Source organism: Hyperoodon ampullatus (assembly GCF_949752795.1).
Source record: "Hyperoodon ampullatus genome assembly, chromosome: 2".
NCBI lineage: Eukaryota > Metazoa > Chordata > Mammalia > Artiodactyla > Ziphiidae > Hyperoodon > Hyperoodon ampullatus.
The window spans coordinates 19,330,937-19,474,377 of record NC_136915.1 but is presented as its reverse complement, the minus strand read 5'-3'; the positions used below and the strand labels follow the sequence as shown (position 1 = coordinate 19,474,377).

Genomic DNA, 143,441 nt, shown 5'->3' with positions numbered 1-143,441 from the left:
AACCCTCCTGGGCTCTTAAAATATGTTTGCTCTCTCAAACTCTCTCCCTCTGCACACTTCTCTAACAATTGCTTAGACTCCTTTTATTTATGGAAGGGCACATTTTTAGGCAGAGCAAGGCAGGCAACAGGATCTAGCAAGAGTTTTATTTTCACTGAGTTTCTTTTTACAATTAACTTCTTTTTATGTTGAGTAATACTGATTTTTTTCATTTGGACATCAAATTTCCTTTTAAAATAAATTTATTTAAGTTAAAAATAAAGAGTGAGGGCTTCCCTGGTGGCTCAGTGGTTGAGAGTCCGCCTGCCGATGCAGGGGACACGGGTTCGTGCCCCGGTCTGGGAAGATCCCACATGCCATGGAGTGGCTGGGCCCCTGAGCCATGGCTGCTGAGCCTGCGCGTCCGTAGCCTGTGCTCCGCAACGGGAGAGGCCACAACAGTGAGACGCCCGCGTACCACAAAAAAAAAATTAAATAAATAAATAAATAAAGAGTGAGTCTCTTTACATAAAAATTAAGTGGATACTCCGTAGTGAAAATTATGAAGGTGGTTCAAGAATGACAGAAGTGTGGGAAACACGAAGATAAGATCCGAAACCCTTAGGAGAACATATTAGCTTGAACCATATGAAACTGATGATATCCGACTATTTTTGTTTTGACCTACAAAAGTGACAATTTCATACGGTTCAACCTACAAAGTCCTAAGTTTTCTAGCCCTTGCCTATGTTCCAACACAACCAACTGCTTGCCGCTGTCCTGCACACACCACATTATTTCTCTACTCTGTATCTTTGCCCAAGCCAGTCCTTCCACCTGGATACCCACACATTCTTAGGACTCAGGTGTCCCCACCTTCAGGAACCTTCCCTGTCACCTGTCCCCAGATGCAAGTGAGGTGCTCCCCCTCAGTGCTTCCCTAATGCAGTTAGCATGTCTGTCTGCATGTTTGGGTCTCCCCACCTAGACTATGCACTCCTTTAGGGCAAAGACTCTTTTTAAAATGAATCTCCGTAGCCTCTGCCTGGCACACAGTAGCCCCTCAATTAATCTGTAGCTAATCAAGTGAGTGAGTAAATGGAGATCTATAAAGAAGGGAGGACTCAATCTGCCTAGAGGGCCAAAGGAAGCTTCAGAGAGGAATCATTTGACCTGGATCTTGAAGGCTGAGAAGGAAGGAATTTGCCAGGTGAAAAGTGAGTGGAAGGACACTCCAGGGGAGGCAACAAAAGGGACTGGAGGTCTGAGAGAGTCTGCAGCGCTGGAGGAAATGGAAGTATGGCTTGAGTGGAGGGTAAAGGAAGGGGAGATGAGGAAAAAGGCAATGCTTACGGTGTACCCCCCACCCAGTCTTGGTCAAGATACCCCAAACCAATAAATACATCCACAAATAATTCCAGTGGGTGTTGACTGAAGGGGTGTGAGGCTGGCGTATTTTTCTACCCTGAAAACAAAAAGCTGGTAATCTGAGCACAGATGCAAAACCAGCCGTGCAGAACCATACTGCTCAAACCCCGTGACCTCCCTGCAGCCCTCAGGGAACTTACTCTCTAGGAAAGCCATTGTGTAACCAAGAATCAGAGAAACTGCCACCACAAAGACCAGGCTTGATCGACAAATCCATAGGAAGACCGCTCCTGGGAACAGAGTTGCCTAAGACAGGCAGATTGATTCAGAGACAAACATGGGTTAGCTCCCTCCCCACCAGATGAGAGGTCCCTCTGACCTAGTAGGAAGGCAGACTAGTTATGGTAAAAACAACAAAAATCAAATGGAAGACGTAGTATTGTTAGGAGAAATGGATGTTTTAAACATTTTCTCATTTAAAGGACAGCCGTTTTTATTACTGTCCCCACTTTATAGAAAAAGAAACTGAGGCTTGGTAAGGTAATGGGAACCAATGGGACTGGAATTCAGGTCTATGGCTGTGAAAACAATGCTCTTCCCACTTCAACACAAAAGAGGCTTCATTTCGCAATTGACCCTCTGTATCATGGGGAAAAGGGCACATTCAATTCCACGTATTAATATGATGTGCACAAAGTATCAAGGGGGCACTCGTACCTCAGGCTCATCATCCTCAGGCTCATGTTAGGACAATTTCTAAGCAGTTGGCTATCAGAGTTCCAATCTCTCCCTCTCTCATGCTCCAGTACCTCTTTCAGTAAACACTTCCCTAATCACCTACAAGAATCACTGTTCCCTTAAGGCAAGCCAGTTCCTCTTTTTACTTCCTGGTTTTAACGGGCAAGACACAGACAAATCTCTCTGTCTGTCTTCTCATCAAAGTGGGGGAGCTGTGCTTGTCGAATAAGCCGATAGCTAAATCAATACTACTTGTGCTGAGAACTGCAAAATAAAGAAATATCGTACTCTTGAAACAGGACTTGATTCGTTCAAATATTTACTGAGCTTCCTACTGTGTAGCAGGCACTGTGCTTGGTGCTGGGCCCCCTAAGATGTGCAGATAGCACCAAAGCTGTGAGGAGTCCAGTCTAGTGAGTGTGATGATATTCAAAAGAAAAATTCCATTAGGGAAGCCCTAAAACTATCAGCAACTAGAGCATGATCCAAAGACTTAAAACAAAAATTCTACTGAGGAACAAAATACTTCTATAGATACATAAAAGGATGTTCAATCTCACTAGTAATCAGGGAAATGCAAATTAAAACCACAGTGAAATACCCACCAGACTGAATTAGTACCTGATAGCAATACTGGGCCAGCAGACCTGAGGTTGCAGAACAGTAAACATGATCAGGCGCTGAGGAGTACAGGTAGAGCAGGCACTTATTAAATCTTTTGCTAATCCAAGAATAGAAAGGCTAGAGCAGAGACAGCAAACTGACAGCTCGTGGGTTAAATATGGCCTGCTGCCATGTTGTGTTTGCCCTCCAAGTGTTTACAAAATTGAGCTAATTGCCAAGAGTTAAAAATCAGGAGATTTCACAACTTCTCTCGAAAAACATTTAAGATCCAGCAGTTCTTGGCCAGTCTACATGTGGCTGGAGCTGAGTAGCAGCTGAACCTCTCCTTCCGCCACATCCCCCCACTCTTCCACCCTCTGGCACTGGGGCTGCTGCACTGACTTCCATTACCTCTAGCCCTGAAGTGTGTTCCCCCTCAACTGAAGACTGAATAAGATCCACTCCCAGGGATAAGATCCAGAAAATGGTATTACCACCTCTGCAACAGGGCCAGGAACTACAGCGGGAGACAATTTCTTCAGCAAGATATTTACATACCATTAACCCAGATCCTTGCAACCCTGCAGGAAATCAGGGCTCAGAGAAGTTAAGAAATTTGCCCAGAGTGTGGCAAAGCTGGAATGCAAACTCAGGAATCTCTGATTTAGCTAATATTGATTAAGCATATTCATATACTTAAGCACTTTTAAGGGTCGTACATGAACAAAAAACTTAATTCTCACTTCAGCCCTATGAGATAGGAATGATTATTATCTCCATTTTACTCATGAGAAAAGGAAGGCACAAAAGGTTAATGACCTGTCAAAGTTCACACAGGCAGTAAGAGGCAGAACAGGGATTTGAACCCAGTCAGCTCATTGGAGAGCCTGAATCTCACTGCAATGCTGACAGGGCTCTGGAGCATCCACAGGACAAGTCCCCACCTCCCAGATCTTGGACCTTGCCAATATACAGTTCAGTGGCTCCCTTCCAAGACGTTTTCTGTTAGCCTTTAATACCAAAATGGGATTCCACATACCATCCTGCAAAGTATTCCACCCCACGTATCCAGATCAGCATGGTCTCCCATTTCTATGGACACACTACAGTTTGTTTAATTTATCTCCCTATAAACATCTGTCTCCCGTTTTTCCTCACTTTTTTTTTTAAACTGATGCTCCCCCCAAACCTGCCAAGAGGCCAAGGTCGGGAGAGCCCAGAACTTATTCAGGGGTGCAGGTCCAAAAGAAAAAAAAAATTGAGGCAGCAAACATTCTCTTTCACCTAAATTTGTGCACTTGAACACATCCTCTATAGGATAATCCTAAGTAGAATTATGGGGTACAGGTCATGCACATATGAGATTTTGATAGATATTAAGTTGCCCTCCACAGAGGCTCTAGCAATGCACATTCCCACCAACACCCTAACACGGGCCTGTTTTCCACACCCTTGCCTCCACTGGGTATATTTTTTCTATTGCTTTCTATGCACCACTCTCAAGCTGTCCCCCTTAAGCTGCTTCGTTATTTTTATAAATCAGTTCTGTTTCACCAGTATGAGTACAACTGTAAAAAGAACATAACAAAATAATTTATATCTAGTTTAAAAAGCGGAGGGGGGCAGAAAACACACCAAAATGATGGCAGTGACTGCATTTATGTGGGCATGATATAAATGATTAAATTTTTTCCCCAGTATTTTCCAAATGTTCTTAAGAGTGTTACTTTGATAACAGTAAGGGAAACCTTCTCCCTGCTGCCCCCTATTCCTATACCATGCCCCCGCTTTGACTTTTTTTGAAGAAAACAGGCCCAGAGTGTGTCTTTGGGGCAGCAGGGAGGAGAGGCACTAAAGAGACGTGCCATCAGCCAGATTTTGTGGAAGAAGTGCCCACCACCCCCATCCCGCCCTCAAGTGGATAGTGAAGGTGGTAAAGAAGGAAAGAAAGGAGGTGGAACTACTCAGGGACGGCCTGAGGCAAGATGGAAGAGATTAGGGAAACTCTGGGGCTTAACAGTCAGAAGGCCAGCAAAAGAGTAGACAGCTGTTTACAGAGGCCCGTTAGGATTACAGGGCCACGAAATGCTTCCTAAACCTGTGTCTGCCCAATCTATCAAATTCCAGGAAAAACAGCCCCATTACTCACCTAAGTTTTCCAAACCTGAAGTCAGGAGCATCTTAGATTCTCACCTGTCCTCCCCAGCCATCAGATCCTATTGACTGTGTCTTCCTAACTCTCTCAAAATCCATTTGCTTCTCACATTGCCTTAGTTGGGGCTCTCATTCTCTCTCACGTGGATCACTAAACCGTCAACACCACCACCTCTGCACCCAGCCCCTCTCACTTCCCGCAGAGCTGTCAATTCAGAGCGTATCTGGCCCGCCAGTCTGATCTGGGTAGGACATTTTCATGGCGTGGGGCCTGCGGCCCTGATCTCAGCCCTGGCTGCACACTGGAATCACCCGGGGGATCTTAAAGGGGATCCCAATGCACCAAGTCCCCATATCCAGAGATTCCGAGAAAGCATCGAGGGTGGCCCTTTTACATTTTGTTTCCCCTCCTCCTCCAGACCATATACTGAACCCTACTGTGAGCCAGGCACTTGCTGGGCACTGAGTAATTTCAAGAGAAATGAGATACAACCCTTGCCCTCAGGAGCTAATTAGCTAGTAAGAGAAATGGTTTAGGGTAGGGCCCAGATTTTTAGTTTTGGGGTTTTTTTTGCAGTACGCAGGCCTCTCACTGTTGTGGCCTCTCCCGTTGTGGAGCACAGGCTCCGGACGCGCAGGCTCAGCGGCCATGGCTCATGGGCCCAGCCGCTCCGCAGCACGTGGGATCTTCCCGGACCGGGGCACGAACCCGTGTCCCCTGCATCGGCAGGCGGACTCTCAACCACTGCGCCACCAGGGAAGCCCCAGATTTTTAGTTTTTAAAGCTCCCCCAGGTGATTCTAATGTGCAGCCGGGCTGACAAATGCTGCCTCCAGGGATCCTTTGTATGGTGTTCAGGAACTCCACATCATTCAGTCTTTCAGCAGATATTTATTGAGCACCTGCTGCGTACCAGACACCTCGCCAGCACGGAGGCTAAGCGAAGAGTAACATGAGGGCCCTCAGGAAGCCTGCGGCCTAGCAGGGTCGGCCTGGGGCTCTTTGTACTTTAAGCCGTAGCTCTGCCTCCTCCCACCTCCCACTCCTTGTTCTAGTCATCCTGACTGATTTGGGATTCCCCAAACTTGCCCCACTGTAGCTTCAGGACCTATAAACATGCCAGTCTCTCAACCCAAAAATCTAGCCCCCAGCCTCCTGGCCTAGTTGAGACTCAGCTTGAGAACCACTTCCTCTGAAAAGCCTCTACCAAACCCCACCCCCAGATCTGCCCGGATCAGCAATGCACCCATCTCTGTACGTAGGGTTATCATTGTCCATTTCATTGTCTGGCACCCTTACTATACTGTGAATTCCATGAGGGCAGGGATAGTGACTAAACCATCTCTGTATCCCCAGTGGAGGCGCTAATTAATTGTTTGGTGAATCCATAAATGAGAGAACTTGAATGACCAAGAGGAAGGTCTGTGTGAGAGGTATCCACCTAGGACAATGTATGGTATGAGCAAGTTATGAGCAGATTGGAAACTAGTTAGAGGAGGTTTACAGCTTCAGAAGCTTCGCCTTCAGGGAGCTAGGCTCTGGATAGGAGGTTCAAAAATAGACAGCTTTATAACCACCAGGGAGGCAGACAGATAGATTACATAGCATCAAAACTGAGTAAGAGAGTGGTAGCCTTACTTCTCTTTGAAGAAGTGCCCTGTGTGATGGAAATAACAGAGGATTTGTTCTAATTTGTGTTCTAATTTGGACATTTGCTTGTTATGTGACGTTGGGTTAGGTCTACCCCTAATATTTGTAGGGCCAGTGGCAGGAGTGCAAATGAAGGCCCACATACCACATGTCTCAATATCAAAAAGTTATCAAATAAACTAATAAACCATTTAAATACAGTTTCTGTTCTATTTTCCTACTTTGATAAACATACCTTCATAATGACCTGGAAGTCTAGGTTTGAATTTCAAATTCCTAGAGTTCTTGGGAATATGGTGGAACAAGGAAAACGAGCTCAACCTACCTGCTTCTCTTCCCACCAGTGGTAGGTAGCATAATGCCCCTCTTTCCCAAGATGTCCACAGCCTAATCCCTGGAGCCTGTGAATGTGGTATCTTACGTGGCAAAGGGGAATTAAGATTGCTAATCACCCGACCTCTCCTCCAGATGGGGAGACTATCCTGGATTATCCTGGTGGGCCCAACATAACCACAAGGATCCTTAGAAGTGAAAGGGAGAGAAGAGTCAGAGTCAGAGAAGATGTGAAAACAGAAGCAGAGTTTGGAGTGATGGGATTGCTGGCTTTGAAGACGGCCGGAGGGCGCCACCAGCCCAGAAACATGGGTGGGCTCTAGAAGCTGGAAAAGGCAAGTCAACGGATTCTCCTCTAAAGCCTCAAGAAAGGAGTGTAGCCCTGCTGACACCTGGATTATAGCTCACTGAGACCTATTTCTGACTTCTGGCCTCCAGAAATGTAAGAAAATACATTTGTGATCATTTTTAACAGCAGCAACAGGAAACTAATTAACCACCCAGGCTCTGCCCTGAACCAGGAAGCCTCTTGTTTACCTGCTGGGCCACGCTAGTCACACGTGCTAAGTGGCCCTCCCACCAACAGCTGCCCCTTGGCCACCCCAACATACACCAGTGTTCTCGGGAGGAGGGACCCAGGAAGGAGGCTCTAGAAGAGAGCTGGGGCCATTTGAGCAAGGAAATGTGGGTTTTCTGTACTTGTGGTTGGTCTGGAAGGGGGTATGAGCTCTAGGTTGGCACACTTCCTGAGTCATGTGGGGAAGCACACAGCTCCAGGGCGTCCAGGGAAGGACCCTTTAAAGCACAGAGGCCAGGATCCCACAGACCGTCCTGCCTTGAGTCAAATGGCTTCACCTCCCTGAGCCTCATCTGGAACGTCAACCATTTGGATCATTACCGAGCATCTTGTCTGTGCCAAGTGTTATGCTTAGAGGCAGATGAATGGTAAGGAGCTAGTTGGCACTGAGCAGTCCCTCAATAAACTTTAATTTCCTTCCCTTTCTACTTAATTTCAACTAAACCAATAGGCTTGCAAATTAAAAATAAAAACCCCGGGCTTCCCTGGTGGCGCAGTGGTTGAGAGTCCGCCTGCCAATGCAGGGGACACAGGTTCGTGCCCCGGTCTGGGAAGATCCCACATGCTGCAGAGCAGCTGGGCCCGTGAGCCATGGTCACTGAGCCTGCATATCCGGAGCCTGTGGTCCACAATGGGAGAGGCCACAACAGTGAGAGGCCCGCGTACCGCAAAAAAAAAAAAAAAAATCCCTTGCCTAAGGGTGGCTTCCATTTGCTTTTCGAGGAGCCTGACATCCTCTGCAAGGCCCCGCAAGCCCGACCTTCCCTCCCCACTCTGCCTCCTCCTCTGCCCCCCACACAGGCTTGCTCTTCCTCGACTGCACCCAGGGCCGTTGCTGCCCCTGCTCTTCCCCCTGCTGTCCCTTCTGTCTGCAGTGTTCTGTCCTCCACACACACCCACCCCCCTTCCACCAAGCTGACTCTTTCAGGGCTTCGTTTAAATGCCATTCTCTTGAGGAAGCCCTGCCCAGTTCCCAAACCCCACCAACCAGAGCAGGTTCGCCTGCTCTCTTCTCTCCCAACTCCAGGGAGCACTTCTCTGTAGCACTTAACATGATGGCCATCATAGAACTATTTGTATTACCTTATTTTGGTTAAATATAAGATGAATCTATTTTCATAATTTTTCATTTCATTTTCTTCAAGACAAAGTCCAAAATGTGTTACTTTTTTTTATTGTGGTAAAATAAACATAACATAAAATTTACCATTCTAACCTTTTTTTTTATAGATTATCATCAACTGATTTTAATTAATTTATTTTTGCTGTGTTGGGTCTTCATTTCTGTGCAAGGGTTTTCTGCAGTTGCGGCAAGTGGTGGCCACTCTTCATCGCGGTGCGCGGGCCTCTCACTGTCGCGGCCTCTCCCATTGCCGAGCACAGGCTCCAGACGCACAGGCTCAGCAGCTGTGGCCCACGGGCCCAGTCGCTCCGCGGCATGTGGGATCCTCCCAGACCAGGGCCCGAACCCGTGTCCCCTGCATCAGCAGGCGGACTCCCAACCACTGCGCCACCAGGGAAGCCCCCATTCTAACCATTTATAAGTGTATGGTTCAGTGGCATTAAGTACACTCGTTGCCATGCAACCAGTACCACTGCCCATCTCTAGAACTTTTCATCATCTCAAACTAAAACTCAATACCCATTAAACAATAACTCCTCATTTCCCTCTCTCCCCAGCCCCTGGTAACTACTGTTCTTTCTGTCTCTGTGAATTCAACTGCTCCAGGTACCTCATATAAGTGGAAATCATACAATATTTGTCCTTTTGTGTCTGGCTTATTTCACTAAGCATAAGGTCCTCAAGGTTCCTCCACATTGTTGCATGTGTCAGAATTTCACTCCTTTTTATGGCTGAATAATATTCCACTGTATGGACGTACCACATTTTGTTTATCCATTCATCCATTTATGGACATCTGAGTTGCTTCCACCTTTTGGCTATTGTGAATAATGCTGCTATGAACATTGGTGTATAAATATCAGTTGCCCTGCTTTCCAAGCTTTTGTGTGTATACCCAGAAGTGGAACTGACGGATCAAATGGTAATTCTATGTTTAATATATATTGCTTGGGCTTCCCTGGTGGTGCAGTGGTTAAGAATCCGCCTGCCAATGCAGGGGACACAGGTTCTATCCCTGGTCTGGGAAGATCCCACATGCCGCAGAGCAACTAAGCCCGTGAGCCACAACTACTGAGCCTGCGTGCCACAACTACTGAAGCCCACGTGCCTAGAGCCCATGCTCTGCAACAAGAGAAGCCACTGCAATGAGAAACCTGGAAGTCTACTCTTCATCGCAATGAAGAGTAGTCCCCGCTCACCGCAACTAGAGAAAGCCCACGCGCAGCAACGAAGACCCAACGCAGCCAAAAATAAAATAAATAAATTTATTTTAAAATGTATATATATATATTGCTTTTCTACATTCTTTAATACTCTCCCTGCCCACTTCCTTCAACCCAGCCTTTAGCGCCATGAAGATAGGAACCATGTCTGTCTTACTCCTGGGACCAGCACAAGCTGGTGTTTCAATCAATGTTTGTTAAATGAATGAATGAATGGCAATTTAGCTGACTTGGGTGAAGGGTGGAAGCCTGGAGGAGAGAAACAGAAGAAAAGTGGCAGCATTTCCTGACAGGGATTTTTACTCCCAGAAGTCCCAAGGTGGGTGCCCACAAGTTTGTCTTGTTTTCCCCAGTTTTTTTTTTTTTTTTTTTTTTTTAAGGTTTCATGCCTTTCTGTGGGGCTCATCCTGTCCACGGCCTTACACTTGAAGCTCTTAGGTAGAAGTATATAAAACTACATCCAGGGCAGGGCTTCCCTGGTGGCGCAGTGGTTGAGAGTCCGCCTGCCGATGCAAGGGACACGGGTTCGTGCCCCGGTCCGGGAAGATCCCACAGGAAAAGGGTTAGAAATCAAGCTCCACCACCTGCTGGTAGTGACTCTGAGCCTCTCTCTCTCCTTATCTGTAAAATGGGAATATTATATAATTCATAGGGCAACTACAAAGATTATCTCAAATATGTAAAGAGCCTGGAACCAAGGGGATGTTGTCAATAAATGTTCTCCTCTTCACTTCCTCTAATCCCCTCCCCGCCGCCCCCTCCCACACACAGATTATGTGCGCTCAACTGATCATCTGTTTTGGAAAGCCTTAATGGTTTTGATCACCATGGGGGCAATTTGTAAAACAAAGACCAAAGGAACGTATTCTAGGGCACAGAGGAATTCATTATACGCCACACATTCTCTCCACAGAGGCTCAATCCACAATTAGAGCTGACAGAGTCCTTACTACTCCCAGATCAGAAACGTTAGGCACACTGACAAACACTTGACCACATCTGAAATGACGATGGAAATGCCTCGCAAGGAGAGACAAACTATGTTGGACTTTGCATGACACTTTCACATATATTATCTTTTTTGAGCCAGGCAGGAAATAGATGGAGAGCTGAAAGACTGGTCTAAGGTTACACAGCCTGCATACGGCAGTAGGGCATAATGCAAACCATTCAGGGGATTTGGATTCAAATTCTGACTCTGCCTTTCACTCATGCTGTGATTTTAGGCATGATAAAGTAAATGAGACTCAGGCGATCTGTTTAAATAAATAATAATGATTACTTGAGGCATATGACTTTTAGACACTTGTCCTCCAGAGTATGATATTTTGCCTTCTTAGAGAGAGGAAGGAAAAAATCAAATACATGGGGGAAAGGCCAGCATCAAGTTCTACTCAAAGTACGCTTGGAAGACCGGCAGCATCAGCATCACCTGCTACACTGTCAGAAATGCGAATTCTCAACTCTACCGCAGATCTACTAAATCTGCATCCCTGGGAGGCCCAGGAATATGTATTGTATTTAATAAACTCTCTAGGAGATTTGTAAACCCGCTAAAGTTTGAGAAGCACTTTGCTACACACAATGCATAAACGGATTCATCCTGTATCCTGCTAACTCCCAAGTTTATATCAATTTCCCCCACTTATCCAACTGCTTCTGTGACTTCTCCATTTAGATGACTAAAAGGCATTGCAGATGTAATGTGTTTAAAACCAACTCTTGATTTTCTCTCTCTGAACCTGCTCCATTTGCAGTCCTTACCCACTGGGAACTAGCACAGCCATTGACCCAGCTCTTCAAGCCAAGAACCTAGGTGGCAGTCTTGACGCCATTCTCTCTCGGGCCCCGTATCCAATGCAATCCATCAACAGATCCTGTCAAACCAATCTTCAAACATCCAGAATCGCACCCTGCTCACCATGTCTCCACCACTACCGACCTCGTCCAAGCCCTCTCATTGCAAGTGCCTCGACATCCATTCCTTGACCCTACAGCCTTCTCTCCTCACAACTAATCTTTTAAAACATACATCATGATGTCAGTATGTCTTACTACTGGCGATGTTAATCTTGATTGCTTGGTTAAGGTGGTGTTACTGAGCTGTCACTTTTTCTAGACCTTCTCAGCAGAAAGAGCTAGAAAATATGTGTTGATACTAACTCATGTACCTACACACATTTATCTCTTTCGAGTTCCAACCAATACCAGCAACTTCAATCCAGCACCACAGGGTTCATTCTAGCATTTCCCCTTTGCTTACTGGTAATTCTTCTGGTCACTTCTTTTTCAACACTGAGAAACCGGATTCTCATTGTCTACAATATATTTACTTATTGTTCAATCCTAGAATGAACATCAAGTAATTTCTGAATTGCTAACACATTCCTCCTCCTCTCTCTTCCCTTCCTCAGTGTGATGAACAAATTTACCAACTAGAATACAGTGTTTGTGTACAGTTCTTTTTGTCTCTAGCCTTAGAGTTTCCAATCAAACACTATTTTCCAAAGTTACTTAGCTCAGATCCTTTCTTCTTCTACCTCTTTAGTAAAATATCAATATCATATACCCGCTAAGAGCAGTGCACTGAGGGCACATCATCTCTGTAGTATTCCTCCCCAAAATGCACCAACCTCAATCTAATCATGAGAAAACAGCAGACAGACCCAAAGTGAGGGACATTCTACAAAGTAACTGACTGGTACTCTTCAAAAGTATCAGTGTCATGAAAGACAAGGAAAGACTAAGAAATGCCACGGACTAGATGAGACTAAGGCTAGATAACTTAATGCAATGTGGCATCTAGATTGGATCCTGGAATAGAAAAACTGGTGAAATCCAAATAAAGTCTGTAGTATTCTCTCAATATTAACCTCTTCATTCTTTTTTTTGGCCGCACCACATGGGTTCTTAGTTCCATGACCAGGGATCAAACCCGTGACCCCTGCCTTGGAAGCGCTGAGTCTTAACCACTGGACTGCCAGGGAAGTCCTTTAAGTTCTTAGTTTTGATATCATTGTGCTATGGTTATATAAGATGTTAATATCATTTTTTTTTTTGCTATACACGGGCCTCTCACTGTTGTGGCCTCTCCCATCGCGGAGCACACACTCCGGACACGCAGGCTCAGCGGCCATGGCTCATGGGCCCAGCTGCTCTGCGGCATGTGGGCTCTTCCCGGACCGGGGCACGAACCCGTGTCCCCTGCATCGGCAAGCGGACTCTCAGCCACTGCGCCACCAGGGAAGCCCTGCTATTTATTCTTGAATAGAGCAAGCCTCCGGCCCAGAGCCTTTAGCAGGCAACAGAATCTAACCAGCTACTGATACTGATGTTCCATTTATAGTAGGATATAAAGAGATATAAATTTAACAATGGAGTCCCTTTAAAATAAACATTAGGCAATAATACAGGTGGTACCTGGATATGGCAAAAAAATAATAATAAAAGCAGTATTGGAACGAATAAAGTTAGAGAAGTATACTCAAGTGTTCTCACACACACACAGATAACTATGTGAGGTGACAGGTGTGTTAGTTAACTTGATTGTAGTAATAATTTCACATGTATACATATATCAAATCATCACATTGTATACTTTAAATATATATAATTTTATTTGTCAATTATACCTCAATAAAGCTGAGGGAGAAAAAAGCTGTGGAAGCATATTGTTGATTTATTCACTTGTCTCCCCCACTAAACTGGGAGTTCCTTGGGGACAGAGACTATCTTTCATTGCCGTGTCCCCCAGATCCCGATACACTGCAGGCCCACAATATGAATCTGCCGAATGAATGAGTTACAGAGAAGTATACAGCCTAGTTCAGTAGTTCTCAAAGAATGGTTCTTGAATCAGCAGCCTCAGTATCAACTGGGAACTTGTTAGAAATGCAAATTCTCAGACACCACCCCAGATCTACTGAATCAGAAACTCTGAGGATGGGGTCCCAGCAAGCTGGTTTTTACAAGTCTTACAGGAGATCCTAATGCACCCTTAGGTTTGATCATCACTGATCTGTAAGACAAAGATACAGAGCAGGGCCGGAAGACAGCTAAGACAGAAGCCAGAAAGCAAGAGCAGAGGTGAGAGGAAGCTGCTCGTATGACAGCACTCTGTATCAGGACAGACCCGCAGGTTGAGACGCTACCAGGAAGAGCAAAGATTCTATCGTGGAAAAGATTAGTTCCTTGTGGATCTATCAAGTACCAGGCCAGGAAACCAGGCCATCTGGGTTGGGCTTGGCTCTGCCTTTAACCAGCTGTGTGATCTTGAACATGGCCCATTAGCTCTCAACCTGTTTCTTCACCCATCGGTGCTCCACTGAGAGGGTCCTGCCCTTCAGGAGTGTTCCTCTGTATTTGGTGTGGGACTCTCCCAGATGATTCTTTCACTCCTTCTCTAAGGCCTAACTCCTCTCCCCCATCCTTACTCTCCTGCTTCACTGAGAAAATGCAAGCTCAATCAGAAGAGAATGTCCACGGATCTCCATCCCACACCCACCACCTACCAACATCTACACCCACATACGCAGCCTCTTGACTTACCAGCCACAGTTGTACCCAAACTGAACCCCTTCACTTGTGTGCTAAAAGTAACCCCTCTCGCTTATTCAAAGGTATGGCTACAGCACATCTCCCCTCTCCTACATCAATTTTTTTTTTTCCTACTGGACTTTTCCAATCACCAGAAAAAGCTATTTCACCCATCTTTGCTCCCCTTGACAGCAAAACTCCTCCTAAGAGCTGTCTATACCAGCTGTCTCCAGTCACTCTGCTCAGGCTGTCACCTCTACCACCCTACCAGCACCTCTCCAGTCAAGGTCACTAGTGCCCCCACGTTGAGAAATCTAACGGTCAATTCTCAGTGCTCACTTTACTTGACCCACCGGCAGCACGTCCCTGAGCTCATCACACCCTCCTCCCGCACGCGTTCTCACTTGGCTTCCAGGACACCAAACTCTTCTGTCTCTCCTTCTACTTTACTAGTCCCTCCTTCTGAGTCTCCTTTGTCCATTGCTCTTCTTTTCCCAGACCTCTTTTTTTTTTTTTTTTTTTTGTGGTATGTGGGCCTCTCACTGTTGTGGCCTTTCCCGTTGCGGAGCACAGGCTCCGGACGCGCAGGCTCAGCGGCCATAGCTCACGGGCCCAGCCGCTCCGCGGCACGTGGGATCCTCCCAGACCGGGGCACGAACCCGCGTCCCCTGAATCGGCAGGCGGACTCTCAACCTCTGCGCCACCAGGGAAGCCCTCCCAGACCTCTTAATGCTGAAGTACCCCAAGGTTCAGTCCTGGGTCGTCTTTTCACCACACCCACTCTTTTATGATTTCATCCAGCCTCAAGACTTTAAATATGGATATCCTGATGCTGAAGACCCCCAAACACACATGTGCAGCCCAAACTCCAGACTCTCGGCTGCCTATTCCACCATCTCCCCTTGGATGATTAATAGGCATCTTAATCACGTTCAGAATGGAGCTCCTAGGTTCCTGTCGGATCCGCTCCAAACACGGCCTTCCCTATCGAAATTGATGGCAACTCTGTATTTTCTGTTGCTTAGGCCAGAAATTTTAATCATTCTTGATTTCTCTTTCTCTCATATCGCTCATCCATTCATTCAAAGAAATCCTGCTGCTTGGGCTTCCCTGGTGGCACAGTGGTTGAGAGTCCGCCTGCCGATGCAGGGGACACGAGTTTGTGCCCCGGTCCGGGAAGATCCCACATGCCTCGGAGCGGCTGGGCCCGTGAGCTATGGCTGCTGAGCCTGCGCATCCGGAGCCTGTGCTCCGCAACGGGAGAGGCCACGACAGTGAGAGGACCTCGTACAGCAAAAAAAAAAAAAAAAAAAGAAATCCTGCTGGTTTACCTTCTAAACCTATTATCTGACCATTTCTCACCACCTCCAATACTGCCACCATGTCAGACCCACCATGATTGGATTATTGCAATACTTTCTAACAGACTTCTACCCATTCCCCCATATTCCAGTCTCAAACAGCAGAGGTAGCTTTAAAATGGAAGACAGATCATGTGATACCTCTGCTCTAACTCTGCAGAGTGATCCCTTTTACTCACAGTGAAGGCCAGTCTTTATAATGGCTTATGAAGCCCTACACAGCAGCTTCCTCAACAGCTTACCTCTCTGACCTCATCCCCTCCTACTCTGCCTGGCTCTACTGGTCTCTGTGCTACCTACCCCTCTGGTGGAGGGCCTTTGCTCTAGCTGCTCCCTCTCTGGAAAGCTCTACCTCACAGATCCAGCTGGCCAACTCTTACCTCCTTCAAGTCCTCTCAAACCTCACTTTTTCAATGAGGCCTACCCTGACCACCTTCCCCATCCCCCTTTCCCCACCCTACTTTTTCTTTTCTCCACAGCACACATCATTTTATGACATACTTTATAATTTACTTGCGTCTTGTTTATTATCCATCTCCTTCCACGAGAATTTAAGCTCTAGGAAGGCAGAAATCTTTTGTTTTTCTGGCCACGCCATGCGGCATGAGGGATCTTAGTTCCCCGACCAGGGATCGAACCCATGCCCCCTGCAGTGGAAACACGGAGTCCTAACCACTGGACCGCCAGGGAATTCCCAGAAGTCTTTGTTTGTGTTTGCTGATATAGCCTAAGAACTTTAAACAGTGCCAGGCATATAGTAGGCACTCAAAAACTTTACAGGATAAATGACTTAAGTAGGACACATTTTTTTAGATAGTTACATATCTATTTAGCATATTTACTGGAGAACAATATAATAAAAGTAGGGGAATTCCCTGGTGGTCCAGTGGTTAGGACTCAGCGCTTTCACTGCCATGGCCCTGGGTTCAATCCCTGGTCGGGGAACTAAGATCCTTCAAGCTACATGGCACGGCCAACTAAAAATATATAAAGTAATATAATAAACATGTCAAACCTGTAAATTCAGTGATAGGTTCTTTTATGACTTTTAAAGAAAATATCTGGTAAATAACAGTACTTCAGAAATAAACTAGAGGTGGTTTACAAATTGAGAAACTCTGCCCGCTATATACAGACAGGCAAATTCAAATCCTCTGCCATTCTAGAGGGCCTTCACAGCGTAAGGGTTGAATCCTAGAACTTTCAAACCTGGCTGTGCACACAAGTCATCTAGGAAGGTTGTTACAAAAAGGATTCCTGGGCTTCCCTGGTGGCGCAGTGCTTGAGAGTCCGCCTGCTGATGCAGGGGACACGGGTTCGTGCCCCGGTCCGGGAAGATCCCACATGCCGTGGAGCGGCTGGGCCCGTGAGCCATGGCCGCTGAGCCTGCGTGACCAGAACCTGTGCTCCGCAACGGGAGAGGCCACAACAGTGAAAGGCCCGCGTACTGCAAAAAAAGGATTCCTACTTCTCCTCAAAGCTCTTTGGGGTTGTGGCTGGAATCTGTATTTTAAACATATGTCTCAGGTGATTCTCCTGCAACCAGTCCGTGCTGGGCAAGGATTAGGACTTAGGGACTGCTGGACCAGATCACCTCTGAGGGCTCTTCTAGCTCAGAAGTTCTGACTTTGTGATTGAAACACAACTGACTACCCTGGAAAGCGGGATTTTTCAAACTGCAGATTTAATGGGTTAGAACCGGCATCAGGAAAAAAAAAAATTAACAGAACAGACTATAAATTGAGAATGCATTGCCTGTAGTAAGGGTATTGTTTCATGAAATATTTTTCAGAGGTGAGTATATATGTATTTAATAAGTGGTGATATAAAATTTGTGTGTGTGTGGCCGGGTGCTGTGGTCAAAAAAACTCTGAAAGCTATTGTTGTTGAGAGAACTTTCAGTGCTGTAAAATGCAAATTGCTAAGTCCCACAAAGTTCAAGTCTCTGAATGGAGTTCAGGAATCTGCATTTTTAACAGCTGACTGATGCAGGTGGCCCTAGACCACACTTAACTGAGCTCTGTGAACTCAGACCCGCCCCCAGGACCCAACTCATGCAGTGCTTTTCAACACTGGGGGAGGGGGAAAAGGCGGTTGGAATGCCCTGGGAAGGAGCAAATCCCAACCCTCCATTTTTTGGGTGGTGCTAAGGAATGATCTGGAAAAGCATAGTTAATATCACTGTCCTGTAATATTGGGAAGGAGCCCTATTTTGTTCTTTGTAACATTAAAAAGGACACTGGATTTTTTTTCTACCTGAGCAGTGGGGGAAGGAGGAACATGTACTTTTCGTCCACTTCAGCAGCAAGGACTGCATCTGTCCGGTTCAATGCCATGCTTCAGGGAGGTAAGCACTCAAGTATTTGCTGAATGAATAAGGAGAGAAATGCTGAACTGAGAGAACAGGAAGCTGTGCCTGGTTCCTCTCCAAGTTACTGTCATTCTCAAAGCCCAGTTTTTTGAAAACAACCCCCTGAACCTGAGCTTACTCAGCGCCTTTACAGTGAATAACCCTCATCCTCATCTTTCCTTTCCCAGGAAAGAGAAGCACTCAAGTCTCAGAATAAAATCTCTTACGTTTAAGCCTACCACAGACCACAAAGAGTATATATTCAATAAATATGTAATATTTACATACTGGTAAGAGCTCCTACTATGTGATTTACATGTACTACCTTTAATTCTTGAAAATAACCCTGAAAGGTAGGTGTTGACCTATTTGACACAAGACCTTAGGCCCAGAGAGTTTGGCTGACTTGCCTGAAGTCTCACCCAGGTAGTAAGGGGCAGTATTGCTGGCTGTGCCCTGAGCAACAAGCTGGTCTCGGAGGTCAGACACTGGGAGCGCATAGTGAGACACAGCCTTGTGCCTGAGGTTACAGAACATGAGCTACAAAATACACACATCTCCCATTCTCGAGAACTTTCTTCCTTTAATTATAACTCAGTAGTTACTTGGGTGTTTGTTCCTGTAGACCCAGTCTTCGAAAAGTAAAGACCAACTCCATTTCTATGATTGTCAGCCCTCTTGGGGACTTGGGAGAATGTAGGCTAGCATTTTGTGGGCCTGTCAACCTAATTTCAAGGAAAATTTAATGGAAGTATATTTCAAGGGGCAGATGTGTGGTTTAACCTTATTACAACAGAAGCTATAAAAAGGTTTAACCTTATTACAACAAGAGCTATATAAAACTGTACAAAAAGACAGCCGGTCTCTAAGTCCTCATCATCCTAACACCTCATAGTTAGGAAAACTAAGTGAGATAATATGCATGTCAGGAAAGAATCCCAACCAACATCTGGGAAAGCATACCCCTCCCCCCACCCCGGTGTTTGCCTGGACCACCACCCTCAGAGTAACAACTATTGCACAGCTATTTCCTAAAATTAGAGTTGGAAAAGGGGTTAAGTGGCAGCTAGTGGGACCGTTCATAGAAAACAAGCCTACACTATCTGCCAGGGACCTGCAAGGGATTTGAGATGCTTAAATTCCAAATTCTGTGCTCTTACCCACTGTGATATACCGTGTAATGATTAAGCAGAAGCAGAAGCAGAAGCAGTTTTTTTTAAATAGGTGCTTTTTAATTAACTGATTGTTTTCAATTATTTTGGAGTACAATAAGAAATTTGGAATTTTGAAAATAGAAGGTATAAACCATATTTCATTTCCTCATAGAATTATACCCCGTTTTTTACATATAGATCCAAAAGAAATTGCACACATAGAAAACAATACAGGAAGCAGAACCAATCTTTAAAAGCAAAAAACAGAAATACACTATAGGAAAACATTTCCAGAGGCAGTCACCACAATATTAAAAGGGTTAAAAGTCATGTTATCAAAGCAATGTGTTTAGCAGGGTAACCAGGGGAGTCTAGAACATCACTTCTGCTTAGGTTGTGGAATGCCTTTGCCTTTTAAGCTACTTTCAGATTCCAGGTAATTGTTGATATATTACATAACAAATTAAACCAACAGTGATAAATATAATCCTAAATCATGTTACACAAGTTCCGTAATTGGTACAATCACACATTATTTTTGTTCAGATATGTAAAAACACAAACCATCTGCATTTGTTTCCTAAGCTTTCCTGCACCTTGAACAGTCAAGTTCAATCTTCCTGGTGCCCCCCGGGTACCTCAGGCTGGATTCCCCTCTGACAACCACAACCTTGGTTTCCATAACAAGCTGCTCTTAAAATGGTACTGTACCCCCAGGCACCAGCTAGGTCCCCAGTGGCAGGCAGTTTACGCTATTTGTGGGTGGTTTCTGGGCCCTGACCTCACCACTCACCTAGGCGGCCTGGGCCTTAAGCCTTTAAGACTCAGGCCCCTCTGGCAGCCTACTCATTGTAGTCTTTACTCACCAGTCGGCTAGAGCGCCTCAGTGTACACATGGAATTTAACAGGTTGGGACTAGCGGGTGGTTAAGCTGGAGGAAAAGGCAAAAGCACAAAACCCAATTGGCTTTGCTATAGAGGACCAGAGAGGCTGAAATTTGCTGTTACTTGCCTATGGTCACGACGCTGGCACAAGCAGAGCAGAAATTATATAACACACCATCCAACAGCTTTAAAATACAAGAAGCTTACACATACTCACTGGACAGAGGGCCAAGAAAACAGGACAACAGTGCTTCTACTGGGGCAGTTCTATGGAACTGACATTCCTGACATTTGGTGCTGGCTGCATACATTAAGGTAGTACGGCCTATACATCTAAAGGATGGCATGTTATGAAGCCACTGTGATGACATGAGAACACTTTATGTTAAGAGGGGAAAAAAGCACACAGATTATAGCTATAGTTTCCTCTCAATTTTTTTTTTTTTTTTTAAAAAGGCCACGGGGAGGGGGAAGGGTAAGCTGTGACAAAGCGAAAGAGAGGCAAGGACATATATACACTACGAAGCGTAAGGTAGATAGATAGTGGGAAGCAGCCGCAGAACACAGGGAGATCAGCTCGGTGCTCTGTGACCGCCTGGAAGGGTGGGATGGGGAGGGTGGGAGGGAGGGAGATGCATGAGGGAAGGGATGTGGGAACAGATATATATGTATGACTGATTCACTTTGTTATAAAGCAGAAACTAATAAAAAATTTAAAAAAAAAAAAGGCCAGAAGGTAACATTAGCCATGTTTGTGAATTAGCATTTCCAACGGAGAATCTGTCTTTAGTCTCGTGATTCTCATGCAATAATTTCTGACTGAAGTTTTCTGGCACATTTTCTACCTAACAGCTCATAACAGTGACATATGCACACATATGATTTCCTGCGACTACACTTCACTGGCTGGATTTTGCTCTCTCCCGTCCGTCTGGCTATCCGATGTGGATGACGTGCCAGCGCCCTGGAACAGCAGCCCATGAGGTCCCTCCCTTTCTGCCCTAGTTCCCCTTCCTAAAGTCTGTCTTGCCAACACAGCTGGAGCCTCCAGTGGTGGACTCTGCGATCTGGCTCCGCACAGGCCTGACCTGGCTATTCCCTCACTCCCTCTGGCTGTGCTCTCCCTGCTGTTTCTCAACCAGACTGGGACCTGCTAGCGTCTGCACAGCTGGCTGGCTAGCCCATCAGGTAGCTAAAGGCATCAGTAACCACCCTGTACCTACCCCCACAGCACTCACACATTTGTGATCATCCCAAATGGCGGAATATTTGATACCCTTGACCTCTAGCAGCCAATAACAGCCCTAGTTACTGTGATAACCAAAAGCCCACCCCCACAAATATCCAAATACCCCAGGACGGGGAGGGGCAACACTGCCCCAGTTTGAGAACTCTGCCCCAAAGGGTAGTTGCAGGACTACAACATTCATTCAGCCAAGCAGCATCTAGTGCTCCTGGGCCTGAAACTGGGATACAGACAGATGCCCGCCAGGGACACTACCTTATTCTGAAGACAACCACATGTAGCGTGGGTGCAGAGTCACCTAACATCTACCTAAGTTTTCATGGGTGGCAGCTGAGGAAATGAGAAAAAACACACAGCAGGAGCTTCATAAAACTAAACTTATTAAAGAAGTCTCCCTGTTATGCCTTCCCTCTCTCCGTTTTGACCTTAGGATGCGGTCAGCGCTTCTACTCTTTAGTATGCAAACATATCACCTACAGATCGTTAAAGGAATTCGGGTCTGAGGTGGGGCCTATAGGAGTTCTAACAACCCCCCAAGTGATCCAAGCAAGCTCAACCCAAACATCAATGCTTCAGACCCTGTGTGACATTTGTCTGGAAGCCAAGCTTCTAATCAGAGAGCGGGTAAGCTTTCCTGGCACTGCTGCTCTAAACTGGTTCAGGAAGCATCCTCACCTGTTCCAGTTCCCAACATGTTTCATCACTCACCTAAAATACCACTGCTAGAACTAGGAGTAAAATCCAGCTATTCTCCAAACTCCCTGGGGCCTTTTTTCCTCCGGGCCAGAAACCCAGGCAGTTTAATTTTTAAATGGGAAGTGAACTCAACTGAGTACACAATACAGCAGGACCAAATGGAGGGTGGGCAGGTTTACACTGTTGAACTAAATAGTACCACAAACTTAAAAACACAGCTACACGGCAAATGGCTAGCAATAAAGAGCACAAGGACGGCAATACTATTAGGACTTTCACTTTCTACATTTCATTTTTCTGCAGTGCTTTATTTAGATGAAGCCAGCATACACTCCCACCTCTGGAAGATACTGACTTCCCACAGCAGCTGGCACCCAGTCCTAGTTAGCTAATATATTCACCAAGAGTTACTTTGTTCTCAAAGATGTTTATTCCAGTTGCAGTTGTTAGTGTAATTACAGATGTTAAACAATGAGGTGCCCCCACCTATAAAAGTGAAGCTGAATCACAAGAATTGGGCTCCTTCACAAGTCTTTACTCCATTTACAAAGTGGTGGCCCACAGTAAAAGACTGAGAAGTGAATGCACATTGATGTTTTAAGTGAAACAAAAAGTTTATGCTAACACATTTCATGATTCTCCCCTTTAAGCATCTGGATCTGATGCCTAAGACTTTATCAGGAAGACAAAGTAAGTAGTATCTTCATAAAAAGTTGCACATACAAAATAACTTCAAGGTTTAAAAATACCTACCAAGGCAGCTATTAAATTAGAGAACCACTTAACAGCAATGAAAAGGTGGCCCAGGGACAACTGAACTCATTAGTCACAAGTGAGTAAATTATTGAGTTAACTTGTGCTCAAAATTTAAACTATGAACCACTGGCCAAGTATTGTGTCCAATAGAAAAATGGTGGCTTTTGAACGTCACTGCTTCAGTGACCTGGTAAAGTACAGGCAAGACACGATCCACTTTCACACCAAAGGGGGAGCAAACTGGTTAAGAGTAACATTTCTCACAGATGATAACACAAAATTAATCCCTTTTGAGCACTATGTGCCTGGTACAAGTTTAAGCATTCTACAAGTATCAAACCATTTAATCCCGAGGGATATAACCATTATTGCCTTCACAATACATACGGGGAAGCTGAGGCAGATTTAAACACAGCTAATAAAATGCAGGGCGAGGAATCAAATTCATGCAATGTGTCTCAAAGACCACCCCCTTTCTCTACTTATAGTCTCATCAACTCTAGATTCTCATTTTAAAGGAAAACTGAGTCCAATATTTAACCCCAAGCACCACACCAAAGCCTCTGATCCTTTCAGACATCATTGCTGGTAAAACCTCTAGTGAAGAGCAGAATCGCTGAACAGAGGGGAGCCCTGCACCCCACTTTAATCAAGGCTCTAAATTCAAACCCAGCCCCAACCATTCCCTCCCCTCTACAGTCAGTTTCCACAGGGTCACTGCACCACAGCCTGTCAACAAGGGTGTGGTGCGCACAGACAGTGCTGCGAAGCTCCAGGTTTGGATCTGCCAGGAAACACTGGCATCCAATCAGGGGATGACAGACAGGGTTGTTACCAGCTATTCCCATCGAAGCTTTAAGTGGCTTGAGGTCCAAGGACTTGAATATGGCCAGGCTCCTTTCACAGAACACACAACAGTAATTGTACATTTCACTGAAAACTTTTTATTAGCCTTTTGGATAGAAACGGGAATTTATTTGCCAGGAAGGATGATCCCATCATACTGAAAGAGAACAGATTTTATTTTTTCAGAACAGGCGGTTAACAGTAAAGATTGCAGCAATGGCTAACGTTCAAGAATTCAAATCAGGTACGTGAACTTCGGCTTTGAATCCCATATCCCTAAACAGGAAGCTGGCCATCTTTAACAACTGCTACACTATGCTCAACTGCACTATACTCTGAGAAAAGGGGCTCCTATTAAAGCCATATTCCTCCCCTTCCAGCTATCTGCATTCATGGGGCTGGGGAGAAAGCCTGGTTCTGGGTGTTCTTTTAAACCACCAACCCTGGAAGCCCATTTTCCAGGTTGCCCAAATGCCCCACCTTTAAAAGAGCTACCCACGAAAGGGTGCTAGACTTTGCATCCCCGTATCCCAACTCCATTCACCAACACCACATTCCACCACTTCACCTGAGACAGACAGATCAAGCTTTACCTTCTGCTGGAACCAGCGCATGGCCTCCTCTTTGCTGATTCTGTGTTTGGCCCCAATGCAGCCTGTCCTGCGCTTCTTGTCTGCGATGCTGAAACCTGGCCTACCCAGCACCTGTCCCAGGAATAACCAACAGTCACCTAGCCAGCTCAGAGTCAAGAGCAGACGGACAAGACTCACACACTGGAGTGACTGACCTTCAAGAGTTACCTGGTGGCCCAAGAGACCCATGATCTCAGTGTCTGATGGAACCTGCACCCTAGGTGACACATCGCCTTCCTATACACTATAAGTCTGCTCTGGAGGCTGGACTTGCAGCTCCTCCTTGCTCCCCTACCTAACTTCCAATGGTAGCTAAGGATTCACCACTGCCCCCATACCCCAAAGCACTTTTATTTTAAAAAATAGCAAATAAATTTTACTTCAACATGTGCATTGTAGAAATCTTAAAATTTCAAGAAGCACAAAGAAATAACTATTTCCCTCCTCTGCTTCAGCTCCAAAGTGCTTCTTAAAGGTTTGTCATCCCCCGTGAGCACCCAACTCTCACTACCATTTGTCTGGATATTCAAATCTAGTAAGGAGAGTGCTGCCATCCTTCAGGTTCATACTAGTCAGGACTTCAGGGTTTTGCCATTTATTTACTTTAATGGTTGGACCAAAACATTACAGTGACACAAATGGTCACGTCTACATTAAAATCCCCATCCTGAGCAAACAGCCCCATCGTCAAACCTGCTTCCATGTCCTCTGGATGGAAATCACCCCATTCCCAGAGTCTAAGGGAAGCAGCAGGGAAGGAGCAGCCTCAGTGCAGCCAACCCAAACGCCAAATGCAACCCCAATACCATCTCTCAAATCTTCAATTCAGTGGCTGGATGGAACTGTTTCCTTCGCCCACCTTTGAGCAACATCAGTGCTTGCTAGATCCTAGACCGTAAACGTCACGGATCTTGTCCATCTAGTTCACAGTGCTATATCCCCACACCTGCCACATATGAGGTGTATCTTCCCAAGGGAGAGAAGACAGACAACACTCAGAGCCCCAACCCAACATGTCACCATCAAGATAGCACATACGAAATAAAGGAGGAAAAGATTCCACTCTCACAGACCAGGAGTAGAAAAGATTAAGTATTCATACCACATAGAAGTCCAGGCCGTAGATACCAATGCTTGGGTCATATTTGATCCCCAGATCGATGTGTTCTTGGATCCCAAAGCCAAAGTTTCCAGTGTCTGAGAAGTTATTTTTTCTTAACTCATACTCTCGCACCTGAGAGAAAAAAACACAGCAATCACTCCCTGTCGACTCTACCCCGCAATAACTAGCTCAGCCTGCAACACTCAGGACCCCCAAAACACAATTCAATGTAATTTGGCCAGCAACAAAATCTGATTTTCCCACTCCACCATATCACAGCTATGGATTTCATGTAACTACTAACTTTCAAAGGGAAGGGAAAAACCCTTTAGAAGTTCAAAAAAGTCAGAAGGCAGAACATTAAGTGTAACTACTACCACTGTAGCTATGTGCTAACTGGTGCTCTTCAGAATTATCCCACGGAGGGGTCAGCCTCACCTTCAGACCTTTCTCCAGGATTTCTTCTGCCTTGGCCCCACGGACTGTGCAATGGACAGCAATTTTTTCATTTCTTCTGATGCCAAAGGATCTGACGGTGTATCTAGCTGCAGGCAGGGGTAACAAGGAGTCAGCTGTTATCATACTCCCACTGCACTCCCCTCTTCCCCAGAAAATCATCTCTGTGACTCCAAAGCGACATTAAGTATCCATCCACATTCTAAAGTGGTGGTGTTCTGATCAGTGTCAACTTGTATCAGTTAATCAGATTCACTTGTAACACAGAAACAGATTTTCCAACTTCCAAGTCACTCAGCCATACTTGAGCAATTAAGACCTCAGAGCCATAATGTCAAAGTCTCAGGAAGGGCAAGTTCATAACCAGTATAAGCCAAAGGAAAATGACCATGCATTCTATTAATAATGTTTATTAATAATAGCTAATATTTGCTAAAACCTTAATGTATCCCCATTTCACAGAAGCCGTGAAAGGTTAACTTGCACAAGATCAGTTGGTAGTAAGAGGCAGGTTGTGACTCCAAGGACTTGCCATATTCCATTACCCCAAAGCAGTGAAACTCTAAAAACAAAAAATGTAACAACAGTAATGCCTACACGGTGCTTGGTATGCAGCAGGCGTTTCATATAACCTATTCTGTCCCCCGCGATCTTGTAATGCAAGTACTACCATCCCCTGTATGCAAATAAGGAAGCTGAGGCCCAGAGAAGCCGAAGTCACAGACTAGCAAGTGATGGAGCCGGGATGTGAAACAGGTTAGTCGAGGGACACAGCCCTGTTCTAGTTGTAGCCTATGTAACCCGAACTGCTCATCAAGCCAAATACCGTTTTCTGCATTCCCAACATTTCCACGCTACCTCATACTCTCGTTACTTGCAAAAATCTCTACTTGGGCTAGTTTTCGCTTAATCTTGGCTCATACAAATTCTGGTATTGCAATACCACTCCTATGTTGGAAGGGAGATACTTCTTGGGAAGCTCAGGAAGGCAATGCTTTAAAGAGATATCACCTTCAAAATGGGTACAAAAGAGGCTTGACAGCAGGCGAGGTAAGACACATCCCGACATCCCCAGCCGCCAGCCCTCTCCCTGCCGGCCACGACTCACCTTTGGAGAACACAGGGGTCTGGCCTGTGAGCTGCTCCAGTACCTTGGCTGCCCGGGTCAGCCTGTCTCCACTCTCCCCCACGCAGATGTTGAGGCAGAGCTTGCGGATGCGAAGTTCCCGCATGGGGTTCTCCTTCTCCCCTTGATCCTGCTGCAACAGGGAAGCGCAGCCGTCAACACACACACACACAACCCCGCCAGAGCTGCCAGCCTAATATGTATACATAGAGCATTTCCGCTCATCCCAAGTAGTCCCGAAAGCCCTAAAGGTTCAAGAATTATCACCATGTTTGTGTGGGAAGCACCGAGGAAGACATCTCGGGGTCTTGTTTTTTCCTTCCCCCACGCACGGAACGGGTGAACAGAAACAGGACAGGTACCGAGTGGAAAAGTTACAGACAATGCGGGTGAACCCCAAAGGGCTCAAACTGTAAGGTGACGGAGGGCGCCCCGTTACACGGCCGGTGAGGGGTGAGAAAACAGCACGTGGCTGGGCAGCATCCCCCACCCCATTCAGAAGCCGTACAGTGGCTGCGGCCGAAGCCTGGCCTCTGCCCCGAGGAGGAACCGGCTGAGGCTCCCCAGCATCGGGAAAGTTTCAAGTCCAGGGGCCCAGCAACAGGTCCGAACCCCGCGTCCCAGACACCCCTCCGATCGTTCCACTGGCCCTCGCTGCAGCCTGCGGGCCGTGTTTATGGGCCTCCCGCGGCTGCCCCGAGCCTGCTCCTGGGAGGATGGGAGGAAGGTGACAGGGTCCAGCTCCGCGCCCTCGAGTCGTATGGCTCTGCCAGTTTCGGCACGGCCGGCATTGCGGGCTCCGTTCTCCTCGGGCGGAGGGAGAGGTAACCCCCGTAGGCTCCGCCGGCCGTGGATGGAAGCGGATGAAAGGAAGCAAACACAGGCCTCGGCTACTCACCGCCATGACGGGAAACAGGAAGAGAAAGTGAGGCTTCTGAGCCAGGGCCTTATGGGCCAGGAGGCGGACTCTTTTCCCAGGCTAACCAGCGAGATGAGGGAGAGGAAGAGAGGCACGCCTGAAGCCGCGTAGAGTCGGCTTCCCCCTCGTGGACACAGATGTCAACTGCAGGTGACGCTAGCTGACCACTGGGGCGTGGGCTTATCCAAAAGCCGGTTTTTAAAGCTCCCTGAACTGGCATTTCCTTGAGTTTCCGGTCCCCAGGGACGCTGTTCCCGCCCACAGCCTCAGGTACGGGTGGTTCTTGCGTGTTGAGACTGCCAGAATACACTAAGTCAGTTATGCAATTTATGAAGTAACAGTTTTACTCTGTAACAGTGTAAACAAATGGCATTTAAATATTTAAACAGTAGTTAGAACAGAGTGTTGGCTTAAGAGTCCTGAGCTGTGAAGACAGGCAGATGTGCTCCTGTCTTGGCTAGCTCAGTAGCTATGAGATCTTGGGCAGGTTACTAATTATATCTCCTTCAGCCTCAGTTTCCCTCAGCTTTAAAATGGGTACTTATATCACTTGAGGTTGTTGTGAAAATTAAATGAGGTAATAATAACAATAATAATATAGTGGGTTATTCTTATTAATGTAAACCCACTATATTCAAGCAACCCCCCTCTCCCCAAAAAGTGTTAGACAAGGTACATAATCAAGAGAGGGTCATCCTGCAGGCATAAAGATGGCTTACAGATTAGTCTGACAGACAAGTACTCCAACCTCAGACAGTAACAGGCCTCCCTGGTTTGCACTAAATCCTCATCAGCAGGACCCAAGGGGGTGCTGTGCCAAGATCCACACCCCAGACAGAAGCTGGCTGCGAGTCAGAGGGTTTCTTTGACAGAAACAAATGGAGAAAGGAGAGCATATAGGGCTTTGGTGGAAAAGGAGTGAAGGGGCTTTCTTCTACAGCCATAATTCCTTCTCTCATCCCCGTGGGGGAGGTAGAAGCCCCCATGTTCTCCTTGTATCATCCTTAGGGATGAAAGGACACTTCTGGGAAGCTGGGCTGATGGAGGAAAGCAAAGAGAAAAGGCCCATCCTCTGAGCCTTCTCTACCAAGCACCCAGCACTAGTCCAGACCAGGGACGTCAGGCAGACCCCTAGGATGGGCAGAGCCAAGGGAGGGACTGCTCCAAAACTCCAGAGATGTGACAGCTGGATGTAGCACATGATCCTGCATTTTCTGTTCCTATAAAGTGCATTATTGGACCCACTGGCAAAATCTGTAGACTTCAGAAATGTATGCATGGTAATTTAATGTTGACCTGATTATGTGAGCTTGGTTACATAAGAGAATGTCCTTAGGTTTAAGAAATATATATTCAGGGCTTCCCTGGTGGCGCAGTGGTTGAGAGTCCGCCTGCCGATGCAGGGGACACGGGTTCGTGCCCCGGTCCAGGAAGATCCCACATGCCGCGGAGCAGCTGGGCCCGTGAGCCATGGCCGCTGAGCCTGCGCGTCTGGAGCCTGTGCTCCGCAACGGGAGAGGCCACAGCAATGAGAGGCCCGCGTCCCGCAAAAAAAAAAAAAAAAAAGAAATATACATTCAGGGACTTCCCTGGTGGCGCAGTGGATAAGACTCCATGCTCCCAATGCAGGGGGCCCAGGTTGGATCCCTGGTCAGGGAACTAGATCCCACAAGCATGCCACACCTAAGAGTTCGCATGCCACAACTAAGGAGCCTGCCTGCCTCAACTAAGGAGCTGGTGAGCCACGACTAAGACCTGGTGCAACCAAATAAATAATAATAATTAAAAAAACCTCAGTAAACTTTCAAACTACTTGCCATTAAAAAAAGAAAAAAGAAATACACATTCGGTATTTGGAGGAAAGGGGCAGCATATCTGCACTTTATTATCAAATGGTTCAGAAAAAAATGTATATTTAAAGGGAAAAGGATAAAGCAAATGTGGTAAATTTAAGATTTGGAGAATCTGGATGAAGGATATGTGGGACTTCTTGCAACTTCTCTGTAACTCTGAAATCATCAAAGTAGCGAAAATAATTTCAGGGAAACATGTACCTAGGAAGATACATAAAAGCTTATCCTCAAGAACTCCCATCTCATTCCCTCCCACTACAATTTTTCTCCAGCCGAGTCGCTTGACAGCAATACCCACAGGTGGTAATGAGGAATAGCTAATTGATACTGATATGCCGTGCCCAGTAGGTACCAACTCACTCAAACTTCAACATCCCTGTGGAGGCAAATACTATTGTTTTCCCATTTTACAGATGGGCACACAAGGCACACAGAGGTTCAGTAATGTTTATAGACACTATTTAAGTCAGGGGATCTAACACCAGAGTCCAGTCCTGTTCTAGGAACTGATGAACTAAGCCAGGGCCAAAAGCTGTCCCCGGCTTCCCCCTTTACACCTTTTCCTCCCTGTGACCCCAGCTCTCTGGTTCTTGCACCAGTCAGGACCCCAGGAGGAAGGCAGAGGGACAGAATGAGACCCAGCACCCCTCTGCTTCCTCCTGGCTTGAGACATCCAGGTCAGTAGAAGCAGAGGCAAAATGACTTGTTGTGCTTTATCCCCATGCCTGAGACTCATCAGCAAAAAGAAAACCCAGTTAGCAGGGGCAGGTTTAGGACAGCCCAGGCAAGAGAAGAGCAAGTCCAAGTCTTCTCCTTGAGCCACTCTTTCCCCGGGTGTGGCTCTGCCTGGGCTGCCCCTGGCCTGGAGGGGCCTGAGTAGCCGTCACCACTCACTTTTTGGCAGCTTTTATGGTCGCCTTGGTGACTCTGCCTCAAGTAGCTGCTTTTTTCTCCATGGCTTTGGTGACCCTGACAGCCTAACATTTAGCACAGAGCCTAGCACAGAGTAGGAAGTGCCATTCCCTGTGTATTGAGTTCAGAAAGTTCTTGTGCTTCAAGCCCAGTCATGCCTAAGATAACTGGGGAGTCTAAGAGATTGGGGAATCTGAGCCTTTGGGTTTAATAGGCTCCATCAGTAGTTCTGGTAATCCACTAGGTTTGAAAACCACTGCACCAGAGAGTAGTGGAAGGAAAAAAAGACCCTACTAATCTCTTTACTGTTCACCTTCTCTAGGTCAGTGCTTCTCAGACTCTGATGTGCACCTCAGTTACCTGGAGATCTTGTTAAAATGAAGATTTGAATTCAGCTGGTCTGGATGGAGCCTGAGATTCTGCATTTCTAACCAACTCCCAGGGGTTTCCCATGCTGCTGGTGCACGGACCACACTTTGAGTTAGCAAGGCTCTAAAGTGGCCCCTGCCTTTCTGTTGTGACACTAGGCAAGCTGCTTTCCCTTTCTGGGCCCTTCTAACCTGGCACTCAGATCCTCTGACCAGGTTCTGCTTCCTAGCTCAGGTATGACACATTGGCCAACTGGCTCCCTGGAGCTGGGAGGAGGAGGGAACAGCCCCGGTAGCCAGTTGCTGTTGGACCTTACCAAGGGGTGGGTACTCAGGGACGCTCTCCACGCACATGGGATTGCTCAGAATCATCTGGGTGATGCCTGCCTCCCCAGACTTCAGGGCATTAGGGTTGTCTTCCAGCTTCTTGCCTGAGTGCCGGTCAAGCTTCTCTCTCAGCTCTGCAAACTTGCAGGTGATGGGCACTGTGGCAGTCCAGAACTGGTGAGTAGCCAGCTGCAATGCTGCCGGGATGGTTGAGGATGATCACCTGGAACTGGGGGATAGTGGGGGGGAACGGGGGATGAGGAGGGTATTAGCCAAGCATCCTTCAAAGGAGGTGGCTCTGACCAGCTAAGGGGTCAGTTGCCTTGGACACATTTTAAATTATAATGAATATTTGAATGTTTATAGGGTATACCAAGTTCCGTGCAAAGCAAATGTCATTCATTTCAGTTTAATTTTCACAGCAAGGAGCCTGTGTAACCCAAAATTTCATAGCAAGGAAGTGGCAGAGCTGGGTATAAATGATGTCTATGAGTGATAGATATTATTATGTGTACTACTTCCCCCCACCTTTTAGAAAAATGGATTATAAAATAGCTACTTAACTTGTTAGGTGGCCCCAGGTCAGCTGTTTTATACATCACCTCATTTAATAATCCCAAGATCACTGCAAGGTAGTCCTAGCCTCCACATGCACAAAGAAGAATGTGCTAGGGACTTCCCTGGTAGCGCAGTGGTTAAGAATCCGTCTGCCGATGCAGGGGACACAGGTTCGATCCATGGTCTGGGAAGATCCCACATGCCTCAGAGCAGCTAAGGCCGCATGTGACAACTACTGAGCCCAAGCGCCTAGAGCCCGTGCTCCGCAACAAGAGAAGCCACTGCAATGAGAAGCCCGCGCACCGCAATGAAGAGTAACCCCGCTCGCCGCAACTAGAGAAAGCCCGTGGGCAGCAACAAAGACCCGACGCAGCCAAAACTAAATTAATTAATTAATTCAAAAAAAAAGAAGAATGTGCTAGACATTGCATTAAGAAAGGGTTTCATGGGACTTCCCTGGCAGTCCAGTGGTTAAGACTTGCGCTTCCACTGCAGGGGGCGTGGGTTTGTAGAGGGAGCTAAGATTCCACATGGCACGTGGCGTGGCCAAATTGAAAAAAAAAAAGAAAGGGCTTCATATTCTGACTCTGGGTCAAGGAAACACCTGAGAGGTCCAAGTATACAGATTCCCAGTTTCCACACAAACCTACTGAATCAGAACCACTAGGGAGAGTTCTAGGAATTTTTTTTTCTTTTTTTTTTTGGTGGTATGCGGGTCTCTCACTGTTGTGGCCTCTCCCGTTGCGGAGCACAGGCTCCAGACGCGCAGGCTCAGCGGCCACGGCTCACGGGCCCAGCTGCTCCGCGGCATGTGGGATCTTCCCGGACCGGGGCACGAACCCGCGTCCCCTACATCAGCAGGTGGACTCTCAACCACTGCGCCACCAGGGAAGCCCTAGGAATCTGAATTTTTGAAACACTTCCCCAGTGATTTCTAATGCATTTGGTTTGAGAACTACTGCTTTAAGGCATCAAGTTTGAACTTTGGAAATTAACCAGGTCACCAAAATGCATCATCTCGTTCAAGGGCAAACAGCAAATACACTGCAGAGTCAGGGTACTAACCCAGACTGACTGTACCTACACTGCTGACAAGAGCCCAGCATGGAGCCTGTGCTCAGTGACCACTTCCTGAATGACCCAGTGACCCATCCTGTTCTCAGGATGGTATGGCCACTTCAGGAGGACACCCGTAAGTGTGCTTTCTCACCTGGGAGAGGAAGCTCCCATCTCTAAGGGCGGGTCATTCTTGCTGTCCCCTGCCACATTGCCCTGCCTGATGTCCTTCAAGGACACGTTCTTCACATTGAAGCCCATGTTGTCACCAGGCAGGGACTCAGCCAGGGCCTTGTGGTGCACCTCCACAGACTTGACCTCGGTGGTGATGTTTCAGGGGACAAAGATCACCACCATGCCCGGCTTGAGGATGCCAGTTTCTACTTGGCCCACGGGCATGGTGCCAATACCTGGAGGGACAGAGAAACCAAACCCTAGTGGGCCCTCAACCTCAAGTACCCCCACCCAGCATGTGCTCACCCCCAGTCTTGTAGACATCCTGCAGGGAGAGCCGCAGGGGCTTGTCTGTAGGGCAGGCAGGCGGCATGATGGAGTCCAGCGCTTCTAGTAGCATCGTGTCTACCACGTTCCCTTCCTTCCTGATAATTTTCCAGCTTCGGAACCAGGGCATCTGGAAAAGCAACCAAATGTGCACCTTACTCAGCCCTGAGAAAGCCTGTCCCAGGTACCAGCTCGCACTTAACATGGGACCTCAAGGAATTTCTTTAAGCATTCTGAGCCTGGGCTTCCTCATCTGTGAAATGGCCATATCACTGCCTACTGGCAGACCAGTGTAAAGACACAAAAGACCACACTCAGTCCACCAAGCACAATACTTGATACGTACTATGTGCCCACTAAATGGTGGCAATTACTCCAAATCTCGCAGGCATTGCCCCTGAGTTGAGCCCATACGTTTTAGGAAGCAGAGATTCCTAGAATCTGAATAGCCCTTACATCTCATTCCATCTGCTCATTATACAGATGGGGAAACTGAGGTCCAGAGAAGAGAAAGGACTTGTTAATGTTCAGCAAAGTTAAGTAAACATTAGTAATAAGAACGAAAACAAGACTCAAACACTCTAATGCTCATACCTTCTAAAGAGTAAGATGCTCCCCAACCGAAGTATCCTAAAGAATGCTGCAGCATGCGAAGACCAAGGAAGCAGACTTATAAGCAAGGGCACATTATTGAGTAAAAGACCTTCTGGGAAGATGACTTTCAGTATGACAGTGCGTTGTATGCAGGCCTTTTAAGCAGACATTGTCTTTACTCCTCTAAAAACCCTACCCAAAGTTCATCAGAGACATCATCTTTGCCTTCAAAGATGTATCAGTTAACTGGAAATCCAGGACAGGGGACATACAGAAAGGATCAAGGTGGTTGATATTAAGGGCCAGGTGGGCTGACCAAGAGCTGGTCAGCTCTTGGACCTTATAGGTCAGGCAGACAATTGGAATCCTGACGAAGTTCCTCCTTTCAGCCGTAGGTCCTCGAGCAAACGTCTAGGCTTCGAAACTTCAGTGTCCCACCTGTATCAAAGGAAACACCGGCCCCTAGCACAGCACTGTAGAGAGGGGTGGGTGCCCTGGCCCTGAGGGCACTCACAGCAAGCTCTGTGACCTCTCAGTTCTTAGTGAGACTCTCAGAAGGGGAAGAGGCCACAACTGCCATGGGTGACAGGGTGGGGAAGGGGCGTCAGGGAAGGCTTTGGTGGATGGGGAAGGAGGCTCCGGTCAAGGAAGCCTTCTTCCATGGAAGAGAAGCAAAGCTATGCAGTACAGAAGCCACACAGAACACATCTCGCCTCATGGACTCAAAAATTAGTGGCCCAAGGAAGAAGGCTACCATTTCTATTAACACTCAACTCTTATAGAGGATGGGGGAGAGGGGAGAGGTAGGAGGCTTTGAAAACATTTAATAAGCAATTTTGTATAAATAATTCAAACTTGTAAAAAAAATAAAAGTATTCCTTCTTTTTCCAGAGGGGATAATTGAGGGTCAGAAGTAGGTTGCCAAAGGACCAATGACTGGCAGATGGCTAAACCAGGAGCTGATAATGAGGCCAACTCCTTATCAAACACCAGCCTCCTCAACGAGGATGAGCTCTTCAATTAATTTGATGAACTTGGCAACTCACTTAGCTCTGTGCCAACTCACAGACCTGCACAGCCTTTGAGGTTGGCATCATCTCCATCTTAAAGCTGGGGAAACCGAGGAGTTCAATGTCACAGGTATTTGAGAGCTGAGTCTAAACTCCAAGTCTACCATCTAGTCCACTGGCTGCATGCTTCGTTCTTTTAGCATCTAGAACATGGTAGGTGCCTAATAAATGCTCAAAAGGACATGAGCATGAAACTCCCTTATCTTACTAGCTGAAATGTGTAACAAAACTCAGGGTGTGGGTGGGACTTCTTTGGTGGCACAGTGGTTAAGAATCCGCCTGCCAATACAGCGGACACGGGTTTGATCCCTGGTCCGGGAAGATGCCACGTGCTGCGGAGCAACTAAGCCTGTGTGACACAACTGCTGAGCCTGCGCTCTGGAGCCTGCAAGCCACAACTACTGAGCCCACGTGCCACAACTACTGAAGCTCGCATGCCTAGAGGCTGCGTGCTGCAACTACTGAGCCCGCGTGCTGCAACTACTGAAGTCCGTGCGCCTAGAGCCTGTGCTCTGCAACAAGAGAAGCCACCGCAATGAGAAACCTGCGCACCACAACGAAGAGTAGCCCCCACTCGCCACAACTAGAGAAAAGCCCACGTGCGGCAACTAAGACCCAACGCAGCCAAAAACAAAAAACAAAAAAACAAACAAAAAAGTCGGTGTGGGGAAACAGGCATCAAAAGCTTCAGATTTGTCATTTTAGATGAGTCCCCCTTTACCACTAATGCACTCTTACCTTGTCCCTTTACCTTTTAGATTTTTCTCAGCACTTGTCATCATACACGATATTATTCCCCACTCCCAACACACACACACACACACACACACACACACACACACAAGACTGTGAGTGCTGTGAGCAGAGCTGCTTCTTATTCACTGTGGTACCCTCAGCACCAAGCACAGTGCCCTGTGTGCAGAAGTTCAAATACTGTCCAAAGGAACACATTGCCAATGGCAGTTCTAATCTTTCTCAAGGGCAATTGGGCAGGATATGTCAGAAGACTCCAAAATAATGCCTACCCTTTGTTTCATTAGGGATTATACTAATTAAGTTATTGAGGACACGTGCAAAGATTTATTTACCAAAATGATTATGGCAATTTTAAATAAAATTAGAAACAGTATTCCTAGAAGCTTGTGCCCTTGGGCTATTCCTTAACTGTGTTTCAGTTTCCTTATTTCACATGGGAATAAAATGTCTTCTTCATGGGGTTCTGTATGTGTAAAGTGCTTAGTCTGGTATCTGTCACATAGTAATTTCTTCTATCATTAATCATCATTTTCATTTAATAATGGATATGACTAAACAAAATACTGTATTTTGAGATTCAATACAAAACACCCCCATTAACTATTGAACATGTTTAAAATATTTAGTTAGTTAGTTAGTTAGTTGTGCCGGGTCTTAGTTGCAGCACGTGGGATCTTCATTGTGACATGCGGCATCTTTAGTTGTGGCATGCGGGCTCTTTTTTAGTTGCGGCATGTGGGATCTTTAGTTGTCATACAGAATCTTTTGGTTGCAGCAAGGGGGCTCTTAGCTGCAGCATGTGGGATCTAGTTCCCTGACCAGGAATCAAACCTGGCCCCCCTCATTGGAAGCATGGAGTCTTAACCACTGGACCACCAGGGAAGTCCCTGAACATGTTTCAATGGCAAGGAAATTTAAAAAATTAGAAGTGTTATAGAATATCATGTTTAGTTTGAGTCCAGCTGTGAATGTCGAGAAAGAATTACGTGAAAACTAGGTTATCTGTTAAGCCATGGGATTGCAGTTTATGCTTCATATCTGCATGAAATGCTCCTTGTAAAAAGTTAGACATTACTTTTATAGTCAGAAAAAGATAGCTATGTACATGGGGAGCAAAAGCTTAAGAATCCTCAAGTCAGTTATAGAAAAGGTAGGCTTTAGGCAAATGCAATAAGTAGTAGCAGTTAGCGCTTGAGCGCCAACTGTTTGTGTGAACAGATGCCCATGTGGAGTCTCCCAGGTAATTCCCACAACCCCATGAAGTGAGTCCTAAGTCCCAGAGCATTAATACCTCACTCATCCCTTTACTGTGGGCAAGGGATGGAAATGGGGCTTGAACCCAGGTCTGATGCTAGAGCTAGACTTCCTTAGTAGGGTGACACTCATCTAGGAATGTTAAACCCTACTAGATTCTGGGATCCACGGGCACAGTGACTATATCTTAGACTTATATTGCCCCCATAACTGCCTAACCCGTCCTGAGAGGTAGGATAGCTTAGATGCAGTGAGCATGGGCTAGAATTCTAGACTCTGCTAGCACTACCCAATAGAACTTTCTGCAGTGACAGAAATATTTCATAACTGCACTGTCCAATATGGTAACCACACATGGTTGTTGGGCACTTGAAGTGTAGCTAATTCAACTAAGGAACTGCGTTTATTTGATTTAATCATTTAAATAGCCACATATAATCAGTGGCTACCATATTGGACAGTGAAGCTCTATGCTTACTAGTCACGTAGTCTTGAGTTACCTCTGTTTGTTCCTCTGTAAAATGGGAATCAAATCATGTATCCCATGGGGATGGAGATCACTCACAGTGACTGGCCTAGAAGCACACTCTAAATCCTAGGTATTATATTCTAGGAAAAGCCCAAAGATTTGAGTTGGAAAGTCTCATGTAGTTGGCCCTGCCCCCATCCGCCCTCACCTTTGTGCTGGGTTCTGCCATGTTGTCCCCAAGCCCACCTCAGATGGGCACAAAGACAACAGCCTTAGTGTTGTAACCGATCTTCTTGAGAGAGGCCTTCACCTCCTTGCTGATTTCCTCAAAGCGTGTCCTACAGTAAGGAGGCTCTGTGATGTCCATCTTGTTGACCACCACCATGAGCTGCTTCACGCCCAGTGTATAGGCCAGCTGTGCATAATCACAGGTCTGCCTGTTCTTGACGACGCCAGACTCAGACTCGCCTACACCGCTTGCCACGGTCAGCACAGTGCAGTCCGCCTGGCCTGAGGGACAGAGAGGAAGGTCCAACTCAGACCTGTCCTAGAACAACCACTGCCCATGCCCATAGCAGAGCCCCCATGGCAGAGCAGACAGCCCCCCCTGGTGGTACCTGCGAGGTGTCCATGATCATGTTCTTGATGAAGTCCCTGTGACCCGGGACACTGATGTTGGTGATGTAGTGTATCTTGGTCTCGAACTTCCACAGGGAGATGTCAGTGGTGTGCCATGCCCCCGCTCCGCCTTCAGCTTGTCCAGCACCCAGGTGTACTCGAAGGAGCCTTTGCCCATCTGGGCCAGGAGTGGGAGGGAAAACCCCAGGGTCACTCTGCCTTCCAAAGCTGCCTACCGACCAAGAAGAAAGTTCCCAAGTAAGCTGAGAGTCAGAGGAGACAGTAACAGGGCAGTGTATGGAGATGCCTTTGAATTTTTAAAATAATAGAATGTATTACTTGTACAATTAAGTTTTTCTTTCAGAGCAAGTTTTAGAGTCAGAATGACCCAGGGCCACAGTAATCCTTGAATTAACAGCAGCAAACATGTAAGTAATGCTGACCGTGTACCTGGTGCTGTTTTTAGTACTTAACATGGATTATCTCATTGAATTCGCACAGCGATTCAGTGAAGTTTTATTACCTCCATTCTATAGATGACATAATAGAGAAATGAACTGACTAGCTCAGGATCACACAGGTAATAAGCACCAGAGGCAGGATTTGAACCCAAGTCATCTGACGCTAAAGTTCATGCTCTTAACCATTACCCTGTGTTAAATGGTAGCTGTGACTGAGAATTACCCCTGGGATCCTGGGTAAGTTGAATTTCTTTCAGCACTCGTGAAAATGAGGCTACTAAAAACTCTGTAGCATATACAGGTTACCATGTTAGTCTAGGGTGTACTCTACCTCTTGCCAGCTGGGAGACCCTGAACATTTGTTCATTTCAGTTCTAAATGCTGTGCTAGGCCCTGAGGGCAGAGTGGAGATCAGGAGAATCCAGAGACCAGGTGGATTCTTCAAGAAAATGAATTAGTTTATTAGGAGATAGGACTAGAACCCAGGTGTCCTGACTTAGGAACTTGTATAAAGTCTCCCACAGTTTAGAATATATATTAGATAAGCAGTTCTCAAAGAGTGGTTCCAGGTCCTCTAGCTGTGTTTTTTAGAGGCTACATGATATGAAATTGCAACAGATTTAATGCAGAAGCTGATAAGAGAATCCAGCTGTCTGCCATTAAACCAGACATTAATGATACCTGCAAAAAATGTAAGACAATGCCACCGCTCTAAGATTTTTTTGTTTTGAAAAATAGTTATTTTTCAAACACAAAACTATGATATTTATTTAATATGTAAGGGGTTTATCACTGTTATTTTTTAAAATAGATTTATTTATTTATTATTTTTGGTTGCATTGGGTCTTCGTTGCTGCACGCGGGCTTTCTCTAGTTGCGGCGAGCGGGGGCTCCTCTTCGTTGCGGTGCACGGGCTTCTCTGCGGTGCCTTCTCTTGTTGTGGAGCACGGGCTCTAGGCGCGCGGGCTTCAGTAGTTGTGGCGCAGGCTCAGTAGTTGTGGCTCGCAGGCTCCAGAGTGCAGGCTCAGTAGTTGTGGAGCACGGGCTTCGTTGCTCCACAGCATGTGGGATCTTCCCGGACCAGGGCTCGAACCCGTGTTCCCTGCACTGGCAGGTGGATTCCTAACCATTGCACCACCAGGGGAGTCCCCATACTGTTATTTTTAAATGAATTAAATATTTTTAAAACTCAGTTTTGTTTTGTTTTTTGCGGTACGTGGGCCTCTCACTGTTGTGGCCTCTCACTGTTGTGGCCTCTCCCATTGCGGAGCACAGGCTCCGGACGCGCAGGCTCAGTGGCCATGGCTCACGGGCCTAGCCGCTCCACGGCACGTGGGATCTTCCCGGACTGGGGCACGAACCCGTGTCCCCTGCATTGGCAGGTGGACTCTCAACCACTGCGCCACCAGGGAAGCCCTAAAAACTCAGCTTTAATTTTGAATATGGTAAATGTAGATATGTCTAATTGACATAAACGAAAACTCTTTGGGGTCCCTGTAAGAGTATAAAGGGTTTCTAAGACCTGAAAATTCGAGAACCACCACATCCGGTCATTTGTTTCTCCATGAACTTCTCGGTTATGCTCCACCACGCTGGTTCTGGGCCAGCCCGTCTTTTCTCAGGGTTGTAAAACTTTCCTGATTGGCCCCTGCCACATAAGTGGCTCCACAGCAACTGACAGCACCTCTGGAAGCCAAGAGTAGGAAAACGGGATCTATGTAGCCGATGGCACAAATTTATGCCCTGTTAATTACTGTCTTTTTTCAATCCTCCTTATTTATACCTCTGCAGCAGCTGGTTCTCAGACCCCTCCCATCTTGTTGACATGCTTCTTCAACTTTCTCCAAGGTTTTCCACCCACCTCCCTCGCCCTCCATTCTCATTCTCCTGCGTGGGCTTCCCTTTCTCCACCCATCCCAGGGCTCTGTCCCTCACCCTTTCCCACAGCATGTGCCCTGCTTACTCCTGTGGTCTAGTCTCCAACCTGGGCTTCCCTTCCAAGCTCCAGACGTCAATATACAGCTGCCCCGTGGACACCTCAAGTGTCACACATCTAGGGCAGACTCGTTCAAACCCAGACCAGCTCTGCCTCTGGTATTCACCAACCATCCACTTTCTCAAGCCAGGAATTCCTCTTCTTCCCTCACCCCCTTACCTAGTGCTAACCCCTAAGTTCTGTGGACGCCCCTGGACTCCATCCATTACTCTCCATGCCACTGCTGCTGCCTGAGCCCAGGCCAGCATTCTTGCTCACCTGTTCAGCTGCAACAACTTGCTGACTGGCTTCCCAGACCACAGTGTTGGGCCCTTTAGTCTGTTGTCCCTTTGCTGCCCCCAGTGTGCTCTTCCTAAAAGACTTGTCTGACCCCGTCATTCCCGTGCTTGCAGTCCTTTAGTGGCCGCAGGGACAGTGGCTAGACTCCTTAGCAGGGCTGTCAAGGCCCATGTCCCCCTTTCGTCAACCACACTCCACCTGAGGTGCTCTGACCTGCTGTTCTGGTCTCCTCGTGGCCCATGGATACCCTCCTCATTCCCTCAAGACTCAGAGGGGGTCCCTTCCTCTGGGAAGCCTTCAGGGCCTCCCAGGCCGTGTTCATTATCCCTGCCCTGGGCTCCTATAGCACCCACACAGTTACTGAGCTGGTCGTGTGGCACAATGGTGTGTGACCAAGAGTTCCCGGGGGACAAGGCTTGTTATGTTCGCCATTGTATCTCCAGGGGCTGCCTCAACATCCATAATAGATGCACGGCAAATGAATCCTTTTCCCCCTTTTAAATGGGGATGCAGCTTTACCTCCTGAGATACAGTGTGGCACACTTGAATTTAAACCTTGGTGCCACCTTCAGGCGAGCTGTTTAACCCTCCCGAGCCTCATTTCCTCACCTGGAAAATGGCAGCCACACCACCTGCCTGGAATGATTAAGAAAAGCACCTAGCAGCCCAGCAGGTGCTCAGCGGGAGTGGGCTGTGCCCTCTCCCGGCATAAAGCCTCCCTCCCAGGGAAACCAAGGCTGGAAAGGGGGCGGGGGGCACTCAGGCAAAGCAGCCGCAGCTCGGAGGCCTCCTTCTCAAACCTTTCGATGGTCCTCTTGTTGACACCCCCGCATTTGTAGGTAAGACGCTCATTTGTGGTGGACTTGCCCGAGTCCACATGGCCGATGCCCACGATGTTGATCCCTTGCCCATGCTGGGAGCTGCTGGGAGAGAGAAGGGCAGGTGTGCTCAGGGCTCCTGCCCCTAGCTCACCTTCCCTGGGACTGGGCCAGCAGAGGTTGAGACAGAAGAGGAAAACAGTTGGCCAGGAAGGAAGGGGAAGGGGCCCTCCCCAACACCTCGCACCTGGGGAGGCTGCTCAGGTCTCTTCCCCAGCTCCAAGGGGGTCATGTCTACCTCCTGAGTCGGGAGGAACCCCTGGTGCTTCTTGGCATCTAGAGCCGACCCACCGGGTGCCCGGCCCCACCCCCTTTTACAGCCCACATCCCAGGCCTGCCCCTTGCATCCCCACATCCCCATTGGCTCCCACTGGTCCTCTGGACCACGTGGGAAAAACCCAGGACCCAGCTCTCAGGGGATAGGCTGTCATGTTTCAGGTGGGGAGGGGGATGAGCCCGCTGCCCACCAAAAGGAGGCATCTGTGGGCTTTGAGATGCTGAACGACACCCTCTCCCCACCACTCCCAATGCCAGGTTGGACACTAAGAGATGACCCAACTGGAGAGACCACAGCAGTGAGAGGCCCGCGTATCGCAAAAAAAAAAAAAAAAGAAAAAAAGAAAAAAAGGTTAGGTCTAAAGTGGCTTCTCTATATCTGGTTCTTGTCTTCCGGAGACCTCCTACCCTATCTACTAGGGACAGTTATATTTCTCGCCCATCTTGGCCTTTCAGCTCATGTTTCTGAGACTCTCTGTGGAGTGCTGGGAAGAAAACTGGCTTTAGGATCCAAAGACCAGGCCCCAAGTCGCAGCTCTACCACCTCATGGCTTGTGTGAACTTGGGCAGGTCACCTGACCTCTCTGAGCCCCATTATCTCATCGGTAAGGGAAGGATGGTGATAGCCATCCTCACAGGATTATTGTGAACGTCATGTGAGCTGTAAAATGATTTTGCTGCAGGAATGCCTGTTTGTTGTATGGCATTAGCCTGTAGAAATATGTCAATAAGTGCCCAACCAATGGTTTTAACATGCTGATTATTTGCTGACCACCTCCCCAAATGGGTCAGAAATTTCATTTTACCTCTTAAGGGGTTTTCCAGTATCTGGGTTTTTAAAAGCACTGGACTGGGCTTTTTGCCAAGGGGAGGTTTGTAGTGACTTAATTGTCCCTGAGGGTCCTTCTCTGCACTAGCCTATCATCACCCCAGAAACTCCACCATCGGCAGTGTTTTAGTTCAGGCTGCTATAACAAAACACTACAGACTTCACAGCTTAAAAACAATAGAAATTTATTTCTCACAATTCTGGAGGCTGGAAGTCTGAGGTTAGGATGCCAGCATGGTTGGGGGAGGGCCCTCTTCCAGGGGGCTGACTTCTTGTTGTGTCCTCACATAGTGGAGGGGGCAAGGGAGCTCTCTCAGGCCTCTTTTATAAGGGCACAGTCCCCAAAGGCCAGATCTCCTAATACCATCACATCACGCATTCAGATTTCAACAACGGAGGCATTCAGACCAGAGCAAGCAATTTGCTGCTTCGGGTTCCTCTTTTTTTTTTTTAAATAAATTTATTTATTTATTTACATTTTATTTTTGGCTGCATTGGGTCTTCCTTGCGGTGAGCAGGGGCTACTCTTCGCTGCGGTGCGCGGGTTTCTCATTGTGGTGGCTTCTCTTGTTGCATAGCACAGGCTATAGGCGTGCAGGCTTCAGTAGTTGTGGCGCACGGGCTTAGTTGCTCCGTGGCATGTGGGATCTTCCCGGACCAGGGCTCGATCCCGTGTCCCCTGCATTGGCATGTGGATTCTTAACCACTGTGCCACCAGGGAGGTCTGGGGTTCCTCCTTTAAAACATCACCAACTACTCCCCCTTTCTTCTCCCTTTCCTTCTCCCAAAGGGCTTTTCCCACTGACTTACTGATTCTTTTAATGCCACCTTTGGACACTTTGGTTTGGCCTAAGGCTTCAGCCTCCAGATAAAACTGCTTCTAGCTCTAAGAAAAGCCAATACTGGAGACTCCATTATGAGGTCTTCCAGGGCAAGGACCATGGCTCAGTCATCTCTGTATCACCCAGGACCTAGCAAAGGGCCTGGCACACCATAGGTCTGCAGTGAATGCTCCTGGAATTGGCAAGTTTTATCCAGAATCAAACTAAAGTGTCTTTCCTTCACCCCTGCAGCTAGGAAGGAAGGTACAGAAAAGGATTTGAAACAGGGAGGCCAAGCTCAGTCTTTCACACATTTTCACAGTCTGTCTTTTTTTCCCTCAACACTAAAGTTTGGGTTTGAAAAAATTAATTACTAAATTAATTAATTGTTAATTATTAAAGCAGTACACAAGTGAGAGAAACTAAAATAGTATATGATATCACTTATATGTGGAATTTAAAAAATAATACAAATGAATCTGTATACAAAACAGAAACAGACTCATAGACATGGAAATCAAACTTGTGGTTACCAAAGAGAAAACAGAGGGAGGGAGGGATAATTAGGAGTATGGAATCAACAGATATAAGCTACTATACATAAAATAGATAAGCAATAAGAATTTGCTGTATAACAGGGAAACAATATTCAATATCTTCTAATAACCTGTAATGGAAAATAATTTGAAAAAATATATATAACTGAATCACTTTTCTCTATATCTGAAACTAACACAATATTGTAAACCAACTATATACTTCAATAAAAAAGCAATATATAGTCAATATAGTGGTTATAGAAACACAGAAGGAAAACCAAATTATTCATAAGCCTACAACCACCCAGACACTATCATCGTTAAATTGTCATATTTCCTTCATGTTTTTCCTTTCTTTAAAAAAAATCCTATGGCAGATTGGGAGTGGTCTGGAACTCTGACAGGTGTGCTGGGAACATCACAGCCTGCATCCCAGCCCTCACCAGGCACCTGCTCCGGCCCCTCTTGCTCCAGCACTGCTCCCCTCTGGGGAGAAGGTGCTGGTGCTGGAGAGGGAACAGAACCTGCTAGAACCTGACCCTCAGGGCTTCTGCTCCAGCAATTTGGGATTTGACTGCACCCTGATATGGTGGTGGTGTCTACTGAGCAGAGCAGCCCCTGTTCACACCCGGCTCTGGCTCTCGCCTCTCCACCTCCAGCCCCACCTCCTACCAAGGTGATAGCTGCTAGGGTACTCTGGGGGGAGATGTGACTCATGCTCACATCAGGTCCAGCTCTTCTACCAAAGCCACTGGACTGTAGAGGGACATTCCCACACAAGGACAACCCTCCAGGATCAGGATAGGTAACTGTTTCACCTAATTTCATAGAGACAGAAGAATTTGTTTCAAATGAAAGAACAAGAAAAAACCCTGCAAAAACAACTAGTGAAACAGGGATAAATAATTTGCCAGATTAAGGGCTCAAAGCTACTCTGAACTAGGGAAAAGAATAGATGAACAGAGTGAGAATTTTAACAACAAACTAGAAAATATAAAAAAGAACCAGTCAGAGACTTCCCTGGTGGTCCAGTGGCTAAGGCTTCATGCTCCCAATGGAGGGAGCCCAGGTTCGATCCCTGGTCAGGGAACTAGATCCCACATGCCATAGCTAAGAGTTTGCATGCCGCAACTAAAAGATCCAGCATGCTGCAGTGAAGATCCGTGTGCTGCAACTAAGACCCAGAGCAGCCAAATAAATAAATAAATAAATATATTAAAAAAAGAACCAGTAAGAACTGAAGAATACAAAAACTGAAGTGAAAAACACACTAGAAGGAATTAACAGCCGACTAACGGGTCATACAGAAGAAGGCATAAGTGATCTGGAAGATAGAATAATGGAAATCATCCAATCAGAACAGCAAAAAGAAAAACAAATTTTAAAAAATAAGAACAGTTTAAGGGAGATCTGGGACAACGTCAAGTGTACTAACCTTCACATTATAGGGGTCCCAGAAGGAGAAGAGAGAAAGGTGTCGAAAATGTATTTAATGCAGTCATTGCTGAAAACTCTGGAGCATTCATGACATGGAATATGACTCAGTGACACCAAGGAATGAACTATTGAAACATGCAACAACCTGGATGGACCTCAAGGGCATTATGCTTAGTGAAAAAAAGTCAATTCCAAAAGATTATGTACTGTGTGATTCCATTTGTAGAACATTCTTTTTTTTTTTTTTTTTTTTTTTTGTGGTACGCAGGCCTCTCACTGTTGTGGCCTCTCCCGTTGGGGAGCACAGACTCCAGACATGCAGGCTCAGCGGCCATGGCTCACGGGCCCAGCTGCTCCGCGGCATGTGGGATCTTCCTGGACCGGGGCACGAACCTGTGTCGCCTGCATCGGCAGGCGGACTCTCAACCACTGCGCCACCAGGGAAGCCCTGTAGAACATTCTTAACATGACACAACTATAGAGATGAAGACCAGATCAGTGGTTGCCAGGGGGACAGGGACAGGGGTGAGGAGGTGGGATAGGGTGGGAGTGTTTAGGAATACAAGACATAGGACAAAGCAACTGTGATGATGGGACTGCTCTGCATCTTGATTGTAATGGTGATTACTGGAACCTATACAGGGCATAAAGTAGAGCTACACACACATACACACAAATGAGGGCAATTTTTAGAAGATGGTGAAAACTGAATAAGATCTGTAGACCAGTTAGTAGTCATGCAGCAGCAGTAATGTGAATTTCCCAGTTTAAGTACTGTACTACAGGGAATTCCCTGGCGGTCCAATGGTTAGGACTCCATGCTTCCACTGCAGGGGTCATGGGTTCAATTTCTGGTCAGGGAGCTAAGATACTGTACTACAGCTACGTAAGACGTCACCACAGGGGGAATCTGGGTGAGGCTACACAAGTCTCCATGCACTATTTTTATACTTTCCTTTGAGTTTATAATTATTTCAAAATAAAAGTTTAAGTTTTCTTTTGAGGGGGTGTGGGGGGCAGTGGCTATGAGATGCCGCTCCATCTCCCAACGTATTTAATATTTAGTGCAAAGACTCTTACCCTTCCCAGGGTGGGATGCCAAGGTTCCATTATCCTGTTTCCTGTGGCTCTGGGGAGGTGGTTGATGTAGGTGTAACCGCACAGGTGCCTACCAAGGAGGGTGGCGGGAGAGTAATGATGCCATCATTTGTAGACAGATGGGTCAGGTATGAGAGCAAGGACCAGTTTGAATTCCCCTGGGAGCCAGCCTGCATGCTGTCTTGAACAGAAGGGACTCTGGCCTCTGACTCCTAATACAAAAAAGTGACCTCTATACCAAAGGGGAAAAGGAGACGGGAGGGATGAATTAGGAGTTTGGGATGAACAGATACACACTACTATATGTAGAATAGATAACCAATAAGAACCTACTGTATAGCACAGGGAAGCATATTCAATATCTTGTAATAACCTATAATGGAAAATAATCTGAAAAAGTATATATATATATATATTCTATATATGACTATAGAATATGACTATTCTATAGTCACATATATATATATGACTGAATCACTTTGTTGTATACCTGAAACTAACACAACATTGTAAAACAACTATACTTCAATTAAAAAGCAAACAAACAAACAAAACAGACCTCTACTTTTCATGAATTGTGTAGTTCTCCAAGCCTTTCTGTGATTATCCTTAGAGACTATTTTAAAGGCTGCTTTGTCCAAGGACCCTTCTCCTTAGTAGATCCTAAAAATAAACTCTAAACTAGTCCATTAAAAATCTATTAACACTTCTGCTGTGGACCAAGATGGAGTAACAGGTACCAGATAAACTCCCTCACCTGAAACAACTAAAAAAACTGGACCAAAAAAAATATATGAAACAATGGTTTTCTAACATGGACCACGAGCAGTGAGGACAGTGATTCCTGAGAAGGGGAAACCAATAAGGTGAGTTTACGATGGCTCCAGCTTATTGCCTGGAGACAGTTTCTGAGCTGCAGCAGAGGGAGGGGAGCACAGGGAGGGCCTGGCAGACTCCTGGGGTAGAGATGGAACCAAGGAAGGAAGTTAGCAGGGCCAAGCACCAGAGAGGAGAGAGCTTCAGACAGAGATCTGCAGAGGGTTCCCTCTTCAGCTGAGGAACTGAATTAGCTCATGTGTAAAGAAACTTCCTGAGGCTGGGGAAAGAACCATCACCAGAATTCACTAGCGTCGGGAATACTTTGTATTCCCACCAGCCAGAATGGAAAACCTCACAATTCAAGAGGGATTGGGTAAAGTACTCAGAAGTGTCCTGTCTCAGTAGTGGCACAAAATGAGCCCTAGAATAAAGGCTGCTTTAATCCCACCTTACAAAGCCTCAAAACAGGCCTTGAAAGAATAAATCTATTTCCGAGTAACTTGTGGCCCAGAACAAATTTCAAGAAAATTTATAGGAATACAAAAATATCCAGCACCAAAAAAGGTAAAATTTATGATGTCTGGCATCCAATAAAAAATTGTCAGACATGCAAATCAGCAAGTAAATAAGACCCAAAATGAGCAGAAAAAAAACCCAATCAATAGAAACAGACTCCAAAATGACACAGATGATAGAATTAGTAGAAAAGGGAATTAAGAGTTACTGTAACTACATTCTAGGTGTTCAGGCAGTTAGAAGAAATGTTAAACATGGTAAGTAGAGACATGGAAGATTTTTAACATCTTTTAAAAATTTTGGTTAAAAAATACATAAAATTTGGGCCTCCCTGGTGGCGCAGTGGTTGAGAGTCCGCCTGCCGGTGCAGGGGATACGGGTTCGTGCCCCGGTCTGGGGGGATCCCATATGCCGCGGAGCGGCTGGGCCCGTGGGCCATGGCTGCTGGGCCTGCGCGTCCGGGGCCTGTGCTCCGCAACGGGAGAGGCCACAACGGTGAGAGGCCCGCGTACCACACAAAAAAAAAAAAATACATAAAATTTAACATCTTAACCATTTTTAAGCATACAACTGAGTGGTATTAAATACATTTACATTGTTGTGCAACCATCACCACCATCCATTCCCATAAGTCTTTTCATCTTACAAAATGGAAACTCTGTATCCATTAAACAATAACTTTTCATTTACCCCTCCCCCCAGCCCCTGGCAACCACACAATTTCTGTCTTTATGATTTTGGCTGCTCTAAGTATCTCATATAAGTGGAATCAAACAGTGTATGTCTTTTTGTGACTGGCTTATTTTACTTATTATGATGTCCTTAAGGTTCATCTGTGTTGTAGCATGTGTCAGAATTTCCTTCCTTTTTAAGGCTGAATAATATTCCATTGTATGTATACACCACATTTTACTTATCCGTTCATCCACTGATGGACATTTGAGCTGCTTCTATGTTTTAGCAATTGTGACTAATGCTGTTTTGAACATGGGTGTACAAATATCTCTTCCAGATCCTGCTTTCAATTCTTTTGGGTATTTTATTTTATTTTTAATAGTTTTTATTTACTTATTTATTTATTTGTTTGTACCGGCTCCTTAGTTGTGGCTGGCAGGCTCCCCAGCTGCAACAGACAGGCTCTTCAGTTGCAGCTCGCAGCCTCCTTAGTTGCGGCACGTGGGCTCCTTAGTTGTGGCATGCAAACTCCCAGCCGTGGCACACATGCAGGATTCAGCTCGCCGAGCAGGGATCGAACCCCGGGCCCCCCGCATTGAGAGTGCGGAGTCCCAACCACTGTGCCATCAGGGAAGTCCCTTTTTGGGTATTTTTTTTTTTTTTTTTTTTTTGCGGTACGCGGGCGTCTCACCGCTGTGGCCCCTCCCGTCGCGGAGCACAGGCTCCAGACGCGCAGGCCCAGCGGCCATGGCTCACGGGCGCAGCCGCTCTGCGGCATGTGGGATCCTCTCAGACCGGGTCACGAACCCGTGTCCCCTGCATCGGCAGGCGGACTCCCAACCACTGCGCCCCTTTTTGGGTATTTTAAAAGACCCAAATCAAACTTGTAGAGATTAATACCAGAACATCTATAGTGAAAAATACCCTGGATAGGACTAACAACAGACTAGATACAGCCAATAAAAAGGTTAGTGAACTTAAAGACATAGCAATAGAAAGTATCCAAAATGAGACAGATTTAAGAGAGAAAGACAAAAATAATTACAAAGCATCATTGAGCTTGGAACAACTTCAAGCTACCTTAGGAATAAGGTATAAATGGAATCCCCAAAGGAAGCAGGGGACAGCACAGGTGTGGAGTAATGGATTCTATTTATGACCACAGTAAGCCGTCTGGATTTAGGATCAGGTGTGGGGTGAGGATGGGGGTTTGAGCTGAAAGAACTCCAGGTGGGATTGAGGAATCCACAAACTGCTCCTGAATTGTTACCCAGCTACTCCTGGGCTCTCAGTAATCTCCGTGGCCACCACTACACCCTGCCTCCCCCTCTAAAATGCTGGCCAAATCCCTAGCCTCATCCTTCTTAGCACAAGTTGGCTAAGGGCATAGAGTTACACAGACCTGAGTTTAAATTCCAGCTTTTTCATTCACTAGCTGTGTGGTCTTTGACAAGTGTCTTAACCTCTATGAGCCTCTGTTTCCTCCTCCATAAAATGGAGATACTAATGTATATCTCATGAGGATAAACCCAGATCACATATGTGAACATGCCTGGCATGTATTGGATGTTCAATAAATGATAGTCCTCTCCCTCTGAACTTCTGTTTCCTCATTTGTAAAAAAGAGGGAGGTGGATAAAATTTTAGGGTTTCTCAACTCTTCTATTTAAGAACACCCATGGGCATCTCTCTAGATTGGTTTAAAAGTTTGGTTCATCTGTACAGTAGAGTACTATTACAGCTGTGAAAGAAAGAAAGAAAGAAAGAAAGAAAGAAGAATGAAAGAAAGGAAGGAAGAAAGAAAGAAAAAGAAAAAGAAAGAAAGAAAGAAAAAGGAAAAGAAAGGAAGGAAGGAAATGCTTTTCAAGATTAATTAAGTAAAAAAGTAAGGTCAGGAACTGTGTATCTTACACATTAGAATCCATGTAAAAATGGGGGGAAGAACCATACATATATGCACCATTTCAGTTTTTTTCCCTTGCACTCAGCCCACTTCACAGTTTACAAGAGTTTGTGGGGATTTCCCTGGTGGTCCAGTGGTTGAGGGTCCTCCTTCCAATACAGGGGACACGGGTTCGATCCATGGTCAGGGAACTAAGGTCAGGGAACTTAGTTGCTGCAGGGCAACTAAGCCTGTGCGCCACAACTACTGAGCCCTCGCGCCACGACGAAAGATCCCACATGCTGCAACTAAAACCCGATGCAGCCATAAATAAATAAATATTTAAGGAAAAAAAAAAAGAGTTTGTGACCCCTGCTCTGAAGAAGCCCCATGTCCACACATGAACCAGGGCCATGTTCCCCAGGGTAGGGATTTGAGGCTCTCAGGACTAGAAGCACTTTCAATGCCTTTGGTCTGATATTCTGGGATCCTCTCGGTCCAACAGCAGCAGAAATGCCAGAAGCTGGCGTAATCTGTGGGGAAACAGGAAGTTCTGCCTGGGGGTGGGGGTGGGGAGGGGAATGCATGTCCATCTCAGTCCAGGTTTGCAAAAGGGAGAAAGAGAGAATACTACTAGCTCTCTGTCTGACAAGCTGATTTTGGTGGTCCCAGGGAATGGGGACAGAATCCATTGTGCAGTGGGAAAAACTGGTATCCCTGGCCCCCTGAACTAGGTCCTTCCCCTGGGGGGTTAAGAACCCCACAGCCATGGGAGACAAGATCCCCCATATGGTTGCTAGGTGTTTGTGGATGCCAAATAAACCTCTGTACCTGGAGGAAGAGGCAAGACAGGAAATACCTTTTAATGACTTGTGCCAGGAGTCAGCTTCCCGCGACTGCCCGCTCGCCCTTGGGCCTGGTCACCAGGAGCTGGGGGGCAGAGGTGGGACGTACTTGTGGCTGTCTCTCTAACTGCTAGCTGGAGTTTGGCACAGAATGTACGCTCACTACTTGTTCAGTGAGTGACTTAACGAGGACCTGAAGTCATTCTCGATTTCTTCCTCTCCATCGTCATTCAGTCCCTCATTCCTGTCAATTCTTCCCTGAATGCCTCGGACTGACCTTGCTATTTATTGCATGGGAGGCAGTCTGGGTAGTGGTTAAGAGCACGGGCTCTGAAGTTGAGTTTTCTGGACTTGAATCTTGGCTCCTCCACCTAACTAAGCTGCAAGGAGGCCTCAGGAAAGTCTTCTTCTCTCCAAGCCTCCAGGCTTTTGCTAATATGTTTCCCTTTGCCAAGAATGCCCTCTCCTACCACTCCCTGCCTGGTGCATGGAAACCATTCTCATCCTCCAAGGTCCAGCCCACTGGTCAGTCTTTCTGAAGGCTGCCCTGAGTCCCTGGGCAGAAAGCAACTCTCTCCTGCTCTAAAAGCTGTTGTTCAGACTCTAAACTAGCAGTTGTGATATGGTAATAACCTATGTCACATTCATCAGTGTATCCACTTATTTTTTAAAGCAAGTATTATTAAACACCTACTATGTGCCAGGCACTGTTCTACGCACTGGGGAACGAGAGCAACAAAACCTCTGCCCCTAGGGGCTGGCATTCTGCTTCCCCCGTGGTCTGAGAGGCAGCCGTGTTGCAGTACTGCTGGGCTGCCCCCTGCAGGATGCAAGCCCTGTGCTTTCCCAGCCTCACGACAGAAGAAAGAGCCTGGAGTCAGTGACAGAGATATCAATGGTTTAATGGAGGGGGATGGGGGTCTTACATGTCTGAAGCAAGATTCTGGAGCGCTGCCCCACCATGTGAGGCAGACTTGGCAGCAACTTTGCTATGGCGGGGGGGAGGTTACCAGTTAAAGAGGGAGTTGAGATCAGGTTGTCTCATCAGTTACCAGGGAAACCAGCAGAGGGGCACACTCCTTTAACAAACCATCATAGTGGAGATAGTTCTGATCTAAATAGTAGAACAATCACTAGCCAGGATGGGGTGCAAGTACATAGGAAATTACTGATGAGGCTCTATGATTAAGAGAGCAGGTCAGGCATGTGAACAGGGTGTAGGTGAAGCAGAGACTGGTGGAGCAAGGGATGTACAGAGAGCAAGAGAACAGCCATTTTGTGTGGCCTGATCATACACGTACAAAACAGCTGGTCTTGGAGTCAGGAGGGCTGGGTTCTATTGGTCCTGGTCTTCTGCAGCTGTGAGATCCTGGGCACATTTGCTACCCTCTCAGAGCCTCAGCATTTTTACCTCTAAAATGGGCTTCATGATACTGATTTCAGTTGAATGTTGTAAGGATTAGTTGTATGAATATGAAGTGCTTAGATGGTGCTGGCACACAGCAGGTCCTCAGTGAAGGACTGACCAGAATGGGCCAAGAGCTTGCTGAGCACCAACCCTGTGCCAGGCCCAGGCCGGTGGTGCAATGGCTACCCAGATGCTGGCCCAGCCCCCAGGAAGCTTCTGGGTCGAAACCTATACCAAGGACCGTCTAAGAGGTTTGGGAGGCACTACTGATATTCTCTAGGGATTGGAGGTAGGCAGGGATGCTGAATATCTTCAATGCATGGATTTGCCCACCCAATAGAGAGAGCGTTGCCCAATAAAATGCCCCATCTTTGAGAAACACTTGCTAGAACCATTCAAGGCAGAGGTTGCAAACTCAGTGCCTCCTGGGACCAGGCAGGTGAAATGCATCATTTGTCTTCCTGCAGATAAGTTTGTTTAAAATTAAACCTATAGGGCTTCCCTGGTGGCACAGTGGTTGAGAGTCCGCCTGCTGATGCAAAGGATACAGGTTCGTGCCCCGGTCCGGAAAGATCCTACATGCCGTGGAGCGGCTGGGCCCGTGAGCCCTGGCTGCTGAGCCTGCGTGTCTGGAGCCTGTGCTCCACAGCGGGAGAGGCCACAGCAGTGAGAGGCCCGCATACCGCAAAAAAAAAAAAAAAAAAAAAAAAAAAATTAAACATATAGAAATGAGCTCTCATTCACAAAGATGCTTCCATTTTTCTTGAAACATCCATCTCTCATTGGCTTTTGTTTTCCTACATTTGATAGAAATTGGGGCATAGAGAAATATTTACTTTCCTGTGAAGACAACCTCGAGAACAGGGTGAAAGGATAAAAAGTCACAAGACCACATACAGGATCTACTCCAGGTGTCACACCTGGTTCTTTAAGGTGTTTCAACTTTCTCAAGATTATAATCTGGGCCAAACCCAGGCCTTCTGAGTGTTGAATTTAGCCCATGGGTCCCAGTTTTTGTCCTCTATTTGGGTTTTCTACTTCTGACCTTTTATATCCCATAAAAGTCCAGCCTTCACCCAGGTGGGAAAGACGAACATGGCAGGGAGGGGAAGGGAGGGAAGGGAAAGGCCTCATCTGGGGGTAATATCCGTCAGGTTCACCAAGAAGACGGAAGGAACAAGGTCAAGGTCATGGAGAGAAAGAACAAGATGCAGTACTGAGGTGATGGACTCACAGCCATGACCAGCACGGAGGGGCCTAGAATTCCTGGGGGACAAACCCGTTCAGGGTGATCCTGTCCAGGGTGAGGCGCTCTCCTCTCCCCTGCCTTTCAGTTCCCCTCCCCAATCCTTCTCCCTGCCCTCCCCCCTTTTCCATCTTCCCTTCCGGTTCTCCCTCCCACCTTCCCTCTTCCGCAGGGGTTCATGGGAAGAACTGGACCCAGGCTCAGAAGGTGCCACAGCTGGGGGACCTTGGGCATGCCACCTGACCGCTCTGTGCCTCAGCTTGCTCCCTGAGAGAGTGGGGAGTGTCACAGCCCCTCCCTCAATGAGAACTTGACGCTGAGCCACGGTGCCAGGAGACCTGAGTTCTGGTTCCAGCTCTGTCTCTGACTGGCTGGGGGGCCTTGGACAAACCACATACCTCTGGGCTTCATTCCTTCTTTATTAAAAAAATTTTTTTTTAATGTGGGCAGAAGTTAGACTAGGTAATACAGAAATCTCTTTCAAGCTCTGACCTTCTGAGGTCAATTCTGTGAGCTCTGAATTCAATTTCTAGTCACTTCCACCCAGTCTCTGGGAGAACTCAAGCTCCTAGCTGGCCCGGTCTTTCCCTGCCTATAAAAAGCAGTTCTGAACTCATTTGCCCTCCAGCAGTGAATGACTGTGTTATTTCTCAAGAGACAACATCTGACTGGGATCTGGGATCTGAGTCAGAACCTCGTTTGGGGATTTAGGGTCAGTTAGTGAATCTCTGTATGCAGTTGAGACTTTAACTGGGAGAAGCATTTGTTGGTGGCCATGGTGGCAGAGAAAGCCAGTCTTGAGGGAGAGAGAGACAGAAACAGAAAGAGGAACACAGAAGACCTACAGGGAGGAGCAGAGAGAAGAATCCCCATTTCAAGCTCTTGAAATCTGAGACACCCCTGAGTCTTTGTGATGGATTCTCCCCACTTTTTTCTTTTCTATTAAACTCCAGTTAATTTCTGTTCCTTGTCACCAAAAGTTTCTAACCCACATAGGTTAAAGCACAGAGGTTTGGTTTATTATATTTCTGAAAAGCTGAGTTTGTTTTTAGTAGAAAAAAAGAGAAAGCTAAACAAGGATGGACACCCCCCCGACAACAAGAACAAACTGAAAGGAAAACAACCATCAGTTATTAATTTGACAGATGTTTATTGAGCACCTACACTGTGCCAAGCATTGTGTCCAGTGCCTCATACACACACATTACTTTATTGTTGTTTTTTTTTTTTTTTTTTTTTTTGCGGTACGCGGGCTTCTCACTGCTGTGGCCTCTCCCGTTGCGGAGCACAGGCTCCGGATGCGCAGGCTCAGCGGCCATGGCTCACGGGCCCAGCCGCTCCGCGGCGTGTGGGATCTTCCCAGACCGGGGCACGAACCCGCGTCCCCTGCATCGGCAGGCGGACTCGCAACCACTGCGCCACCAGGGAAGCCCTCACACACATTACTTTAATGTGTGGGTAATGCTTTTCTCATTTCAGAGGGCATTGAGGCACAGAGAGCTTAAGGGACTCCTGCAATGACACACAGCTGATGAGCAGCAGAGACACTGTGAGTCAGGGCTTGGTGAGATGACAAGAAGCTGGGTCTTACCTGTGTCAGCACAGCTCAGAAGTGAAGAGATCTCCTGGGTGGGGACCCATTTGGCCCAGAGAGTGTAGCAAGCCTGAAAGATCACACCCTGTCATGACTCAGTTATTCTGGCTACAAAAGAACACAGCAATCTTTCCAGTTTGAAGCAGGGAGGGATAGACTGGAGAGGAAAATCCTCCAAAATACGAAACACTTGGAATCCCTCAGTGTCATTTTCCATCCTCTCAAGATTTCTCCTATAAAAAGCCTTACTGGTTTCAGAAAAAATGATTCCTCTCCTAGATCCAAGGAGGAGGTTAGAGGGGGTAGGAGAGGAAGACACAGTACCCAAATCAGGTCGGAAACAAGAGTTTACTTTGCAGTTGCATCATCTTCTTTTTGGCTGCACCGCACAATTGCAGGATCTTAGTTCCCCGACCAGGGATGGAACCCAGGCCTGTGACTAAAATTGCCGAGTCCTAACCACTGGACCACCAGGGAATTCCCTGTGTCATCTTAATATAAAAATTTCTTTGGGGGCTTCCGTGGTGGCGCAGTGGTTGAGAGTCTGCCTGCCGATGCAGGGGACACGGGTTTGTGCCCTGGTCCAGGAAGATCCCACATGCCACGGAGTGGCTGGGCCCGTGAGCCATGGCCACTGAGCCTGCGCGTCCGGAGCCTGTGCTCCGCGACGGGAGAGGCCACAAGAGTGAGAGGACCAAGTACCACAAAAAAAAAAAAAAAAAAATTTCTTTGAAATCAATAAAAAGAGGCCCTGTCAATAGGCAATAAACCAAGGAAGAATAGTCAACATTTCTGAGAATCAACATTTCTAAGCAGTAAACCAAGAAAGAATAGTCAACATTTCTAAGAATCAAAGAAATGCAAATTAAAGCAAGGTATTTTTTACCTTCTGGGTTTTCAAGCATTAGAAACAGTATAAAGACCATCGCTGGGGAAAGACGTGGGGAGATGGGTACTCTCATACTTGCTTGGTGGGAATTTCAATTGACGGAAACATTCTGCAGGGCATTTGGGGAATATGACTCTAAAGCCTTAAAATGTGTATCCTTTTGACTCAGTAATTCAATTCTAGGTATTTATTGAAATGAAATATAATCACAGGGATATTCTTTCTAGAATTATTTACAATAGTGGGAGAGTCTCTGGGGTGGGCTGAGGCTGCCATGGGCTTGGGGTAGCTGCTATTTATCCACCAGAGGATAAATATCTCCATAGTTCTCCAACTGGTTCTGCCATATTGCCCATCTGTAATGCCAGTTTTAAAAACTAATTTTTTTTTAAGGTTTGCCTCTGCTTCTCGTAAAGTTGGACCTGGGGGCTGGGGCTTTGGTTCTTGCTCTTCTGCTTGTGCACAGGTCCTGGGGCATGACTGTGCCATTGCTCTGATGGGAAAAGGAATGTGTGTTTGTGTATTCCTGTGTTTTAAGCATTTCTCAATTTTAATTTTCAATATGGCAAATACTGAAAAGAAATAACCCACATAAACAAAATGTCTGTAGGGTCCTTAATAATGCTCCTGAGACCAAGGAGTTTGAGAATCACTAATCCAAACAGATGGATGTCAGGGCCACTTTCAGGATATAAAAGGTAGGGTGCACGGATTGCCCAGCGTCACCAGCTAATGAAGAACAAAGCCTGCATTCGCATCCAGGCTCATTCGCATCCAGGCTCGTCTGACCTCTGAATCCTCTCTTTCCCACTATTCATCCTGCAGATCAATGTAATGACTCGTGTCTGGGTGTTTCCGGGTGGGGACCCAGGTGCCTTCCCCGCAGCATCCTAGCTCCTGGCCCAGGGCCCAGCCCTAATTGGGAGAGAAATGAATGTTTGTTGACTGAATAAACGAACGACCCATTCCAAGCATATCTAATTGAAATTCTCCCTGGGAGTGAAAAGTTAACCAAACTCTCTCCCTACACCCTCAGCCCTGCTTCTCCGGCCCTGTTCTTTGGCCTCAAACTTCCTGTAGTAGCCACCAGGGTTAAAAGGCCCTGGGACCAGCAGATGCTTCAGACAGAAGGTTGAACAGAATAAGTCCCAGTACTCAGGGAGATCCTGAACTAGCAAGTAAGAGAGGCCCCAAATATGTAGTGACATGAGTGACAAATCTTACTGACAAGAGAGGGAGCGTGGAAAGTCTGTAGGGGCAGGGAGGAAGGGTCCCAACCTGGCGGTTCACGGGTGGGGGAGGTCAGGGATGCTTCATTTCTAAGCTGCACTGAAAATAGAGCAGCGTTTGGCCAGATGAAGAGGTGGAGAAGACTGTTTCAAGCAGAGGAAGAGCATGTTGGAAGACCCAGAGGAGAGAGAGCTTGTGGACCCCCAGAGACAGGAAAGAAGATGGTCTGGAGAGGTGGGTCTCCACAATACAGGGCCACAAAGACCATGAGCAGAGCTTAGGCAGAGGGGAGCTGTATTAGCTCGGACTTCCATAACAAAATACCGCAGATTCAGTAACTTAAACAATAGAAATGTATTTTCTTAGAGCTCTGGAGGCCAGAGGTCCAAGATCAAGGTGGCAGCAGATCCGATTTCTGGCGAGACTCTCTTCTTGGCTTGCAGACGGCCACCTTCTCCCTGGGGTCTCACGTGGCCTTTTCTCTTGTGCTGGGGACAGGGTGGAGGCAAGCTCTCTGGTGTCTCTTCTTATAAGGACACCAATCCTATCGGATCGGGGAACCCATCCTTATGATCTCATTTAATCTAAGTTACCTCCTAAAGGTCCTATTTCCAAATGAGTCACATTGGGGGTTAGAGCTTTAACATATGAATTTGCAGCTGAGGGGACACAATTCAGTTCATAGCAGATGCCATTGAAGGTTTTAGGCAGGGAGGTGCTAGGGTGAGACTAGACTTCGGGGAGCTTTCTGTGGCTTTCCTTCGGGGAGGATGGGCCAGAGCAGGCGAGACTGGAAGCTATTTGAACGGATGCTCTTGTCCAGAGGTGAGAAGTGCTGCCTGGCTCAGAGGAATGGCATTTAGGATGGAGAAGGGGCAGCTGTTTGGTGAACTTGAATCTACAGGACTTGAAGTGGGGGTGAGGGAGGGGGAGAAGCCAAGGATGACAGTCAGGTTTCCAGCCTGGGTGATAGGTGGCTGCAGGGCCAGCTTTACGGGCATGTGACCTGCACAGCCCCATACTCAGAAGGGCTCAGTGCTGGTTTAATGCCCTGCTGCTGCAGTCCTGAAGTTATTAATACTTTTTAAACAAGGGGCCTTGCATTTTTATTTTGCCCTGGGCCCTGCCAATTAGGTAGCCAGTCTGTGTGGGTGGGGATTTGTGGACCAAGATGAGGAGTTTGGAGAAGGAGGTGTTTGGAGAAGAAGATGCAGAGTTCAGAGTGAGCCCTTTCTCCTACCAACGTTCAGAAGCTTTCCAGTCTTTTCTGCAGGAATCTTTTCCTTGGGCAGCAGGAAAAGGGGGACAGTGTCCTCTGGGGGGCTCTCTCCTATAGAGACCTTTCCCCTGAGGGGTTGCCTGGCCAGGGGGAAGCCCCTCCTTTCAACCTCCTTCTTTGAGGTCTTGTCCATGTCTTCCAAAGGCATCCTCTGGGCTCTCCCTTCCTTCTCACGAGGCACCTCTTCTCCCTATGGATCACTGGGTGGGAGCAGTGAGGGAGCTGGCCTTGTAGTCCCAGGAGGACGCCCGTCCATGCTGTGACCTCTATCTTGAGTTGATTGGATGACACCAGCTTATCTCTGCCAAGCAACCTCTCCTAATCCACACCCCACCGCTACTAGCAGTTGAGGGCAAGGGCTTTAGAGCCTCTGAGTGTGCAAATCAGGTGCTGAATTTATTCCCTTCAGGACTTTGGAAAGCCTCAGTTGCCTTATCTGTAGGGTGACCACATACTTTATTGACTTCTGAGAATGAAAGGGGAGAGTGAGAATGAAATACTCACTATGCTGGGACAATACATGTAAACTGGCACTGTCCCATGTAAAGGGGAAATATGGTCCCTCTACTTATATGTAAAATGAGATTTCGTGGAAGCAGACACAGAAACCAGGGAGCACAAGGTAAGTGCGCAATGAACAGCACCTATTATCATTTCTACCCTCTGCATTCATTCTCAACTCCTGTTCAATTCTCATTTGCTCATCAGTCAATTACTGACCACCCACTGCGTGTCAATTGTGCAGTGCTGGTGCCCCTGATGTGAAGACGTACTGCTTATTCATCTATTCAGCCAGTATTTTGTGAACAGCTCATATATGCCAGGCCCTAGGCTGGGTTCTGGGCATCCAAACATGAGTGACACCCCTTGCCCTCCTGGGGCTTGCAGTCTTGTAAGGTGTAGTGGGTTGTACAGTGTCTCCCCCCAAGTTCATGTTCACCTGGAACCTCAGAATGTGACCTTATTTGGGTCTTTGCAGATGTAATTAAGATAAGGATGGAGTGAGATCAGACTGGATTAGGGAGGGCCCTAAACCCAATAAGAATGTCCTTGTAAAAGACAAAACAGGACTCAGAAAGACACAGAGGAAAAGGCCTTGTGGAGGCAGCAGAGACTGGAGGGCAGTCACCCTTCCCAGGGACACCAAGGATTTTGCTGGCAGCCACCAGACGCCAGGAGAAAGTCATGGAATGGGGTCTCCCACAGAATCTTCAGAAGGAACTGACTCTGCAAACACCTTGAATTTGGACTTCTGGCCTCCAGAACTACAAGAGAAGAAATTTCTGGTGTTTTAAAGTACCAAGTTTGTGGTACTTTGTTATGACAGCAGCCCTAAGAAAATATTACATAGGGGATACAGATGCTTTCTGTGTGGATAAATAAAGAATTACCCAGTAGTAGCTACCTGTGGGAGAGAGGGTGACTGGGAGGTGTGAGAAGGGGGCTTCTGGGGGAGCTGGTCATATTTGTTTCTTTCAGCATGACATGCAGGATCCTAGTTACCCGATCAGGGATTAAACCCGTGCCCCCTTCAGTGGAAGCGTGGAGTCTTAACCACTAGATTGCCAGGGAAGTCCCTCATTTTTGTTTCTTGATCTGGGCTCAGGTTATGCTGGTGTGTTCATTTTTAAAATTTTTTAAATTTCTTTTTTTGGCTGCGCTGCACAGCTTGTGGGATCTTAGTTCCTGGACCAGGGATTGAACCCAAGCCCAGGCAGTGAAACGCCCTAACCACTGGACCGCCAAGGAATTCCCTACGCTGGTGTGTTCATTTTGTGACAATGCGTTGAACCGTACACTTAGGATTTGTGTGCTTTTGTGTGTGTTTATTATACTTCAAGAAAAGGTTAAAAAGATAAATTGCACAGATTGATACATTACTATGGATTATAGTAAATGCTCTGAAACAAAATTCCGGGGTTATTGGAGGCACTGGGTTTCTTCCCATGTTCCCTGGTTTTGCATGCTCCTGGGGGTTTAAAACAAAACTGTGAATTTTGCCTTTAAGTTTGGGGGAGGAAAATTCTGTGTAAATAATTCAACTTCGGGGCTTCCCTGGTGGCGCAGTGGTTAAGAATCCTCCTGCCAATGCCGGGGACATGGGTTCGAGCCCTGGTCCGGAAAGATCCTACACAACGCGGAGCAACTGAGCCCATGCGCCATAACTTCTGAGCCTGCACTCTAGAGCCCACGAGCCACAACTACTGAAGCCTGCGCACCTAGGGCCCGTGCTCTGCAACAAGAGAAGCCACCGCAATGGGAAGCCTGTGCACCCCAACGAAGAGTAGCCCCTGCTTGCGGCGACTAGAGAAAGCCTGTGCACAGCAATGAAGACCCAATGCAGCCAAAAATAAATAAATAAAATAAATTTATATTAAAAAATAATAATTCAACTTCATTTATTCAACATGTGCTATCTTTTTTTTTTTTTTTGCGGTATGCAGGCCTCTCACTGTTGTGGCCTCTCCTGTTGCGGAGCACAGGCTCCGGACGTGCAGGCTCAGTGGCCATGGCTCACGGGCCCAGCCATTCCGCGGCATGTGGGATCTTCCCGGACCGGGGCATGAATCCGTGTCCCCTGCATCAGCAGGCAGACTCTCAACCACTGCACCACCAGGGAAGCCCAACATGTGCTATCTGATCTGTTAAATTCTTCCCTCACTTCTGGGAGTCCATCTGAAAAAAGGAGATTTGCTTGTTGCTTTTTTTTTTTAAGTAAATATTTTACATATATTCATAATAATTGTAACAATAACAACAACTCACATTTACTGAGCACTTTGATTTAGACACCTAACAGATATTATTTCATTTCACTCTCACTACAGTCCTATGAGGAAGTTTTTATTGTATCCCAATTTACAGAAAAGAAAGTAGAGGCTCAGAGAAGTAAAGGAACTTGTCCAAATCCCCACAGCTGGCTCTTACAACATTGCCCTATAATGCTGCCATTAGCTGTAGAGTGAAAAACCCTGATTCCTGGAAACATCCACACACCATCCCCCTCCTCTTTATGCTCCAGTTTTACTAAATGATTGCTGCTCTGAACCTACCATGGTGTTTCATGCCGCCTTTGCACATGCCCTTCTCTCTATCTGAAGTGTTCTTTCCACTTCTTTGCCTGGCAAACTCTTATTCATCCTTCAAGACCCTGCTCAGGTTACAAACATTCATTCTCTTTGAGCCAATCATTCTGCTTTCAGTAAATCAGTCCTAAGGTATATCCATCCCTCCTCTGTGCCTTGTAGAAGCACTATCATTGAATCCACCACTGGCTAGTGTGGGCGTTTGTGTAAGTGTCTGTCTCCAACCCAACTGGGAGCTCTCTGTGGCCTCCTTTTCTATCCCAGCATGGGGCCTGGCACCAGTAAGTGATCAGAAAATGCTGAGCTGAACCAACTGCAGCGAGGCTAAGATGATGATCACCCCTAATGACACAGCAATGTGAAAAATGCTCCTGACCAGACAATACAAGTATGTGGCAAAGTGGTTAGGGACACCCGCTCTGGAGCCAGACTGTCTGGGTTCAAATCCTAGCTCCACTCCTTACTAGCTGTGTGTCCTGCTGTGCCTAAGGCTCCTTGTCTTTATTACAAAACAGGCACAACCTTGTATGAGGATTAAATGATTAATGCAGATAAAGTGCTAAGAATGTACCTGGCACATAGGAAGTGCTTGATAAAGATGAGGTATTAATGTTGGTGAGGGACCGACTCTGAGACGATGTCTCCTCACTGTTTAATATTGGAAGTGGTGTCACCTACCGAACTATGCTCCAGAAAATACGTAATCCTCACGGCAAACTCTGAAAGAGTGGCTATTATTATCCCCCTTTCCAGATGAGGAGGCTGAGGCTCGCGTGCCTCTTACAGATGAACAGTGGCATCTGTCTGACTCCGCCGCTTTCTCCCCACGGTCACTATCCCTAAGTCCTACTTCCAGATCAGGCATCGGACTCGGGGCTGGGGGGGAGTTTCCTATTTCCGTTACCACTGTTCCCAGGGAGGCTGCAGGTAACAGCCTCAAGGGCAGTACCTGGCCAGGTGCTGGTGGGGTGGCCTGGCCCGCTGCCCCGGGATGGGCTGCTTAGCCTCCTCGGTTTCCCCAGGAGGGGTTGGGCAAAGAGGGGACCAGCCATCTGGGTTGGGGGTTGGGGAGGAAGGGGGACACACCGCTTGCCTTCTCCAGGTTTTCTCTCCCGGTTGCCTTTCAGGGAAGCCAGCCCAGCACAGAGGTTCTGTCTCAGGGCCCCCGGATGCAGCCCCCACTGTGCAACTCCAGAAGAGGTCATCGCAGAGGGGACTACAAGTGGCCTAGTGGCTCCCTGCCACCACCCTGTGTGAGTCCTTCCTGGGTCCCTTCCCCTCACACCCTCACAACAAACCTGGCCTCCCTAGCCGGTGCCCAGACTCATGGGCCTCATTCATTCATTCACTCATTTGTTCAACAAGGGTTTACCTAATGCCAGGACCACATGTGAGGTTTTGTGTTAAGTGCTGAGGATATAGCAGGAATCAAGACAGTTATCTGGACCTTCACAGGCTGGCAAATAGGGTGGAAAGATGGATATTAAGCAGACCCAGTGGAAGCTGGTTTGATATAACTCCAGTTAACCCATGGGAAGATTAGCTATCACTCTCCATTCTCTCAGTAAAACTCAGAGCCTGGAGCTCAGGAGACACTGAGTATTCAAGGCCAGTGGGTCTCTCTGCAATCTGCCCCACATGTCTGTTTTTTATCTAGAGTTTTTTGGTACCTGCCCACTACCAACCCCCATTGGGTCAGAGGCAAATTTGCATTTACTGAGTAAATACAAGGAGTTAAGCACTAACACACAGGATGAGTGCTTGGCAGGAGAAGCATTGCATGTGTGTAACATAGGGATCTGACCCTATTTTAGCAATGTGGGAGGGCTTCCCAGAGGAGGTGACTTTTAAGCTGAGTTGGGAAGGGTGACTAGGAGTCGGCCCAGGGATGTGGGGGACAAGAAGCCTTTCAGGCCCCTCACCAATCCCAGCTTGCTCAGCCACAGTCAGACAACTCATGCCCCAGGGCTGTCACCAAGGTGTGAAAACAGACTCTCAGACACTCTCCCTCCCTGCCACATATACATTCATATGCACAACGGCAAGATCCCCCAGCAGCTTTGCTCCCCGCTCCTAGCCTGATGTCTGGGTAGCCCATCTGCTTTCCATCAATCCCTTTCTCCTGGAGTCACATTTCCTGTTTTCAGATTCCAGCTAAAATACTCACTTGCGTGTAACCTTGGGCATGTTACTCCAATCCCGATACTGCTCCTCAGCTGTAAATGAAGATAATAATCCTTCCTGCCTCTCAGGGTCACTGAGAGGGTTAAGGGTGATATCCCCGAAAAGCAGCTAATTGGTGCAGGTCCCTTAATAGTGGTAGCTCAGCCTAGGGTCCTTGCTGTCATCACCGCTCACCTTGGCCTTGCTCTGGCCCGCTGCCTCTGCCTCTCCTCCTAGCTCACTGCTCTCCGACCACCACTTCTACTGAGCTTCCCTTCTTTTTCTCCCTTTCCTACTTCCTGAAGCTGAGACCCAGAATACCTGAGGGGCTGGGGAAGGAGAAAGGGCAGCCATTTCCCAAAGAGAAATGCCGCCTGGATTAGATTCCCAAGCAGGGAGGGGGAGGGACTTCTGCCCAGACAGAGAACCTAGAAAACCCCATGCAGATCCTGAGGTAGCCTCTGCAAGGCATAATCCCGCAGAGACAAAGCTGCGTCGGACAGGTCACTACCTGACCTGTTTTCCATCTGTGAACCAGAAAGAGAGGGGATTGACCTAGATGCCCCTAGATGCCCTCAGGGGACACGTTGGGCGCTAAATCCACACTGGGGGCAGGTGGAATGTGGAGTGCATCTCACTGACATGCATTTGAATCCTGGGTCTTCCTTTACTTCTCTGAGTCATCTTGGAGAAGTCACTTCTCCTCTCTGAGCCCTGGTCCCCTTATTGGTAAATTGAAGACAGACAACAATCCCTGCCCACTAGGCCCCCAGGGCTGTTGGGAGGAAACGGCATTCAGAAGAGGGGCAGAAAAAGAGAGTTGTGTTAGGAATGAGTGCCTTCCCCTTGCGGCCTAGCTCTACATCTTAGCCAGCAGATGGCGCCATCGTAGCACCAGTGTCTCGGCCCCTCGCCTCCCTACAGTGGGCTCCCAGGTCCCATCTGCACCGCTTGCCTCTGCTTGGATGGGGATGTTTGCTGTATGCGACAAAACTTGGTCTAGAATATTCCTTAGGAGCCAAGCTTTGGAGCTGACAGAGCCGGACTGGACTGATTCTACTCCTTTAATAAAGGCAACGTGACTTTGGGTAACTGGCTTAACTTCTCTAAACCTCAGTTTCCCCATCTGTAAGATGAGGATGGCATCTTTCCTTCTGGGGTTGTCTGGAGGATTGATTCCATCTAGGATGAAAGGCTCGTGTTGCAGCACCTGCAGGGGGTCAGTGCTCAGTGATGTGACTAGTCCAGCTGGCTTCAGAGAGAGGCACCAACTCCCGTTCCCTCCCAAGCTGCCCGAATTCAGCCACACCGTGTTACCCATGTCCAGTCACGTCACCAGGCTTTCACTCCTGCCCTCTGTGGGGAATGTTCTCCCCATCTGTGTTTCATGACTTCCTAGAAAATTCAAGACTCAGTTTTTTCCTAATTGCATGTTTAAACCTTATTGAGCTATAATTTATACGTTATAAATTTACTCATTTTAAGTGTACAATTCAATAATTTTCAGGAAGTTTTTTTTCCTCCCAAAATTTTGATTTTGTTATTAAACCTTGTAGTACAAACCTGAAAAGTAAACAAAAAACTGGCAATAAACAACACGAAGTCTTTCCTTCGGGGTGGGTGTGCAGGGCAGCGCTCAAGATTTGATTTTTAAAATAGTGTATCTCAAATTTGACCTCTCTCCCGAGTCCCAGACCCTCTCTCCAGAGTCCCCCGGACATTGCCACATGGCTACCCCCGGCCCCTCTAACGCAGAGCACCCCCAACCAAACTCCTCATTGCCTCCCCTTCCCTTCCTCTCTTCCAGTGTTTCCCACTTCCTTTCTTGGCTTCTCCAGGCCAGCAATCCCATCTTTTTTCTCTGTGCTCTCTGTGCATTGCTCAGGACCTGGCACTTAGTAGGTGCTCAATAAAAGTCTGCTCTCTGCATGAATAAAATAATCAGCACCATCCAGTTACTCAAGTTTGATTGCTCTCCCCTCACATCCCACCTGCCAGCCACCCTGTTAAATGTAACCTGGAACTGTCTGGCTGAGGTCCACCCCTGCCTGAGCCCTGCAGCTACAGCCTTGCCCTCCCACCCTCCCCTCCACTGTTGCAGTGGTCTCTCCCCTGCCTGTCTCTCCACCCGCTCTGGCTTTTCCCTGCCTGTCTGGTCCTACAGTGACTTCTCAAAAAAGCACATCTGATCTCATCATCCTCACCCTAAGAATGTGCTACCTATCCTGCTACAATAAAGTCCAGATCCCCCAGCTGCACACATGCAGCCCTTCAGGGTTTGGTCCCAGCCCATTTCTCCAGCCTCGGCCTCATCCCTCTCGCTTCTCCAACTCTTCCAGCTCTAGTCACCCCAAACTACATGAGCAATTTGACCCCATGGCCCAAAGGCAGGTCTGGAGTCAGCCTGGTTGGAGTTCATGCCCCAGTGGCAGAGCCTCTTTCAGCCTCAGTGTCCTCATCTGTAAAATGGGAATGATAATAGTACCGACCTTGTAGGGTTGTTGTGGGGATTAAATGAGGTGGTGAAGGTAAAGTGTTTGGAATAGGGCCTGGCCAAACGGCCAGTACTCAATTAATGTTAGTTTCATTTCACCCCCAGATCCCCAAGCACACACAAGTTTTGCTCCATGGGTTCATCTGCGGAGACTGTCTTTCCCCTGTCTCTCCACCAGGGGTGCTGCAACCCATTCCACAGCCCAGGGAGACCCGTTCCACCTGGGAGGCCTGCCCCAGGCCCCTCAAGTCCACTTCCATCAGAACTTTCTTGCTCACAGAGCTTCTCACACTAGGATCCCTCTTGCCACCTCCCCAGGGCGAATCCAACACCAAGTCATTTACCTCCCATACAGCTCTCTCATCTCTCCCCAGGTCCACATCCCCAGTGCCACCTCCCTTACACCAGCCACCCTTGTGCCCACCCTGCCCCTTCAGTGTTCTTCCCCGAATGGACCGCTACACTCACTGCCCTCCCCTCAAACCCTTCAGTGGCTCCCAAGCAGGGCCCACCAGACCCTGTGGGCTCTGCTCTGTCCCCAGCCACATAATATAGCCCTTCTCCTCTGCCCACTGGGTTCCAGCCACACTGGCCTCAGGAACGCTCTTCCCCCTCCCACCTCGGGCCTTTGCACAGACTGTTTCTTCCACCTGGACCCTCTTCCCGCACCCCTTCACCTCCTATTAAACTCCTTCAGATCCTCAGAGGCATCTCTGACCCTCCCACCACCACTAAATCAAGGTCCCCCACAATATGCCTTCAGAGCACTCTCTGCTTCCTCCTCTTAACCCTTATCACAGTTTGTAATTATATATTTGAGTGGCTATTTGATGAATATCTGCCTCCCTCACTTCCTTTGAAAGCTTCCTGAGAGCGGAGGCTGCCTTGTTCCATTGCATCCTCAGTGGCCTGGCATATACCAGTGGAACGGCCGAATGGAGTTCGTCTGTCTCCTCGTGTCCCCTCTGCCCTCTTGTCAGGTTTCCAAGGGAAGGGCCATAATCCAGGTCCGTATTTCCAGACAGAACCCCTACCCCACCTTGGCTTGGAACACGATAGGGGATCAGTAAATGTCCCATGGATGAAAGGTTACATCTTTTTCTGGCCTTCCTAAGGTTGATATTTTAACTATGCTTAAAGAAACTATGGTGTGTTGTGATCTAATATTAACAATAATAATATCTACAGTGGGCATGGAATTGGCTGTCACTGCCCACTTATTCCCCAGGAGAGAATGTTCTTTGACCATGAACATCTCTGCAGGCCTTTGCAACTCACTTTCCCAGCCCTGATCAACCCCGTGGGATCAGCAGGACGGTGTCACTATTTTCCCACTTTTACACAAGAAAAAAAAGGAGGTTTAGGGAGATGAAATGGCCTGCCCAGAGGAGGCTGAGCTGGGGCCCGAATTCAGGCCTTCTGTGTCCATGCCCTGTGACTCTCCACTCCATGCCTCCCAAGCCTGACTTTAATTTCCATGTGGGCAGATTCCACATGCCATGGCCCCTCTATACCTGGGTCCTGGTGCAGGGCCTGGGCAGCAGGGGGAAGGCGTGCAATGGCTGTTGAATGAATGCATGAGCGAATGAATTCCTCCTTAGGTGCAGAGGCCAGATATCAGGACGCCCTTCCCCACTTCCAGGAGCCACTCAGAGATGCTTTCTGCCATTGGGGCTCCGTATCAGAGCCCAGAGGTGGGGAAGAAAAAGGGCCCAGGCAAGAGGAAGAAGAGTCACGTACAGAAGCAGCTCCTGAGCACAGCACTTTACAGTCTGTAAAGCCCTCACACTCACTGCCTCTTGCTGAGATCTCAAGGGAGCTCTGCAAGCAGCATAGCAGAGCAAATGAACAAACAAAACAAACAAGAAAGAAAAGCTCTTTTTCCTCTTTGCAAAGCCCATGCCTGTTCTTTGTAAACACTTCGGAACTGTGCTGCCCAATGCAACAGACACTTACTACATGTGGTCATTTAGATTTAAATTAATTACAATTAAATAAAATTTAAAATTCAATTCTTCAGTCTCACTAGCCACATTTCAAGTGGTCAGTAGCTACATGTGGCTAGTGGCTACCATATTGGACAGTGCAAATATAAAACATTTCCATCACCACAGAAAGTTCTATTGGACAAAACTGACTTATGACATACAAATAAGCAAAAGAAAGGGGGAAAAAACAACCTGTAATTCCATTTCCCAAAGAAAACTACTGCTAACATTTTGGAGTGGATATTTCCAGTTTTCTCTATGGGTGGGCATTATATATATATTGGTTTTTTTGAAAATGAGTTAATACTGTACAGACTATTTTATGGCCTGTTTTTTTGCTTATCAAAGTACTATAAATATCTTTTCTATTACACCTTTTTAAAGAGTAGCACAGTATTTGTATGACTCCTATGATTTATTTACCCAATTCTCTATTTGCAAGTAGTGGTATTGTCTTCCGTTTTCTTTTTACACTATCAGGACACTTATTATTTTTTTTTAATAAAAGTTTTTTTTTGTATGACAAGAGCTATTATTGATTGATTGGCCGCACCAAGGGGCTTGCAGGATCTTAGCTCCCCGACCTGGGATTGAACTCAGGCCACGTCAGTGAAAGCGCTGAGTCCTAACCACTGGACCACCAGGGAACTCCCAAACTGTCTTTTATTTTGAAATCAGTTCATTATTTTTGTAAAAGTAGTAGATGCTCATTATAGAAAATTCAATGAAATACATAAACTACAAAGAAGAAAAAAAAATCTCCCCGAATCATTCTACTCCAAAATAACCACATTTTCTTTCAACTTTTTCTTGTAAGATTTTTTCAAACATGCAGAAAGTTTGTAAAAGTAACACAATAAACACCCACACACCCACCACCTCAATTCGATAACTGAAACCGCCCCATTTAAACATGTGGGAGCTGTCTTTCTAAACATCCTCCTGGGACTAAAGACATACAAATATGTGTATATAAGAATAACATACATGTTGTTTTGCAATCTGTTTTTAAAAAACTTTTTACTTTTATTTTTTTTTTTATTTTTTTTTTTTATTTTTTTATTTTTATTTTATTTTTTTTTGCAGTACGCGGGCCTCTCACTGTTGTGGCCTCTCCCGTTGCGGAGCACAGGCTCCGGACGCGCAGGCTCAGCGGCCATGGCTCACGGGCCCAGCCGCTCCGCGGCATGTGGGATCTTCCCGGACCGGGGCACGAACCTGTGTCCCCTGCATCGGCAGGCGGACTCTCAACCACTGCGCCACCAGGGAAGCCCTTTACTTTTAATAATATATTGCAAATATTGTCTCAAATTTCATGAAATATTCCTCCACAACATCATGTTTATGGCCGCTTAGTATCCATTGTATGGATCTATCATAATTTTCATAACCAACCCCTATGGTTTGGACATTGGTGTTTCCAACTTTTCACTATAGTGGAAGAAAAAAGTTCAGTGAACTTCCCTGTATCTTTTTGTCTTTGGGTGATAATCTCCTGAGGGTAAATTCCTAGACTGGAGATTCAGGAGCAAAAGGACCTGCCTTCCACAAGGTCCTGCCGATTTACATTTCCACCTGTGATGTTACCCACATCCTCACCAGTATTTTTACTCTTAGGGCAATTGTGTGTTTACATTATATCATTTTCATCTCTGCCACTCTCTCCAGAGATGATCTTATTTTGAGCTCTTCTTTTTGTTTTGTTTGTTTGTTTTTTGTGAGTTGTTTTTTTTTCCCCCACTCCGCACCTTGCGGGATCTTTTACTTCCCCAACCAGGGATGGAACCCGGACCCACAGCAGTGAAAGCACCAAGTCTTAACCACTGGACCACCAGGGAATTCCTGGACTTCTCCTTTTTGAATTTCAGACCCTGGCACAATAGTCAGCACGTGACAGATGCTCAACAAATTCATGTTGAATATATGGTTTCTGCATCTCACCAAAGGAACCTAGGGAGGGCCATGACACAGAGAACACGGTGGAAATTCATCTTACTGGAAGTTGGGTTTTTAAGTTGGCACATAAATAAAATACCCCACAAAATGTTTGTTGAATGAGCAAATGCTTGAAAATCCTTTAGGAAGATGCCCAGTGGATACTAAAAAATAGCTTCTGAGTTATTCACACACTTTCATTCATTTAACATATATTTATTCAGCAGCCACTAGGAGCCAGGCACTGTTCTGGATAATACAGCAGAGGATGAAACAAAGTCTTTGCTTTTGTGGAGCTGACATTCTAGGGGTCAGACATACGATAAACAAATAAACAAGAAAATACTTAGTATGTCCATTCAATAATGACGAGTGGTATGAAGAAAAATCAAGCAGGAGAGGGGGCTTGAAAGTGGCAGAGGTGAGGTGGGGAGGACAGGGAGCTACTTTATGTAAGGTGGCCAGGGAAGGCCTCTTTATTGATGAGCAGAAGTGAGCCCTGTGGATGGCTAAATGGGCCAGAGGGAAGGGAACAGCAAGTGCAAAGGCCCTGAGGTGCAGTTGTGCTTGGCTGCTCAAAGAACAGCAGGGATGCCAGGGTAGCTGAAGTGAGGGAGCAGAAAGCCAGAGGAGGTAAGGTGAAGAGGTGTGCACAGCTCAAGTAGGACCTTCTAGGTCTCGGTAAGGTGTTAAGATTTTCTTCAAGTGAGAAGGGAGCCACTGGAGTGAAATGATTTGACTCATGTTTTAAAAGATGATGCTGGCTATGATATGGAAAATGGAACAAGGTGGGAGGGGCAAGGAAGGAAGCAGAGCCCCATTGGGAGGCTTTTACATAAAACCAGGCAGGAAAAAACAGTGCCTTGGACACAGGTACTAGCTGTGGAGAGGGTCAGATTCTGGACATCTTTTCTTTCTTTTTTCCTTTGGCCACACCACGTGGCTTTCAGCATCTTAGTTCCCCGACCAGAGATTAAACCTGGGTCCTGGCAGTGAAAGCACCAAGTCCTAACTACTGGACCACCAGGGAATTCCCTCTGGACATCTTTTGAAGGTAGGGCCAGGATATTTGTGCTGAGTCAGATGTAGGTGTGAGAGAGAAGAGTCAAGGATGACCCTCATTGTGGCCTGAGCAACGGGAAGGATGGAGTTGCTACTTGCTGAGACGAGAAGACCAACAGAGGATCAGGTTTGAGGGTAAAATTGAAGAGTTCTGTTGTGGACATATGGAGTTTGGGTTTCTTGCTGAATATCTGAGTAGAGACGTATGATTCTGGAGTTGAGTGGGAAGGTCTGGGCTGGAGAAACAAATCTATAGTCATCAGTATTTAAGAATGTATTTAAAGTCTCAGGAAGGATGAGGGCACCTGGAGAGTGAGCCAGAGGAGAGGAGAGGTCCAAGGGCTGAGTTCCAGGGAACTCCAGCATGTGGATGTCGGGAAGATGAGGGAGGAGGAGACTGGAAAGGAAGCTTCTGAGTTGGGAGGGGAACCAAGAGAGTGGGATCCAGGAAGATCCAGGAAGGATGTGTACAAGGAGGAGGGCTCAATCGCCTGGTCAGGTGCTGCTGAGGAGGACACTGAAAACTGACCATTGCATTGGGCAGCAGGAGGTCATTGATAACCTTGAGAAGAGCAGTTTTCATGGAGTGGTGGGGGTGAAAGTCCAACTAGAGTGAGTTCAAAAGAGAAAAGGAAAAGAGCCATACAGAGTGTCAACCTGGAAAACTCTTGGGGAAGTTTACCGTAAAGGGAAGCAAAGAAAAGTGTGTGTGTCTGTATGTGCGTATGTGTGCTAAAGACCAGGAGAATTGCAGCATAGTTGTGTGTTGATGGGAATAACCAGTAGAAGGGGGAGGAAACCCGACGCTGCAGGAGAAACAGGAGGAATTGCTGGATGTGTCCCGGAGTCAGCAAGAGGGACAGTGCAGGGCCCAAGTGGAGGGTGTAGTCTTAGAAGTACACTCGAGGCATCCGTGCAACGGGGCAGAGGCAGAGAAAGGACACAGAGGACAGCAGGTGAGCAGAGGGTGAGGTGGGAGTCTGGAGAAGCCTCCTTCTGATTGCTTCTGTTTTTCCAGTGAAACAGGAAACAGGGTCATCCATCAGCTGACGGCGAATATGGCGGGTTCGTTCTTCTGTGTTGTTACAGATAGCTGTGGCTTCCGCTGACCACCAGATGAAAAGGTTGGCTTATATTTAGGACCACACAGTATAAAAACCCTTTGAATGCCAGGATCACCGTGGGCATGGTGAGAGCTCACACTTTGCTGGATGTGGGGCAACTAGGACCAACTGGGGGACCAGGGCAGGTCACACTAGGTCATGTCCCCATGAAGGTGTGAGTGCTCATGGGTTGGGATGGGGGTGTGACTCCGTAGTCGTGATTCCTGCACACTGCACTCTCTCTTCTCTCCTTCTACGTGTGTGTTTAAATATAAGTTAAAGGCACTGTGGTGAGGACTCCAGCATAATGGCACAGCTGGAATCTCAGACCTCCTGACTCCAGGCCAGTTTTCTCTCTGCCAAGCTGCTCCATCTCTCATCGCATCAGTAGGGAACAGCAAAATTGCAGGGAGGAGAGTAACCAGGCTGAAAGGAGGAAGAGAGGGTCTAAATCAGGGAATCCTGGGACATCAGGGCAGGGTGGGTCCCCGCAGACCATCTGGTCCAGCACCCTTATTTTACAGCACCTTGATTTTATCTTATCTCTCAGCTCAGGCTGGAGAGGTTCAGTGACTCACCCCAGATCATGCAGCAGGATCTCCACCATCCACGTCACTCCTCTCATCATCATCATTGCCATCAGCACCATTATCATCTTCATGGCAGCTAGCCTGCATTGATCAATCCCTGTGGCCAAGCTGCATCTCATTTCATCCTCACAGCCTCTCTGAGGTGACCACTCTCATCATTTCCATTTCACAGGTGGGGAAACATCACAGAGCAGGTAAGGAGCAAGCTGGGAGACCTTCCTCTCAACCACTCTAAAAATCTTGACTGGAGATCCCACATGGGGCCCAATAACCCTCAGATACAAGGCAGAAGGGGGCTCCCCTTGAAACCTGAAAGCAGTAAATTTAAGACCAATAAAGGGAAGTTTTGCTTTGCACAGAGGGGGTAGTAGCTAAAAATACTAGTGGCTACAAGAAGTATTTAGATGAATTCATAGATAGTTGATCTTCACGCAGCAGTCAGAGTCATCTTTTAAAAACGTAAACAACACTTTACTGTCCAAAACCTCCCACTGCACTTGTAGTAAAATTTAGACTCTTCTTGCTGGTGGCTTCCCCACCCTCCTCTCCTGCCCCTCACCTCCTTGCTCACTTGGCTCCAACCATACTGCTCTCCTGGAAGTTTTTAGGACATGCCCTGCTCTTCCTGTCTTGGAGACTTTGCATGTACCCTTCCCTCTGCTGGGTGACTCTCCTCTCTGCTCTTTGCCTGGGTGGCTCTTGCTCACCCTCCACACCTCAGCCTAAATGTCATCTCTTTCAGGGGGCTTTCCCTGCATGACCACACAGCTGAGTCAGTGCCTGGTCACTCTGTCTTGTCATCTGTGCTTTTGTTCCTTGCCCTTATTATAAGCCATAATAGTTGATTGATTCATTCATCGATTGATTGATTGATTGATTGATTGATTAGCTTGCTTTGTGTCTGTCTCCTTCTGCTGGACACTGAGATCCATGAGGTCAGTGTCCCTGAATGTCTTTTCATCCCCATGTCCCCAGAACAATTATCCTGCCAGCTTAGTGCCTAGCATGGGCTAATTATTTATTCAGCACTGACTGTGCTGGATATAGTCCTAAACCCTTTTGGATGAATTTGCCCATTCAGTCCCCACACATCAACCCTGTAAAAGAGGTACTGTTAGTATCATCCTTATTTTATAGTTAAGGAAACTAAGGTACAGACTGGTTAGAAATTTACCCAAGGTTATAGCTAGTGAGTGGTAGAGAAGAGATTACAATTCAGGCAGGTGGGCTCCAGGGTCTATATTCTTAACCAGGACTCTCTCCTCCTTCTCCAATATTTATTGAGAAGGTCATCAGTAGACAGTTGAAGAGTGAATGATGAATGAATGAATGAGAGGCAAAGGGATTGGTACAAAGCGTCCTGGAATCAGATGGGTGTGGAATTGGGACCCAGCTCTGTCGTCTCTGAACTTGGGTCTCACATTCTAACTCTATTAAGGAACAAAACCAAGGGCTTCCCTGGTGGTACAGTGGTTAAGAACCTGCCTGCCAATTCAGGGGACACGGGTTTGAGCCCTGTTCTGGGAAGATCCCACATGCCACGGAGCAACTGAACCTGTGCGCCACAACTACTGAGCCCACATGCCACAACTACTGAAGCCCGTGTGCCTAGAACCCGTGCTCCACAACAAGAGAAGCCACCACAATGAGAAGCCTGCGCACCACAACAAAGAGTAGCCCCTGCTCGCCGCAACTAGAGAAAGCCCATACGCAGCAACGAAGACCCAACACAGCCAAAAATAAAGAAATAAATTAAAAAAAAAAAAAAAAAGGAACAAAACCAAGAAACCTCCCTGAGAATGCCTCAAAGCAATAAGAAAAAAAAAGTAAACAACCTAATAGAAAAGTGGGCAAAAGGCTTGAACATGCAGTTCACTGAAAAAGAAACCAGGATGGAAAATAAACAAATGAAAAGATGTTACATCTTATTAGGGAAATGCAAATGATGACTGACATATTGGGCACCGTGAAGATGTCTGGTGTTGGTTGGTGTTGGTGAGGACCTGTTAGTAAGTGTTGGTGAAGATGTGGAGCAACTGGAACTCTCATCCACTGTGGCAGCGGGTGGGGAGAGTGTTCATGGGTATAAGCACTTTGGAAAACAACTTGGCACCACTTGTAAAGTTAAACATGGACGTACCTGGATGACCCAAAATTTCAATCTCAGATATGTAGCTTAGAGAAACTCCCACATGTGTGCACCAAGAGACAGGTATAAGAATGATCACAGCAGCCCTAGTAGTTATAGCAAAAAACTAGGAACAACCTACATGGTCATTGACTGGAGAATGGATAAAGAAGCTGAGGTCTAATTTAGACGATGGAGTACAAGACTGCTGAGAAAATGAATGAATGTCAGCTAAAATGCAAAATCATGTATGTATTTTAGAAACCTAGTGATGTGTGAAAAAAATCAAGCCAAAGAGGAATATCTATGCATCATATTATTTATATAAAAGTCAAAAAGCAAACAAAACAATATGTTGTGTAGGATCCATTCCCATAGGGTGACAGTATTTTTTTTTCCAAAGCAAGTGAATGGTGATCACAAAATTCATGATTGTGCTGAACTCTGGAGAAAAGCAAGGAAGAGAATTGGGGAAGCACGTAGCTGGCTTCAACGGTGCTGGTAAAGTTCTAGTGCCCAAGTTGGGGCAATAGGTTCATAGTTGTTTCTCTTCATAAACCAGACGTTCATCACACATTTTTTTGTATTCCCAAATATTAAATAATAAAGGCTTTTTAACTTCTGCAGTTTTCAGGGCTGTTGTAAGAATCAAATCGGAGTGTGGATAGAGTGGTTTCATTCATTCAACAAGCATCCACCATATACCAGTCATCCTCTTAGAAGACACAAAAAATGAGAACATGACCCAGTTGGGAGGAAGTAGCTCAAGATCAGAGAAGTGAAGAGCACCAGCTTTGGTGCTAGGGAGACTTGGGTGCAAATCCCAACGTTGCTATTTACTAGCTGTATGACCTTGGGTAACGTATCCAGCCTCCCTCCTCCTCAGTTTTCTCATCAATGTCAGGAATAACAGTCATGGGATGTTATAAGGCTTAGATAAAGCTTTAAAGATAACTGGCTCGCCATGATAAAAGCATTTAGTAAGAGCTCAGTCAATATTGCTGTTTGTGCAACATGCTGAGGAGGTGGGGTTGAGGGGAAGGTGTCAGTCTGTCTGCCCACATGAGCGCTGAATGGGAGGAGAAGGACTTTGAACACTTAAGGCTCAGAGGGATCACTGAAGTTTTGAGGCAAGGCAGGGACAAGATTTGTGTCTCAAAAAGATCCCCCTGGCTAAAGCGAGGGGTAAGACCTGAGCCAGGAAGCCTAAGAGGCTGTTAAAATAATCCAGGTGAGAGATGATAGAATCCTGAGCTAGGGGGTGTGGAGTGCACAGGGACAGGAGGGCTGGAAAGAAAGGGATGGATTCTAGAGCTATCGGGGAGATAAAATCGATGGGACTGAGACTGTACCTGGGGGCAAAGGAGCAGAAATCACATGGAACAATATCTAGGTGTGATGCCCTGAGGCAGGGAACTGAGAAGGAGAAGCAGGTTAGAGGGGAGAGCAGGAGGATGAGTTCAGAGTTGGTTTAGTTGAGTTGGGGTGCTTGGGAGTCACTAAGTGGAGATGTCTAGGAGGTGCTGTATGTACACATTGGGAGCTCAGGGCAGAGGTCAGCCTGGAGAAGGTAACTAGGAGTGAGTGATGGTGTCTGTCTAGAAAGGTAATGGAGGGTGTGCAGCAGGCTGCATTGTCCACATTCCCAGTGGCAGGAGGAGGAGGAAATAAGACTGTGAGGTCTGCTTGGAGCTGAGGGAGGTTCTCGCCTTGACGGAGGAGGGGCTGGCCTGCCCCAGTGTCACATAGACTGAGAAGAGGCCACCAGATCTGGCCATAACGAGTTGTCAATGCTCTGGGCAGGAACATTTTGTCGCATTGTGGGGACTGAAGCTTTTCTTGGAGAAGCTTTTCTCAATGTTCCCAGAGTGAATTATGGCCCCTTTAATGCTCCCCCTACAGCTCCTGTCCATCCTGCTCACCCCTTAGGTCTTACTCATCATATTTGTTCAATGTCTATTCCTGGTTGGTTGTAAACTCAGGAGCAATCACCAGGAATTGTGCTAAACATGATATTTCATTTGAGCCTCGTTTCAGTTTCAAGAAATCTGTATCATTTTCATCCCCACTTAGCAAACTGAGGCTCATCTGAAGGCCCTGAAAGTGGGGTGGACTTATTTGGCTAAGATCGGGGCCAGGTTCCATCCCTAACTTATGGATGGCAGACAGGAAAATAAACTCAGAGCATCTGAACCTCCAATACCTGAACTCGGTGGTTCTCAAACTTTAGCCTGCATGCAAAACACCAGACTGGTGTGAATTCGCAGATTCTTAGGCCCCAAACTGCAGAGATTCTGATTCAGCAGATGCGAAGCAGTGTCTGGGGACCTATTTTATTAACCAGCACCCCAGGTGATTCCCATGCAGGTGATGGAGAGCCACCCTTGAGGAAACATTAACCCAATGGTATGCTGCACACACGGTCCAATTTCAGGCAGCAGAGTGGTCCTGGACCCCGAAGCTACTGGTTTCTGGCAATCGGTTAGGGCTCTGGGCTGCAGCTGGGAGCGGGCTGGGGCTGGGGGAGGCAGTGGGTGGTAATAAAGAAACAACAGGAAGCTCAGCTTTTATTAGCCCTGGGTAGTCGCAGCTGCAGGTGAGTAATCTGATTTCTGCGGCGTCCTGTTTTCTCTGCTGCCTGGCGGTTCCTCGACACCCACTCACCTGCCACCAGCCACGGGAGAAAGGGCGGGTGGGAGGGAGGATGGGCGTGGAGCTCCGCCTGCTTGCGTCCCTCGCCCGCGCCCACACGGGCACACCCTCTGCGTTGTGCCCACCAGCCACGCACCTGGCGCGCGTGCTGCGGGGCAGGGCGGGGGGGAGCACCCACTCGCGGCCCTGCCGCCCCCCAACCCCGGTTGCACCCCCTGACTCCGGGCGTGCTCCCCCGTCAGAAGGCCTGGTGCCATCTCCCAGCTCCGCCGCTGACTTCTGAGCCTCAGTTGCCGCCTCTGTAAAATGGGAGAATGTCCACCTCCCAGTGTCAGGCTGGTGAGATGGGGAAGAGACGTGAACGTTATAAACTCTAAGCGCTGTACAATGCCAAGGCGTCAGGAAGAACCTAAGAGAGGCAAATCTAACTGCTCTGGGCGTCAGTGTCCTCACTTGTGAAATAGGAATGATTAACCCTTCTTCGTGAGCAGATAATGCGGATAATGCTCACGAAGTGCCTAGACCATGGTACACAGTGAGGGCAGCAGCTATCGTTGTGGTTATCACCACTTACTGCCCAATCCAGAGGCAGGCTTTCCCTCCTCTCACTCAGGTACTCTGGGCTTCCTTGGTTCTCAGCTCCTATCTGGGAAATGGGGAGGATGGGGGAGGCTCGGATGGGAAAAGTCTGAGGACCTGAGAGAGTCAGGCGCTTGCCCAGGCCTGGGGATTAGTTCCATCCCAAACTCTCTGAATCAAATTTTCCATCTGTAAAAGGGGGTTGATAACGTCCTCCCTGACAGTCCACCGAGATGTAAAGACCAAATGAGAAAATAAACCTGGAAACACTTGTAAATTGGGAAGTGCTGTCCACATGCAAAAAAAAAAAATTTATAATTTTGTCCTACATGGTCAAGGGTTGGTCAAGAACCAAACTAGATTTAGCCAGTGAGTTACCGAGGGTCCCCTCGAGAAAGGCCACTGGACTTCACCTTCGCTCATGGAGCCCACCTTGTCCTGCCACACTGGCACAAAAGTGGGGAGGGAGATCCTACCATCAGGGGGTTCAGGGTCCAGTTAGCCAGAGGTAAAAGTGTTGTGGAAGCACAGAGGAGGGAGGAACGGGTGAGGCAGGGAAGGGGTGACAAGGAGGAGGACTTCCCGGAGGAGTCGGCCTTGAGAGGACCCTTTGAGGGATGGTTGTAGTTCCCATGAGGAGAAGGGGAGGTGACAAATTCCAGGCAGAGACAAATTCCAGCAGAGAAATCCAGGGATGAGAAAGTGTGTAGTGTGTTCAGGGAAAGGGCATGAAATGTGCACTTGTGGCTGAAGTGCAAGGCACGAAGGAGGGAGGAGTTCAGATGAAGGCAAACTGGGCGGGGCTTCCAGTGCCTCCCTAGGGAGGAGCTCAGACTCTGTCCTGAGGTTGATGGGGACGCATGCAAGCTTCGAAGCAGGGGAACCATGTGGTCAGGTGTGGGTTCTAGAAAGATCACTGTGGTAGGTGCAGAGAATGGATAAAGGCAAGAAGAGGGAATAGAAGATAGACTGAAGCTGTTGCTTTGAGTTGAAGGTGGCCCAAACCAAGGCAATGGCCAGGGACAGATGGGCGAAAACTTTCTGAAACAGAACAGCAGTACTTACAGTAAAATGATTTGAGGGAGAGAAGGTAAAGGTGACTGAATTTTCTGTCTCTGGAGCTTGAGGTGGATGGGGACAAATTAATTGTGATGGGGAACCCAGGAAGGGAGCAGGGTGAGGTCACCTTTGAGGTACGGGTCAGACACCCATTTCTTCAAGGGCTGTCTGTGCTAAACCCCCAGATGTGGGAGTAGATAAGACCCAACATCTTCCAGGGAGAGGCTAGAGAGAAGAGAATATTAGTCAGGAATCTTTTCATTATAAGTGACAGAACTCAATTCAAACTAGGTTAAAAAAATTGTTTTTAAGGAGAAAGAGAGAGATTAAGGATCTAGTGGCTCTGTTTTCTTGGAGTTTCAAGGGAGTGTCAACTTCAGGCATTGCTGGATCCAGGATTCCTGATAATGTCATTGGATTATCTCCCCACCACCTCCATCCATCGATTCTGTGTGTTTCTGCCTTTCTTTAAGAATGGGCTTTCTTCTCTTTCTCTCCCATGGCAGACGGGCCCTCTCCAGTCCCAGGAAAGATACTCACATGTTCACATTCCATCAGCTCACACTTCAGAAGGAAAAAGCCTATGGTCCCCACTAGCTGCATTGACAGTCCTGGGGGGACCTTAACTGACCAGCCTGCATCACACGTCCAAGCCCAACCCAACCATTGTATCAAGGAGAATGGGGCCCGGTGATTGGTCTACTTGCCTTTCCCAGTGGGTAGGAACCTGTTTGGACACCCCACCAGCCCGCAGGTTTGAGGCCAGAACCCTGGGGAACACCAACATTTCCAGGTTGGACATAACTTGGGAAGGAAACTGAGGAGTCTGAGAGGTTCTGGGAGAAGCAAGATCTTCAAGGGAGGAGAGAAGTTCTACAAGGAAGCAATGGGCAAAGGCTAATTCTGGAAGGGGTGACAGGCTCCCACGGTTCTGGGCTCCAACAATCCACCCTCCCCCAGAGTGGAAAAAGGCTGTGGGCCCTGATGGACCGGTACAGATTCTACCACCGCCCCCAGCAGAGCCCATTTCCCTATCTGTGAAATGAGGAAACTAACAGAACACCCACCCCATAGGACGAGTGAGAGGTACAAGCAAGATGGCCCTGAGAAATGCTTACCCCAATGCCTGGCACATGCTAAATGCTCAATAATTGGTAGCTACTTATTGGGCTGGTGGAAGAAATAGTTAGTAGTGGCAGTGGTCATAGTATCCAGAAGCCTGCTACCCTGATAGGGTAGAAAGTTTAGCTCATACATTCAGCACCACTGAGGCCTCATTCATTTACCCATTCAACAGTCCTTAACGGAGCGCCTGCGGTATACCAGCCGCCATGCCAGACACAGCAGATGTCAAGGAGGCTAGAACACAGGCATCTGAGGCAGCATGGGATAGGATGTGATGGCGAGTAGCTGCCATACGGGGTGATAAGTGCCACAGGGACAGGGCTGTGAGAGCCAGAGAAACGTGGTCCATATGGAGGCACCGGGGCAGCCCCACAGGAAGGCAACATTTGAGGTGGGTCCGAAAGAAAACTGATGAGGCCAAAACTGACATTCTGTGCACGTCACAATGGGTCAGGTGCTGGGTGTGCTGAGCATTTCCACATATGAGGTGAGGACTGCTGTCCCCATTTCATGGATGAGGCAGTAGGGGCCCAGAAGGGTTAGGTGGCTTGCTCAAACTCACAACGTTTATAAGTGGGGGCACCAGGGCTGGTCTGACCCCAGTGGATGAGTTTACCAGGTGGAGAAGAGAGGGGGGGCAGGATGCTGGGCAGAGAAAGAAAACATGACCCAGTCCCTGGGATGGGGAGAGGGAGCCAGGGTTCCCACACTGGGAAAGCCCTCACCTGCGGGAGGGTGAGGCAGGGACAGCAGGACACGGAAAGATGGAAGCCATGACCTCCAGCAAGCTCTGTGCCTCCTGGAACCTCAGTCCCCTTATCTGTACAATGGGGATGAGCAAGTCTATTATCTCCATCCCCATTTTACAGATGAGGAAACAGAGATTAGATCAAAGCCTTCTGGCTGCGGAGCTCACGGGCCGGGGCCACAGCACTGTGGCATTGCTGCTACCAGTGTAGATGAGATGTGAAAGTTCACTGCAAACCCTCCTCTCTGTCTCAAGGGTGGTAGCCACAAACAGCACCCCAAGAGAAGCAGGAGCCTCTATGGGAGCAGCCCTCAGGGCATCCCAGAAAATAGTCCTGTGCTCCTATTCAGAAATTCAGTCTCTTAAAGACCTTAGAGAAAATGTCATTCATGCACTGGGGAGAATGCATGCAACTTGCAGATGCAGAAACTGAGCCCAGAAAGAGGGGAGCATCTTGTTCAAGATCACACAATGAGCTGTGGTAGAGATCCATCCAGAGTGCAGCTCACCTGACACCTGGTTCTGTGCCCTTTCTCCATTCCACACTCCACTCCTTACAAATGACCTCTCACCTTGCCTCTGTGATAGCAATCTCTACTGGTCCTGAACAGTTAATATGGACCAGGCACTTCACCTTTCTTTATCTCTCGTCCTCCAAGCCACCCTGTGGAGTGTTATCCAGGGCAGCCATAAGGTCTAGAAACAGAGGTAAATATACATACACAATATATGGTTCACTGATTGTATATTAGAAAACATGTCAAATAATGATCAATGCATCGGGACTTCCCTAGTGGCGCAGTGGTTAAGAATCCACCTGCCAATGCAGGTGACACAGGTTCGATTCCTAGTTCGGGGAGATCCACATGCTGCAGAGCAACTAAGCCCATGCGCCACAACTACTGAAGCCCGTGTGCCTAGAGCCCATGCTCTGCAACAAGGGAAGCCACCGCAATGAGAAACCCACACACCGCAACGAAGAGTAGCCCCCACCTGTCGCAACTAGAGAAAGCCCGCGTGCAGCAACGAAGACCCAACACAGCCAGAAATAAAAAGTAATAATAAGTTTTAAAAAAATAATCAATGCATCTAGACTTTATAGCCACCGTATAAATTATGCAATCCTGTCTTACAGATAAGAAAACTGGGGTTCAGAGATGTCAGGAGTCTGCCTCAGGGACTCACAGCTAGGAAGTGACAGCATGGGGATTTGTATCCAAGCATCTCTGACTCCAAAGCCGGAGTCCCCACCCCAAGCTGCTGTTGGATAAGAGATGGAGGGACCTGCAAAGGGAGGTGAGGAGTGATGACAGAAGGCTCTGATCCCCAGCGATGAGGGAGGTAACAGTTATTGTAGTGGCTAAACATTAGGCCCCTGCAGTCAGGCTGCCTGGGTTTGAATCCTGCTCTGCCCTCAGGCAAGTCACTGGTCCTCTCTGAGCCTCAATTTCCTCATCTGTATAATGGGGATGGTAATAATGTGCTCACCTCATTCGTCCATTGGGAGGGTTAGATTAGAAGAGTGTGTGGCACATGGCAAGCACAGTGGAAGTGTTGCCTCTTATTTGCTGGCATCTTGTATGACATTTTGCAGTGACTGCCTTGTCTACAAGCAATACAGCTTTTATAGCAATTGTGGGTTCTGGAGCTGGCCGCCTGGGCTCTGCCACTTGCTAGCAGGGTGGTCTAGAGCTTAGAGGGAGATTTAAGGTGGGGCTCATGAAGTTTAAGCCTCAGGTCTCTCACTTGCATGGCCTTATACCTCATTTTATATTTATAATTTTATATTCTTTTCCTTAAAGGGACCCCACAATATTGTGTAAGCTCTACTGACATCCTGCGAAATGTAGATCTGCCCCTGTGTGTGCAATGCATTTGGTCTCTCCGTGTACCTCAGTTTTCTCATGTCTTTAGTGAGGAAAGTGTTATTGTGCTGATTAAATGAATGAATACGTGTAGAATGCTTTAAAAGCACCTGGCACATAGGAAATGCCCAATAACTATTGACCTTTTAAGTGCATCTCCAGCTAGTGAATATGCTAAGTGCTAGTAAATGTGCTAAATGCTTAATCCTGGCCATGTTATTTAATGATATTTAATCTTCACAACAACCCCTCCCATTTTACAGGTGAGAAAACAGAGGCTCAGAGAAATGAGGTCACAGAGCTTGGAAGCTAAAGGGGTCTGACTCGAGAGCCTTGCCTGGAACTGCTGCCCCACCACCTCCCTGTTTAGGATGGGCCCCAGCCCTCTGGCAACTGAACCTGGAGGACCCAGGTCCCACATCAGGCAGGCACTGTCTGCCAGGCTCTGATCACCCGAAGGAGGGTAATAGGCTCCCCCAAGTCCAGCTGGGCCCGGGCCCTGCCACACCTAGTACCATCGTCCCGCCTGCCCCCTAGAGCTTCCTCTTGAGCCCCCATCACCAGAGGCACTGGCCCAGGTGGGGCCGAGGCCAACGGGTGACAATGACCGATTTAGAAAGTAAAGTTGCTTCTCAAACAAATAAGAAAGAAGAGGAAAGAAAGAAATGGCCTGCCCGCTTCCTGCCCCACTCTCTCTCCCAGCACCTGGGGCCCAGCTGCAGGGTTTTCACTGCTTGTTTTCTCATCCTGCCTCTCTAGGAGCCTCTTCTTAAAGCCCCAGGTTCCCTGCCCATGGGTGGCGGGATGATTGTGGAGCCAATGGAAATAAGCACCCTCCAAGATTGTCGTATTGTTATTGTCTCAATAATCATAACAATTTGGGTTTCCTGCAGTTGGGAGAAGGGGGTATTACCAGCTTGCACTTGGGAGCAGCCATCCTGGCTCTGAGACTTCTGAGGTGTGAAGCCCTGGTCAGGTCATTCCTTCTCTCTGGGCCTCAGTTTCCTTGTCTGTAAAGTGGGGATGGGGTTGTGGTGAGGGCTGGATGAGGCAAGCATCAGCACGGAAAGCACCGGCACGCCCCGGTGGCATGGCAGCTACTCAGTCAGTTACTGTGAAAGCCGGATCACGCAGGAACACAATTTTAAGAGCTTCTGCAGGTGGGGTTGGAAAGCTCAGTGGACTGGGAGGTAAAATAATCTAAAGCCCTTGGTATGTTCTAGCCAATGTTTTGTGTTTGGTTTTTTATTATTATTTTTATTTTTGGCTGCGTTGGGTCTTCGTTGCTGCATGCGGGCTTTCTCTAGTTGTGGCTAGCGGGCTCTAGAGTGCAGGCTCAGTAGTTGTGGCACATGGGCTTAGTTGCCCCGTGGCATGTGGGATCTTCCCAGAGCATGGCTCGAACCCGTGTCCCTTGCATTGGCAGGCGGATTCTTAACCACTGCTCCACCAGGGAAGCCACTAGCCGATGTTTTAAGTGCTTTTACATAGAGTAACTCATTTCATCCTTAGCACAACCAAATGAAGTAGGTACTATGTCGTCCCTATTTTACAGATGAGGAAACTTAGATCCAGAAAAATGACTTGCTTGAGGTCAGCACATCTGGTAGGTGCAGAGCCAGGATGAGCTCAGCCTGTCTGGATCCAGAATCAGTGCTCTGAGCTGCATACACTGCCTTGAGGGCAGGTCTGGCTCTGTAGGGTCTGATTTGCTGTGTGACCATGGACAAGTCCTTTGCCTTCTCAGCCTCAGTTCTTGATCTGCAAAGTGAGCAGCCTGTAATACCTGCCTACAGGTATCAGACCATCCTAAGGGAGTGTTGTGGCCAGATTTAGTGACAATGTAGAGAAAGACAATGAATGAATGTACCAGGGGCTCAGCAAGCCATGGCTGTCGCTGCCATAATTATTATTAGTTTTAGAGTCACAGGCAAGAGCCAGCCTGGAGGATGCTGAGGACCCTGCCCAGCTCTGAAAATCTAAGTCCTGTGGTTGCAGCTGGGGAGCGACTCTAGGAGGCACCTGGTGAGAGGTGGCTACACCCGTTGGGTCTAGTGGGGCTAAAAAAATCCCTGAGGCTGCCAGCGTGCAATCGGCCAGTCACCTGCCCTAGTTAATGGCAAACTCTTCCACCCTGCTTCCCTGCCCCATCCCTACCTCCCACGAGCTGTGTGGCTCTGGAGAAATCACTAGACCTCTCTGAGACAGGAAAAGGACATGACCTACATGAGAGATAACGTAGACAAAGTGCTTAGCATAGCGCCTGACATGGGGTCATGAAGAGGCAACAAGCACCAAAATTTTGAGGCCGACCTATGTTCCAGTCCCGGCCATTTCCTGCTGTGTGACCTTGGGCAAGTTTCTTAGACTCTCTGAGCCTGGAAAAGGATTAGCATAGCACCCAACACACAGTAGTTGCTTAACTAACGACTGTGGTTGGCTGTGACCATTTCTTGTACTTTCTAAGGATGTCCAGAGGCCCTCAAAGATTCTGGGGGCCTAATGTTCTCTCTAGTGCTGGATTTCTCTGTTTGTCCCTCCAGAACTGTCATCTGCCCATCTCCATCTGTTCTGTGCCTGGTAGGTGACCTTTGCGGGTGATATCAATGGCCTCCTTTGCCCTCTGGCTTCTGGTTGGGTGGGGCAGGAGGACAGAGGCAGGTGGACAGTGAGGACAGCTTATTTATTCCCTCAGCCCCTTCCTGCAGGGCTGCCACAGGCTGTCTGTGTCCCTCACCCAAAGGCTACAGCTGTTGTCAGTGGCCCTGTGCATACATCTCTGGCCCTGGGTCCAGGTAACCTCTCCTTCCCCACCCTTCAGGCCACGGGTGGTAACAGCTCCACCTTGTTGCCAGCCCCGGGAGACTGCGCCATCCCTTCTGGTTTCCCTAGATCCTGCCCACGTCTTTGTTAATAGACCTTTGATTAAACTCTCTGCAAATTACTCAAATTGAGTGCACCATCTGTTTCCTGCCAGGGCCCTGATCATGTGTGACTTTCACCCTGAGGTATTCATCTAGGACTCCAGGTATGGTAGAATAATAAAAATTCACATGGCTTTCACATACTGGTATTTGTCCACTCAATTATTTTTTGCTGAGTGTCTGCTGTGTCCCAGGCTCTGTGCAGGGAGCCAGGGGCAAAGATGACCAAGATAGAGTCCCTGACCTCAAGGACCATGGGCTAGTCAGGGAGACACATACCTTAACAGACAACCACAATATTTGCTAAAAGCCATAATAGAGACATGGACGAATGCTGTGGCAAGGCAGATGGGAAGCTGTCATGCTCCGAGAGGCTGGGAAGACTGCACAGCGGAAGGACTTCTGAGCAGCATCTTTTTTAAAAAATTTAATAACATTTTATTTAACCCAACATTTCAAAATATCAACATATAATATTATCAATTAAAATCACTAGAAAAATTCTAGAGTGTTTTACATCTTTGTCTAAGTCTTCCAAATCCGATGTGTGTTTTACATTTACGGTGCATCTCAGTTCAGCCTGGCCACATTTCAGGGCTCAGTAGCCCCGTGTGGCTAGTTCGGAGCAGCATCTCATTCAATCCTCACAACAGCTCTGGGAGCTAAGTGGTGCTGTTTCTCCCACTTTGCAGACAAGGAAACAAAGACTCAGAGGAGTATCTTGCCCAGGGTCACAGTTACTCCCTGGTGGGGCAGGATTTGAACCTGCATCTGTGTATCTCCCAAGCCTGTCTCTTCCTGCTGCCTGTTCTGTCTCTGGACCAACCCCTTCTCCCCAGAGTGAAGCAGCTGACGAGGGCTCAAATCAAAACTTTAACTGAAGTCCTCTGACCCCAAATCCTGCAATGTTTCTACCTCAGCTGATTCCAGGGGACAGATCAGCGGGAAGTAATAACCCTCTAAAATGGGTTCTGACCCCTATTCTTCTAAGTCGTTGAGATGGCGTGGGGGTAGGGTGGCAGAAGAGAACTGAGGACTTCTGGTAAGTTGTTAAATTCTCTTTTTGTGGGGAGGGGGTTGTTAACTCTTGGAAGGCAGGGGCTGCAGGGGATGGGGAGGGCCATGGTGGCAACTAGACTAGGCACACTGGAAAGTGGCTGCAGGTGATCCTGGCATCTTTGCCAATGCCATGGTCAGCACTTCCTTCCGAGCCCAAACACTGGATTATCCAGAAATGCTCACTCCTGGAGCCTAGGGACGTAGGTAGAGTTCACAGTGAATTCTTCACCATCATTTTCACACTGAAGCTTGGGAAATTATAATGGGATGATAAAGGTGAGACATTCTGATGGGCAGCTTACCCCAGGCTCTCGTGGGAAGATCCTCAGACCCACATTCATGCCTTGGAGGGGAAACCAGAGCCATGGAAGAATGGCTGGAAGCAAGGGGAGTTCCCTGGCATGTCCAGGGTGTGTGTTTGGTGACCCCAGAGATGTTGTGTGATGTTAAGAATGATGATCAGTAGCTGAGTATTCCTAACCTATTTATTATTTTTTTAAATAAATTTATTTATTTTATTTATTTTTATGTTTGGCTGCACTGGGTCTTCGTTGTTGTGCACGAGCTTTCTCTAGTTGTGACAAGCGGGGGCTACTCTTGGTGGCCGTGCGAGGGCTTCTCATTGCGGTAGCTTCTCTTGCTGCGGAGCACGAGCTCTAAGTGTGCGGGCTTCAGTAGTTGTGGCCCTTGGGCTTAGTTGCTCCGCGGCATGTGGGATCTTCCCGGACCAGGGTTCAAACCTGTGTCCCCTGCGTTGGCAGGCAGGTTCTTAACCACTGTGCCACCAGGGAAGCCCCTGACCTATTTATTATTCATCAATTATCCATCCACTCAGAGAATCGTCCATCCAACCATCCATTCATGGTCCTGTATGCCTATCCATGCATCCATCTCTCAATTCCTTCATTCCTTCACCCACCATTCATTCATTCTTCCCCCATCCTGTCACCTACCCGTCTATCACCGTCAACTCTGCACCCAACCCTGTGCTGAATGCTCCACGTGCAACAGTGAGTAAGACTCAGGCCCGGTGAGCCGACGGCACTTAGTCTAAGCAAGGGAGCAAGTGTGGTGATGGAGGGTTCTAGGAGCTCCAAGGAGGCAATGCCCAACTGTGACCAAGAGTCAGGAAGGCCACCTGAGGAAGGAACACCCAAGCTGGTCTTGAAAGAGGAACAGGGGCCTGTAAAGCCAGATGAAGGAAGCCTGGCTGATGAGACGGTCAGTGATGCGGGCTGGCCAGTGACACAAAAGAACCTGCAACAGAAGCTGGTGGGAGGAAATGAAGGAGGACTGGCCTTGAGCCAAGGTTTCATCCCACGCTCTCACAAGTGGCTTAAAAATGGTAACAACACAGAAGTTCCATCCCACCCTTACCTGGCCTGGCCTTCTCTTAGCACTGAGTCTGGGATGTCAGACCCAGAAGACCTAGAGAGCAACTAAGTTATTCCCCTTATTGTATCAGAGAAACTGATGTGCCAAAGTCACATAGAGGGTGAGGGGGTCCCCGAGCCCAGGTCTCTAACTCCAGTACATTCTGGGGTTCTTTCCATTAGAGTCTAGACCCCAATTCCCCCGCACTCAACAAACTCTGAAGTCTAAACCCTTACAGCCCCTCAGTGCCTGGCATGGTGTTGGGCCCAGAGAAAGGGAGCTTCCCTATTGCCACTGGACTCCTGCCCTGTCCCCACAGGTAATCAGATCGGTAGAGCTCACTCATGCTCTTTCCACTGCTCCATTTAATTCCCACAACAGTCCCTGGGGACTGGAATTGCTCCTCCTTTTTACAGGTGGGGGAAAGGAAGTCTCAGAGAGGGCAAGAGGCTCGCCCAGCGTCACACAGCTCAAACACAGCAGAGCCAGCAACCCGACTCCCCATCCTGTACCTGATCCAGGACACCAGGCGATACCGCAGGTGGTCTTGAATGTTCTGGCCCCCGAGTGATCCTGTGCCATTGAAGTGAGGGGCTGTGGACAGGTGGATTCAGCATGGACAGAAACCAAACCCAGGTGAGGGGCTGGGATCCTGGAGAGGAAAACTCAGAGATTGTTTTCACCTGTAACCTGCTCTGCCCCACCCAGCAATGGAAAATGTGTGTCAGAGGAAGCTGCCGGCTGGGGACAGGGTAGGTGTGCGTGGGTGACAGCTTGTGGAGGGGCACCTCGGGGGGCAGGATGTGCCGAGGCTGAGGGGCAAGGTCAGGTGTGCAGAGTGGAGTTCGGGTTCTGCCCCCTGCACCCTGCCCACTGCCTTTTTCTCTCTGGTTCTCACTTTCTTTCTCATGCTCTCAGAACTAACGGTAAGACTTTCACTTCCAGAAGGATGGGCAGACTGTCTATGAAAGCTGTCCCAAGCTCTACCTCCCAGATCTCCTTGGCTACTACTAATTCTCTGCTCCATAGTTCATGCAACAAGCATTTATTGAGCACCTGCTGTGTGCTCAGATGCAGGAATGCAGAATGGCTTCTTCCCCAACCTGAGAAGTACACAATTCGGTGGAGACACAAACATGACTAGACAGGCGCAAGACCCAGGTGGCACAATCCAGCAGGGGGCCAGGGTGGCGGTCAGGGATGTTTTCTGGAGGATAGCACGCCAAGCATAAGGGAGGTGATTTTAACCATCCTTTCATGTGCTTCCTACAAGCCAGATTAAAGGGCTAAGTCTTTAGAGGCTTTTGTACCTTTCCATCCTCAAACAAACCTATGAGATAGGAAGTGCTAGTAGTCCCATTTTATAGGTGAGGAAATTGAGGCATTGAGGTAAGAATTTACGCAAGGGCTCACTGCTAGATGCTAGGAAACGGCAGAGCCAAGATTCAAAACCAGGTGGTCTGTTCTTAACTGCTCCACCAAGAAAAGGAAGAGGGATCAGGTCTTGGGGGCAGATGGGGAGGTGTGGATGGAGTAACAAGAGGAAAGGCCCAAACAGGAGATGGTGTGTTGGTGCTGAGAGGGGAGGGGAAGGTGCTGAGTGGTGAGGCTGGGGAGCAGCCAGGGCCCAGACAAGAAGTCCTCAAAGCCTTGCCCGGGGCTCTGGGGAGCTATGGACAAGTTTTGAGCAAGGGAGTGACATGGACATGATTGCTCTAAAAAGATTCCCTCCTTTACAGTGGTGATCAGGGCTGAAATGGACAAAAGTGAAATGTGATTTATTTCAATTTTTTTTATTTTTTATTTTTTTAAATTTTTGGCTGTGTTGGGTCTTCGTTTCTGTGCGAGGGCTTTCTCTAGTTGCAGAGAGCAGGGGCCACTCTTCATCGCGGTACGCGGGCCTCTCACTATCGTGGCCTCTCTTGTTGCAGAGCACAGGCTCCAGACGCGCAGGCTCAGTAGTTGTGACTCACGGACCTAGTTGCTCCGCGGCACGTGGGATCTTCCCAGACCAGGGCTCGAACCCGCGTCCCCTGCCTTGGCAGGCAGACTCTCAACCACTGCGCCACCAGGGAAGCCCCTATTTCAATGTTTTGTTAGTTTCCTAAGGCTACTGTAACACCGTACCACAAACCAGGTGGCTTACGATAACAGAAATGTATTCTCTCTCACTGTTCTGCAGGTTACAGGACTGAAATCAAGGCGTTGTCGGGGCCATGTTGTCTGAGACTCTGGGTAGAATCCTTTCTTGCTTCTTCCTAGCTTCTGGTGCTGGCCGTCAGTCCCTGGCGTTCTGTAGTTTTCAGCTGCATCACTCTAATCTCAGCCTCTGTCATCACATGGCGTTCTCCCTGGGCGTCTCTTTCCTCTTCTTGTAAAGACACCAGTTATATTAGATTAAGGGCCAACCCTATTCCTGCATGATCTCATCTTATATTTGCAACAAACTTATTCCCAAATAAGGTCACATTCTGAAGTACTGAGGGTTAGTACTTCAGTGTATCTTTGGGGGGAACACAATTCAACCCATAACAGATGTCGTTAAAGTGCTTGTCCTATAGATAAATCTCAAATTTGAAAAAATCTTAGGCAGATTGCATGTCCCACTTTGAGATTCAGAAAATATGGCCTCAGCATATCTGTCCCCCACACTAATACTTTGCCCTAGTGAGTACTAAATAAATGTTTGAGAAATATTGACTTGTGGTCCCATAAGGCCCTCAGGTCTTTCCTTAACAACTTAGAGAAATAGAATAAAAGTCCCCAGAGAACCAAGTCAAGCTGCCCTCTGTCCTGGATTCCTGATGAGCAGCTGCTCCACTGACCTGGGCACCTCCTTCCCCTCCTGCCTGGGCACCAGCTTGGGGAATAGCCAGTCCTGAGAAGGATAGAGAGAAGAGGCCTGAGCCTCTTTCCTCCCTGGATTAAACAGAACTCACTGTTCTCAGTCCTCTCCCTTGCATCCCCATCCCAACAGGCTCAGATTGCTCCATTCAGACCAGCGGCCATGCTCTATCCCTGCCTCCTCCATTTGGTTAAAGGCTTTGCCTTAACCACTGGGACTATCGCCCAAGTCTTCAAACTGATTTCCCTGCCGCCAGCAGCCAATCAGGTCATCCTAAACATGAATCTGATGACTTCTCTCACTGCCATAAAACCTTCAATGGCTCCCTATTGTTCTCAGAATAAAGCCCAGATCTCTCAGCCTAACATTTCAGGCCTTGTCCAAGTTGGTCACCACATTGCTCTCCAGCTTGTTTTCACTCTTTCCCTACATATGCTCTATCTTGCAGGGAGTGAAGTTTCCAGAATTTCCATTTAAAGAGACTGGTGGAGCGCATTCTGGTTGGAAGGGGATACAGCAGGGAGCTTGTCTTTTTTTTTTTTTTTTTTTGCGGTACGCGGGCCTCTCACTGTTGTGGCCTCTCCCGTTGCAGAGCACAGGCTCCGGACGCGCAGGCTCAGCGGCCATGGCTCACGGGCCCAGCCGCTCTGCGGCATGCAGGATCTTCCCGGACCGTGACACGAACCCGTGTCCCCTGCATCGGTAGGCAGACTTTCTACCACTGCGCCACCAGGGAAGCCCAGGGAGGTTGTCTTAAAGTTGTCTTCATAAGCAGGAACACCTGAGCACGGCTGTGCTGCCCTCTTTTCTGCATCTGCTCCTTGGCATATGCTGTTCCTTCTACATGGAATGCTCTCTCCAAATCTCTATTTTCCAACATCTGACTCAAAGGACATCTTCACCCTGATCATATAACCAAAAGGGTATCTCCCCGCTCCAAATATAGAGCATTTTGGTTGAACTTCCTTCTGAAGCTTATTCCAGTCCACCTTGTATTGACCTGAGGATGCACCTCCTTTCCCTTAGAGCCAGGTTCTAGTCCCAGGCCTGCAGCTGAATGGAAGGAAGAGCAAGTGAGAAAAGTGCCAGAAGGTTGACCTGGCTGCTAATACCCTTTGCCAGCATCTTGCTTGGTGACCTTGGGCAAGTCTCTTTCTCTCTGTGGGCCTCAGTTTCCTCTCTGTAGAGTGGGATGTGGGGAAAGACATCTAAGCAGGGTGAAAGCATGAGCTAAGTTTTTCCCTCCACCCCAGGTCTGGCCAAACCTTGGTCCTGTAAACAAGAGCATCTGGGGCCCTTTATTTTTACATTAATTTGCATACATTTGCATAAGTGCTATAAAAGGCATTGACTACATTTCATTCATAGAGAGAATTGAGACTGGCATCTAACTGATGTCCAGGGATGGAAAAAACTCACTAGCTCATGGTTTCATCCAAATTGTAGCAGTCAGAGTCTTTAGTAATTAAACCTCCAACCCCTCTTTTTACAGATGAGTAACTGAGGCTCAGAAAGGGAAAGCAAGGAGCCCAGGGTCACAGGGCACGTGAGCAGCAGCAGGCTCCCGCTCAGGCTTCCCACTGTGCGCCAGGGGGTTGCGCCAGGCACCTCAAATGTCTCACCGTGCAAGGTGGAAGAAGGTGCAAGGAGGGCTTAGTGTTCTTCCTAGGCCCTTCTCTGCACCCCAGAATAGCAAAGCCTGCTGGCTTGGCAGCCTCTGCAACCACCACAGGAAACCAAATTGTAGTAGAAAGTCAGATGGGAGTGGAAAATCCTCTCAGAGATGTTAGATGGTTGCTTTCACCTGTTCTAAAAATAACCTGGTTTATTAGAGATTGATAGATGACAAGATAACCCACAAGTTCTTCCATGGAGGCCAAGGAGATGAGAGAGTGTGATGCTGTCTGAACAGAAAGGGAGTTGGGAGGTGCTGCAGGGGGTTGATGCGCTGGCTGGACCCATGGAACTCAGTATTCAGCCACTGTCAATACAGGGCCGGCGGCAGGGCAGGTACTGCGCTAGGCTGTAGGAACACCATGAGTGGGACGCAGACATGGACGCTGCCTTCAAGAGATCTAGTCAAATGATGGGGAAGCCAGGTCACAACATTGGACAAATAAAATCACTGCAAATTGGGATAAGTGCTATGAAGGAATGAGCAGTGCTGAGATAAAGACTAACGGGGAGACCAGGATGGGCAGGGAGGCCTCTGGAAGGAGGGGACATTTAAACTGAGACCAGGAGAGGGGGAAGGAGCCAGCCCAGTGAAGAATGGAGGGAAGGTCATCTCAGGAGACAGCACCATGCGCAAAAGCCTGAAGGTGGGAAGGCGCTTGGTGTTTCAAGAAACTGGAAGGCCAGTGCAGGGGGAAAGAGGGGAAAAGGGCTGTAGCCTTGCAGGAGGAGCTTGGAAGACCTGTGCTGGCTTTGAGAGTCTGCTTGGGCTTATGGATTAGATTCGAGGTCAATGGGAAGCTCCTGAAGCAAGGTTTTCAGCAGTGGACTCATGGGGCGTGGCTTGCCTTTGAAGAAGCTTGCTCTTGCCTGCTGTGTGGGGTAATGATGGAGAGGGCTAGTGGCAAGAAGACCAGCGGACAAGGTATCCAGATAGGAGTGCCAGTAGCTTGGACTAAGATGGGAAAGGAAAAACAGAGAGGACTAGATGGATTCAAAATATGTTTTGGAAATAAATTTCCCAGAAGCTGCAGATGGATTGGATCGGGGGTGGGGTGGAGGGAAGAGAGGAAGAGGGCACTGGAGGGCACACCCGGGTCTCTGGCCTGAGGGCCTGGTGGGTGGCAGTGCCATTTCCTGAGGTGGGGAAACGAGCAGGCAGGAGGGACAGGGGTGGGAAGCTGGTTTGGGGCATGTGGATTTGAGGCATTTGCAGATTGCCAGGAGGTGGTTCCAGAGGCCCTAGCAGTCTCGGGTCATCTGATGAAAGCCGACAGTGGGTCCTTCCATCATTGAGGAAGTCTGAACAGTGAGCTCCAGGGGACCAGGGACAAGCTCTGGGTGGTTTTGTAGCTCCAGCATCTAGGAAACTGCCTTGCGCATAGTAGGTGCTCAAGGAGAAGTGGTGTATGAATGGAGCTGGACCACCAGCTGGGTGAATTGGCTCATGACATGATGAGTGCTTAACACATATTTCAAGAATTCTCTCACCCCCACCCCCATCCAGTCCGTCAAAGATTCCTGCAGATGTGACTTTCTTAGTGTTTCCCAAACCAGTCCTAATTCAGACCCTCAGCATTTAACAATATCAATGGTGACCTTTTTTTTTCATCATCCACAGTCATTTATTGATATCCAACTATATACATATGGCACATTTGAGGCACTAATAGAGAGAAGGAAATGCCCACCTACCCCTTGAAATGGAAATAATTGGAGGTGGGTTACATCATCTTTTGGAGAAAGATAGACCTAAAGGATTTTGTAGAAATAAAATTTTAGGGCAACAATGAATATTTAAAAAAAAAATCCTAGGACGGATTCATTTTTGCCATAGAAATATTAATTTAACATAAAGATTTCTTTTCTTTTTTGTGTGTGTGTGACCCTTAACTGAGTACCTACTGTGTGCCAGGCACTGTGCTAGGCCCTTTATGAGTATATTATTCTCATCTAACCTTCCTCCATTTGACTTCCCATGGCACCACTACACCAACCTGCTGTGTAATCTCCCTGCCTTCAGGCTCCACCCTGCAATCCATCCGCCATACTTCAACCAGGTCGGTATGAGAAGAATCAAAATCTGATCTGTCCTCCTCCACTTAAAATCTTCTCATCGTCTACAGGATCATGACCCATCGCCTTCACGTAGCTTACAGTACACTGAGTTCCAGCTCTGCCTCATCTCCCACTGTGCCTCGCCTGAGTCTCCACTCACCGTTCCCTGGAGCATCCAATGCTGTTTCTCGCCTCCGTGCCTTTGCTGGCGTTGTGCCCTCCTCCAGGACTGCACTTCCTGGTGCTGGTTCATCCACACTCACCATTTAAGGCTCAGCTCTTCATACCGTCCTACACTCCAGTACCAGCTGGATTGGGAACCCTCAGGACACCTCTTCTCCAATCTGTGTTGACTTCATCGGCACCTATACATCATAAGAACTTTTTTTCATATAATTTCTCTTTCAATGTACAGGATTATTTCCAACTTGCCAGGTCTGGTGGTTCCTTAGTCACAATTGAACATGAAACAACTGGGCAGCTTTTCCTGATAGTCCAGGGCAACAGCAGTAGTCAGAGATTCTGCTCTTCCCTTGGGTTAGCTTTGATGGGAATGAGTTGCTATGTCTGGAGAATATGTATGTGCTAGTAGAAAGGGGTCCAGGGATCCTCATCCCGTACAAATCCCAGGCCCCAGTACTTTATTCTCCCCCAGTGCATTCCCATCCTGGTCCTTCCTTGAGTTCTCTTGCTCCCTCCCAGACAGTGGGGGACTGAAACCTCATGTCCAGTTGGGGGTTCTCACTCCACTGGGCAGGGGTCTCTGACTAGATGGTCAGAGCATGGGCCAGCCCCACCAGCCCCTCAGACAGCACAGTGTGGACCAGCCAGTGCCATTGCAGCGGGCTCAGCCCCTGGAAGCAAGAGCCCACCACGGCCGCGTGGAAATGCACCTCCACTGCCCGGTGGGATATGTGGCCACTGCTTCATGAGCGGCTCCAGCACCTCGGGGTTCAGGGTCGGCTCCAACTTCGTGCAAATGGCCTTGGCCGGACTGATGGTCCCTGATCCTGCACTGTCCCGGACAGACAGACACAACCGCGTGGAGAACAGATGCCTGACCAGCTACTCACTCAGCATCACTGTCCCTTCTGCTTTGGCTACAGCAGTTCCACTCAGGGACAGGGCTCCTGACGTTCTGGGTGAAATGCAGTCCCCATAATAACTTTTACTTCTTGAGAGTTACTATGTGACAGGTACTGTACTAAGTGCTTTACAAATATTAAAGAATTTAATCCTCACAACAATCTTACGAGGTGGGTAATTATTCCCCCCATTTTACAGATTTAGGAAACTGAGGCCCAGAGAGAGTAAGTGACTTGCATACAGCCACACAGCCAGTAAATGGCAGAGCCAAGCAGGATGGCTCCAAAGCCACATTCTTGACTGGTTTATTCAAATGCTTCAACCAATTGTCTGATGCGTGTCTGTCTGCTTGTCTGTCTCACTTAGAACTGGGTCTTGTAGCTCCTTATCTTCAATGCTGGCACACAGTAGGTGTTCAACCAAGCCTTCTAGAACAGGAGCCAGTTTGTAACCTTCCTACTTTGGATAGGGGAGCCCGAGGGGAGGAAATGCTTTTCATTTTATTGTGTTTGGCAATCATCTATCCTACGTGACCACATCCATTTTCACAACACTGCTGGGCGTGGATTATTAGACTCACCTGTCAAATAAGGATGCAGGGGCCCAGAGAGGCTACAGAATTTGCCTAAGTCACCCAGCTAGGAGTTGGCGGACATGGACATAAACCCCAAACTCTTGACTCCAAGCTCCGTGCTCATTCCACACATGAGAAACGGGGCCAGGGGAGACGTTGCTGAACCCAAACCCAGTCCAAGGGGCATGGAGGCCCTGCTGAGTCAGGGGTCATTGATTACTCCCTCCCCAAGCATGGGGGAGCCTTTGGGGACAGAGGCCTGTTTCCCGTCCTTTCAGCCCTCAGGGACTGACACCTCTTTAGGGCAGGAAACTCTTCCTTGTCACAAAGCTCTAGCTTCCCCCTCTCCCCCCACCCCAGGCCACTCCCCTCCCTATCCCCCTCGAGGGTCCTGGTAAAAGCATCCGCTTGTCAGTGTAAATCTGCAGGGTTCAGACCAGCAGCTGGAGATGGATGGGCAGGAAGCAGTAACAATGGATGAAAGACCCTCTGTGCCCAGGTGGGTGGGGGAGGGAGAAGCAGGAAACAGAAGCCTCCCTCCTATGGAGGCCAGGAGCGGCTGGCTGGCTGGCTGGCGGGAGGCCTGGGATGCCAGAACCTGCGGGGTTTATTTGGATTCCCCAAGGATCCAAGCTGGGAGCCCTTCGCAAACATCAGACCAGCTCATCTCCATGGGGTGCCAGGTCCAGGATGTGTGTGACAAGAATGTTGCTTTCATGCATCACTGTTTGTCCCCTGGGGCCTAGCACTGGGCCAGCTACAGAGTAGGGGCTTGTTTGTTGAATGAAGAAATTAATCTGGCACTACTAATAACTAAAGAGTTAGAGTTTTACATTTATTCTCTTTTTTTTAAGAAAATTGAAAGAGTCCACCATTATCCCTTTCCCCCTTCAGAGATTTTGCACATACCCTTCCCTCTGCTTTTTGCAAGGTCAGTCCTTCTCATCCTCTAGTCGCAGCCCTAAAAAGCTCTTCAGTGAAGTTTTAGGACCAGCTTCAACCCCGCCCCCAGCTAAGGTAACCCCCAATCCCTTGCCTCCTTTAGCCCAGCACCCCAATGATTTCCTTCATGGCACTTATTGTAATTAGAAATCTTCCCACTTAATATATAGTCTTATTTTTTAATTTCCTGTCTCTCCCACCAGAATGTAAGCTCCAAAAGGGCTTTTTGTTCATTGTTGTATCCCCAGGGCCGGGTACTTAGAAGATGCCGCATAAATAGTTGGTAAATAGATAAAGAGATGAACAACTGAATCCCTGACATAATGTCATTCACACACGATGCTCTGCAATCTGCTTCCTTGAAGAGAACAAAAGAGTCTTGCTCTTGCACTGATGATTCTAAAGCCCCAACCCACAGTGAGTGGCTCGTTCCCAGGTCAATAATTGTGATGATCACAAATCATTTTCGGGCTTTGCTTCCCCTACAGCAATTTTTGAGGTTCGTCAAAATCTGGGTGTGCACGGGTTGGGGGGGTTGGGGGGGTAGAGAGGTTATATGTGGGAATGCCCACATCTGTCCAGCATGCTGCTGTGGATGCTGGGGTAGACAGGGCTGGTTCCATCAAATCCATCCATTTCAAAGATGGGAAAACCAAGGCCTAGAAATGGCAAGCCCACATACACACATCAATCCCGAGCTTTGGCGGCAGAGAGCTCAATAGAGCTGCAGATGTGCTGAGTCCTGAGATATGTTCATTCATTGAACAAGTATTTATTGAGCACCTATTATGTGTCTGGCACTGTGCTAGGAACTGGGGATTAGGCAATGACTAAAGGCTGTGGGACTCAACGGAATTAAGTAAAAGGCCCCGACCACCCGACACAGAACTACTTCAGTGACCCCAAAAAGCAAGTCCTGCTTGGCCAGGTGCAAGAGCTGGGTGTGGGACACGGAAGAACTACAGAGTCTTCGGAAGCAGAGAGAGAGAGGCCTGACCTGAGGCTGGACAGGGAGAATCCGAAATGGAGGGAAGTGCCAACTATGACTAAGGAGCCAGCTCAGCTGGGCAGGGGGCAGGTGGTTGACCCTCTCAGGCACTCGCTGTTGCCAGCCGGGTTACGTTGGTGCCCAGAAATGCACTGCCTTCAAGTAAAGCAGTTGTGCTGTCTCATCACTGTGGGACCCAATCAAGAGAGAAGGCCGAAGGCCATTCATTCACTCAGGAGACTCTTATCTTAATATAAGATATGCCAGACCCTATGCTGAATCCTGGAGCTGCCGAGCTGAAGGAGACATAGTTTCATCCCTAAAAGTCCCCAGCACTGGTGGGGGCACACAGACACGCAGACAGGCCATTCCAGTCCCAAGGTCCTGGCCACCTCAAGACAGCACAGGTCAGCAAGGAAATCCATTAGTGGTGCTTTCCCGACTCCCTCGTCTGTCTACACCAGCGATATCAGGGATGATTAGTACCTCAGGAGAGGGCTTCCCTGGTGGCGCAGTGGTTGAGAGTCCGCCTGCCAATTCAGGGGACACGGGTTCGTGCCCCGGTCCGGGAAGATCCCACATGCCGTGGGGCGGCTGGGCCCGTGAGCAGCCATGGCTGCTGAGCCTGCGCGTTCGGAGCCTGTGCTCCGCAACGGGAGAAGCCACAATAGTGAGAGGCCCGCGTACCGCAAAAAAAAAAAAAAAAAAAAAAAAAACCTCAGGAGACCAGACAGCCCTGGGACTGGACTCAGCTCCACCTCTAGGTCAACACATGACCAGAAGCAAGTGACTTAAGGTCTCTGAACCTTAGTTCCCTCATCTGTAAAATGGGGATAATAATAGTACCAACTTGAGCAGTGCTGTAAGAATTTGATGAAATCAGCTACAAAGCTCTTGGCATACAAGTGCTTAAGAAATGGTAAGCCAAAAGCAGTCTTCTCTTTTGGGTAGAAATTCTGTGCACTCAAATAGCCTGTGGCTTGTTGTCACAGTTACCACTATTCACAATCCAACAAGCTCCAGGCATGGATGGGGGGGTCAGTCAGTTGTGCAACAAACATGTATGGGGACTGGCTCTATGCCTGGCCCGGGGGAGCAAACGTGAATGAGAGCCAGCCCTGACTCAGGAGCTACTTGCCATCCAGGGAAGAGGAGCGCATATGGTAGTACGCTTGTAACGAAATGTGATTCATATTATTATAGACACGATCTGAGGCTCAGTAGACAGTTCTCTGAGGTGGCCTCATTTACACCTCACAATTGTTCTTTACAAGGTACACATTGTTATCCCCATTTCACTGATGAGCAAACTGAGGCTTGGAGAGGTCAATTCACCTGCCCAGGGTCACATAAACTGTCTATCTGTCTCCAGAACACTTGCTCTGTCCTCATAAGCACCCTGAACACAGCAAATCCTGTTTCTCCAAAGTCCCATATGGGGACTTCCTTAGTGGTCCAGTGGTTAAGTCTCTGCGCTCCCAATGCAGGGGGCCTGGGTTTGATCCCTGGTCAGGGAACTAGATCCCACATGCCACAGCTAAGAGTTGGCATGCACAGCTAAAGATCCTGCATGCCACAACTAAAAAAAAAAAAGGACCCCACATGCCGCAACGAACATCCCACGTGCTGCAACTAAGACCAGGTGCAGCCAAATAAATAAATAAATATTTTTTAAAAAACCCACAACATTGTAAATCACCTATACTCCAATACAAATTTTTTTTTAATTGAAAAAAAAAAAAGTCCCCTACAAATGTTGGCACATTCAGTCAGTGAACACTTATTGCATCCTTGCCAGGTGCCCAGCCCAGTCCTAGGTACGTTGGGAGTGGAGATGAACAGGACAGGGTCCCTGCCCCTACCTCCAGCCATCAAAAAGGTTGATTGGGGGCACGTTGGGGCTCTGTCCCCATGTCTTCTTGGTGACACTGCTAGGGGAAACTTTGGAACTGGTTCAGCTTTCCCTGCCATCACAGTGCTCATAGGGCTGCTGGGAAAGGCCGAGGGAGGGAGGCTGTGACAGTTTCAGGCCCCCAGGGCCACCATGTCCTCTCAGCCCGGCTCTGACTCACCACTCACAGCTGCCTTCAGCCTCAGGCAGCCCTGTTGCTGGAAATAGACCTGGCGAAGAGCAGGAGCTGGGGAGGGGGGCGGGGAGGGCAGGGTGGGGGCAAGGAGGGAGGGGGGCAGGGAGATAGCACCTGCACACGTGGCTCCCATTCCCACTCTCCCTGCCAGGAAGCAGAGAAAGGTCATTCAATAGAGCCCACCCGAAATAGCCGGACTTGGGTATATTCCTGGGGGTTGAAGACCCCAGCCTATGGGAGGCTGTCCCAGGAACAGTGAGGATCACACAATGCTCGGTGGTTCTGAGCACTTGCTGTGTGCCAGGGATTGGCCTAAATAAGTGCTTTGCGTGTCTTAATGATCTCATTGAACTCTCACAGCTCCCCGGGAGGTTGTACCATGATTAAGCCCATTTTACAGATGAGGAACTTGAGAATCAGAGAAGCAAAGTAACTTGCCTAAAACCACACAGCTCCTGTATTTGACAATGTGGACCCTCCTCAAGCTCCCCACCCAATCCCAGCTCAAATGGCTCATTCCAGGTCAGATGTGCCAGCTTGGGTGCCATTTACCCTGCCTAAATCACATTCCCTTTTTGCCAAGGTAAGGTCTCCCTTTTTACTGCTCTGGGAAGCAGAAATTAAACCATAATCCTCCTCTCTTCTCTACCTATCTCAACTCTGCTCAGCTTTCAGCCTAAGTCGGATCGTGTTGCCTTCCTGTCTAAAACCTGCAGTGGCTCCCATTGTCCTCCAGATAGAGTGTATTCAAGGCCCTTTGTAAACTGGGCCCTGCCCATTTCTCTAGCTTCATAGCTCACCAATCTTTTCTTGGGCAGGTCAGGAGACCTCCCGGGGCTCTCTCTCTTGGTAGGCTGATAACACCTCTGTGCAGTGAAGAGAATGAAGGAGCTGATGCATGCAGAGTACCTAGGAGAGCACTTGGTGCATGGCTGGTGTTTAGTAAACCTTCCTGTCCCACTACCAGCTCTTAGCCAGAGGCTGAGGCAGAGTCAGTGGTGAGTGAAATGGTCTTTTTTCAGTCAGGCTGGGGTCAAGGGCTTTGTGGTGGGCCAGCCAAGGGCTGTCAGTACCGTTGGAATTCATCAGTTTGAGAAATTCTGAAAGGTTTCAGGGCAGCAGCAGTTGGAACTGGGGTAGGGGCGGGGGAGGTAAATGAACTGTTGATGAGAATGTAAAATGGTACAACCACTGTGGAAAACGGTATAGTGATTCTTCAAAAAATTAAAAATAGAAGTGCCATATGATCCAGCGATTCCACTTCTGGGTATATACCCAAAAGAATTGAAAGCAGGGTCTCAAAGAGATATTTGAACACCCATGTACATAGCAGCATTATTCACAATAACTAAACATGGAAGCAACTAAAATGTCCATCTATGGATGAATGGACAAAGAAAATGTGGTCTATCCATATAATGAAATACTATTTAGCCTCAAAAAGGAAGGAAATTCTGACACATGGTACAGCATGGAGGAACCATGGAGGGCATTATGCTAAGTAAAATAAGTCGTCACAGAAAGACATATAACTTACACGAGGAACTTAGAGGAGTCGACTAAATTCATAGAGACAGGGACTTCCCTGGTGGTGCAGTGGTTAAGAATCCCCCTGCCAATGCAGAGGATACGGGTTCGATCCCTGGTCAGGGAAGATCCAATGTGCTGCGAAGCAACTAAGCCCTCGCGCCACAACTACTGAAGCCCGTGCGCCTAGAGACTGTGCTACGTAACAAGAGAAGCCACCGCAATGAGAAGCCTGCGTACCGCGACGAAGAGTAGATCCCGCTCGCCGCAACTAGAGAAAGCCCGCATGCAGTAACGAACACCCAACGCAGCCAAAAATAAATAAATTAAATAAATAAATTATAAAAAATAAAATAAAATAAATGAATTCATAGAGACAGAAAGTAGAATGGTGGTTGCCAGAGGCTGGGGTGAGGGGGAATGGGGAGTTATTTTTTAATGGGTACAGAGTTTCAGTTTTACAAGATGAAAAGAGTTATGGAAATGGATGGTAGTGAGAATAGCAGATTATAAATATATTTAATGCCACTGAACTGTACACTTAAAAATGGTTAAGATGGTAAATTTTCTGTTTGTGTATTTTACTACAATAAAAAAATCGGGAAAAAAAGGCAAAGGAAACCAACTTTCATAGTAGGATCTTTTTTATCTTTACCACAATCTAGAGGGTAGATATACCCACTCTATAGAAAGGACAACTGAGGTCAGAAAGGTGAAGATTCACCAGGGTGTCAGGGAGAGAGCTGGATCTGGGACCAGGTCTGTCAGGCCCCAAAGCCCATGCTCTTCCCTTGCCTGCACCCAGCGCCTGGGGGATGGAGAACACTGCCTTAGAAGAGGAGGTCCTGGGGTCGGGGTGGGGTTGGAGAATGAAGAGCTTGAATGGAGGCCTAAGGCAGGACTGGTTCCAGAACTCCTAGCAGGTGTGAGTGCCATGAGTGGAGGTGAAGAGCTGGGCTGAGGTCATCTGTGACAAGCAGAGAAGCCTGGACTTGAGCCTTCTCCCTCCCCCCACTTCCCAGATGAGGAAACTGAGGACCTGTGTCTTGCCCAGTCCTCCATAATGCAGTGGGCAGGTGGCCTGCTGGAGGGGGGCTGAGGGAAGAAAGGAGATGCAGTTTGGGCAGCAGCTGCCACTTCTCCCCGCTTGCCCGCCCACTGCGCACTCCTCCCAGGGCCACTCCCCCAACCCCGGGCTTGGCCTGGTCACCTGACTTACAGGTGGGAATGACTCAGGCCCCGGGGCCCACTCTGGTGGCCCTGGCCCCTGGGCCACAACGGAGCTCTGGGCCTCTCAGCTGTGATGTCAGGGCCCTTCCTTCCTCCCACATCTGCTTGAAAAGGTCACCTATTTTAAACTCTTTCTCACCCCACCCTGTCCCTCCCCCCAAAAGAGGATGAGTTTTTCTAACCTGTGTCAACAGCTCAGTTCAGTACCCAAACATCTTTCTCTCCTGGTGTCCATCGTCAGGGCCTCTACCAGAAAATTCCAGCCCCAGCAGACTCCCCCAGGTAGGAGGAACCCACCCTAGCTGCTTTTAATTTGATAAAGAATTCCCGAGCATCTACTGCACGCCAAGCACTGTCCTCGGCCCCCAAGGATAGATCCCTGCCTTCCTGGAGCTTTCTTTTTTTTTTTTTTTTGCGTTACGCGGGCCTCTCACTGTTGTGGCCTCTCCCGTTGCGGAGCACAGGCTCCGGACGCGCAGGCTCAGCGGCCATGGCTCACGGGCCCAGCCGCTCCGCGGCATGTGGGATCTTCCTGGACCGGGGCACGAACCCGTGTCCCCTGCATCGGCAGGCGGACTCTCAACCACTGCGCCACCAGGGAAGCCCGGAGCTTTCATTTTAATGGAGGCAGACAGACAACAAATGGATGAGTCAACAAATTCAGTAACAAGATAATTTCTAATGGTGACCAGTGCTATAAAGAAAATAGAACAGGCTGAGAAAATAAAACAGGCTGAAAAGTTAGTGACTTGAGTGGCTACTCCACACAGAGTGGTCAAGGAAGGCTTCTCTGAGGAGGTGACAGATTTGAGAAAGGGCATCCCAAGGAGAGAGAAGAGCAAGTGCAAAGGCCTTGAGGGGGTAATGGAAAGGTATGTTAGAGCAGGGGTTCTCCACATGGGTCCTCAACCAGCAGCATCCCCTGGGAACCAGTTAGAAATGTAAGTTCTTGGGACCTACTCCAGACCTACTAAAAACCTTTAAGGGTGGAACCTAGCAGGCTGAGCTTTTAATAAGTCCTCCAGGGGATTCTGATGCACCTTAAAATTTGAGGGTCACTGCATTGGTGCTCAGGAAGAAAGTCTTGTGGCTGGAGTGTGGTGGCAGGGAGAGGGGTATCCCCTGATCCTTGGCCTCATTCTAGCCCATCCATTCACTGCCTTGCCTCCTCCTGGCCTCACCATCCTGGCCCACTCAAGGTAAAGCTGAAAGCCCTCCCAAAGCTTCTCACTGCCCTCTGGCTGAAATTAAAACCTCTCAGCTGGGCTTATGAGACCCCTCAAGATCTGCCCTCACTTACCTCTCCAGCCTCATCCCTCACCCTTCTCCCTTTCAAATCTTACACCCCTAAATACAGATGTTCCTGAACTCCTCCAAACATTCTGTTCTCTTTGTCTAGAATACTATTTCTCCACTTCTTCACCTGGCTAATTTTCACCCCTCCTTCAAAGCACAACTCCCTCCTTCAGGAATTCCTCCCGGATTGCCTAGTTAGGGTGCGGGACCCCACGTCTCTGCTTCCACACCAACCAGCCCCTTGCTTCCCCATCATTGTGTTCATCACTTAGGTTTGACATTATCTGAGGGAAGAAAGGTTGTTTTTACTTTTATTTTTATTTCCAGTTCTATTGAGATATAATTGACATATAACATTGTATTAGTTTAAGGTATACAATATAATGATTTGTATATGTATGTATTGTGAAATGATTACCACAGTAAGTTTAGTTAACATCCATCACCTCACATAGTTACAAATTTATTTTTTCTTCTGATGAGAACTTTTAAGAGCTGCTTACTGTCCTAGCAACTTTCAAATATACAATACGGTAAACTTCAGCCACCAAGCTGCACATTATATCCCCAGAACTTATTTCTCTTATAACTGGAAGTTTGTACCTTTTGACCACCTTCATTCAATTTCCCCCCCACTGCCGGGTTGTTTTTTTTTTTTTTTTTTTTTTTTTTTTTTTTTTTGCGGTACGTGGGCCTCTCACTGTTGTGGCCTCTCCCGTTGCGGAGCACAGGCTCCGGACGCGCAGGCACAGTGGCCATGGCTCACAGGCTTAGTTGCTCCGCGGCATGTGGGATCTTCCCAGACCGGGGCACGAACCTGTGTCCCCTGCATCCGCAGGCAGACTCTCAACCACAGCGCCACCAGGGAAGCCCTCAGGTCGTTTTTTAAATGAATTCTTTTCTATTTAATTACACAAGTAATACATGAACATGTACTTATTACAAAATTTTCAAACATACAGATACAGTGAAAGATCTCCTCTTGGATGCCCGTTTGCTGTCCATTCATACATTTTTGGGTGCATTGCACACATACATATAGGTGTACAGGTTAAAGGTTCATTTTGAGGTTTTCTTCATTTGTAAGTGGAATCATGTGGGTAAGAATTGTTCAGTAACTTGTTTTCTTTACTTAACAGTGTCTTGGAGGTCATCTATGCCCGAACACGGAGACATACCTTACTGTTTTTCACTACCATATAATATTCCAAAATATGACTGTACCGTCTTTTTTTAGCCGTTCCCTAAATGTATTAACCATGTTTTAAATTTTCTGTATTTTATGATGCTTTCACATTCTAGAGCCTTGCTAATCCTGATAGATTGCTCCTCACAGGGCTAGCAATTTCCTAGGTATCAATAGTAAACAACTTGCCTGAGAACACACCTTTTATATACAAACCAACCAATTCAAAACACATATCCCCAATCACCTCTTCTATCTAACTCTCACACATCAAGTCAATATTTTCCCTGCCCTAAATCACCCCAGGGCCAGGTACTGGACACCCAGGAACCACTCTACAGCCCAGAGCTTACTAACATTCAAACTAGCAATCCTAAGCAGTTCAAACTTGCCCACCCTACCTTGCCCATTCCTTCCCAGGGGAACCACAGTAAAGGCTCTGGGCCACGATCTCACTTGCTCCTTCTGGTTCCTGACTGACCCTGGTGCTTCCTCATGTAGCCTTAGGTGGTGTGGTGTGCCCCCCGCCCCCCATCTCTTTGGAACTGTAAGTCACAGAACTTCTTTCAGTGGCATTGGCCTTACTGTTGTCATGCAATCACCTCTATAAATTAACCCCAGGTACAATAAAAACACAGAATGATGGACATTTAGAGATTTTCAATTTTCCACTGTTACAGAAAAAGCTGCAATGATCATCTTGCATATGCTTCTTTGTACATATGTGTATTTCTTTAGCTGGTGGAACAGCCAGGTGCTAATTACCTAATTACTCATTGACCTCCATGGGCGATGCCCCTCCCAAGCAGAGTCCCTGATCCCTTCACTTTGTCAGTTTCGTAACTGTTGAATCACAGAATGAATGAGACTCCTCCTCAGGGATGGTCCCTGGAATGGTTTGGTAAGCACCAAAGAAGCTCTGTGGTATAAAACATCTTCTCCATCCACCCTGTCCCCTGAATCTCCTCCCGTGTGAACCTTAGCATTACCTGGTCAAGGGAGATTTCCCCTGGAAAGTAGAACACAGCCAGAAAGTCAGTGTGAGCTCTGTCAGAATCATGCCACAAGGAAAGAACACAGGGAGCTTCTGGGTTAGTCAACATCTGGAGATTTGTGGGAAGTGGCACTCAGAAAGGGCATGGAAACTCCATGCCTGTTCCCACATACCTTGCCCTACCCAAGTCATCCATCTGGCTGTTCCTGAGTTATATCCTTTTATAATAAACTGGTAATCTATTAATAACGTTGGCCCTATCCACTGGAAAGCAATGGGCTTCCTGGAGCTTTGCTGCTGGGACTCCCTTCTTCAGCCTACATAGGGCTGCCCCATTCAAACATGCCTGGCTTCCAAGCTCTGGTGACACTGGTCTAGGCTGAGGCTGTGCTTTGCATCTATTTGGCTTTTAAGATATTGAAATATACCCCCATCTACCATATAACTCTAAAGATTTCATTAAAACATCTTTTTAAGAAAGAAAGAGGGAATTCCCTGGTGGTCCAGGGGTTAGGATTCTGCCCTTCCACTGCAGGGGGCCCGGGTTCGATCCCTGGTCAGGAAACTAAGATCCCACAATTCAAGCAGTGAGACCACAAAAAAAAAAAAAAAAAAAAAGGAAGAAAGAAACTGGTTTTACAGTCAGAAGATCTGGACAAGTCACTCTACCCCTCTGAGTCCTGGTTTCCTCACCTCCCAGAGTTTTCTTCTGGGAGGTGAGGAAATATACATGTATTACATGTATTCTGATATGTAATATTATATGTATTACATGTCAGAATACATGTAATACATATAATAATATAATAATGTATATAAAGCCCCTCACTAGTAGGTGTACTAAAAACAAAACATGCTGTGTCTTCTCCATTTGCCCCTCCAGATTGGCTCTCCCTTTTCCACCTGGGGAAGCATCTGGGCTTCTCTGCTCTCTGGCTCCCACTTGGAATTGGCCAGTGGAAGCACTGGCAGAAGACTGTTGTCTAAAGGAAGAGAGAGGAGTCAGGTATTTATTGTCCTGACTCCCTTTTCCCTGCTGGGCTGGGCTGACTGGGTTGAGTTTGTCTACCTAAGGCCACAGCTCTTTTCCTGTAGCTACAGTCTCCTCACTCCTTCCCTTCACCCCCTTCAGGGCTGTTGCTAGTCCCTAGGTGCCCATCCATCCCTTACCCCTGCCAACCCTTTCAGAGATTAAGGCTCTTTATTAAACTGTCTCCAGGTGCCCCTTCCAGGGGGCCATCTGCTTCCTGCTGGAACCTTGACTGATGCAAGGAACCACTTTCCCTGCAGGTGTTCTTCCTGCCTGTCCTGCACCCCGCTGCAGAAAGAAGGTCCCTGTATCCCAAAGGATGGACCAGTTTTGAGGAAGTCTTCAGAGGAGTGAGACCCCAGTTGGGAGAGGAGGCCTAGGAGGGGAGTCTCTGCAGAGCTGAGACTTGTCCATCCAACTTCCTTCTACCAGTCCCAGTGTCCAGGGTCTGGGACCCTGACTCACACCAGTAAACCCATCCAGGACCAACCAGTATACCCCAAACCAGCATGTTCATTGATCCTGAGAGAGATACAGGCTGAGTAGCAAGAATCCTGAGGTCAGCTGGTCAGAAGGTTCTCTTTCAGGAATCAGTAGTGATAATAAGAGTGACCAGATACTGAGCACCTACTATGTGTCTAGGCACTGTGCTAGAACTTTCATTCATTCATTCAGCAAATATTTACTAAGGGTCTACTATATGCTGGGTACCATTCTAAGCCGTGGGGATATGGCCATGAACACAACAGATAAGAACACTGCCCTCGGGCTTCCCTGGTAGTTAAGAATCTGCCCGCCAATTCAGGAGACATGGGTTTGAGCCTTGGTCCGGGAAGATCCCACATGCCGCGGAGCAACTAAGCTGGTGAGCCACAACTCCTGAGCCTGCATGCCACAACTACTGAAGCCCACGCACCTAGAGCCCATGCTCCCAACAAGAGAGGCCACCACAATGAGAAGCCCGTGCACTGCAATGAAGAGTAGCCCCTGCTCGCCGCAACCAGAGAAAAGCCCGCGTGCAGCAATGAAGACCCAACGCAGCCAAAAATAAATAAATAAAGTAAAATAACTAAATTTATTTTAAAAAAAAAAGAACACTGCCGTCTTGGAGCCCTAGGAGAAGAGCATCTGTGACCCTAGTTTGTCCTTGAATAGGGCTATTGAGGTCCAGAAACTTGCCAAAGGTACTCAGCTGGTAAATGGCTGAGCCAAGATCTGAACCCAGGCTTCCCAGCAGGAATCATCATCTTAGAAAACAACAGGAGGATGGGGGGCAGCTTGGGAAGAGCCAAACTCAACTCTCTGGAGTGAGAGGACCTGGGAGGAGGATGTCTTGAGCTTGGGGGAGGGGCTGCGAGGCTCCCATCTGTATTCCAGATGCCTGCTGTGACTAAAATATAGGATCCGGGGCCCAGGGTGACACAGCCTGGGAAGGATGCTCTGTGAAACGATGTTCATAGTTATTACTTCTTTGTAATTTCCTTCTTGGTGTAAAATTTGTGAGTCACGGTCTCAGAACCTGTCTAGGTTTCACAATCCACACAGATGATTGCAGACACTATCACGTCTCCTGCCGGCACAGTTTTGACAGTCATTTCTCCCCCCTCTCCCCCCCATTTGAGACATTAAGGATTAATTTTGGAAGGTTGGTGGGAGCAAGGCAGGGAAAGGTAAGCACAGGACGTTATGGGCCACTCAAGGGGCAGTCGTGCCAAAGGTCTGGTCAGAGTTCCCTCTCCCCAAACTCAAGCAGACATCCATTTCGTTGAGCACCTACTATGGGCAGACAGTGGATTAAGCAAAGTTGGGCAGTGGTTAAAACCAGACCCTGGATTGACTGGATTCAAGTTCCAGCTCTACCACTCTCTGGCTGTGTGACTTCAGGCAAGTCATTTTACCTCTCTGAGCCTCAGTTTTCTTATGGGTACAATGTTAGAAATAATAGCGCCTCCCTGACAGGGTTGCTATGAGAATGAAGCAACACATCTAAATGCTTTGAAGAGGACACGGCACACTGTGAGTGTGCGAAGATGGTTAACAGTCATCACCATCATCAAACACAAGTAGAGAAACACACATGTGACGTGTTCACATCACATTTGCGTATGTAAAATAATAATGCAATTGTGATACAGATGGATACTCATGGTAGGCAATTTCATCCCTCACGTGTGCTCTTCAGCACTGACACCGCACCCTTGCTGAGCATGAATTCGCTAGGTCCTCACTTCTTTGAGGTCTCAGTTCAAATATCGCCTCTTTAGAGGATCCTCTCCAACTGCCCAATCTAATCAGAAAGGTGCTCTGTCTCTGCCTTGTCATCCTTTTTATTCTCATCATAGAACTTACCATTCTCTGACACATTTCTGTTGTCATTTGTTTATTTACTTAGGCTCGTGCCTCTCCCATAAAAATGTAAGTTTCCATGAGGGTGGGAACCTGACATCCTGGTCCCTTCTCAATTTTTCAAAGCCAAGTACAATGCCTGGCACATAGTAGGCACTGAAAAAACATTTGTTCAGGGAGTTCCCTGGTGGTCCAGGGGTTAGGACTTGGTGCTTTCACTGCCAGGGCTGGGTTTGATCCCTGGTCGGGGAACTAAGATCCTGCAAGACGTGCTGCCAAAAAAAAAAAAATAGTTCAAAGAACGGCTAATAAATTTGCTCTTCCCTTTACCCCTCTTTAGGCACCATGTATCTCCTTTTTACAGAGGAAGGTAATGGAGGCTCAGGGAGACAAGATGATTGGTGGTTTAGCCTCAAGCTTGCCTGTCTTAGTCACTGAGCGGCCCCACTTTGCATCTGAGCTGTGGCCCAGAGAGTGACGGGATGAGGTGGTGATGGTCAGATGTGGCAACCAGAGTTGTCTGCCCTCCATCCCACTCCTGGTACCACATGGTGTAGAAACAGCATCTGGCTTGTAACAGGTGGCCCGGTTCCCAATTCTATCGCCGACTTGTTGGGTGACCATGCATGGGCTGTTTCTCCTCACTTGGCCTCAGCCTCCCATCTAGAAAATGAAAGTGGTAGAATAGATCAGAGGGTTTTTTAAAAACTGAGATATAACTCACATACCACAAAAGATCAAAGGTTTTTCAACTTTCTTTTCTCGCAGAATCTTTTTTTCCGAACTTAAATTTTATATGAAGTCCCAATATGTAAACAAGACAAAAGGTGGGGCTGTTCTGAGCAGTGGAGGGGGTGGCCTGAGAAGGTACCCTGCTTAGTGTACCCCTTGTTCCCACCACACTCCCCCTCCCTACCCTCAGTGGTCCCTGAGGCACTTCTGCAGAATCCCAGGGCTTGGAGGAACCCAGTTTGAAAACCACTGGACAAGAGCCACTCTTTAGGGTCCCTCCCAAGATGCAGGAGCCCTGGGGAAGGAGGAGGGGCTCATGATCTCCCAACTTGCAGATGGGAGTTGTTCCTTGAGCTGCAGTCCAGCTGCCTCCCCAGGGTCATGAGAAAGAAGGCAAGGGCAGGCTCAGGGCGCAGGAAGTGGAGCCGGCCAGCTGGGAGGCAGTGACAGGCGCGGGTACCATGGCCTCCTGGATGGGCTGGTGACATCACAACCCCAGGAAGCAGCTGCCCGAGAGGCCCTCGCTGTCCCTCAGTCCTCCGCTGGGAAAATCAACCACCAGCTGTTGTAGTCCTCTTCTCACTCCCTTGCTCTTCTGGGTTGTCCCCTCTTGAACCATCATTTTCAGCACAGCAGCCACTTCCTCTCATTGACGACCTACTGTGTGCCAGAACTGCACTTTTGGAACCCTTCACGGAACAGCTCATAATTGCATGCATTCCCTTATATCATTTAACCCAGTCATCACATCAACATTATGAAGTAGAGACCAGTACCATGGCCATTTTACAGACAATGAAACTGAGGCTCAGAGGGGCAAAACAGATGGCAAAAGTTTACCCAGCTAGTAAACGCCAGAGCCAGGATTTGAACCTGGTTGTGTGTGACTCCGTCTGTGCTCTTGTCATGCATTATCACAATGTCAGATCCAGAGCCAAACAATGCCAGGTGCAGAATCTTCAGGCATGGCAAGGTGAGACTGTAAATTTCAAACCCAGTTTATTTTATTAATGGTTTTTCCTGGACTGTTATTCAGGCCAAGTCTTAGGATGCACGGAAAGGGCTTAGCACACTCCCTGGCACCCTATAGATGTTAGCTATCACTGTGACTGTCCACATTTTACAAAGAAGGAAACTGAGGCTCAGAGGAGCAAAGTCCATTAATTAATACCATAGAACAGGTAGGTGCCAAAGCCAGGTATACAAGACCCCAAAGTCAAAGCTGTTTCTCTCAAGCCCCGAATTTCTTAGCCAGGATTATTCTCTTGCTCCACCCCTATTATTCTCCTAGGGCTGCTGTAACAAACTTTGCAGCTTAAAACAGCAGAAATTTATTCTCTCACAGTTCTGGAGACTAGCAGCCCAAAATCAAGGTGTCAGCAGGGCTAGTTCCTCCCAGAGGCTCAGAGGGAGAATCCATTCCATGCCTCTCTTCTGGCTTTGATGGCTGACCGCAGTCCTTAGTGTTCCTTGGCTTTGGGCTTCACGACTCCAATCTCTGCCTCTGTCTTCACTCGGCCTTCTTCTCTCTGTCTCAAATCTTGCTTTCCTTTCTCTTATAAGGATACCAGTCCTTGGATTTAGGGCCCACCCTGAATGCAGGAGGAGCTCATTTTGACATCCTTACCTTAATTACATCTGTAAATACTCTATTTCCAAATAAGTCACATTCACAGATACTTGGGGCTAGAACTTAGACATATCTTTTTAATTTTTTTTTATTTTTTATAAATTTATTTATTTTTTTACTTTTGGCTGCGTTGGGTCTTCGTTTCTGTGTGCGAGGTTTCTCTAGTTGCGGCAACTGGGGGTTACTCTTCCCTATGGTGCATGGGCTTCTCATTGCGGTGGCTTCTCTTGTTGCGGAACATGGGCTGCAGAGCTCGGGCTTCAGTACCTGTGGCACGCGGGCTCAGTAGTTGTGGCTTGCAGGCTCTAGAGCGCAGGCTGAGTAGCTGTGGCACATGGGCTTAGTTGCTCCATGGCATGTGGGATCTTCCCCAACCAGGGCTCGAACCCATGTCCTTTGCATTGGCAGGCGGATTCTTAACCACTGCGCCACCAGGGAGGCCCCTATCTTTTTAAAGGCATAATTCAACCCACCCTGTCGCCACCACCACCCCAGTTCAACAGATCTTCATGGAGCATGAACCATGTGCCAGCCAGGCACACAGAAGGCATACTGCATTAATGCTGCCAACAGTCTAGTGGGAGAGGCAGACAGGCACAGATAACAGCAGGATGGTTTTTAAACTATGTGTAGAAATAAAGCATATGGACCCATAAAAGAGAGCAAGTAGTAGCATCTGGGATGGGGTAAAGTAGAGAGCATGGTGTGTGTCCTATCAATCAGTAGCTATTTATTAAGCACTTGCTATGTGCAAGATGCTTTAGGGAAAAAAATATGTATGTGAAAGAAAAACAATACAGAGTAGGAGAATGAACCTGAACGTTAGCTTTGGAGGCAGAAAGACCTCAAATGCAGGCTTTAACCCGTCTGTGCCTCAATTTCCTCATTTCTAAAATGGGAATACTAATAGCATTTGCCTCAAAGAGTTATTAATAGGTTGAAGTGAAACCACCCAAGCATTCAGTCAGCAAATATTTATTGAATATTTTCTCTGTGCCAGGCACAAAATGTGCAGGAAGGGGCTAGCCTGGCACCAAGAAAGCATTTAATAAATGCCAGTTCTCGTCCTCTTTCCCCTGATTCACAAGTTAGGTAAAAGTTCAGGACAGAAATACAAGAGAGGTCAAAAGTAGGACAGGCTAAAAGCCAAGTAAAGAGCATGAGATCTGTGTGTTTAGGAATAGTGACAACATGGCCAGATAGGTCTTGCAAATACCTCCTGGGGGAAGTGGGCTTTTGAGTCAGACCTCAGAGACAAGAAGAAGAGGAGGGATGACACCATGTAGCAATGGTGGTGTGAACATATGATTGGGGTGAGGAAATTTATTGGCAAGAAGAGTAGGTTTGGCCCAGATGGTGAACTTTTCTGCAGGATTCTAGCGAGCAACTGAAGCATCATGAAGGGTAGAACTTTTCTATATTTCAAACAAAAAAATCAAGGGTAAGCACAGATGAGAATGTACTTAACCATATCACAAGCATTTGCATTTCTTTAAATTTTGCTCCAACTTTGGATCACTTTTTATGCAGGCCTTTTCCTATAAGAGATAGTTCCATATGTTTCTACTACATTTAACTTGTCAGATTTTCCTATTCACAAAGCTCATTGAAGGCAGGGGCTGGATCTTAGCACCTGTACATCCCAGGGCTTGGTATATAGTAAGCGTTCAATAAGCATTTCACTGAACGAATAAATTACTTTTATATTTTTGTTTTACATAAGAGCATGATATTTTGAATGGTGTGCTATAATTCATGCTTCCTGGACAAGTATAATATTGTTAGCACAATCCCCAAGCCAGGTAAGATTGTTTAGTTGGAGACAGTTATTGGAATGATCAGCCCAGAATGTAGTAGGACAGAGCCATACAGAGACATTGCTAAACTAAACTTATGAACTCCCAGGCTGTGCTGTAAACCCATTAGGCTGTGTTGCTTTAAACTCGGGGTCAGCCAACCAAAGGTGGATGCAAAAGACTTTAAACAAGCCTGCAGCTTGAGACTTGAAATAGAACAGAAAGGGAATTCACAGGACTCAACCTTGTCTTCTGGCTGGAGCCCTTGAGACCTGAGGATGCTGGCTGGGCTAACTCTTTTGAGATAAGAAACGGCAGCTTCTTTAAGGTTTATTTTGTTTTTGGAGCCACCAGATCCAGTGGGCGGATCATGCCTTGAAATAGAAGCATCTCGAAAGGCCTGTGAATCATTTCTTAGCGCCAGCCTGCGAGGTTTCATATCCTGTTCTCGGAGTTACCTTGGGTGTTGTGTGCGTGCATGTGTGTGCGGGTGTGTGTATTGTTTTCAGGGGTGTTTGCTTAGGATTGGGTTTTGAAACTTTTACTTTCTTTTAATAGCTTTTTTTTTAAGCTGGAGGAATTTTTCAAATGGCTTTTGCGAGAAAGTTCAAACCCTGGAATGACTAAGTCTCTGGAAGAATTTGGACTTTGTAAGGGGACTTTGTATCTGGTAAGATCACCCAGTCACTGATCTCTGCAGCTAGAAGATCTTTTGGAAAGCTTTTAGGTCAACCCCCTCATTGGACACATGGGGAAACTGAGGCTGGGGGAGGGAAAGGGGTTCAGCTAAGGCCACACACAGTGTCAGCGGAAGTGATGGGACCAGAACGCAGGTCTGACTCCTGAAGCCAGCTTCGGCTTTGCAAGAGGCTCTCAAGCACCCAGTCTACATTTAGGTGAGCACATCTTCAAGATCTGTAAAGGAACAGAAAGATAAAGAGGGTTCTGAGGAGGCAGAATTCACCCAGTATAGGCATAGAAGGATGGGAAAAGGAATCTATGGAAGTATCTTAGATGCATCACCTCATTTAATCCTCCCCAGATCCTATTAGAGCAAGAGTTCTCAGTCAGGGTTCACTGTGCCCCCAGGAGACACTGGGCAGTGTTTGGAGACATTGTCATTAGGAGGGGAGGTTGCCACCAGCATCTCATGGGTAGAGGCCAGGGATACGGCTTAACATCCTACAATGGACAAGACAGCCCTCACAACAAAGAATTATCTGGCCCCAAATGTCAGTAGTGCCAGAGCTGAGAAACTCTGTTATTTGGAGGGCACTCTTCTATAATACAACCCAATTGAACAGACAAGAAAGCTGAGGCTCAGAAGGTACAGCCATTCACTAAGTGTGTGGTCCTGGGAAAATTACTTAACCTCTCTGTGCCTCAGTTTCCTCATCTATAATATAAAATAGAGATAACAGTACTTCTGTCAATGGTTGTTATGATGATTAAACAAATTAATATTTGTAAAGTACTTAGAACAGTGCCTTAACACCTATTATTATATGAGTATTTGCTAAAGATAATAAAATAAAGATAAATAAACAAACTTGTCCAAAATACACAGAAAATAAGTGAAAGGATTGTGGTGAAATCCTAAAGACATTTAAGGGTATGGAAACTAGAAGATGGGAGACCTTCTGGGGGTGTAGGGCCCTGAGATCAGGTGAGTCATGTGGCCATCCACGTGGCATCCTACATCTCCCTGGCCACGAGGTTTTCCTTCTCAGACACTGCTACCTGAAATGCAACTTCATCGTTTTATGTAGAAGTGATATGCACTATTAAACATGAATAGTTTTGGCAAGTCTGACACGGTAAGCCAAAGCAGTCGTAATTGTTCAGGATAAATTAGTTTAGCCCCCTCCCAGCAAGTCAGGCTACTGCCCACCCTCGGGACTCCTAACCTTCAGTCATGCCCACGGTGGCCAGCACCACCTCGAACAGGCCTCCAGCCTGGACCAACTCTGTGCCCTGTCCCACCTTGCACCCCACTTCAGGGCCTGCTACTGATCCTCCCACCTGCAGCTCTATGGCCGTTTCACCCAGCCAGGGGCCTAGTCCTTGCTTTTCTGCTTTGACCCTCTAACCCTGTCCTCAATCAGGAATCAGATGGCTCCACTGGCTGCTGACACCTGCTAACTCTCTGAGTGTTCACCATGTACATCCCCCAAGACCTAGCTGCTCTCTCAGCGAGCACTGGGCTCTGGGAAGGAAACCAGGCAGAGGAGTGTTATGAGAGCAGACAGAGGAAAAGCCAAAGCAAGAACCCCCCACGTCTCCCCTCTGCCTGAGCCCACCTGACAAGCCTATTCCTTATAACAATCGATGGCATTTCTTTTTTTTAAGAATCAATTTTATTTATTTATTTTTTGGCTGCGTTGGGTCTTCGTTGCTGCGTGTGGGCTTTTCTCTAGTTGCAGCGAGCGGGGGCTACTCTTCGTTGTGGTGTGCGGGCTTCTCGCGATGGCTTCTCTTGTTGTGGAGCACGGGTTCTAGGTGCGCGGGCTTCAGTAGTTGTGGCTCGCGGGTTCAGGAGTTGTTAGGTGCCATTTTTTGAGCATCTTAAGCTAAGTGTCTTACATACTTACAACAGCCCTTGCCTGCTGTGCCCCACTCCCCCATCCCCAGAGACCTAAGAGACCCCCCCCCCCATATAAACTGTATTAGTTTTCTCTTATTGCCATAACAAATTACTACATTTTAGCAGCTTAAAATGACACATATTTATTATCTTACAGTTCTGTAGATTAGAAGTTCGACAAAGATCTCACTGGGACAGAATCAAGGTGTCTACAGGGCTGTGTTTCTTTCTGGAGGCTCTAGAGGAGCATCCATTTCTTTGCTTTTTCCAACTTCTAGAGGCTGCTGACATTCCTTGTTCTGTGACCTCTTCCTCCATTTTCAAAGCAAGCAACATGACACCTCTCTGACACCCTACTTTCATTGTTACATCTCTGACTCTCCTTCTGTCTCCCTCTTCCACTTTTTTTTTTTTTTTTTTTTTTTTTTGCGGTACGCGGGCCTCTCACTGTTGTGGCCTCTCCCGTTGTGGAGCGCAGGCTCCGGACGCGCAGGCTCAGTGGCCATGGTTCACGGGCCCAGCCACTCCGCGGCATGTAGGATCTTCCCGGCCCGGGGCACGAACCCGTGTCCCCTGCATCGGCAGGCGGACTCTCAACCACTGCGCCACCAGGGAAGCCCTCCCTCTTCCACTTTTTAAGGACCCTTGTGATTACATTGAACCCAACAAAAAATCCAGGACAACCTCCCTACTTTAAGATCAGCTGATTAACAACCTTAACTCCATCTGCAAACTTGATTCCCGCTTGCCATGTAATGTAACATATTCACATAACATATTCATGTTCCAGGGATTAGGAGGTGGATGCCTTCTTTTTTTATTGAAGTATAGTTGATTTACAATGTTGTGTTAATTTCTGCTATACAGCAAAGTGATTCATTTATACATATATACACATTCTTTTTTTATATTCTTTTCCATTATGGTTTATCATAAGATACTCAATGTAGTTTTCTGTGCTATACAGTAGGACCTTGTTGTTTATCCATTCCATATATAATAGCTTACATCTGCTAACCCCAGCCTCCCAATCCACCCCTCCTCCAACCCCCGCCCCCTTGGCAACACCAAGTCTGTTCTCTATATCTGTGTCTGTTTCTATTTCGTAGATAAGTTCATTTGTGTCATATTATAGATTCTACATATAAGTGATATCATATGGTATTTGTCTTTCTTGTTCTGACTTACTTCATTTAGTATGATAATCTCTAGTTGCACCCACATTGCTGCAAATGTCATTATTTTGTTCTTTTTTATGGCTGAGTAGTATTCCATTGTATATATATACCACATCTTCTTGATCCATTCATCTGTTGATGGATATTTAGGTTGTTTCCATGTCTTGGCTATTGTGAATAGTGCTGCTCTGAACATAGGGGTGCATGTACCTTTTTGGGTTAGAGTTTTGTCTGGATATATGCCCAGGAGTGGGATTGCTGGATCATATGGTAACTCAATTTTTAGTTTTCTGAGGAACCTCAATACTGTTCCATAGTGGCTGCACTAAATTACATTCCCACAGACAGTGTAGGAGGGTTCCCTTTTCTAGGATGTGGATACCTTCGAAGCAGCCACTAATCTGCCTACCACATTAACCAACAGGGAGTGGTGGAGACCATGACAATCCAGAGAGTACACACCCCTTCTAAAGGGGGCACCTACTCAGCCCCAGATGATCTCATCATTCATGCATGAATAGAGGTTCAGTGTGGCTGGATCTGCCAATATTTCAAGCTGGAAAATTAGATTTTTCAAGTGAAGTTTTCCAATTTTGAAATCACTGGGCAGGCCAAAAAAATTTTTTTGTGGGCTAGATTTGGCCTGAGGCCACCCAGGTGTGACCTCTGAATTCAGCTCCATCCGGTCAACCGTGGTGAGATGATGAGATGTTCTCTGGCATTTACAGGCTCTGCAGGCTCTGGGGGATGAGGAATCAGCTGGGTCTGGAGGTGGGAGGGAACGTGGTCAGGAGCATAGCAGACACTGCAGGGGGTGCCTCAGGGGAAAGTTTAGAGGGAGAAGGGACCAACCATTTCCCTAAGAGACCAACCATCACCTGCAGGAAGCAGTGGTGCATCAAAGGGTACAGGAAATCAGACAGAGGCAGACCTGAAGAAATCAACCAGACTGAGGTAGGCTTTATGCCTTGTGGCTTCAGAACAAATCAAGCAGACCCTTTCTAATTTCAAAAGGTATCAGTTCTTCCCTTCCCCCTGAAAGCACTAGCGATACTGGCTGGCCGTGTGGAGACTGGTGGGCTGGGGCATGGCAGGGGTGGGGTGAAGAGGAGGCTTTTCATGAAAGATTTTTGAATTTTGAACCAGGTGAAAGTACTACCTATTTAAAACATTGAAGTGAAATCCTTTTATTCATTTAAAAATATTTTAAACTACTATAGTTTATGTTAAAGGTAAAAACATGAATGCAGTTGTCATGGAGACTCTACTGCACTTTCGTGAAGATGGGATGTGTGACCTCACTGCAGGAAGAAATGGAAATGTGAATAAATGTGAATAAATTTGGCCAATTACTTTGGATCCATCGTCTTTTTAAATTTTAATTAATTTATTTATTTTTGGTTGTGTTGGTTCTTTGTTGTTGAACGCGGGCTTTCTCTAGTTGCGGCAAGTGGGGGCTTCTCTTCACTGCAGTGTGTGGGATTCTCATTGCAGTGGCTTCTCTTGCTGCGGAGCACGGGCTCTAGGTGTGTGGGCTTCAGTAGTTGTGGCATGCAGACTCAGCATTTGTAGCTCGCGGGCTCTAGAGAGCAGGCTCAGTAGTTGTGGCCCACGGGCTTAGTTGCTCCACGGCATGTGGGATCTTCCCAGACCCAAGGGATCGAACCCATGTCCCCTGCATTGGCAGGTGGATTCCTAACCACTGCGCCACCAGGTAAGTCCCCTGTATCCATCATCTTAACTGCTGCTTTCCTTATCCTCACACACTGGGACTCAGTAAACCAGATTGGTGTCTTAAGTTCTATTCTATTCCATTCTGAATTACAAAAAGCTAAGACTCTAGAGTCAGTCAGCTTGCCCCTTCCGCACTGGTGACCTTGAGTTAATGTGCTTAACCTCTCTGAGCCTCAGTTTCTACATCTGTAAAATGGGGGTAATAATGATACCAATTTCATGGGTTGTTATGAAGATTAATGAGTTAATGCCTGTAAAGCACTTGAAACAGCACAAAATCAGTGTCCAAAAATACTGACTCTTCTTATTAACTATTTTTACTATTCTCTTTTAACCTTGTTTCTTTTGAGTGGGGCAATTATTAAAACCATAACAACTTAAGACATGTAATGTAGGTGATCTAAAATGAAGTGAATTTAACCTTTGGTCCCCCAAATTCTTACAACCACACTCTGAAGGGAATATCATTGTCTCCATTTCATAGATAAGGAAACTGAGGCCTGGAGAATGTAAGCAAGTTGCTCAAGGACATTGAGTTTGGACACAGAGAAGATAGAGGCTTGAACCAGGATATCAAGATTCCAGTTCCCATGACTTTCAATTCAAGCCTGTCCTATGGTGCGATTATATGGTGTGATCATAAAATAACAGGGCTGAGTGGGGCAGTTGGATTTCAGTTTGTTAGTGGTTTGGGGACAGCCCCTCCCCTGTCATAGCCCCAGATCCAGTAGATTCTAAGGTGGGGGTCAGGTCAGGTCTCTGGCACACATTTGGGCCTCAGCTTTGGAGCCAAGTTCCTCTCTCCCCTGGGAGGGATACAGGGTTGAGGAAGGGGTGTCAGAGCATGGGGGTTGCCGTGGATGACCCCGGCCCAGCTGCTGCCTGAGCTTTCTCACGAAGGACGCTCTCCCAGTGTCCCAAATCCACCCCAGCCCCTCTGCCGCCTCCCCCCTGACCCTCATCATCTAAGGAGCAGTTGTTGCAGCTTGAAAACATGTTTGGCACCAAACATGGGAGTTAAATGCCCTGGAAAGATGGAAGGCACTGCCCAAGCCAACTTCAGGAAGTGGGAGCGCCCACCGATCAAGAGCACGGCCTTGTAGGTTTCCAACCTGGCTTCTCCACTTCCTAGCTGAGTAGCCGTGGGATTCTTCTTTCTGAGGTTTCCACATATGTGAAATGGGATAGCCATGGTATCTATCGCAAATGTTTTGGGGATGCTTTTCTTTTTTAAAAGCGCTTTACTGAGGTATAATTTATATACCATAATATTTACCTGCTTTAAGTATACAATTAAGTGATTATTAGCGTATTTGAAGAATTGCACAATCATCACCACATCAGCCTTAGAATATTTTCATCACCCCTCCAAAAAAAACCCTGTACCCGTTAGCAGCCACTCCCCTTTTTCTTTTCAGCCTTAGGCAACCACTAATCTACATTCTGTCTCTAAAATTTACCTTTTCTGGAAATTTCATGTAAATGGAATTATACAACATGTGGTCCTTTGTGCCTTGCTCCTTCCACTTAGTCTAATATTTTTGAGATCCATCTATGGATTGTATATATCAGTAGTTTGTTCCTTTTTTTTTTTTTTGGCCACGCCACATCGCTTGCGGGATCTTAGTTCCCAGACCAGAAACTGAACCCAGACCCAAGACAGTGAAAGCACTGAGTCCTAACCACTGAACCGCCAGGGAATTCCCTAGTTTGTTCCTTTTTATTGCTGAATAATATTCCATCATATGACTATACTACATTTTATTTATGCATTTATCAGATAGACATTTGGGTTGTTTCCAGTTTGGGGCTACAATGAACAATGCTGCTATGACTATCCCCCTACAAGGTTTTGAGTAGACATATATTTTCACTTCTCTTGGGTAAATACCCAGAAGAATTGCTAAGTCATATGGTCAATTTATAGTTAACTTTTTAAGGAACTGCCAAACAGTGTTTCAAAGTTTTACATTCCCATCAGTAATGTATGAGGATTTGTTGAGAGAATTAAATGAGATAATTAACATGAAATGCTTAGCATTGTGCCTGAGTCTTCAATAAATGATAGCTAGTATTAATAGAGGTCTTAATAGAATCAGCTGTAGTGCTAGAAACCACAGTACTGCTGCCTCCTTCCCTGAAAAGAAAGTGGATCTCCAAGAGGCAGTCACTCTGCAGTATTAATGCCCACATCCTATATGCTCTTAGCCTGGCATTCAAGGCTCTCCACACCCCCACCTCCATCTACCTGTCCAATCTTGGCCAGCATTCACTTTACCCTCTAGCTTCTGCCCAGCCAAGCTGATCAGCACCTCTGCTCATACCATTCTCTGCCCTCTCCCCCACTGCCTTCCTCCTGCCTTCTCTTTGAGTATTAAAATCCCACTTGGCTTTCAAGACTCAACTCAGGTGTCCTTTCCTCTCCAAGGTCTATCTTGACTTTCTAACTAACTAGACCAGTGCTGTCTACGGGCTGTTGAACACCTGAAATGTGGCTAGTCTGAACTAACGTGTGCTGAATTATAAAATATACACCAGATTTTGAGGACTTAGTATGAAAATAATATAAAATTAATAGTTTTTTTGTATTAATTACATGTTCAAATAGTATTTGGGGTATATGGGTTAGGTAAAATACATTATTGAAATTAATTTCACTTGTTCTTTTTAAAAAAGTGGCTGCTAGAAAACCTTAAGTTACACATGTGGCTCACGTCTGTGGCTAAATTTTAGTTCTACTGGACAGCATTGGTATAGAGTATCAACATCCTAACAGTCGCTATTTATTGAGCACCTGATTTCTTACACTGTTGTATCTGTTATCTGACATAATGCTCAGCGCAATTCTGTGGGGTTGGTATTATGAATATCTCCTTTTTACAGATAAGGATACAGAGGGAGGGTGTGACCTCCCCCAAAGTCACACAGCTGGACACTAGCAGACTCAGGATTCAAATCTAAGTTCTCTGCCTCCAAAGCCCATAGCCTTCCATGGGGTTTTGCTGCACAGACTACTAAAGCACCAAGGGCTTTGGGGGTCTCCTGGGGTGCCTTTGGCTGGAATTAGAACAGCTCTGCATGGTAATGAATCATGCTAATCAGAAACTCTGACTGAATGCTTGCCTTTCATAAATGCAAAATGAGAAAGCAGATTAATTAGTATAAACAATGCATTTGGAATAAATCAGATCTTGGGACCTGTGGGTGTAGTAAAAGGTGGAAGGCCACTGATCTAAATATCTCATTTGGCAAGTGGGGAACCTGATGCCCAAAAAGGAGAAGATTTGTCCAGGGCTGTCAGAAAGTGGGAGAGCCAAAAGCAAAAGCCCGGTTTCTAGGCTTCCAGGCTGAGTGTCTTGCATGTACCTCACTGTCTGTACATGGAAGGACCCTGCCCCCAGCCACCTGGAAGCCTTTTGTCTTGAAGCAGCCCCCTTCCTCTCCCAAGCCTGTCCCAAAGACTAGAGAGGAGGGGGCCAGGAGACCCAACCCATTTCCCATCAGGGTCCCAAGGCCACCATCCGGTCCTGGGCCGGGAATTCCTTTCACAGACTGAATTAAACTGAGCCGAAAATAATTCTGAACCCTTGGAAGCCTCCAAGAGCTCCTATTCCTACTCCACCCGGGTCCAGCAGGCCAGGCCTCCCCAGATCTCCTCTCTGCCATCTTCTGGGCTCCCCCAGACTTCCCCTGCCAGCTCCCATCTCCACTCACACGTGTGTAGGGAGAGGGATGTTTAAACAGACTGCCCACATCCCTGTTCCCTCTTCCCAGCCTCTCCAAACAGGCAGGAGAAAGGGCGACCAGAGAGACGTATTAAACCCAGCACCATCCCTATGAGCCAACCCAGGAGGGCCCTAGCCAGAGGCACAGAGAAGGAGCCGCCAAGAAGCAGAGAGACACAGACACAAAGGGGCAGAGAGTGTGTCCAAGACAAAGAGAAGAAAAAGGATGGATGTTTAGATCAAGAGAAAGGCACGGAGCGAGAGACGAAGAGACGAGAAATAAGAAAAAGTGGAAAAGGAGGCGGAGATGAAAAAGGGATGCCTGAAAAGGAAAATTAGAAGAAGGGAAAGTAGAGAGAAGATAGAGGAATTAGAATTTGAGGGAGAGATCGAAGGAGCAGGGGCGCGATGGGGGAGAGTTGGAGGGGGGACAAGGAGAGCGCGAGGGGAGACGCGCAGCGATCTGAGGTGCCCTGGCCGCGGGGGTCCCGGGGGGCGGGCCCTCCTCCCGGCGCCTCTCCCCGCCGCGGCGGTCCGAGTAGCCACATTCCTCCGGGTTTCCCACACACTTGCCATCAAAGAGTCCCCAAAGCCCCGGCTTTTCCCGCGCCCCTCCCCCGCCAGGGCCGGAGAAACTATTTTTCACCCCCTCCTGGTCTTTAATCTGTTGTGGGGAAAGAAAGCGGCTTTTGTTGGGCAAGGGGCTGCGCGGAGGGCGGGGCGGGGGCGCCGGCGATTGTGTGTCCCGCAGCTGCGCGCCTGGGGCCGCCGGGGTGGGGCCGCCGGGGCGCGGGGCCGGAGCGCGGGCGCGGAGGGCCCGGAGGTCGAGCCGGGCAGGGGTGGGGCGCAGGGGCGCGGGCGCGGACGGCCTGGGCAGGTCGACAGGCCGGAGTGGGGGCAGCCGGGGCGCGGGGTGCGGGCGGGAGGGTCGCAGGGGCTGAGGGGGTGGAGAAAAAGGCCACCCGGGCGCGCAAGCCCATTGTCCTCTTGGGCCTGTTCTGCACCAGGGCCGGAGATTGGGGAAAAATGGACACTCGTTGAAAGGGCAGTTGGGGAGAAGGCTGCACACCCGGAGGAGGTCGTATACTCAGGCAGAGGGCCACGAGAACTCTGGGAAACACACCACACATTTAAGCAACAATCAAGGAGACAAACACACACACACACTCACTCTCTCTCACTCTCATCAGGGACACAGACACACAACCCTGAGGAAGGGTCCCACAGCCAGAGAGAGGCCAACAACACACACTCAGGGAGGAACACACATTCAGAGAACAACCCACTTACTCAGACACACACACACACACACACACACACACAGCCTAAAACCATAAAGCTCTGTTGAACAAAATGGATTTCCGATATGAATTTCCTTCTCCTTCCAACCCCAATTTCTCCTTAAGACAGGCCCCCATTCTCCAGCATTTGCTTCCTTTCTCCCTCCAGTTGGTAGCCTGGCTCATGCTTCAAAGCACAAGCTCTGGACTCAGGCAGCCCTGCTCTGCCTCCCAACAGCTGTGTGACCTTGCACAAGTCACCTCACCACTCTGAGCTTCAATCGATACGAGGGTTGAGAGAGATAATATAAACAAGATGCCTGACTCGTTGTTGGCACTTGGCAAAAGTTATCCCTTATGAGCCTGCTGATGGCGTGGGCTGCTGTAATGATGACACTCAAGGGCGGCTTTGGCCGGCAGGAGGCTCTCTCTGTGCTGCAGCCTCTGCCTCTGCTTTCTGGCACCCCTGCATTTCCACCTCAGTGCCCCATTGGGCATGGGGGAGACTTTTCCTCTCTGACAGGGTCAGCTCTGTCCCCAGGCCGGATCCCTCCCATATCTACCCTCGCAGCTTTTGAACTGCTGCTGGGATCTAGGCCAACACAAGACAATATCTGAGCAGGGTGAATGTTGCTTTTCAAGGCCTTTTTTTTTTGCCTTCATCTTTTCTTGCCTTGGATTCCATCATCTTTCTAAAGCCTTTCCTGAACCCCATTAGTGGGAGCCCAAATCCAACTGTCAGCCTCTGTCTGCGACAAAGAACATCCCAAAAGTGATTACTGGGGTGGAACTTAATTCAGTACATCTTTACTAATTGCCCACTCTGTGCCAGGCACTGTGAGGGATACTGAGACCAGGAAGACAGATATGACATGATTACAAAGCAGGTGAGCTATAAGTCCCATATGGTGGTTGGAAGTGTTCAATGAAACCATGAATGAAAGTGCTTCAGAAATAGCAAAACCTCTGCAACATATTCTTTGCCTTTTTGTATTTGTTAAATCAGAGTTAAACTCCTACATAACTTACTGATGCTCTGCAACGTCTAGAAGTTCCAAACCTTTCTTAACAGGGAAATGAGGTTGTCCCTGTCTGTCCTCATTAGCCTAGAAATGCGAGGGTGAGGAAACTAGTCCTTGTGTGTCTGGACGCTGTGTGCAGTTTGAATGTTTGTCTCCATCCTTGTATGCATCAGTGTTGGAGCCACAGGCTTGAGTTCAAATTTTGATTATTGGAGTTTTGTGCCTGCTAGCTCTGTGGACAAATCTCTATGACCTCAATACCTTTGTCATGATATCTACCCCCAAAAGACTCTAGAGAAGATCATATAAGACAGAATTTATAAAGCAGCAGCACAAGATAGGTTCTCAGAAAACAAACTCTTTTCCTACTTTCCTGTGGTTGTCCACCCACACACACCCCAGATGCCAAGCCAGCCCCTGGACATCCCATGGTCACTGCCTACCTGCTGACATAAGGGGTTAGTTAACTTCAGGGTGGTATGGCTGGACCAAGCTAGTCTGGCTTTGGGTTGAAAGAAGGAGAGAGGGAGGAAACTCAACTCCCAAGTTGACTCCTAAAAACAGGAGTAGTCAGCCTGCACTTTGTTTAAGAATAAACATCCCTGAAAGCATGGACAGGAAGGTTTTTTAGGGGGGAAAAAATTTTCCAAGAAATTTCCAATGCTCTCTGAGTCTCTCTACTTAGAAGACATTTCCTAGTACCTTAGTGTCTGTCTTCCAACCTAATGCACGCTCCCCCTTGCTTTTCTCTATCCGGTGGAATAAAACCCTCTCAGGTCCAAACTACCTTCCTAGGAGGTCCCTTGAAAGGGCAGAAGGAAAAGCATAAACACAGAAAGATAAAAGTTTTGAGACGGGCAGACCTGGATGCAAATCTTAGATCTGCAACTTATTAGCATGTGACTGTGGGCAAGCACATTAACCTCTCTGAGCCTTAGTCTCCTGGTGCGTAAAATGGGTCAATGAGATAATGTATGAGAAGGCAAGTGGGACCTGGCAAATAGTTAAGATTCAATGACGGATGATGATGACGATGGTGGTGGTGGCGGCGGCAGTGGCGGCACCAAGTCCTTTGAACTGTAGAGTAGCCCATCTTGGAGACCCCTGAAATCCCCATTCCTATAAGGACTCATGCCTTAGATCCAGATGCTCACCATAGTCCCCTTCGCAGTATTTCACATGTTCCTGAGACCAGACTCAGAAGGAACCATTAAGCTCACTTGGTACCACCTATCTCACTCACTAGGGGCTACATCATATCATAGCACATGAAAATAACGAATTGGTTACTACAGCACTTTCCATTCCTTGTCCTCTTGATCCTCCCAGCTGTAAATAAGGTCGGTGGATATTATTTTTCACCCCATTTTACAAGGAGACAACTGAGGCAGAGGGACGAATAAGTAGTCCATCCAAGGGTTTGAGCCTTGATTCTGAATTCCCCGTGCTCTTCTTGTATCACATGAGTCTCAAGCAGTAGTTTGAGGTCTAGCCTTGCTTGGGGGAGGAGAAGGGGTATGTTCTAAGTGTATGGCTGGGAAGTCCTCCGCACACCTTTACATGTACTTTGTGAGCAAACAGTTACATATTAAAAAATGCAGCATCTGGGGATGTCCTGAGACTACAGCAGACCACCCTAATGCTAAGGAGAGTTAGAGGGCAGAATGGACAGGAAGCCAAATGAGGGGGAGTTCTGGGTCCTGGCTCCAGGTCAGCAACTGACATCCAGAGTAACCTTGGGCAAGATTTGGAAGTTCCCTTGATCCCCACTTTCAACATTAATGGCAAAAAATAGAAAGGTAGACAAATAGATAGAAGCTCAGTTTAGGCAAAAAGACATCTGCAATTCTCATCATCATTACTTTGGCTTTGAAATCGACAGCTCAGAGACCCCCGACCACTTTTCAAAATTTTAAAGACAAAGCAGTATAACTTAATAGTTCTGCCAACTCTTAAAAAAATCAGAGAGCACAACACTGACTTTTTTTCCTTTTCTTCTTCTTCTTCTTCTTCTTTTTTTTTTTTTTTTAATTTTGGCACAGAAAGATTCAGTTCCTGGAAATGCTTACAAAATGATTCCTGACACTGGGAGGAGATAGTTAAAAAAGGAAGAAGACGAAAACTTATAAACATATATAGATAAAGGCAGACGGTGGCAAGAAAGAGAATAAACAAAAGAAAGAAAAGAAAGAACTAAAAGAGATAGAGAGAAGGAAAAAAGACTTTAAAGGGCCCCAATTCAAGGAACGTTATCAAGTTCTCAGCATCTGCAATTCACAAGCCGCTTGCGGGTCGGGGCGGCGCAGACCCCTCCCCTTTCTCGGGTGTCGGACTCTCATTGGTGGGGACGGCAGTCGCCGGCCGGTGACTGCCCGAGGAAAGGTTGCCTGGGACACGCATCCCTGTGTGAACGCATGACGTCCCACCCTGGCGCCAGGCTGTCTGGGGCTGAGTCTTAGATCAACACAGCTGTGGGACCGGGACCCACAGCTGGGCAAAGGAGCGGATTCCTCAACAAAAAATAGGATTGTGAGAAAAGTTCTGAAACAAAAACAGCGCAGACAAAAGCCTTAATGACATCCTTTCATAAAAATAAAAAATGCAAGAGGGGGGAAAAAGCTGGTAAAAGGAGCAGAACTGGGAACAGAAAGTTCAGAGGCATTTGGAATAAGAGACTGAGGCCCCACCACCGCTAAACAAGTTGCAGAAGGCCTGAGCTAGCCCTCCAGTCCGCTGTTGGGAAAAAGAAGTCTTTTGGGCTCAAACTTTATTCAGTGTTCTCAACCGTAACCCATTTCTTTCAGAATTAGATTCTTACATTGGAGAGCACCCTTAGAGGTCATTTGTTCCCCCCTCCCTCAATTTTACAGAAAATGAAGCCCAGGAAGGAAAGAAATTCTTCCAAGGCCACATTGCAAGTTACTGACATGACCAGGTCAGAATTCTGCTTGCTGATCCCGGCATCCCTCTCCTGCCTATGTCACCCAGCTCATGGGCATTTCACCCTGAAAGCATCTTGGGAGATAATGTGAAGGTGCTTTGCAAATGGCTGCACAAGCCTGAGGCAGCAGTGGGTAGTAATGGGGGAGGCAAAAGGAGAGAGGGGAATCTGTGTGGTCCTGTGGACTGAGCACAGACCACTCAACCGGCCACTTGCTGGGTCCTCGGGCACCAAGGAGACTAATGGATGTGAGGGAGAGAGTATGTCAAGCGCCTTGCAGAGAAGAGGCGTTTAGTAATTATTTGTTGAAGGAATGAGGTAGGTCTAGTTAGCTCTATTTTATAAATTGGAAAATTGAGGCACAGAGGTGACTTACCCAAAGTTCACATTATTAGTAAAAAAGAATGGGAATTTGAACATAAATCTGCCTAGCTCTGAAGGCCAGGATATTTTCCAGGACCTGGGCTTGACTATTTTGCACAAACCACGGAAGTCTGCGTGACAGAAAAGTGTTTTCTATTTGGTCATTCAGGAGTCCACATAGCCACTATATTCCCTTCCCAAGACCAAATAGCTGGCATGCTCTTCACTTGACATCTGTAGCCTATATAGACTGATCTGTCCATTCATGGGATATTTTCTTATACCAAAGAGGCTGTCCTGGAAAACGTTTATATTTCAGGAAGAAGTCTTTCGACTCTTTCTTGGGACACAGAGTCCTGTGGTATGACAGCAAAGAACAAGGATTCAGGGTTGGCTCTATCATTACTTGTGGTGTGACCTTGGAAATATTTTATAACTCCTTTCTGTACCCTTTACCATCCCACACCTGCCTGTCCAAATTTCATAAAGCATTAGACTTCTAGAGCTGGAAAGGATTTTAAATAATCACTTAGCACCATTTCCCCATTTTGTTCACAAGGCGACTAAGGCCAGGGTACCTGGGCTTATTCAAGATCACATGACAAATTATTGGCAAGGCTGGTATGTTGAAGCTAGGATTCCTAATTCCCAGTCCAGTGTCCTTTTTACTATGACTATTTTGAGACTCTCCTAGCTCTGAGCTCCCATTGTCCTGTTAATCAGTGCCACATACTATAGAACTCTTAATTGTTTCCTGTGTTAATCTTGTCTCCCCAAATTGTGAGATTCTTGAGAGCAGGAGCCACTGTTTTATGTGAAGCGACTCCATAAATATTTACCAACTGACTGATTAAGGAAGCAACCATTGGGGGATCCCACCTGGCCAGTTCCATGATGGAAACCAGCATTCTGAGGCTGCAGATTCCCAAAAGTCCTTGGAAATGACAAGATGACAAGCAAAGAATACTGAATGCAATGTCCCGTTGCGATACGGGGCTTACTTGCCTGTCCCGTGGTCCCTTTCCTGGACTCTCAGATAGAGCTGGAGCCATTTCAGCAAGGCTAAGAATAATCCAGTCCAGGTGGCCTGCCCTTCCATAGCAGAGAGGGATAGACAATAGAGTGATGAAATGACCAAACTATTGTTTTCCGCAGAGAGGTGTGTGGAGAATGGGGGAAGGGAGAAGTGAGAGTTAAAAGAGATTTGCTGACCTAACGGGAACTCCTAAAAAGGTTATTTAGAAATCATCCCTTCTGCACCCCAACTCAAAACCCTGTCCAAAATTCTAATCAAACTCTCTTCCAAAATATAACTGGGCATATATTTGGCTCCTTATGGAGTGCATGGGGCCAGAGAATGGGAGCTCTCTTCCTTCCCCATGCAAAAAGCACGATTCAGGCTGCTTTCTTTCTTTCTTTTTTTTTTCTTTCCCCCTGTTGCTCAAATAAATAGTGTTCTTTGCTCAAACCCCCTTCCCCTCCTCCTTCTGCAATCTCAGCGCCTAGCCCAAATCTGTTTTCTTCATTGTAACCTCAGCTTCACCGCAATTAATTTTTTTCCCCTCTGGTCACAAGATAATTCCTGACGCCAGTGAGTCTGGAGGTCAGACGAACAGCAAATTGGGGAACAAGGCGGCACTAATTCCTTACAAGTTTCCCTTGAAAAATCTTTTGCTTACCAAAAAAAAAAAAAAAAAGCTTCTTTGCTGTTCGGGGATTTACGACCTCGGAGGACTGTGAGTTCGAACCAGTGTTGGGCTGTGGGTGGACTGGCAGGGGGCAGGGGAGCTCTAAGATCTGGGGCGCTGCCAGGAAAAGGCAAATTCTTAAAGTTAATGGTTTTAAGTGATTTTTTAAATCCTTTCTGGCAAAGAGGCCCGCCTCTCCTCTGTATCAGCGCTTCCTCATTCTTTGAATCCGCGGCTCCGCGGTATTCGGCGTCAGACCCGCCAGAGGAAGCCTGTTTGCAATTTACCCGGGCTGTGAACGCCCAGGGTCGACGGAGGCGGGGCCAAGGCGGGCTGTTTTGCATAAAGGGGCGTGCCTTCCAGGCGGGCTCTATAACTGCGGACCTCCGTGAGAGTGCGCGCGTTGCTAGCTGCTCAAGGGATTCTTTGGCTTTTTGCTTCTTTCGGCACTTCCAACCTCATTCCTCAATATGAAGGCGCTGAGCCCGGTGCGCGGCTGCTACGAGGCGGTGTGCTGCCTGTCGGAACGCAGCCTGGCCATCGCGCGGGGCCGCGGCAAGAGCCCGGCAGCTGAGGAGCCGCTGAGCCTGCTTGACGACATGAACCACTGCTACTCGCGTCTGCGGGAACTGGTACCCGGAGTCCCGCGAGGCACTCAGCTTAGCCAGGTGGAAATCCTGCAGCGCGTCATCGACTACATCCTCGACCTTCAGGTGGTCCTGGCCGAGCCCGCTCCTGGACCCCCAGATGGCCCGCATCTTCCCATCCAGGTGCGCGTGGGCGTGCTTGGAGCAGGGGCGGGGCTGAGCTCCAGGGCTGGGATGCTGCGGGACCCCTAGAACTTCCTAGCGTCGTGCATAACTCTCCCGTTTTCCTTCTCTCAGACAGCCGAGCTTGCTCCGGAACTTGTGATCTCCAACGGCCAAAGGAGCTTCTGCCACTGACCTGGACGTCCTGGCGCCTCCAGGTGAGTATCCACGCCTTCTCCCGGGAGCGGGGAAGGGGAGCAGCTGGTGCTTAAGTGGCAAATCCTGGAGTTGGTAGGCCTTTTAAGGGATTACCGCGCCCCCTCGGTTTAGGCAAACCGAGTCCAGAGAGGTGCAAGTGACTTGCCCGTGGTCACATCAAATGAATGACGGAACCAATTCCCATCCAGTGTTCGTTTCAACCTTAAACACACGGTGTCCCTGCCTTCCCTAGTGGCCAAAGACGCGAGAAAGTAGGCGCGGGTCCGACTAAATAAAGTAGCCAGTCTGTTTGTAGCTTGGAGTCCTTAAAGGATCCGTGTTTTCCTCAGCCCCCTCCCAGCTAGTGTTAATTCCAAGAGGGAGGGATGGTGCAAGCTCCGCCTGTGGTCCTTTGGCGCCAACTGGGTGGGGGCAGCGTGGGGCGCGGAGTTATCAGCTGGAGGTAGAGACCAAGTTTCCTCCTTGGCGCCGGCCAGTCTGCGGCCGGCCCCCGCCTCGGCGCGCTCGGCGGAAACTGACGGCTCCCTGGTCTTCTTTCCTCCCCCGCCCAGAACGCAGGTGCTGGCGCCCGTTCCGCCTGGGACCCGGGACCCTCTACGGCCGGAAGCCCGAGGGCATGGATGGGCCCCAACCTCGCCCTGCCCACTTGACTTCCCCAAACCCCTGCCTCGAGGCTGGACCTGCGCCCGGGAGCGAAGGACTGTGAACTTGGGTGGCCTAAAGAGCCAGAGCTAGCTCTGGGCACCAGCTGGGCAACCTCCCCCAGCCCTCACCCCACCCCCAAGTTTAAAGGCTGTCTTTCAGTGTGTGGAGGTGTATGGGGGGCGGGGCTGGCTGCTCTCCAAACTCTGGCAAGGCAGCGGTAGAGCTGGTCTTCTGGTCTCCTTGGAGAAAGGCTCTGTTGCCCTGATTATGAACTCTATAATAGAGTATTTAGCTTTTGTACCTTTTTTGCAGGAAGGTGACTTTCTGTAACCATGCGATGTATATTAAACTTTTTATAAAAGTTAACATTTTGCATAATAAACGGTTTTTAAACACTTGTGTATGTAATTTGATTCCTTAAGTGCTAACACTCTTTCTCACAAGACTGAATTTAGGGGGACTAAATTAATGTCTTGGAGCTTGGGAAAAGCAAACTTGCTTATTCCCTTAAAAGAGATGGGAGAATACCCAGCTAAGGCTAAGGGGGGAGCCCCACATCCATTGGGTGCAAAGAAGAGCCTTGTCCTGTCTCATTTAACAAGTGAGGGAAGACTGGAGAAGGGAAGTGACTGGCACAAGCTCACCCAGCAAGTTGGGGGCTCAGGATAGAAATCGGGTCTCCTGAGTCTCAGTTCTTAGGTATTTTGAGAGCTGTTTTGCTAACTAGCAGATGGCTGTCTTCTTCAATGCCATTAATTATTCATGATGTCTTTCTAGCAGGGGATGTGGAAGAGAAGCCTCACCTGGTGCCCAGGCAGGGTTGGTGGTTGATAGACCCATTTCAGAATTGAATAAATGGATCATTGGGCTTGGTTTCATTTCCCTTTTCACGTTCTCTGTTTTAATTTTCTCTTGGGCTTTCAAAGTTGGAGAAAATAGGAGAGGGGTCTCTTCCCTCAAATCCTCAGCCAGTCTGATCAGGATTTTGGTGCTGGTTGGGAAATATGGGAACAAATCCCTCTACCACCAGGTAGTTGAAGACTCTGAGCCTAGACTGGGAATTTGAGGAAGAGGCCCTACAGCCCTTATTTCTGGTATATCCTCCTCGTATCTCCATTGGGAGCCTATTCTGTAAGCATCTTTAGCCCTATTTCAGAAATGGAAAAATTGAGGCTCATGGATAATGGGTTGGAGCCAGGTTCACACAACCCCTTGAGAGGCAGAGATGGAATTTTAACCTTAACTACAGTGACTGTGATAGCAGTGGACAGGAGCAGGGTCTGAGACTGGCTATTCCATGGAGCCAGGCCTGAGAGGCAGGCAGAGGGCAAGACCCCCAAACCATGCCATCCTCCTTTGCCCCCACCTGGCACTTCCCCAGGTGCGTTCCACCAGGCACCTGGCCTCACGAGATTCCTGTTTATGATATGATCTCATATGTGTGTTGGCCACTGGCATGAGTTACTTCAATATTCCATAACAAACAGGTCACGTCATCACCCACCTTCATGCCTTAACCCTGGTGAGCTTTCAGGGGCGAACAGGGGCACGTGGAGGGGAGGCAACCTTTGTCTCTGCAAACCACCCTCCTAGCTGACCAGTGTTCTTAGCCTGTTTCCTGGTCTTCTCCGATGATCTGATGTAAGGTATGAATGCTCTCTTCAGAAGATACACACACACACACACAAACTTTGCAGAGCAATAGTATACCTCCAATGCCCTGGGAAGCCCTCACACCCCATGTGAGGAACTCTTGCTTCAAACCAAGTAAGTACAAGACCCAGGCTGGGTCTACCTTGGATCATTTGTTCGGTGTCCTCAGGTGGCTCTGGAGTCAGCCACACAAGGGTGCAAATCCTTGTCTGCCACATACTAGCAGTTTGACTGCAAGCTAGCAACTGCGTCTATTCAGCCTCGGTTTCCACATCTGTATGAGAATGCTGATATTGAGAAAACAATTCTGAGGCACCCGGCCCCACATTACACCATTAATTGCAGTAAAGCCAGGCCCTGAACTCAACGTCCTGTGCCCTTTCTGCCACAGTATGCTGCTTCCTGCTCGGAAGTTGCGGGACTGTGGAAGGCTAGGAAGAGCTGAATCGCTCATCTGCCATGTGAGCTTGAGCAAGACACCTCACCTCTCCAAGCCTCTCCTCCCTTGCTCAGCAGCTGGTGGTTCTTGTACTGCTGCCTCCCTGGACAGAGATAATGGTGGGAAAGTTCTTTGAAATGCATCACACACCTACAAGGTATTATTAAGCTAATTCCAAGGAAATTGCCTGTAAGGTCCTCCGAGACTGAGCTGGTCAGGTGGCTGGGACAAACGTTGAAACCAGTACACCAATTCATTAGTCATTAGGGAGTGAAAGCAATTTGACCTTAGGTGAGAAAACTCAGGATAGTTGTCTTCTGCCATAAACACCTATCAAATGCCTACCAGGTGCCAGGCTCTATTTTATCTTAATTTTTTCTAATCCTCACCACAACCCAGCAAAGTGGGTATCATTATTCCCATTTTACAGAGGAAACAGATTCAGAGAGGCTGATTAACTTGATCCAGGTCACAAAGCAAGGGAGTGCCACAGCAAGGCACCATCCAGCACCATCTAGTCCATGTTCTTACCTCTACTACAGGCCAATTTTTTCCCCTCACCATTCCCTTTACCTGGCACATATTTGGTCCCCAGTAAGTGCTTGCTGAATGAAAGACCTAAGCCCACCCCAGGTCTCCCTCTTATTTGTGAAGTGGGATGATGGTACTCCCTTTGCAGGTCTGTGGTTCGGATTAAAAATAACATGAGTAAAGCATCTACCAGGCTCCCTGAAAATACAAGATTCACTATTAACCGAGTCTTACAGTTCACTATTGCATCAGCTCTGAAAAACGGACTTTTGGAAGGGATTCTTACTGTGTAAATAAAAAAACAGGTTCAGAACAGGCGAAGTAACTTGCCCGTGGCCACACGGCTCCTAAGTAACAAAGCAGGGATTCAAATTCATGCCTGTGACACTGGAGATGGTGCCCTTTCCGAGAAGGCCAGTTACAGCTCTCCTTAGCTGTGGATGTGCCGGACAACCGTCAATTATCTGTCTTCCCGGTCTCATCACCTCTCATGGCTACCACTCTTCTCCATTCCCCAGGCTACACCCTAAAACCTCCTTTCGCTCTCTCTTTCTCGCAGAACTGCACCTTCGGGTCCGCTCGGCCCGCTCCCTGCTCTACTGGGAGAGGCGTTCCCCTCAGCCTCTTCTCTGCGCCGGGGCAGGGGCGGAGCCTCGGCCCACGTGGCCCAGAGCCCGGCTGGGCGGAGCCTAGCTGGCCCCGCCCCCGGCCCGGCGACCCGCGCTCCCCCCGCGGGCCCTGGGGGCCGCTCGCAGGTGTTCGCTGGCGCCCGGATGTCTGAGCGCTGGCTCCGCTCTGGCTCCGGCTCCCTCCGCAGCCTGCGGGCGGGGCTCCCAGCCCATCCGGAGCCTCGCGGCGCCCCAGCCACTCTGCCAGCAGCGCGGCCTCCCGGTTCCCAGCCTCCCGGCCTGGGGGGCCCCCCACCCAGCGGAGTTGCTGACCCGACTGCTCTCCCGCTGCCCCCAGCTGCGCTCGGGCCGCTGCAGCCTCGGCGCGCCCCCACCCCGCTTCCTGCCTCGGCAGCTTTGCCCGGGCCGGGCTGCCGCCCTGGATCGCACCCCGTTCCTTCCTTCCTTCATTCTTTCAGGCAACTCGCATTCCTCGAGCGCCTGCGACGTGCCCCGCACAAGGCCTCTCTGACCTTCCGAGTGTGGCCCCAGGCCCACCGGGGTCCTCCGGGAAGCCTGTGCCCTCCGCCAAGCCTCTGCCCTCCGCCCAGTCTCCCTCCCCACCCGGCCCGACTCTCCTCCCTGTCCTATTTTACTTAGAGTTTAGCATTTAATTGTTCTCTGATTATTTCTGCTGTTAAGGGTCAGTCAGTGGCAAGGTCAGGGGGTCACTTTGTGACCGAAATCAGGGGTCAGTCTGAAAGTAGAGTGAGGGGTCAGAGTGTGGCCAGAATTGGGGTTCAGCCAGACTGGCAAGGTTTGGAGATAGAGTGGGTAGAAGTTGGCAGCCGTCAGTCAGTCTGTGGCTGGGCTTAATAGACAGGGTGTGAGGGTTAGTCTGAATAGCATCAGCGGCCAAGGCTAGTGAGTCAGTCTTTGGGTAGAGTCAGTGGACAGTCTGGATCAGGGTAGTAGGTCACCCAGAGACCAGAATTTAGGGGTTGCCTTTGGTAAGCCAGATAAGGGGAAGGCGGCGCTGTAGCTCTCTGAACTCGGATTCATATCCCTCCATGTCTGGGGCCTGACCATAGCCTCTCCCTGCATCACCCAGGCTGTGGAGCTGCCCATCCATCGGGGACACTCCCTGTCCTCAACACCACCCTGCTCCTACCTTGTGCCAGAGCCTGGAGGCAAAACCCTCCTTGGGCCAGGCCATGGTCAGACTGGCAGTAACACTGGCCGTGGCAGGGGGGCCTTGGGCTTCCAAGGGATCCGGCCTTGGAGCCACCCATGTTTAACAGGTAAGTTGATGCTCTTCCCTGTACCTTTCTGTCATTTGTTCATAAACCTAAAGGCTCTCAGGGATGGAAGGACCCTTAGAGGTCACACATGTGGCCCAAGAGGGGAAGGAGCCTGCTCAGGGACACACAGCAAATTCGTGGTCAAGACAGAACTTGAGGGAATTCCCTGGCGGTCCAGTGGTTAGGACTCAGCACTTTCACTGCCGTGACCCAGGTTCAATCCCTGGTGGGGGAACTAATATCCCGCAAGCGTGGCCAAAAAAAAAGACAGGACTCGAGCCCATGCCTCCTAACTTTGTATCTAGGAAACTTCGTGTGATACTCTGCTTCTCCAGAGCAAGGATTGCTATTCCCACTTTAGAGATGGGGCAGCTGAGGCCCTGAGAGGCTTCAGGAATCACACAGCTCTCACAGAGGGACTGCCAGGGGCTGGTGGACTGCTCAGATCCTCACCTGAGGATCTGGAAATGTGAAGTCAGGGAATGGTGACTCCCTAAAGCATTGTCTCCTTGTCATTGCCACCCAGCCCCCTCCCTCGCGCCCCCATTCGGAGCAAATGAAACAAGGGTGGCCAAGTGAAGCCAGGGAGGAGAGAGAACACTTTTTAAGAACTGCTGGGGAAAAGCTTAGCTGGGTTCTTATGGAAACATATGGAACTCATTACCCTAAGTTGAGGTGGTCGCTGGCCAGCTGGCAGTTGGTCAGTTTGGGGCTAAAAGTGTGTGTTGTGTGGCAATGAGGGTACCCAAGGCAGACTCCCCAGAATAACCTGCCCGCTCACCGATCCAGGTTCTTCCTGAACCTGGTTTTGTTTCCAGCCTATGCCATTTTTAGCATTTAAAAAAAAAAAAAAAAAAGGTTTCAAGACACTGGGTACTTGGCCACTATAGGTTCTGAGGGGAGGAGACAAGTACTTAGGGACCATCAAGACAGACAGTCCCCTCCACCACCGCTCACACACGTCTCTTCCCTACCATGGTCCCTGGCAGTTCTTGCTTTGGGTCCAGATGCATGAAGGGTTGATCCCAGCTTCCACCCAGGGTTCATCCAGGTGGGCCCTCAGGGGCCTAAGTGTTGGTCCTGGCTCCTGTCCATCACATTTCCCTCGACAAGTTTGACTCCACATTCAAAGACAGCAGAAAGAAAGCAAGAAAGGCCATTCACTAGTACACAGCATTTTAGTCTATGTGGTAATGCGAGACCAGGGGACTGCCTCCATTTCACCCCTGTGAGGCTCACAGATATTAAGGGACCTGCCAAAGGTCCCTGGAGTAAGTGTCAGAGCCCAGGTCTCCAACATAGCTTCCACATCCAGTCCTGTTGATGTCTGCAGTTTTTAATTTTATTTAATTTTATATATTTTTTGGTCGTGCCGCACGGCTTGCAGGATCTTAGTTCCCCAGCCAGGGACTTAGAACCCGAGCCACAGCAGTGAAAGCGCCGAGTCCTAACCACTGGACCGCCAGGGAATTCCCTGCAGTTCTTTTAACTTTGTACAAACCAATGGTCACACAGAATTGGCCTCAGCCAGACCCCGCAGCCCTCCCGTAGTTTCTGTGAGTTTGGGAATCAGAGAGATGCTGGCTGAAATCCTAGCTTTGTCATGTGTTAGCTATGCCATCACAGGTAAGTTATTTATCCTCTCAGAGCCTTAGATGGCTGCTGTGATGTTTAAAGCAGACGACATATGTAAAGCGCCTGGCACTTGGTAGGCCCTGGGTGACATCATCCGCAGAGCTTGCTGGGCATGGTTGTCAGATTCCTCACATGATTCCTCCCTCATCTTTCCGGGTGGCAGTATTGTTGGCATAATCCAATCCCAGCATCTCAGCACTGCCTTTCTAGCATGTGTGTTCTTCAGAGGCCTTTCACACATACACAGGAGTATCTGATCAGCAGCACAGCTTGGTGCCTTGAGGAATAGTGCATGGACTTAAGAAGCAGGGCTGCAGTCCAGCATCTCCACTCCCAGGCTCTGCCGCCTTGGACAAGCTCCTTTCCCTCTCTGAGCCTCAGAGAACCAGCACAGAGCCACCACAGAGTCCTGCTGAGTATTTAGTGAGGCACTAAAGGTAAAGCACTGAGAAGACTGCCAGCACATGGAGGCACTCAGTAAGTCACAGATGGAGTTAGGAATAGTCCCGTTTCACAGATGGAGAAACTGGAGTCCCAGAGCAGGTAAGCAACTCATCCAATGTCATAGGGAAAGACCCCCTCACAGACCTAGAGATTAAAAACCAGATCTTCACACTCCCAGTCCGTGCCCAGCTACTACTTTCTCATTATTGGCATTTGTAATTATTTCATGACAAATGTGTTTTCAGCTGGTGGAAGGACAGAGCTTTAGACCCAGGCTCAGCCTGAGCCAGATCCAGCTTACTCATGAAAGCACCCCTTTTTAGAAGAGAATGGGGGTTGGGGTTTGGGGTAGGAAGGACATGATCCAGAGGCCAGAGGACCTGGAGGCCGAATGTGGCAGGAGCTTTGTGATCAGACAGACCTGTCTCTGCCACTTCTTAGCTGTGTGACCACCTCTCTGAGCCTCAGTTTTTCATCTGAGACTCCCAATAGTACCTCTTTCATAGGGTTGTTGTAGGAATTAAATAAGACAGCAGAGATAGAGTACCTGGCACAGATGAGATGCTTGAAATTGGCAGCCCTTATAATTTTATCAAGATCTAGTGGGGCAGGAGCCACCTGCTTCTTTGTCATCATCCTCATCTGTGAATCTTTTTTTTTTTTGGCCCTGCCACGCAGCATGTGGGATCTTAGTTCCCTGACCAGGGATCTAACCCGCACCCCCCTGCCTTGGAAGCACGGAGTTTTAACCACTGGGCAGCCAGGGAAGTCCCTGTGAATCTTTTAGTAAACTTTCAATTGAACCTACAATATTTGGCTACTGAAATGCCTAGGAGTGCCTGCAGTCCCCCACTAGCAGTGTGAACTTGGGCAAATTCCTTAGCTTCCTTCATCCGCAGTGTCTGCACCTATAAAATGGGGATAATAAAAGTCCCTACTTTGTGAGGATTAAATTAGTTAACACATAGCACTCTCAGTCTAATGCTTGACACGTAATAGGAACCCCCCAAATGCTAGCTGTCATTCCTTATCTTAGCATACCACGTGAAGTGTGTTCTCATACATTCTATAGCCATCTGTGCTTTTATATAGAATCGTAATGTCTCAATTTAAAAAAAATAAGATTGACATTTCAGGAAGAAGTACAGATCAATCATATGGTTTTGTGAGACCCAGAGCCCAGCCAACTTCACACACAGCCACACATGTGCGTGTACACACACACATACATGAAGACACACGCACACACACTGTGAAGAAGGCCATGCTATGCTGTGCTGCTTCCTCTTACCTTGGAGAGCTGCCTGCACCTCCCTCCCACTCACCGTGCTCTGTGGAGGGAGACAAGAAGCTGTGCTCACCTCTCAGCAGGAGATTTCCTTGGCAAAACTGACCTGGGAGGAAGCCCTGGCTCTAGCTCGTAACCTGAGCATCAGAGCCCAGGTCTCAGTCCTCGATCTCTCCCCTCCTTGCTGTGCACTAGCTTCACCTCTCTGAGCTTTGGCTTCTCATCTGTGAAGGGGGGCTAACCGTTTCTACCTTTCAGGGTTGCTGTGAGGATTAGAGAAATGCACAAAAAGTGCCTGGCACGTAGTCATTGCTCCATGAGTGAGAGTTCTTCAAAGTCTGGCTGGTTTTTTAACTCGGTAAGAGGTATCTTTTTTATATTCTTTAATAAAACCGGATTATGGTCTTTGTGCCTTATATAATTAATATACTTTATTGCTTTGTTTTTCTTTATTGCTTTTTAAACACATCTGTTCATCCAATAAAGGTGGTTTTCCTCCTAAAATTAGTTTCTTTCCTCTTTTATTCATATTTTACAATGTCTGGGCAAGTCATTGGAGCCCACTGAGCCTCAGTTTCCTTATCTCTAAAACGGGAAAAATGCCTTCCTCATGAGATTGTTTTGAGAATTCAGCGAGATGATGCATGTAAAAGTGGTTTGTACATTGTAAAGTCCAGCAGGCGTAAGAGATTATTTTTTGCACCCCGCCTTTCCCTCTCAGTAAGTTGAATTCCTCAAAGACAGGAGGGAGTTTTATTTACCTTTGTATCCCCTGCATTGAATGTGTCGCAGTAAATTTAATAAAAACAGTAGTGGTGATAAGAACTTTCATTTCCTGAATACTTACTGTGTGCAAGACTCTGGGCCAAGTGCATCTTAATGGAAGGATGAGTGATAGACATTTAAAAGTTTTTGATTCCCTCTGCTGATTATTTATTTATTTTAAAAATATGTATTTATTTATTTATTTGGTTGCACCGGGTCTTAGTTGTGGCAGGTGGGCTCTTTAGTTGCAGCATGTGGGCTCCTTAGTTGCAGCATGCGAACTCTTAGTTGCGTCATGCAGGTAGGATCTAGTTCCCTGACCAGGGATCGAACTTGGGCCCCCTGCATTGGGAGCGCAGAGTCCCATCCACTGCGCCACCAGGGAAGTCCCTCTGCTGATTATTTAAAGGTGAAGGGATTGTTTTACTTTTCCCTTGAGCAAGTTCTGTCTTCCATTCTGCAGGCAAATTATTTTTATTTTGGGGTCTTATACATTGGTTGGCCAATCCAGTTGAATAACCATAATAGCAATCTTTAGTTTCCTTATCTATAAAATGGGGCTAACGATCAACTTAACCTTTAAACGTGTCCCATAAGTGACAATAAATTTCCCTTACTCCTTCCTTTCCTCTCCACCTACACACACCCTTTCCTTAGAGAAGAAGCTGGTGACAGGACAAGGTGATTAAACTGGGTGGCAGAGAGCTGAGTCCCTTCAGTTCTCTGTGCTATTGTTTTTTGTTTTTTTTTTTTTTGGCTGTTCCCCGAGGCTTGTGGTATCTTAGTTCCCCCACCGGGGATCAAACCCGTGTCCTCAGCAGTGAAAAGCACGGAGTCCTAACCACTGGACCACCAGGGAATTCCCTCTCTGTGCTTTTGTTTCTTTTGTTAATCAGGGTGGCAGATCTTTCTGGAATAACTCCCTGATTCTGAGACCCTGCAGGTCCCGCCTCCTAAATAATCTCCCTTTTCTGCCGTAGCTCCAAAGATTCAACTCACCCAAATGCCACATGCCCCCTATGATCATGTGCTGTATATTACAAGTACCTTTAAGTCCTGGAAGGCAGAGTTGTGTGTTCAAGGTTTGATTTCTATTTTTCCAAGCATGTTCTTATCATCATTTCATCTCATCCTTGATAAACCTTTCAAAGTCCCCAAGTCACACATGGGGCAGCTAGGGCCCAGAGAGGAGAAGGGCCTTGGTTAAGGCCACAGAGTGAGTGACAGAGCTGGTCCTATGGCCCGGATATGCTATGAGCCTGTCTGAGCTCAGGTCCTCTCTGAGCATCTTGACACCAGGCTTTGTGCTTAATGCTTCCTCACAGTAATTTTATAAAGCAGGTGCTGCCCCCGCTTTCCAGATGAGGAAACTGAGACTCAGGCAGGTAAAATAACTTGTCCAAGTCAGAATCATGATATAATCAGGGCTGACTCCAAAATGTGTGCTTTTTATTGAATACCCTGTGGCCTCTGCAGCTTTGCTGTTTTGGAGCCTGAAAGATGGCCTCTCCCAAGTCTCTGCAGCAGTAGTGTTGTACCCTAAAGCAAG

The 143,441-nt window shown here is 47.8% G+C and overlaps 2 protein-coding genes and 1 pseudogene across 3 annotated transcripts; 1 reads left to right on the top strand and 2 right to left on the bottom strand.

Annotated features, from left to right (window-relative positions):
• Nucleotides 1-23,652: 23,652 nt before the first annotated feature.
• On the bottom strand, nt 23,653-27,867 carry RPL11 (ribosomal protein L11). The gene is made up of 6 exons (XM_079698703.1): nt 27,792-27,867; nt 26,876-27,026; nt 25,750-25,856; nt 25,312-25,443; nt 24,171-24,281; nt 23,653-23,734 (listed from the first exon to the last, which is right to left on the bottom strand). Exons 1-6 carry the CDS (start codon nt 27,795-27,797, stop codon nt 23,705-23,707), a joined length of 537 nt encoding a protein of 178 aa, XP_079554829.1. The 5' UTR covers nt 27,798-27,867; the 3' UTR covers nt 23,653-23,704.
• A 636-nt stretch (nt 27,868-28,503) lies between these two features.
• LOC307063853 (elongation factor 1-alpha, somatic form-like) lies at nt 28,504-126,893 on the bottom strand (annotated as a pseudogene). The gene is made up of 14 exons: nt 126,885-126,893; nt 124,775-125,258; nt 101,319-101,384; nt 79,304-79,371; nt 78,359-78,494; nt 41,950-42,038; nt 41,857-41,867; nt 41,663-41,807; nt 38,148-38,326; nt 37,739-38,035; nt 33,367-33,517; nt 33,041-33,296; nt 31,263-31,495; nt 28,504-28,508 (listed from the first exon to the last, which is right to left on the bottom strand). The product of its transcript is annotated as an elongation factor 1-alpha, somatic form-like (transcript).
• Nucleotides 126,894-132,070: 5,177 nt separating this feature from the next.
• On the top strand, nt 132,071-133,623 carry ID3 (inhibitor of DNA binding 3). The gene is made up of 3 exons (XM_079728509.1): nt 132,071-132,385; nt 132,500-132,582; nt 133,135-133,623. Exons 1-2 carry the CDS (start codon nt 132,086-132,088, stop codon nt 132,557-132,559), a joined length of 360 nt encoding a protein of 119 aa, XP_079584635.1. The 5' UTR covers nt 132,071-132,085; the 3' UTR covers nt 132,560-132,582; nt 133,135-133,623.
• The last annotated feature ends 9,818 nt before the right edge of the window (nt 133,624-143,441 follow it).

What these genes read in the sequence shown, in the direction of transcription:
- RPL11 (XM_079698703.1), bottom strand. An exon ending in ACGGCCTGGACTTCTATGTG is followed by an intron (nt 24,282 to 25,311) that starts GTATGAATACTT and finishes TTCCTGGGACAG; the next exon opens with GTGCTGGGTAGGCCAGGTTT. An exon ending in TGCGCTGGTTCCAGCAGAAG is followed by an intron (nt 23,735 to 24,170) that starts GTAAAGCTTGAT and finishes GTTCTCTTTCAG; the next exon opens with TATGATGGGATCATCCTTCC.
- ID3 (XM_079728509.1), top strand. Translation starts at nt 132,086, where the DNA reads ATGAAGGCGCTGAGCCCGGTGCGCGGCTGCTACGAGGCGGTGTGCTGC. An exon ending in GCCCGCATCTTCCCATCCAG is followed by an intron (nt 132,386 to 132,499) that starts GTGCGCGTGGGC and finishes TCCTTCTCTCAG; the next exon opens with ACAGCCGAGCTTGCTCCGGA.